The sequence below is a fragment of the Beta vulgaris genome, chromosome 2 (genome assembly GCF_026745355.1).
Source record: "Beta vulgaris subsp. vulgaris cultivar EL10 chromosome 2, EL10.2, whole genome shotgun sequence".
Classification (NCBI taxonomy): domain Eukaryota; kingdom Viridiplantae; phylum Streptophyta; class Magnoliopsida; order Caryophyllales; family Amaranthaceae; genus Beta; species Beta vulgaris.
Window position 1 is genome coordinate 22,278,378 of NC_079203.1, and position 101,537 is coordinate 22,379,914.

Below are 101,537 nucleotides of genomic sequence, written 5' to 3' on the forward strand. Positions count from 1 at the left end.
ATCTATGGTTGCAATCAAGGAGGATAAGAAGAATGGGATAGTTGGTGAGAAGAGGAAGGATGTTAATGCTGGGGGAAACCAGGGAAATTTCAAGAAAAACCGGAATGGTAATGGGAGTTTTCAAGGGAGAAATAACCAGGATAGTCGCAAGGGAAAACCTGAGAGAGTGCATCACTGCAAGTTTTGTGACAAGAACCATCCTGGGAAAGACTGTAAGGTGGAGTTAGTGACCTGTAACTATTGTCAGAAGAAGGGCCATAGGGAGTACGAGTGCTTCTCCAAGCACGGTAAAGATTTGAAGACTCAAGGGAATGGTAATCAGGCTAGATCAGGGTCCTAACCAGTCAGGGAACCAGGGTCCTAAGCCTGGAGGTCAGCAAAATAACCAAGGAATCTATAGTAAGCCTACAGAATGAGAATCCTACCAAGAAAGCCTGCAGGAAAGATGTTCGTGATGAGTCGTAATGAAGCTGAGAGGTCCGCTGATGTGGTCACTAGTAATTATTCTATTAATTCAGTCTTTGTTAAAACGCTTTTTGATTCGGGGGCGGCTTATTCTTTTATATCGTCTTCTATCCTAAAGAGTCTGGGGTTAGTAGAATTCGATCGATTGACTTGTCTATTAGTATTCCGACTAGGGAAGTCATAAAGTGTACTAAGTTGTTCAAAAACCTGCCTTTGAAGATAGGAGGGAGTGTTTTCCATCGACTTAATTGAGTTTAACTTGGGAGACTAGATGTGATTCTTGGGATGAACTGGTTGAGTCTTTACAAGGCTACATTGATTGTGAAGTTCAAAAGGTAGTGTTGAGAAACCTTCGGGAAAATTGACCTCTATAGACGTTTTGGGAAACCCAAGAAGTTTGGAGTTATCTCTGCTATGCAAGTGCAGAAGTTGATGAGAAAGGGGTGTGAGCTATTCTTCTGTAGCGTGCAGGATGTGAGTAAGGAAGCTGAATTAAAACTTGAGGATGTCCAATAGTGAACGAGTTTATGGATGTATTTCCGAGTGAAATTTCAGGTATGCCGCCTGCTAGAGCTGTTGAGTTCACTATAGACTTAGTTCCTGGAACTGCACCTATATCTAAGGCACCTTATAGAATGGCACCTCCTGAGATGAGTGAGTTGAAGACGCAATTGCAAGAGCTTTTGGATAAAGGTTATATTAGGCCTAGTGCATCACCTTGGGGAGCTCCTTGTTTGTTTGTAAAGAAAAAGGATGGAAGTATGAGGTTATGTATCGACTATAGGGAGTTGAACAATGTTACCATCAAGAACAAGTACCCTTTGCCTAGAGTAGATGACCTATTCGATCAATTGAATGGAGCGAGTGTGTTCTCGAAGATTGACTTACGTTCTGGATATCATCAATTGAGGGTAGCGATAAGGATGTACCTAAGACTGCCTTTAGAACGCGTTATGGTCACTAGAGTTCACTGTAATGCCATTTGGGTTAACCAATGCTCCTGGATATTTATGGATTTGATGAATAGGATCTTTCATGAGTTTTTGGATAAGTTCGTAGTAGTTTTCATTGATGACATTTTGATATATTCGAGGAATGAAATCGAGCATGATGAACATTTGAGGATTATTTTGGAAACTTTGAGAAAGAACCAACTTATGCCAAGTTCTCTAAGTGTGAGTTTCGTTTGGAGAAAGTAGCATTTTTGGGTCATTTGTGTCTAAGGAAGGAGTCTCAGTAGATCCTGCTAAGATTCAAGCTGTGAGTGAGTGGCCAACTCCAAAGAGTGTGTCAGACATTAGGAGTTTCTTGGGTTAGCTGGCTATTATAGGAGATTTGTGAGAGATTTCTCGAAGATAGCAAGACCTATGACAATTTGATGAAAAAGGAGTCCAAGTTTGAGTGGAATGAAAGTGTGAGGAAGCTTTTCAGATCTTGAAGGATCGTTTAACCATCTGCACCTGTTTTAACCCTACCTGATGGAATGAGGGTTTGAGGTATATAGTGATGCTTCGAAAAATGGTTTGGGTTGTGTGTTCAACAGAATGGTAAGGTAATAGCTATGCTGTCGCGTCAATTGAAACCTTATGAGGCTAATTACCCTACCCATGATCTAGAGTTAGCTGCCATAGTGTTTGCATTGAAAATTTGGAGACATTATCTTTATGGAGCAACTTGTAAGATATTTACAGACCATAAGAGTTGAAGTACATTTTACCAAAAAGACTTGAATATGAGGCAGAGAAGATGGCATGGAGTTGATTAAGGATTATGATCTAGACATCCAGTATCATGAGGGGAAAGCAAATGTGGTGTGATGCCTTGAGTAGGAAATCGAGTCATAGCTTGAATACTTTGATAGTCCCTGAGGAGTTGTGTCGAGATATGCAAAGGTTGAGCCTAGAAATTTTAAATCCTGGGGAAAGTGAGGCTAGACTTAGTAATCTTTCTTTGGGAGTCAGTTTTCGACGAGATTATTGAGGGTCAAGTTGGGGATGAGCACCTAGACAAGATCAAGGAGAAAATGAAGCAAGGAAAGGAAGTAGACTTCAAGATTCATGATGATGGGAGTCTAAGGTTTAAAGGGAGGTGGTGTGTACCACAGAAGTGCAATGACCTTAAGAGACGTCTTATGGACGAGGGGCATAATACTCCATATTCTGTGCACCCTGGGGGTGACAAGTTGTATAAAGACCTTAAGGTATCTATTGGTGGCCAAACATGAAGAGAGAGTAGCTGAATATGTGTCTAAGTGCCTAACTTGTCAGAAGGTGAAGATAACCATAAGAGACCATATGGGAAAGTTCAATCGTTAGAGGTCCCTGGATGGAAGTGGGATTCTATTTCTATGGACTTTGTGACTGCCTTACCAAGACGAGAGTGGAAATGATACCATTTGGGTTATTGTGGATAGACTGACCAAGTCCCGTGTTTCATACCTATTAAGGAGACATGGAAAAAGAAGCAACTCGCTAAGACCTATATCAAGCATGTAGTGAGATTGCATGGAGTTCCAAAGGACATTATTCGACTGACTCTAGATTCTATCAAGTTTTGGAAAAAGGTCCAATTAAACCTTGGGACAACATTGAAAATGAGTACCGCCTTTCACCCTGCGACCGATGGTCAGACTGAGAGGACTAATCAGACTATGGAGGAATGTTGAGAGCTGTGCATGATTTTCAAGGAAGTTGGGAGGACCAATTAGATTTGATTGAGCTTTCTTACAACAATAGTTACATGCGAGTATAAAGATGGCACCTTTTGAGGCATTATATGGACAGAAGTGTAGAAGTCCCATTTGCTGGAATGACTTTAGTGAAAATATAGTTTGGGGACTGAATTTATTGAGGAGACCGTCAAGAATGTCGATAATTCAGGCTCGAATTCAAGCTGCGCAAGATAGGCAGAAAAGTTATGCAGATTTAAAACGCGCGAAGATGAGTTTGCTGTAGGTGATAAAGTATTCTTGAAAGTATCACCCACTAAAGGCGTTATGAGATTTGGGAAAAAGGGCAAGCTAAGTGCTAATATGTAGGCCCATATGAGATTTTGGAGCGCATTGGGAAAGTAGCTTATAGATTGGCGTGCCAATGGAGTTTGAAAAGATGCATGATGTATTCCATATCTCCCAACTTAAGCTTATATCCCTGACGAGCGTCATGTGTTAGAGCCTGAAAGAGTTCAGATAGATAGTAGCCTCACATATGAGGAAAGACCTGTCAAGATTCTCGACAGGAAAGTGCGTAGTACACGCAATAAAGATGTTCATATTGTCAAAGTTCTTTGGTCTAACCACGAGTCAGAAGAGGCAACGTGGGAAGCCGAAGATGATATGAGGAAAAAGTATCCAGATCTATTCCTTGAGGTGAGTTAGAGGGCGTAACTCGTTTTCTTTAAGGGGGGTAGAATGCGATAAATTTCGCCTTTTGTCTATTTTTATGAAATTTTCATCATTGTATGCCTATGTCGGGCAATTTGCACATGTTAGTGCACAAGAAGTAGATTCTCCTCATAAGAAAAAGTGTTCATAAGAACACAAGTGTTTTAAAAATGGGAAAGTGCACAAGAGGCACTACCTTTCTTCAAAAACTTTCGAAATGATGAGTTCAATTTTTGAAAGTACGAGGATTTTGTGTCAAGTTTCGGGACGAAACTTCTTTTAAGGGGGGTAGACTGTAATCCCCCACAATTTTAAAGAATTTTATAAATATATTTAAGTATTTATATAGTTTATTTAAATCCAAATGAGTTTGGAAAATGATTTGACTTTTAAAGAGGGTTGACTATTTTAAAAGTCAAATGAAATTATTTTTCATAGCTTAATAAAATTAGAAAATTTTAATTAAGCATGTTTTAATAAATTTTTAATATTAAAGTATATTGAAAAAGAAGTTTAATGGAATCGAAAACCCAAAAAGGGAAAGAGTCATTTGATGACTAAAGTCTCAAATGGTCCATCTTATTAGTCATCAAGTTTCATTAATTATAATCTCTTTTCCTAAGCCCATAAAGGGAAACCTTTATATAAATATCCTAAAAACCCAAATTATTTCACCCTACAAATTATTTTCTCCAACTCTCACGTCACTTTCTCTTTCCCTCTCTTTGACTTTTTCTCTCTCCTCTTCGTGCGCCATTGTAGTGCGTTTCTCTCTCAAAATTCGTTTCTTCTTCTTCAAGTAACGTTTCTTGTTCAACAAGAAACGTCACAAATCTTTTCAAGAACCAAAAACCGCTGCCGAGGGCTGCCTGCGTTGGCTGCCGGCGCGCCTTCTTTCCTCCTTGTTGGTTGTTTTCTTTCTTCCTTCCTAAGATTCCATTAAAAGATTATGTTTTTATGTTATTTTATTATTATTTATCATGTTTACGAATTAAATTACTGTTTTATTTATGTTAATAAATTCGGCTATCATAGTTTATAATATAATAAATTTCATATTTATTATGTTGAGTTTATTTTTAGTTTTAATCACGGAAATAAGAGTTTTTAGGGTTTTTATTTGCTAGAAACTAAAGAAATATATTATAAACTATGAGATTTTGTTTAGTACGTAATTTTAAATACGTTGTATATTATTTTCAGAAGAGTTATTAAATTTTAAAGTGCTGTAATTTCAGAAAAATAGTATTTAGGAGTTTTTAAGGATTTTCGAATGTAGTAAAGTAATAGTAGTACTATACTAGGAATTAAAAATAAGTAAATTTAACACTTGAAAACGACTTTTAAAACGTGTTTTAAGGGGTTTTGATCATTTTAAAGTTGCTGTAATTTTTGGTTCAAGTTATTAATTTTAGTTACTTTATTTTCTAGGCGGAGATTATGTTGTAGGAGACTTTTAACGACTTAAAAGTAGCCTACAGGCTAGTGTATACAAGGTACGTACATTATCTACGTGCTATGTGGTTTAGAAGCATGTTCTAAGAGTATTTTAATATTAGTATCATGTATATGAACCTATTTGTTCATATATGTGAATGCTAGAATTTATTTTACATGTTATTTGCCTGTGTGCAACATGTGATCTAAAAGTGATTATGTTATCAGATTATAAATGTTTGTATGGAATGATTGATGCAAGCATGTAAGTTAGTTTATTTATTAATTCGTATACGAATTAATATAAGTTAAGTGAATCATGTATTACATGTATTCTTTGAGTATTATTTATTATCTTATGAGGATTGTGGACCTTGTTTGGTAAGTTACAAGTTATACTTATATAAAGGTAAAGTTTATTGTTGGCTAGGTTCAACAAGTAAGTTAGTAAAGAATAAAAAGGAATTAAGTTCTTGGATTGTAAGTTGTGATCACTTGTTAATCCAAAGATAAAAGAAGTTCTGTTATGAATGTTTGATTATAATTATGTGTTACTTGTCTGAGGTCAACACAAGTAATAAATGTAAATAACGTAAAGTGTAACGAGAATAAGTTATAGACTTTAGACTGGTGCACGTCTAGAGTTGGACACTAAGGGTTGGAGTACATGGTGGTAGCCCATGCTTTTCTAGGAATGGATTGATCACCATCCCTCTTTCAGTTCAAAGGTTCCTCGATATCGCAGGTCATTTCTGGAATAGTGGTAGCTCCAGTATTTCATATTATTAGTAAGTCAACTCGTCCAATAACTATTCCATTTAAAGGAAGAAATAATGTTTAGAGTCTAGTTCAGTAGAAGTTGTCTGCAAATTATTATATGCTTATATTACTATTTATCCCTACATGTTATTTATGTAGTATCATGTTTAGGATTATTTATGCCTGATATGTAGTACTCAGCTTTGCTGATTACGTGCTTGTTTGTGTGTGTGATCATGGCTTTGCCTATTGATCCTGTGATGATCCTTCTGGTGAGCAGAGTCATATTGCATTGACATTACAGGTTTGCAGATGCATCTCATTGGGAATCTGGAATGGAGAGACTATTTATATATCTAGCGTAGTTAAGTTGTTTTCGTAGGAACATGTTATTTCAGATATTAGTTTATTTGAGTTGGTGTGTTTTAGTTTCAGACATTTGTCATTTATTTAATATGTTTTAATAAAGTTGGTTTTTAGTAAATTGTTTTCCGCTACAAAATTCTGAGTAAGCCGATACATTATCACACGGGCGATAATGCCTGGGTAATTCTCTAAGGTTTATTATAAAAGTATTTTCTAGAAAAGAGAGAATTATCGTGGTGTTACAACTTCCTTCATTTGGACATGTTGTGCTCCATGTTCCCCTCAAATGACGCGAGTGGAGTAATGGAGGTCATGGCCTGATTTTCGCTGCACTTCCTCCACTCTTTTTGCAACGGAAACAAACTACCTCCATTAGCCGTTAGTGGGAGCATCTTCAGCGAGTTGGTTGGAGTTTGTTGGAGAGCTTCAAGGGATCACTCCACATCGTATGCCACGCAATTTTCAACTGATTTTCACGCATAACAACAGCAATAAAAAATCTACTAACTTAAAGAATCTTTTATCCAAAGATTCTAAGTTAATAGAATATTAAACATACCATATGATAAAAATTCAAAGAGTATAAAATGAATATCTTGAATTAGATTAAATAATTAATGTTTCTCCACAAGATATAAATGCAAATTTGAATATTACATTATTTTTAGTTTTTTATAATTTTCGCTTAGATAAATACTATATAGTAAAATTAATCTAAGTATTTGGTATCATCAAAACATGGAATAAAACAAATTAGACTATGGAATTCATGTTGTTCAAGATACGCAGAAGAGTTATGCTGATTTAAAGCGAAGAGAAATGGATTCGCAGTTGATGATAAAGTTTTTTTGAAAGTGTCACCGATTAAAGGAGTGTTGATATTTGGGAAAAAGGGCAAATTAAGTGCTAAGTATGCTGTCCATATGAGATTTTGCCAAGTATTGGGAAGGTAGCTTATAAGCTGGATTTGACAATGGAATTTGAGAAAATGCATGATGTGTTTCATATTTCCCAACCCAAAAGCTATATCCCTGATGAGAATCATGTTTTGGAGCCAAAAAGAATCCAAATTGATAGTAGCCTCACATATGAGGAAACGCCTGTGAAAATCTTGGATAAAAGGTGCATAGTACACGCAATAGGGATGTGAATATTGTGAAAGTGCTTTGGTCTAACATGAGTCCGAAGAGGCAATGTGGGCCGAAGATGGAATGAAGAGGAAATATCCTCAATTATTCATTGGGTGAATTACGAGGGTGTAACTCGTTTTCTTAAAAGGGGGTAGAACGAATGCGATAGAATTTCGCGATTTTGCCTTATTTTATTTGGTATTTTTATTCATTTTTATCCTTATTTGGGCGATTTGCACATGTTGGTGCAATATGTTTTCCGCATAGAAAACGTGTTCATAAGTAACATAAGTGGTTTTAAAGTTGGTAAAAGTGTGCACACGTTGTGATACAAGTATTTTAAAATAGAATTTTGAGTCAAAAGTTTTGAAATTGTGAGAGTTTTCGTGCCAAGTTTCAGGACGAAACTTCTTTTAAGATGGGGTAGACTGTATACATATGTATATATATACATGTATATATATGTATATATATATGTATCACACACACATATACATACATACATATATATATATATATATATATATATATATATATATATACATATATATCACACACACACATATATATATACATATATATACATACATATATACATACATATATACATACATATATACATACATATATACATACATATATACATACATATATACATACATATATACATACATATATACATAGATATATATATATATATACATTATATATATATATATATATAATATATATATAAATTATATATTATTATATATATTACATACATACATACATACATACATACATACATACATACATACATACATACATACATATATACATATATATATATATACATATCTATGTATATACATATCTATGTCAACAGAATTATTTAATAATTTTAAGTAATCAAATATTTTATTTAGTCATACTTTGAAAATTATTCAAATAGTTCAAACATTTGTGGGTTTACTAAAAAGGATTTTAAATTGGGTTAGAGAAACCCCACTATGCCAAATACCCAATGATTAAAGCCCAAACAAAGTGTAAAAAGGATTAACGATATAAACCCCAAAACCCCAAAATTTTCCCCACACTTATTTTTTCTTCTTCCTTCTCCTCTTTTTTTTCGGCCTCCCTCCTTTTCTTTTCTCTCTCTAGTTTTGTCTCAGCTCTTCCCCTCCGTTGACCGGCAGCAGCACAAGCCACCACTGTCGATGGTAGCAGCAACTAGGCCACCGTCCTTCCTCCCCTTTGTGTCGTTTTTCTCCCTCCTTCCTCTCTTCTCTTAGATTTATTTATTCCTCCTCTATATTTATTTAATGTCAAAGTTTATATTCCAAGGATTGATTTAATGTTTTCATGATTAAAGTTTATAATTTGATGATTTGAATATAAATTTCAGATTAGGTAATTTATATAGTGAAGTAATTAAAATTTCATATTTATTTATTATGTTTAAATTAAGGTTTTAAGTATCAAAGCATTGATTTTGAAGGTTTTATGAGTTGAAAAATGCTAAGTTAGGATGCCCCTCCAGATAGGATTATTTTGACAATATATGGACCAGCCCAGGTAGGTCTGAATTTACCTCGGGGATCTAACACATTTTCCCTCAATGCCTTAAGCACTAAGTCACCCTCTTTAATGTTTCTAGGTTTGACCTTCTTACTGAAAGATCACGCGAAACGGTTTTGATAAACTTGCATATGATGTAAGACAACTAATCGCCGTTCATCGAGTAAGATGAGCTCTTCAAATCTAGCTTTGACCCAGTCAGCTTCAGGGATTTGACATTCCAGTACAATGCGTAGGGTTGGTATTTCTAATTCAATAGGTTGGACAACCCCTACTCCATAGACAAGGGAATAAGGTGTAGTGTCGGTGGATGTTCGAATGGAAGTACGGTACCCCCATAAGGCAAAATGTAATTTATCTAGCCAATCCTTACAATTTTCAGTCATTTTCTAAATAATGATCTTAATATTTTTGTTGGCAACCTTTACAACACTGTTAGCTTGGGGTCGATATGGAGAGGATCGATGATGTTGGATGCTTTTGAGAGGACTTGTTCTCATTCAGCTTGGAAATGGGTACCTTTGTCACTTATGATCTCGAGGGGAACTTCATAGCGACAAATGATCATCTTTTCTAAAAAATCGGCTACGTGCTTGGCCGTCAACTTGGCATAGGATGCCCGCTTCTATCCACTTAGTGAAGTAGTCTATTGCAACAAGGATGAATTCATGCCCCTATACCAGATGGTGTGATTTTGCCAATGATGTTTTCAATATCATCATGTTCTTGGTAAATTGGACTAATTTTTTATTCATTATAGAACATATATCAGATGACTTTGAAAATCAAAAAACCATATAAGAGGAAAAAAAATCACAGTAATACCGAACCGACCATAATATAACACATTATGAAATTTGGGATTGAGAATGACGGATAAACTGCTATGAACTGATATTTTAGGGGAAGGGTAATTTAGGTATTGTCCATATTAGTAGCTTGGGGAATAAGCTAGGTAGTTGTGCTAAGGTAATTACACTGTATATAGGGATAATTAAAGGGAGAAAAATATGTTGAAAATTGTTGAGAATATTAGGGAGCTTTTAAGAGTTCATTTGGGAGTGTGTCAAGTCACTCGAATACTTGGCAATCTATCTTTTATTTCTGTAATTTTCAGTTTATCAATCAAATCTTCATCTTCTTCCTCAATTTATGCATTCATTGTTGTCTAAGCTATGTTGATTCATAGCAAATAGTATCAGAGCAAACGATTTTGGGAGACTGATTGCTGATTATCATATTTTGATATTTAAAAAAAAAAGAGAGAGAGAAATCTGCCATGGACGTTGCAGGCAGAAATGTAATGCAAAGATGGATCTGTGAAGAGTTTGCCTACATCACACAAAAAAGAAATGAAGGAATCTCAGATCTCGAAGAAGAACAAAGAATCCGGCGAGAGCTTCAACTCCCTGAGTTTAATGGCAGAAATCTGGAGGAATGGATTGAGGATTTGGAAGATTTTTTTCATTTCTTCCGATTAAATGAGGAGTCGAAGTTTAAGGCTGCCATAATCGTACTTGCTGGCGACGCACAATAATGGTTTGAAAGGTAACACCGGTGGTGGCCTTTCACCGAGTGGCAGCAACTGGAAAAACAAGTGAAGCTACGTTATGGGTCTTCACATATAAATTTTAAGAGGTTAGAGGAAACCCTAGATCTATGGAGGAAGGAGATTCAAATAACCTCCAGTTACCCAGCAGAAAAGAAAGAGGTGAAGGAAGATGTGCTACCAACTCGCGACCAGGTTAGCTCCACCATACCTACTGTCGAAATGATTGCGGTGGCTGAAGAGACAAACAATCAGGCTTCAGATCTGGTCCAAAGCAAAGATGGTGATGGTTTGGGCTTGGTCGTCGCCGGAAAATATGGAGATGAAACCAAGGAAAACATGACCACCATTAATGTGGACAAACTTTTAAAAACAAGAGGTGTCACTGGTGGTAGATCCGGCAATGCTCTTGACCCAAAAAGAGGATTATTTGAGAAGGGAGGTGCCGACGGAAGTGGATCGGGTGGTGGCCCAGGTTCCTTTACCGGCGAGTCTAGGGTTGGTGGGGGAACCATAACTCAAGGTAGCACGGATGAAGAAGGATTTGTAAAATGTAGCTCTAAGGCGAGTGGACCCAAAAAAAATTCCAGAGTTTACTCCGGCAGTGGGCTAACTTTCATCGCCGGTGATAGATTTTGTGGTGGAACAGTCAATGATTTTCTTCAGAAGAAAGTTCTAGAAACAGAGCATGAAAGAGAAGTGTATGTGGGAAGTTTTGATGAGTCATTCATTGGCTTGAAGAAGAAGGCACATGAAGAGGCTATCATTAAGGGTAATTTGGTCAATGACCAAAAATTTAATAACACTGATGGAAGTTGGCTATTAGGGCCAGGTGATGCACCTGAGGTCTGACAGTTAGTAAGGGAATTGGAGGGGCCACATACTAACAACTCCTTTCACCCACCCTTTAATGAATTGGGGCCCATGTCTATGATTTTAGAATTTCAGCCCAATTCATCAACCCAAACCTTAGGAAACCCCTCCACTCAATTTCTCAACTCCATTTCCCTTTACTCCTATCCTAAATCAGCCCAACTTCCTGCCCAAATTTTGCCACCCACATTCCACACTACACAACTTAATCATCCACTCAGCCCATATTTCATTAAACCCACCCAACTTTCTTTCCAGCCTCATCTTCTTTATGATTCCCCTAACCCAATTTTCTCACCCCGCGTGCTCAACTCTCCACATACCTTCCACCAGCCTTCCGGCTCACAAAACCAACATTCTTCTAAACTGAACTGTCCACCCACTTTTCCCACCAACAAAACACCACCTCAAAGACTAGATGTACAAGGACTCACCAATGAGGAGCTTGAACGCCAGTGGAAGCCGGACATCAATTTTCGACAAGACACTGTCAAGTACTATCGAGGCCGAGAATTCAACAATGACTACTATCCACCTTGAGGACAAGGTGGAAGTTTGGGCGGCCGGTAGTGCTATGAACTGATATTTTAGGGGAAGGGTAATTTAGGTATTGTCCATATTAGTAGCTTGGGGAATAAGCTAGGTAATTGTGCTAAGGTAATTACACTATATATAGGGATAATTAGAGGGAGAAAAGTATGTTGAGAATTGTTGAGAATATTAGGGAGCTTTTAAGAGTTCATTTGGGAGTGTGTCAAGTCACTCGAATACTTGGCAATCTATCTTTTATTTCTGTAATTTTCAGTTTATCAATCAAATCTTCATCTTCATCTTCTTCCTCAATTTATGTATTTATTGGGTCTAAGCTATGTTGATTCATAGCATAAACACACCCTTAAATAAATAAATACTTTTCCTTTCAAAATAAATGAATACCAAAAAATCGAAAATGGGGTGGACAGAATACGAGTACACCAACGAAGGCTCACTGCAAGTGCTCAAGTCCTAACTACCCACCTACCCTCCCTATCTCACCAACCCCCCTCCATTTACAAAATAATACCCAAACAAATTGACAAATTCCATTACCACATCAATTATCATACACTTTTCACATTCCTCTATTCCCTGCTATTCTCAAACACCCAATCTTAAGCTTTTAAATTAAGCGACCTTCACTTTAATGGCGTCGTCTCTCTCCACGAAGCAATTTTTGGGCTCTGCCACTTCCAATACTTCCTCTACGCTCGGATCTGCCCATTCTGGCTACCGCAAGCTCGCATCTCCTCCTGCTCAGATCTCTTTCCGCCCAACACCTCGGAAATTCGGTAACAACCTTCATTCTGATCACTTTTTTCTGGATTTTTAGTTGTTTAATTGCTTTATTTTATATTCTTCTAGGTAGATTGATTATTTTTATAGTTGATGTTTTAGAATAATATTGGTAGAAAAAGGATTTTTTGGATGGAAAAGAAATATCAAATACGTACGTCCTCTGCTCGATGATTTATGCAACACTTTGCAATTTTACGGTCTAGAGTGCACTCCTTTAATCATTAATAGGCCTAATTCTGGATTTTTCTTTTCTGCTATATGGTGAGAATTTGTAGTCAAAGTTTATAAAGTTTGACCTTGAAAGTGCAAGTGTTGCATGAATTATGAAATGGAGGAAGTCGCTTTTGCGTAAAAGAATTGACTTCAACAACTTGTTTATTGCACTTAATACTTTTTTTTTTATTGTCTCAACTTGGTAGCATTTTGGAAGAATAGAGTCATAGAGTGATGAATATGTGTGGTTGTTTTATTACTATAGGGCATGTACATCATTTTTGTTTCTTAAAAGAATGATAGTCATATATTTTGTTTTTTAAACTACTAATGAATATTTATATAGTAGTATATTTTCGGAGAATAATTCCTGATTTTGAAAGATTCTACTCACCCAAAAATATTGCTTTGTACATCACAGAAGTTCAAGCTGCAGGAAGTACATATGGAAATTATTTCCGCGTTACAACATATGGGGAATCACATGGTGGCGGTGTTGGTTGCGTGGTTGATGGTTGCCCACCCCGACTTTCATTATGTGAAGAAGATTTACAAGTAGATCTTGATAGAAGGTAATTGGCATTGATGCTAACAGGCTTCATAGTTAAACGGTTTGCTTGTTGTGATCTCAAATATTGAGGAAAAACATAATTAGCAGAAATGAGGGAATATCAAATCAATAGATGAACAAGAGGGGAATTGAAATGAAAAAATTATTTAATGTTTCGGGCATGTGGCTAGGGTTCTCAATCCAATTCATTTTCATTGAACATTGAATGTTTTTCGCCTCTATTGGTTTCTTATATGTTCTTGCCATAAGAAATACTTTTAGTAGTGGAGAAGTGTATGTAAGAAATGACTTATTGATTATAAAAGATGAAGTTTAGATAATATGCACTCTTAAGTGTGTTAGGGCCTGTTCTCCCCAGTTTATTTTCAGTTCAATTCAATTCAATTCATTTCAGCTCTAGACAATACTTTTACTCTCACATATCACTATTTATTTCATTTCAATTCAGTTCAATTCAGTTCAGTTCAGCTATTTTAAGCCAAAGAGAATAGGCCCTTAGGGCCTGTTCTTCCCAGCTTATTTTCAGTTCAGTTCAGCTTTTGACAATACTTTTACACTCACATATCACTATTCATTTCAGTTCAATTCAGTTCAGATCAGCTGTTTTATGCCGAAGAGAATAGGCCCTTAGTGTTGTGCGTTATATTCTCTAGTCATAAGTTTTCAACTTGTTCACTTTATACATTCAATTATTTTAAAAGTAACCATATACCATCAAATGGACATTACATCTATTAGATCATTAGCCCCTAATTAACTCCAAATCTTACTTTTCTTTTCCATTATCCTCTAATTTACCCCTACTTAAGTCGTTATCCATTAACTCGTCTTCATTAGACCACCTTTGCCTTCATCTTAATCCTTCATTTATACCACTAAGGCACCAATATTCTCTAAAAGAGAGAAAGTGGGGTTGGGAGAGGAAAGAGAGAATAGGGTAGGGGAAGGAAGCCATTAAAGAAGAAGGTTTAGGGTCGATGGGCTAACAAACATTTGTTAGTCATTCAAGGCACTTCAAATTATTAGTATAAATTCAATGGTAATGGTGAATTGTGAAACCTGTAAGGGTATGTGGTGAACAAGTAAAAAATTCAACGTATTTGATTAACAAACCATACATATGTTCTTTGAGTTTCAAGAACTTCTTTATGATGTTTGTAGGAGGCCGGGACAAAGCCGAATTACTACTCCTAGAAAAGAGACAGATACCTGCAAAATAATTTCAGGTGTTTCCGAAGGTTAGTCGGATTGCACCTCTTTTTACTATTATCACCTGTGACTTTCATGGCACCCTAAATGTTGTTAATTTTTATTATAGGAGTCACGACTGGATCTCCTATTGCAGTGAATGTACCTAATACAGACCAAAGAGGACTTGTAAGTATCTTTCGCTACACATGATAAAACGATGTTAATGAAATATACTCCCTCCGTTTCAATTTAATCTACACACTTTGACATTTTACACTATTCACAAATTTCACTTTGACCATCATTTGTGATTTATACGCAAATAAAAATATAGTCATGTGGGATCTTGTTAGATTCATCATAACATGTATTTTATTAATATGTAGTTTTTATAATTTTTACAAATACGAAACTAAAGATATATGTTCTCAAAGTTTTGCATTGGCATGCGTGAAAAGTGTAAGTGTGTAGATTAAAATGAAATGGAGGGAGTATAACATTAATCTTGCTTGTTCTTTTGGCAATCTTTTGGCAATCTTTTGGGGATGTAATGTTATTGGATATTGTATTTTGCCTGGTCTATGAGGTTAAATAATCAAAGATTTGGTTCTCAACCTAAGTTATATACTTATTATCCCCATCACAAAGCCATATAATTATTGAATATGCAATAGAATCATTTTGGTCAAAACTGGAACTCAATCAAAATTGTTGAATATTATGTTCTCATGGCTTGGCAAATATCTACTGCTATATCATAATGGCAGTAGGATGGATGTTTTGTTTGGTGTTTGATTTGTGCTAGGATCGTCAGACATAATGGGGAAAGAAACTGCATCTATTTCTTTATCAAAGCCTTAGTGGCTCATAATATTCTTTGCTATATGGATGTCTGTGAATGTTCTTTATTCTTAACTCTGTTCTATTATTTTGAGAGATTTCAATGTAGTGTTTGAAATTTGTATGAGGACTTTATCGCATGTTTCTCTTTTACCAGGATTACAGTGAGATGTCGATAGCTTATAGGCCTTCTCATGCTGATGCAACTTATGATTTCAAGTATGGTGTGAGATCCATACAGGTAATTACCGAGTGATTGCATTTGATCTTCATGTTTCATGTGGATATGCATTTACACAAATGTTTCAGGTAATGTTGTATATTAATGTTAGTGAAATTGCAGGGTGGTGGACGATCTTCTGCCAGAGAAACTATTGGAAGAGTTGCAGCTGGAGCCATAGCTAAGAAGATTCTTAAGAAGTTTGCTGGAACTGAGGTGTTCTTTCTGTTTTTTTTTTCCCTCTAGATATTTTGCCAAACATGTGCTATGCTGTAATAAATTTCCATGACATAATGTGTTTGGTAAATGTAGTTTTGAGCATTTCATTAGGCATACAAATCAAAAGTTTGATAGTATCTCAACTCTGCATAAAGTTTGTAAATGATGTGCTTGTTTTCTATCAAATCTCTGAGTTATTGTCAAGTGATTGTTGGACTGATCTGATGCTTGCAAGATGCCCGTTCTGTGGTGTTGCCACCATTGCTGCAATCATTACTACAATTATTTCTTTATGTTAGAGAATGTAGTTAGAGGTTCTTGCTTGCTTTGGGGTTGATCATCTATATTGGGCAAATACTAGAGATTTTCCTTTGTTTTGTTTGTCCTATATTATGTAACTCTGTGACAAATGACACTTTTCAGGTCCTTGCTTATGTATCCCAAGCGCACAAGGTTGTGCTACCAGAGGGACTGGTCAATGATGAAACATTGACTATTGAGCAGGTAGTGTTGGCACCTTCTATCTCATGGTATACTTATTTAAAGAGGCATGCAAGAATGGTATAGATCTAGCAGAGTTGCCGCAAAACTGCCATCATGAGAGTTGAGACATAACATGGTTATTTGAACTTTAATATGATAATTTTATGTTGATCCCTTGAAACCAGCAAATCATGTCCACTTATGGGATCAGTACCGGGGTTTTGTTGCTGTGTATATAGAATACCCTACCTTCTCTTCTGACTGTTGAATGGTTGAAACTTGAAAGCTGTATAGTTGAATGATTGAACCTAAGTGCACTTTCGCAGAACTGAAAAGCTGCATTTAATATTAATTTTGTTCATTCATCTTAATTTGCTAATCATGCTAAATCCTGCTGGGACGTAGCACACTATACACCCATGAAGTGACATAGAAGGGAATTGAGTTTGATTAATATAAAAAGGACTTAATTGTAAGAGATTCAACTCTCAACTTGTCGCTATAGACAATTTTGAAGTCTGATTCCTGGATGGTTCTACAATTAGCTGCTAGGAACTGACATTTCTAACACACAAGCACAGAAAGTAACACACAAAAAGGTAAGCAAAACCAGGATAGATGATGTATATAGCAAAGATCAGTGTAACCTCTCTATTACATCCCCCACATTCGAGAGATGAGGACTCTCCCAAAGGTAATATTTCTCTCCACAATTTTCTGAATAATCTCTTAGGCTGAGCTCAGCTCCTATTCATGTACAACCCACTTCTCTCTCTTATATCACTTCCTCTCACTACATTCTCTAACAAATTCAGTTAGAAATACACAGAGAATTTTTCCTTCTTCCTCCACTCTGGTGCTGCCAGCTGTAGGGTGCTGAGTAGTGGCTTCACATTGTTCTTGTGCTTCCTTCTAACATACGTGTATAGAATAGGAGGGGTGTAATCAGATGAGGTCTTAGAATTAGCATTTCTGCTGGAACCTTGGTCACAGCTTATACAAAGCCAAAAAAATATATTAATAAGGCTTCACTTCTAGTTTATTTTAAGAAAAGGGTGAATAGTTAGTTTTGACACTCCTCCACCTTGTTAAAGAGAGTGCAAGTCATTGCTGAACTGGATATGGCTTACTGGAGGTATAAAGCTAACCAATGTATTTGCACATAAATGTTATTACTGGATGAGTCTTTCAGTATGTAGAAGATTTATGTCAACTTCGGAAGTCAAATATGTTGAACGATTTGAGAGATTCTGATGTCAAGCCCAATTATATTGAATATGAATAGTATCTAGCGTTTTGAAAGCTGACACGATGCTGAAAATGAGCTAGGATGGGTGTTGTATTATAATTCTTGAGGATTTATGCTCTTCCTAAATCTATTGCTTTTTTTGCGGAAAGCCTTCTTGCCTTTTGTTGCTGGACAGAATCAAGTCTACTGGTTGTGTGTGTGTGTGTGTGTGTTTTCGGAACTCTCTGATTGCTTTAGTAAGTTGCTAAAGGGACAATTGAAAGAAGCTACCTATGGTCAAGGAAGAAGGTGGCAAAGGGGCAGATATTTGCAAAAGTGGTTGTTCACTTTGACCCTTTCTTAGTATTTCTTGTGCTGAAAAGAAGAGAAATAAACAAGCCTACTCCCATGCAGACTACATGGGACTCCGGTTCTTCTCGCCGGGTAGATAAGAAATTCACTAAAGCACAACTCCTTTAGTACCAAACTTGTCCTTAATCTTGTTACAATTAGTATGATGCTGCTCTCTCGGTCCCATATTAAACTATTAAAGTATACATGGTCCAACGGCATAATATTAAAGAGAGAAAGAAAGTAGAGAGAATTAAGTGGGTTAGTGAGTAAAATAGAAGGTATACTCAAATACGTCCTCCCGTCCTCCTGTCCATTGTAACGGCATAAGTGGGGTTTGGCACACATATTAAGAAGTTCATTTGATGAAGAGAGAGATAAAGAGTTAAAGAAAATGAAATACAATGGATCCATGTGATAGGATAGAATGGAAGAAAAACTCATTATGAAATGAGGTAATGGTGCAACTAATATGATACTTTCCAAACTGAAAATGATGCAATTATTATGGAAAGGAAGAAGTATAGGACATCCCCTTTCGATGGACATACACTTTAATGTGGGATAAAGGTAGTAATACTATTTGTAATTTAACAAGCATAAAAATAAAAATTAACAGAAATAACATAAGAGTATAAATCTAATAAAAATTAACAGAAATAACCTGCATATATAATTACCAACGGGAGCCAGGTTCCATATGAAACCGTAAGCCATTTACCACCAACTAGCTCTCTTTTGCAGCCCTAAGTCAACAAGCTCTCTTACCCAGTCCTAAGTTTCACCTAAAGTACCTGTGATTCCTCAAAACTTTGACATTCTTATAGGCGCTTGACACTTTAATTTGGACCAAATAATTTAAAACATTGATTTCTTCTCCTAAACTAGACAAATCTAATAATTGTACATGTATGTGCCTGGTATTAATATTCGAGTCCCATTAACATAGCCAATCTTTAGTCTAACCCACCTTGCCAACAAGAGATTGATGGACACCAAGTTACCAGAATCTTGACCACACGCTCTGATTATTTTCGAAGCAATTATTGGGCTATTTTTGCTGTTTATATTAAGAAAGTGGCTAAATGAACTTTACTTTTAGCTTGTACCTTAAGGGAGTAACCACGAGTTTCTTTTGTATATGCATTTGAAGCCTATATAGTTGGTGAGTGATAGGAGCAGGTTCAGTTAACTCAATTTTGTTTTCCTTTTGGTTTACTTTGAACTTGCTGTATGTTTACCCGGTGTACGCTTTCTATTTTTCTGTCTCTTTTTATTTTGTACAAAGCATGACTATGTGAGAGTTTAATATTTAGACATTGTTTATTAAGTCAATTCCTATTGTTCATCACAAGGTTTTCTTTTATTTCAAATCTTATCAGATAGAGAGTAATATCGTCAGGTGCCCTGATCCAGAATATGCGGAGAAAATGATTGCAGCTATAGATGCAGTTCGAGTTAAAGGGGATTCCGTCGGTGGTGTTGTCACTTGTATAGTTAGAAATGCTCCACGTGTATGATCTCTTTCAAGGGCCATTACTATCTTTTTATAAGCTTAGATCAGAATCTGAAGTGTGTTGCCTGTTTTAGTACGATTATGTATATGTTGCTGATCAGTTTTAATATTTGACTTTGTTAACAAATAATATAATACCAGGGACTCGGTTCGCCAGTTTTTGATAAGCTCGAAGCTGAGCTGGCTAAAGCTGTTTTATCATTACCTGCAACGAAAGGTTTTGAGTTCGGAAGCGGCTTTGCAGGTAGATGATATATAATTGTTCTTTATCTGCACTATCATTTCTTACAGTCTTCTTTACTGTTACAATTTCTAATTAGAGCTTAATTTGTGTATGTGCAGGTACCTTTATGACTGGAAGTGAACACAATGATGAGTTTTACATGGATGAACATGGGAAAATTAGGACCAAGACGAACCGCTCTGGTGGTATACAGGTTGAGCCATGTACTAGATAACCTTTGTTTCTTCGAGAGGATTAACTGTACACCTTCCATATGTTGCATGGTATTCTGAAATTACTGCCTTTTCTTTATTGAACAGGGAGGGATATCTAATGGTGAAATTATCAACATGAGAATAGGCTTCAAGCCAACCTCTACAATTGGGGTGAGTTCTTTATCATGTTCAAACCAGGGTAAAGAAAGCAATTAATTCTGATATTTATACCTCATGTTGTTGCAGAAGAAACAACATACTGTTACAAGAGGCAAAGATGAAACAGATCTTATTGCCCGAGGGCGACATGATCCCTGTGTTGTCCCACGAGGTATATTTTCATTTTCTTATACACAGATATACAGGTTGATGGTTTTATATATCTAGTATGCTAACACTCGCCTGCATTTGGTGAGGCTCAACAATGTCATAAAGTACAATACGTAAGAAATAAATTGGTTAACTTTCTACTGTTAAATGTTTTGCGTTGTATGTAAGGGACCGACACTGTTGATGATAAGTGTGGAGGTATGAGAGTTTCAAGTTATCTGGTTATGGCTGAATAGGATCAATGATTATGGTTTATACATAAGCCTAGAAGAATTCTATTGATGATTGACTTTGAAAGTGTCAGCATGGTAAATAAAATGGTACCTATTGTATAATTGTAAAATTTGAAGAGACGACGTTATGACTTATATCAATTTTTTTGGTTTCCTCTAGTCATATTTCATTGTCATGTACGTCCACCCCTCTGCTCCATACCCGCCATAATACACCATGCTTACTCTCTTCTCCCTAGAGCTTGTCTTTTTCTTATCTTTTTCCTCTACCTCTATATTCCCTCTGTTTATAAACATGACTCGTTAAGGTCTCGACTTGAGTTCGTATGGATCTTTGATCAAGTGTTAAATGATTTGTATTTAATTTGCGCGCAAGGAGATGCACTCTACAAGGGCCCCTGTAAATGGTACAAGGGAAGTTAATTTGACAGACTTTCTTACTTTAGGGTTGTCTAGGGAAATCTTAATTAAGTTTAAGCACATTCTGAGAAAGATCAAATGATACATGGTTACAAACTTCCAACCACGGGATCATGAAAAAATTTAAGAGCATTTGTTGTAGTAGTTTGATAAATTTCCCAATGATGTTAAATTGCTTATTAGTAAAAAAACCCTCTTTCCTAGAATAGTTGCCACATTTAGCAATGCACAACTTTGACCAATAATATCTCTAAATTTCAATGAATAAAATTATGAAAAGTGGATATGTTGAAAACATAGATATAACATTTGGTTTATAAAGTGAAGCATGTGAATAGCTCAAGAGTCCAACTGTTGTATTTATTTCGAGATGGATTTGGTTCAGTTCATAAATAGAATTATTATTAGCTATTCTGATGGAAAACATTAATTTAATTAAGCTATTAAATTTAGTCAGGTTCCCTTATTATGTTAGCTAGCTCGCTAAGCTTCCTGACTATTGAACATTGTTACTTCAGGAATACTGATTTATTTCGATTATTGATTTAAATAAACTAATTGTAAGTGGCGCTCGTAATGTCATGAAAATTTTCTCCTTTTAACCCATGGGCTGAAAAACTGAGGAAGTATATTTAATATGACGTGATAATTCTAGTTGGTTTATGTTGGAATTTGATTAAATGTGATTATCATATAGGAGTATAAGACTATAAATCTTATTTTGTTTTTCCTACTTGATGCAATACTTCTCTATAAGCTTTGGTAGCACGTGTTATACCATCAAAAGGCTGCATATATATATATTTGTCATTTTGGAAAGATTTTTCCAAATTACCAGACCACTTTGCCCTCTCCTTCCCTACCTCTCCCTCTGTGGCTGCTATCAATTCAGAATGTTATTTTAAGAGGTTTGACACGTAATAACTAGTACTATTTTCAGACATTCTTGAATAATTTTGTGAAAATGTAATGCAGCTGTTCCTATGGTGGAAGCAATGGTCGCGCTGGTGCTTGTTGATCAATTGTTGGCACAGTATGCACAATGTCAGCTATTTCCCATCAATCCTGCCTTGCAGGAACCCATGGAGTTGCCAAAGCTTGATGAAGCTAGCATCTAAGTTTAGCCACTGGGGGTTTTCTGCAAAGCCTGTAAATTAGAAGGCCATTTCATATGCTGTTTGTCATTTGTATCATATTTGAACTTATTGAGCGTTTTTGTCTCACAAATCATTTCAATTTTTTGTATGCGTTATTTTCTTTTCCCCACCATTTATTATGTAGACAAGTTAACACATTAGTTTGTAACAAAATGGAATTATTGCGATATCAATAAAGCTATTCAACAGATCATTCTACACTCTGAACTCAGACGCCTTTGTCCTAGTGTTTTTGAGTCTTTTGACTACGTAACTTGTATTGGCGTATGTATACAGATTCTGAGACCTGGGGACAAATAGATTTTTTTGGACTCCTAATCTAGTCCAATAATATTTCATAAAACCCATTTAAAAGATTCAACTATTTAGGTAAAGAATAACTTTGCGGTGTTTTCCCAATAGGGTTTCCTGTTTGGGAAATCTCCAACATTATAAAAGTAGCAGACCCAATCAATGAGCATGTATTCAATTCTCACCTAACCAAATTAGAGCATCTCTCTCTATAATTAATCAACTTTCTCTCTCTAATCCAGCACTGACTTCAGGGTCGGAAGGGCTTTTTCGGGAACACCCCAAGTCAGTTTTCCTTGTTTTGTAGGGCTTTGAGTGATAAGATTTGGGATTGCACTCCAACGCGGGATTTGACTCTCATCAACCATACATCATTCTTTAGACCTGTTTCTACGTAGAAACAGCTTGGCGCTGTCTATGGAGACACTACATCTCAAAGTCACGTACCGAGAGTTACATGGCACCCCGAAAGAAAACAACCCGAGCGTCACTACCGCGCTAGCCCACACTGATTCAGTCCCAACAACCTAACGTGCTGGTCGAATCCCTAGCAGTAGAAGATGAAGGATCTACCCCTCTAAACGGATAGCATTCAATTCCCGGGAGCCATTCCATCCAGACCCGGCACCGATAACCATGGCTGACACAGAAAGGATAGCTCAGCAGCTGAATGTTAGCATGCAGCGCAGTTTACAGGAGCTCATAGCGGGAATCCCCTAGCTCAACGAAGGGGGGCCCCGAGAGCTTACCTAGGGAGATCCTTGCTGTTAGGGATGATCTCAACGCTCACGTTCCTAATCGGGACGGGGAACGAGCGGGAGGAAAGAGATCCTGACAGGCTAACTCCCGTAGGACACCGAATTCGGACGCTCCACGGATCATCGAGGAGAACCATAGGCGGAGGATGGAGCAGGATGCTCGGAACTTGCTCAACAACAAAAGAAGGGCGGATCGCGAGAAGACCCACCAAGAGGAAAAAGCCCATTCTCGGACTCCCCCGTAGGGGGCGGGAAGGATCCCCTCTCCGGTCGAAGAAGACGAGGGCTGAAGACAAAGCAGACTCGGACCCCCCCCCCCCCCCCCCCCCCGAAACAAGAGTTCAGTCTTGGTCAACCGAGGGGTTCTTAACTTCATGACCCCCCTTCAGTCGGGAGATCATGGAGGTTCCTAGCCCGAGCAAGGTTATGGTTCCCCTGATCGAGCAGTACTCAGGAACTAGCGACCCCAATGACCACATGGTGCCGTTACGTCTCAACGACTCTCAAAGGGTTAGGACTCAGTTTGTTCTCGGGGCTCTCTCCCGGCTTAATCACAAACTTTTTAGTGTTAGTAGCTTTGTTCCACCACCACTTCATTGTCGGGCATCGGCATAAGAAGACAAGCATTCACTTAATGTCAATCAAGCAGCAAGAGCACGAGAGCCCAATGAATTATTTCAAGAGATTCAATGAAGAGTCCCTGAAAATCTTCGACCTCCAGGATGGGGTAGCCTTCACCGCCTTAATGTCGGGGCTCGAGCCATGCAAAATCCTGATGGTCCCTGGCTATGAATGAAGTCACTAGATTCAATGAGGCTATGAGTCGGGCCCATAAGTTCATTCAAGCCTCGAACATTGGCAACCCTGTCGCAGAGAAGTCAAAAAAGAGAAAGGAAGAAGTCTTTTACCGAAAATCCAACAATAACACCAAGAGCAGCCAACAACTCCTCCCGAGAGCTGCAGATCTTCTTCAACAGAAACAGACGTGAAATCTACCTAGATGTGAAACATAAGTCGGTATTATCCATTCCTCCTCCCATAAGAACTTCAATGGAAAGAAGGGATCAACTAGTTAGTGTGAGTACCACCGGGAATGCGGGCATACCACCAAGGACGTCATGAGTTGAAGAAGGCCTTGGACCACCTAACTGATCAAGGAAAGTTGAACAGATACATCAAGCACCATCGGGAAGAGAAGGGAAAGGAAAAGGAAGCAACAAATGATAGTGACAACAGCGACAGGTATGTCGTGGGGATAGCAGGAGGCCATGCCTCAGCAGGCCTAACCGGCCGAGCCCGCTAGGCTCACCTCCAAGCAATAAAGCAACATGTCCTAGAAGTTGAGCCGATGAAGGTGGGGTGTCCTATCATGACGTGGGGATTCTGACCGGCACGTGCATACACCCATGACAACCCCCCTATGATAGAGTTGAAAATTGTCAACTCTCGTGTTAAGAGGATACTAGTCGATAGTGGCTCCTCAGCAAATATCATTACCTTGACTGCTTGCACAAGCTTAACTACATCGAGAAGGATGTAACCCCGACCACTCAACCGCTGATAGGCTTCGGGGGAGGATCTGCACCCCCATGGGGTTTGTGAAATTGGCGGTGAGGCTCGGGGAAAGAAAAAAAGGTAGAAGCCTACCAGTCGACTTTCTGGTGGTCGATACCCCACTGCCCTATAACGCCATCATGGGTAGGCCCACCATGAACAAGATAAAAGCAGCCATCTCGGTATACCAATTGCTCCTGCAGTACAAAACAGATGAAGGCCAAGCCGGGAAGATATATGGAGATCAGTAGATTGCCCGGGATTGTTATACCAACAGTTTCAAAACCTATACTTCAGTTAACGCCCAAAAAAAGAGGAAGAGGGAAGACCCCGCGGACACCCCCGCTAGTCTCGGGGCCTACATTGCAGAAAATCCAAAGTTATATGAACGATGCCAGCCGGTCGAGGAGGATGAAGAGATAATGATATATGAAGATCTCGGGTATGGGTTAAGGATTGGCACGAGTCTCAGCCCCGAGATCAGAGAAAAACTCATCAACACCTTGCGGGAATACAAAGACTTTGCCTACTCCACCTCTGACATGAGGGGCTTAGTTCTCGACTTTGCATTCCACGAGCTTAATATCAAGGAGGGTTTCTTCCTCATCAAGCAGAAACTTAGGCATGAAGGGCCCGAGAGGAACGCAACAGCAGCATCAGAGGTTAAGAAGCTGCTAGAGGCGGACATCATTGAAGAATACAATTATACATAAAACGGCTGGCCAATGTGGTTTTAGTGAAGAAGGCAAGTGGGGCTTGGCGCATGTGCGTCGACTTCACGGACCTTAGAGAAGTATGTGCTAAGGATAATCATCCCCTGCCCAAGATTGACCGGTTGGCGGATTCAACTGTCAGTCACGAGTTTCTCAGCTTCATGGATGTCAATGCGGGATATCACCAGACCCCGATAGCGGAAAAGGAATGGATACATCCAACATTCATTACAGTTCAAGGCATGTATTGCTACAAGATGATGCCCTTCAGGCTAAAAAATGCAGGAGCTACTTATCAACGAACAATCAACAAGGTCTTTTAGGAGCAATTCGGGAGAAACATTGAGGTATATGTGGACGACATGATCGTCAAAAATAAGAAAACCACATAAGACGTGGGGGATTCGGCAGAGACGCTGAGTATCCTGCGATGCCATGGCATGAAGCTAAATTAGAAAATATACATGTTTGGACTCAAAGGGGGGAAGTGCCTCGGGTTCCTGATTGATGAGAGAGGAATCGGAGCCAACCCTGACAAAATCAATGCAGTATTAAACATGTCTTCACTAAGGAACTTAAGAGAAGTTCAGAGGCTAACAACGCTGGATCGTTTCCTATTCCGCTCAGCTGACAAGAGCCTATTGTTTTTCAGAGCACTCAAAAGGAAAAAGTTTGAGTTGGATGACGAGGCCGAGCAAGCCTTCCAGCAGCTGAAATAACACTTGGCAAACTTGTCCAAGCTCATATCACCCTTGTCGAGAGAGACTCTCTACATCTATTTGTCAGTATCCGAATATGCCCTCAGTGTCGTGCTTGTGGCGGAAAGAGAGGGAGCTCAGCACCCAGTATACTTCCTCAGCCACGCCTATAGGAGTTGAAGCCAGGTACAACTAAATTGAGAGAATTGTTTTCGCGCTGGTAATGGCGAGTAGGAAGTTGAAGCCATATTTCCAAGCGCACCCCATTAAAGTCGTCACTAGACAACCTATTAGAAAAGTGATCGAAAGCAGAAATCATTGGACTCGGATGACCGAGTGGGCAGACCAATTGGAAGACTTCGGGCCGGAATATGAGCCTCGAAGATCAATCAACGTCCAAGCATTAGCAGATTTTATCAGCGAATGTAGCTCCCGACCCACTAACAAAGAAGAGAAAGAGTCATGGGAATTACAAATGGACGATTCAGCCACTAAGGTAGGTAGTTGCGCTGAGTTAGTAATCATCCCCTCAGTCGCATATAAAATGGAGTACATTCTGGCTTCAAACAATGAGGCTGAATACGAAGCTTTGATCCTAGGCCTCCAAATATGCATCAACTCGGGAGCTTAGGCAGTAATAGTCAAATCTGACTCGCAACTTTTTGTAGGGCAGGTCTCGGGGGAGTACGAGGCCAAGGAAGACAATATGAGGATGTACCTCGTCAAGAAGTTGTCCTCATTCAATATATCATTTCCCGAGATCATAAAACCAACAAGCATATGCATTAACCCGTATGGCAAGCTCAGCGAAGAGGTTGACCCCTTGAGCATCATATTGGAAGTTCTTGAACAACCGAGCATTAACTCACTCCAGGTCCACACCTTGAACATAATTGATACATGGATGGATGAAATCATAAGCTTCCTCAAAGAGGGTATACTGCCATCGGGAGAGAAAGAGGCACATGCCTTAAAGAAGAAGTCGGGCTGGTTTGTCTGGCATGAGCGGAACCTATACAAAAAGTTCTACACTCACCCACTACAAAAGTGTGTTACACCCTTCGAGGGCAACTACATCCTTCGGGACATTCACGAGGGGGTTGCAGCAGTCATCAAGAGGCCAGGACTATAGTCGGGAAAGCCTTGAGAGCCGTGTACTATTGGCCTACCATGAAATAGGATGCCATGAAATTAGTGAAGAAAGGTCCCAACTGCCAACTCCATGGAGACATCCCTCGGGCCCCGACTGACCCCCTGACAATCATACAAGTAGTGATACCATTCGACAAATGGGGGATGGATTTGATAGGTTCCTTTCACGCAACTTCGAGGCAGAGAAGGTTTCCACTAGTGGCAATTGATTACTTCACCAAATGGGTAGAAGCAGAACCACTAGCCTCCATTACTAACAAGCAAGTATAGAACTTCATATGGAAGAACCTCATCGCCCGCTTTGGTATTTCAAGGACTGATAAGTGCGTTTCAAACACACTTTATGGACTCCTTTTAGCTCATTTTGATCCTCTTTCTACCCTTTCTTCCCTCTTTCTTCTCCATTTCCCCTTCTATTTCATTCACTTGATCATGCTTGATCATAGTGACATTTTGCTAGATTTTCAGTCATTTTTGACCGAATTTCTAGTACATTTGCTTTCACCTTGTTTTGCCATGTTCTTAATATAGGTGAAACTACTAAGATTACTAGAATTTGTAGAGTTGGTAAAGGTAGCAATAAAAATAAAGCACACAATGAGAAATGGTGCACTTGTACCATTCCCCATGTCTGCTCGCACAAAGGAGCACATTGCACAATAGAATCTTGAATAATGAACTTCAAATGAACATAACTTTCAAACAACATATTGGATGAAGATAATTCCAGTTGTAAGTGAAAGATTATTTCGATAGCTTTCCAACGACTGGTCATGAGCTTGATTTGGATCTAAAACGAAAGAGTTATGCGTCTTTTAAGTTGAACTATCCGGCTAGAGTAGAAAAGTTTGTGCGCCCGCACCATTTGAAGACGGATTTTGGTTTTGAGACAGGAGGGTCTGCTGCGCCCGCACCTCCTCTTGGTGCGCCCGCACCCTTCGTTTTCAGAAAAGAAAAATTCGAGCCAACTTTAAAATGATAGTTTTTGTTTTTGTTTTAACTTATGCTTTATTATTCTAGTTTCAGAGAATTATTCTAGGGTTCATATTAGAGAGAAAAACTTTAACCTTGTTGCTAGATTTGAGATTCATTGATCTTAGTTTGTGATTCCTACAATATTAAAGGTACTTTTCATTCAATTTAATTTCAAGTTTCAGTTTTTATTTCATCTTTTGGTGGTTGCTCTTGTTCTTCGTTATTATTAGTTCTCCATTCTTATAGTCTCATAATTGTTATTTCTATTAGTTTAATTATCTCTTAATCATATTTACCCTTAGATTAGTCATATATTTCATCTTTAATTGCTTAGAATCCATGATTGGTGAGTAGTTTTTATCTAGAGTTAAGGTGAAAGTATGGATTAAAGTTTAAATTTTTTGTTAATGTGATTGTGACGTTCTAAAAACGTTTGTGCATTGATCTTGGTGTTTTGAGACCTTAGGATAGATATTGATCACATTTATACTTTGGTTTTTTTAATTTAAATATTCTTAAATCGAATTTAGAACTCATTTATCATCCCCAAGAATCAACTTAATTTCTAGGCCAAGATATTGGATAGAAATTAAGGGGATCCTTTATTAGGGGTTTTTCGAATTTATTGAATCTCTTAATCAATTGACTAAAGACCATTTGAGAGATGATTTAGTTGATTGATTAAGTGATTATTCTTGTGGATCATTCGAGAGAGGACTCGAGTATTTTAGAGGAAAACTAAACCTTGCATAATCGTTTCCTTTGCTTCACAATCGCATCAACGATCATTGTCCATTCTTATTCATACTAGTAACCTTAACTCTAGTGTCTTCCTTTCTGATATTTTAACTCGTGTTATTTGCTAGTTCTTGTTATTAGCTAGTCATAGTTGTTACCAAATCTTTTCAAACCCCAAATACCCTCCAATTAGGTAATCTAGACTTGATAGACTTTAACTGATCCCATTTTCCCTGTGGATCGACCCTAGACTTGCCCTTACTATTTTCTTAGTAATTGCTTGTTAGGTTTTATAAATATTGTTTGAAAAGCGATTTTTGGTGCCTTAACGACACACTAAAAACCTCTTATCAAAGACCCTCATCTCGGATAATGGGAGACAATTCAATAGTGGACCAACCAGGGATTACTGTTCCAGGTTCAGGATTCAGACAAGATTCTTAGCAGTCTCCCGACCTCAAACAAATGGCCAAGCAGAGGCCGCAAAATAAGTGGTGCTTAACGGGATTAAGAAGTCATTGGAAGGGGCCAAGGGATCTTAGATTGATGACCTTCCGAGAGTCCTCTGGTCTGCAAGGACCACAGTGAAGGAAGCTACGGGCCATTCACCTTTTTAATTTGGTCTATGGTAGTGAAGTTGTCCTTCTGGTTCAAGTCGCGATGCCTTCCCCGAGGATGACCTTCTATGAGCATGATAAGAATGAAGAAGAGAAGAGAGTGGACCTTGACTTACTGCGAGAGTCTAGGGGGAACGCCTTACTCAAATCAATCCACAACAAGCAACGGTTACCAGACAATTCAACCTCAGGGTGAAAGCCAGGCCAATTCATGTTGGTGACTGGGTAGTCAGAAAGGTAGAAGCCATAGGGATGACACATCTAAAAGGAAAGCTCGGGCCTAAGTGTGATGGACCTTACAAAGTCACGTAAGTGATCAAGCCGGGAACATACCGACTAGAATCCCTAGAAGGAACTCCACTAGCACGACCTTGGAACACGGACGATTTGAAGAAGTACTTTATCTAATAAGTTAGAATGTAATTTGGCCACACATGAGCCAATATCTTGTTAACTTGGCCACACTTGCCAATATCTTATTAACCACAACTCGGGGCATTCGATTGTACCCTCTTAGAGTTGGCGGGATAGTTTGTAAACTTAGCCACACTTGAGCCAATAGTTTATTTTGTTAGCCAGAACTCGGAGAGGTCTCTTGTACCCCATTAGAGTTGGCATCAATGAGATCATGAATGAAAAGGCTCTATGTTACTTTTTATGGAAGTTGCGTCTAACAAAATAAAACAGTCGCGTTATTCGCGAAATTATACTCGGGACAGTTGCAAACACAATTGTATTTTAAAGAAGTTACTCGGGTGAACTGCAAAATATCAAACCGTTAAGATTAAGAGCAATACAACCTAAGGACCCCGGGAACATAAATCCCTAAGGGTCGAGGAAATCTAAATACAAAAGAGCCAAAAATAATCTAGACAGCCAAGGCCTTGTCAGGAGAGCTGTCGGTGCTACCCGCACCATCCTCCTCTTCTCGAGCTCTTGCCAGGACAAAGACCCCCGGGGTCAACAACATCGGTAATCAGAGCCACAGAGCTCGAGGTGACCTCAGCAGTCGTAGAGGTATGAAGAATAAGCACATCTGCGTTGATAGTGGTTGTCAGAGGAGTGACCATGAGTGTAATACCCCGAATTTTCAAAGATTATTTTATTATTTATTATGGGTTAATATTATTTCCACTTAAACTTATTTTATAATAATGAGATTTTACTCGATAAATATGTTTATTAAAATAATAATTTCATTTAGTTTTGATTTATTTAATAACTTTAAAGTAAATTATTTACTTGTTTTACTATTCATTTCATTATTTCTAATTAATTAAACACTTTATCCTTGGTTGTGGGTATTTTGACCAAGTTGTCCATCCATTATTAGCAATCCAAAGCCCAAATACAAGTCCATATCCATATACCCTTTTAGCCCAAAAAAAAGGTAAAATAAAAACAAAAACAAAAAAAGAGAAGAGCGGTGAAAATAGTTTTTACCACCTTCCTTCCTCCTTCCTCTTCATCTGATGTAGCAACACAAATTAATCCAATTGGTCAACAACAATTCGCGACCCCTCTTTCGCGGCGCCTTTCGGCCGCCTGGCCGTGTATCGGCCAAAACCCGCCAGCCGCCACACATCTTCTTCGCTCCCCCCGTGTTTCGGCCTCCTCTGTTCTACCACCCTCCTTTTGTGCCTCATCTGTATCTCAGTTTGAGAAACATGTTTTTGTTTTGAAAGCTTCCTTTTCTTTTTGCTTATATTTTATTTGTTTAATTTTAATTATTTTTAAACTAAAACTCATAACTATATTAAGTTAGTGAGTTTTGGAATAACTTAGTCTTTTATGAATGTTTCTTGATTTTCTAAAATGAAATAAGGAGTATAATAAAGTTAGTTTTCATATTTAAAATAGTTGTTAAGGATAAGTTGAAATAACTTTGTGAGTACTTTATATGATTTCATAAATGATTTGAAAATTATAAACTCTCTTAAATTAATTAAGAATTTCTTTAAAGTCATTTGGATTACTTAAATCGTTTATTTTATATACGTATATAAAAAGGGGTTATTTTAGGAACTAACTTAGATCTTGTTAACATCTGTTGTAGACTCCGATTTCGAAGACGAGGAATATCAAGAGTGTTAATCCGTTCGGTGAACTTAACTTTGGGCACGCGTCACGAGGTAATCTCCGATGTCCATCTAAACATAGATCCCGTTAGCGTAAAACGAATTGATTACGTGATTATTATGTGTTTATAAAATTTATAAGTATGGACTATAATTATGAGTTATCGATTTAATGTGGATTACGAATACGAATGACAAATGGACAAAGATTATGGATTTCGATTATGAAACATGACTATGGACAATGTACGATATGACGAAGGTGTTTATTATAATGTTATTAAAACCGCTTAACATCATTTAGTAATGTTGTGGTTATTATTATTATTATTATGATTATGATTATCATGAATATTATTATCGTTATCAATATTGAAATTTTATGAAAGTTGGAATTAGTAAGAACTTGTGATATATGAAGTGATTATAAATCTGAAGTGATAATTGAACTTAAGTGACGGTTGTGCCTCTGAAATGAGTTATTGAAATTTTTATGAATGGATTGAGATTATGATATGTTTCACACTAAATTGAACAAGATAACGTAAATGTGTATGTGATTTATGTGATGACGTGAATTAAAAGATGTTAATCACGTAAACCGAAATATCAGAGGAAATGATGAACAGGTTACCCTGTATGAGTGGTTTAGCGGCCCCCTACAGGTTCTCTGGTTATTATGGTGTGATTATTCTGTTACTGTCTTTCTTCTATCTTGTTGTGATCCAAGTAGAAGGTGTGTGCACACTAGGGACTCTGTTATTATGGCCATGATGATTTTTCGTAGGTGGTTACAGGGGGTTGCCCCGGCCTACAAGTAGGTGGTTACAGGGGTTTGCCCCGGCCTACAATGTTGAAGTAAGTGGTTACATGGGTTAGCCCCGGCTTACTGGTGTTCTCTTTTCTCTCCTTGAATAACTGGATTAATTGATTTAATGATGTGATTATTCAATGTATATATACGTGTATATGTGCTATGACTTCCAAAAACTATTAACCTACTATTTTACGAAGTATTTTCAACTTAATTAGTTTACGGGATGGAGTTGGAATTACTCAGCTTTTCTGATTTTTGGGAGCTTGTCTCTCTTGTCTCTTTTCAATGTATCTGTGCAGGTGGGTGATCGATCGGGGGAATAAAAAGGGAGATTATTTAGAGTTGTCATCCACTTAGCATATGATTAGCTTTCGTTGGAACTCTGAAACACATAATTGATTAGTAATGTCTAGCGAACAATTTACTTTGGTTGTAAAGATTAATGAATGTGAGTTTAGTTTGTTTTTAATTTAGCCTTGCATTTATTTTGCAAGGAGATAAGTGTGGTGGTAGCGCCACCCGTCGAATCGAACCCTTGTGGATTTTTTCCCCAAAACCCGAGTCTTATCGAATGAAGAAAGGTTCGAGTCGGCGAGGGGGTGTTAGAGAAATGGTATCAGAGCGGAGTTAAATTAACTAGGGAAAGATTAAAATTGTTAAAAAGTAAAAATTAAGGAAAATGAATCAAATAGGTTTAAACTTAAAATTTGTTAGGAGTCAAGATAAATAAAATATTTAGGCGAAATGAATTAGGATTAAAATATTATTTAAGGGTTTAGTATGGGTACGAATGGGTTATGTGTGCATGTATGAAAGTACTCGTTAAAGGTACTTATTAATTGTTTATATTTTATTAGATGGCCAGGACACGTTTGACCGTCAGGAAATGCACCAGAACCCCTCGTCAAGGACCTTACCTTCAAAGGATGAGGGTAGGAGAGTCCATTTCAGCTTACATCTATAGGTTGCGATTAACCATGAAGTGTTATCACCTCAACGAAGGTCACGAGAATTCAGATTACCTCACGCCACCTAAACAAGCCGATGTTTTAATTCACACTCTCGCCAACGATGGCCCTAATGCCGGACTCAAGAATGAATACTCGGATATTCTGCAAAATGAAAGGCTAAACTATGAGCGCTACACATGGAAAGGGAAGTGGTATCTCACATTGAGTTACCTGGAGAAAAGAATGCTCGATGCTAGAGCCAAGCGGCTCAATGACTACTTAACCTCCGATCATGAGGAACCCAACCATAGTGGCGATGAAGAGGTAGGAAGCAATCCTGCCTCACCCGTTGTAAATCTCATTGGAGATAGAAACGGAGATGAAGGTGAAGACGAGGATCCGTCCGAGTGCGCTGACTAGAAACCCAAATCACTAGCCCTGACCCTTAGATTTATAATGAAGGTCGTAAAAGACCAATTAACTTGTTAAGGATGGTGCAACTGATGCTTATTTGAAAACTTTTATGCTACTATGAACGAATTGTTATAGCACTTTTGGAGTAATGAATGATGAACTTTTGATATGTGAATTAACTATGAAATGAACGAATGGTGAGAACCATGATTATGTGAATTAGCTTTTATATAAGAATCGATGTGAATGGTGGAAACACCCATGTGAATAACGTAGGTAGCTTATGCAATACGTTTATACGCGATCTAGAGCAAGGCGACAAGAAAACCAAATGGCTGAAACTCCTAATCAAGTTGCAGCACGACTTAGGACTCTCGAGTAACTAGCTCAAAGCTTTGGCTTAGTCCTTCAAAATCAGCTCAACAACAACCACCATGGAGATGATCCGCAAGCTGCCATGGCGAAAAAAATTTCCTCTTTGAAACCACCAACCTTTGTTGGTAGAGAAGACCCATTACTTCTCGAAAATTGGATAAGAGACTTCGAAAAGATTTTCACGGCCACGGGTACGCCTGAGGCCCAGAAAGTAGAACAAGCGACCTTCTACTTGTATGAGGACGCTGATACTTGGTGGGAAAGTGTAGGACCAATCGTTAAAGCTCAAGAGAACTTTAACTGGGAAGCGTTCAAGGTAGCAATTAAGGCTCGATTCTTGCCCGGGCACATTCGTAGGCAGAAATACAATGAGTTTAGGTTCAATCAGAGCTATAACATGAGCGTACAAGAGTACGCTCAGAAATTTAATGAGTATGCTCGCTTTTGCCCAACTGTAGTTCCAGATGAGGGAACTAAGGCTCAGAAGTTTGAAGACGAACTTAAGTTTGATCTTCAGACTCGTATGGGAGGTAGTACCTCAACTACTTTCGCGGAGGCGTATGCTAAGGCCTCAAACTTATAGAGAATTCTGCAGCGTGAAAGAGAAGTGCTAAGTAGGCATAAAAGAAAGGAACCTGCGAGCAACAACAACAACCAAGGGTACGACAAAAGGCCCAACAACAACAATGGTGGACGCTACAACAACCGCAACAATCAGAATTATGGACAATAAGCCCATCAAGGAAGTAGGATCCAAAGGAACTTTAATTGCAAGAAGTGTAATAAGAGCCATCCAGGATTCACTTGTTATGGTGAAAGGATCAAATGTTTCGAATGTGGAGAAGTAGGTCACAAGTCGGTCAACTGTCCCAAGAAGCAAGCTCAAAATGGACCGAATGCGAACAAGGGTAGCAATGACAACGTTGGAGGAGCAAACATAATTCAAAACTTCAATAATAACCGCCCCAGTAGAGGAAATGCTGCCCAAAATGGAAATCACAACAACTGCCCTTTTGGAAGTGGAAGTGGAAACTTCGGAAAGAATGGCAGTGGAGGCTACACCAGTGGACGAATCAATGTCATGAGCCGAGTTGAAGTTGACACCGATGCTAACGTTGTGACTGGTACTTTTCTCGTTAACTCAAATTTTGCTTATGTACTCTTTGATTCAGGAGCGTCTCATTCATTCATTTCAAGTAATTTTGTTGATAAGTATCTCCTCGAGTCTACCAGTCCTGTCGAGCCAATATAACCATGCCTATAGGTGAAACTATGTCCTGTAAATCTCTCTTTCAAAGTATCCCTGTAGTTATAGCTGGTACTAAATTACCGGCTGATCTTATCCTTTTTTATCTAAAAGACTTTGACGTTATCTTCGGAATGGATTGGTTAGCCAAGTATAAAGCCAAAATCGAGTGTCATAACCAGAAAATATCTCTTAAAGAACCAAATGGAAATAGGATATCTTATAAAGGCATAATCTTCCAGCCTGATGTCAAAATAATCTCTGCCCTGAACCTTCAAACCTATCTTAGAAAAGGCTACCCTGTCTACCTATGCCAAGTAAGGGATGTAAGCGTGCAAAACGAGGAGTTGGCTCAAATTCCGGTAGTAAAGGAGTTTCCGGAGGTATTTCCTGAAGAGTTACCTAAAATGTCGCCTGTTAGGGAAGTGAACTTCACGATCGACTTAACCCCGAGAACCGGACCTATCTCTAAGGCTCTGTATCGAATGGCACCTGCAGAAATGCAAGAATTGAAGGTGCAGTTGGAGGAACTGTTGGGAAAAGGGTAAATTCGACCTAGTGTTTCGCCTTGGGGAGCCCCAATATTGTTTTTCCGGAAGAAAGACGGATCTTTGAGGTTGTGTATCGATTATAGGGAGTTGAATAATGCCACGGTGAAGAATAAATATCCGCTCCCGAGAATCGAGGACTTGTTCGATCAACTTCAAGGTGCAGCAGTATTTTCGAGGATTGGTTTGAGATCGGGTTATCACCAATTGCGAATTGCTAAAGAGGACATCCCGAAAACAGCATTTCGTACGAGATATGGCCATTATGAGTTCACAGTCATGCCTTTTGGACTCACTAATGCCCCAGCAGCTTTCATGGATCTCATAAATAGGACCTTCCAGCCATACCTGGATCAGTTCGTGATAATATTCATTGACGATATATTGGTGTACTCGAGGAATAAAGAAGATCATGAGGATCAACTGAGGAAAGTATTGGAGATTCTTCGAGAAAAACAATTGTACGCCAAGTTCTCAAAGTGTGAATTTTGGTTGGAAAAAGTATCATTTTTGGGTCATGTGATATCAAAGGAAGGTTGTAATCCCCCACAAATTAAAAAATATATTTAAGTATTTACATAGTTATATTTAAACTCAAATGAGTTTGGAAAAATGATTTGACTATTTAAAAAGGTTGACTATTTTAAAAGTCAAATGAAATTATTTTTTGTGGCTTAATAAAATTGAAAATATTTTAATTAAGCATATTTTAATAAAAGTTTTAAATATTAAAGTATATTGAAAAAGAAGTCTAATGGAATAAAAAATCCTAAAAGGATAAAAAGGAAAAGAGTCATGTTGATGATTTAAGTCTTAAGTTGTTCATCTTATTGATCATCAAACTTCATTAAACCTTATCTCTTTTCCTAAGCCCAAAAAGGGAAGCCTTTATATAAATATCCTAAAACCCGATTATTTTATCCCACACAATTATATTTTTCCCTCAACTCACGCCATTCACATTCTATTTTCTTCCCTTCGATTTTCTCTCTCCTCTTCGGCCGTCGTTCTCTTTCTCTCTCTCAAATCACCTTTCTTCTTCAAGTAACATTTCTTCTTCAATGAGAAACGTCACAAGTCTCCCTAAGATCTCGAAATCTGCTTTGCCGTGCTGCTGCTTGGGGTCCTGTCCTTGCCGACGCCTTTGTTCTTTCTCTTTTGGTGGTTATTTTCTTTCTTCCTTCCTAAGATTCCATTAAACGACTAGGTTTTTATGTTATTTTATTATTATTAATCATTTTCCTAGTTAAATTACTGTTTTTATATATATATAATTTCGGTTTATATAGTATATATTATAAGAAATTTCAGATTTGTTATATTGAGTTTATTTTTAGTTTTAATCATGAAAACAAGAGTTTTTAGGGTTTTTAATTGCTATAAAACTAAAGTAATATATTATGAACTATGAGATTTACTTAGTACGTGATTTTAAATATGTTATACGTGTTTTAAGGATGGTTATTGAATTTTAAAGATGCTGTAATTTCAGAAAAGGGGTATTTAATAGAGTTTTGAGAATTTTTAATTGCTAGAATAGTAGTACCATACTAGGAATTAAAAATAACTTAAGTTTGACACTTAAAATCGATTTTTAAACGTGTTTTAAAGGGGTTTTAAATTATTTAAAACTGCTGTAATTTTTATTTTAAGTTATTAATTTTAGTTACCTTGTTTTCTAGGCGGAGAATACATCGTAGGAGACTTTTAACGATTTAAAGTGGCCTACATGCTAGTATATACGAGGTACGTACATTATTACGTGCTATGTGGCTTAGTATCATGTTTTAAGGAAGGTTTATATTTTAGTATCATGTATAGGACCCTAATTTGTTCGTATATGTGATTTCTGGAATAATTTTACATGTTTTATGCCTGTGTGCAACATGTGACTTAGAATTGATTATGAATATTGAATTATATGTTTGTATGGATTAATTGATGCAAGCATGTCAAGTTAGTTTATTTATTAAATGTTAAAGTGAATCATGTAATGCATGTGTTCTTTAAGAAGTATCATTTTATTATTATCTTATGAGGACTGTGGGCCTTATTTGGTAAGTTTACAAGTTGTACCTATATAAAGGTGAGATTATTGTTGGCTAGGTTCAATAAGTATAGAAAGTTAAGAGTAAAAAAGAATTAAAGTCGCCTTAGATTGTAAGTTGTGATCACTTGTTAAATCCAAAGATAAAAAGAAGTTCGGTTATGATTGTCTGATTATTTATGTATGTGTTACTTATATGTGCGAGTCGACACAAGTAATAATATGTAAATAACGTAAAATGTAACGAGAATAAGTTATAGACTTTAGACTGGTGCACGTCTAGAGTTGGACACTAAGGGTTGGAGTACATGGTGGTAGCCCATGGCTTTTCTAGGAATGGATTGATCACCATCCCTCTTTCAGTTCAAAGGTTCCTCGATATCGTAGGTCACTCTGAAGTACGGAGTCGCGCCCGTATTTCACATTAGTAGATAAGTCAACTCGTCCAATAACTATTCCATTAAAGTAAATAAAAGATGTTTTGAGTTTAGTTCAGTAAAAATTGCCTGTAGATTATTATATGATTATTTCCTATTTATTCCTATACGTTAATATTTAGTATCATGCTTAGGAATGTTTATGTTTGTTATGTAGTACTCAGCTTTGCTGATTACGTGCTTGTTTGTGTATGTGATCATGACATTGCCTTATTGATCCTATGATGATTCTTATGGTGAGCAGAGTCGATATTGTATTGACATTACAGGTTCGCAGATGTGCATCGCATTGTGAATCTGGAGTGGAGAGACTGTATATCTAGCGTAGTTTAATTTCTGCTTTTGTAGGAATATATTTATTTCAGATAGTTGTTTATTTAAGTTGGTTTGTTTAAGTTCTAAACATTTGTCATTGATTTAGTGAGTTTTAATAAAGTTGGTTTTAGTAAATTGTTTTCCGCTGCAAAATTCTGAATAAGCAGATACGTTATCACACGGGCGATAATGCCTGGGTAATTCTCTAAGTTTTACATTATAAAGGTATTTCTAAAAAGAGAGAATTATCGAGGTGTTACAAAGTGGTATCGGGGAGCTTTAGGTTATTTTCAAAATTTATAGGCGCCTAACTAACTAGCTAGCTAGCTTACTAGTTATTTGAATGAAACCTTAGAATTGCTCCTACTTATTCATTTTGAAAACATATATAGAGTATTGTTTTTTTTTAGGCCGAATTTTTTTTTTAAAACATAAACTTTTTTTTTTTCCGTAAATCCTATGGTTCGATTTTTTTTATTAATTCGAATTTTTTTTTTGTTCGAAACATTTTTTTTTAGTGTTCGAATTTTTTTCGAGAAATCGTAATGCTTCGAAATTTTTTTTTCAAAAACTATAGGAGCTTCGGAATTTTTCCGAATATTTTATTAAATCCGAAATTTTGTGAGTCAAACTTTTTTCGAGTGTTCATAAGTACGATTTTTTTTTTTGTTTACTCGAAATTTTTTTTAGACACTTCAATAATATTATTTATAAAAGTGTCTGCAATATATTTTCATACATTTAAGGTTTATATTATTGTATTGTGAGAATGGGTAGTATAAGAAGGGCATGTAGGATAGAAATATTATATGCCTGCATCAGCATCATTAATTGAGAAAAGGAAGTTTTTGAGAGATGTGAGAATTGAGCGTGAATTGGTTAAGAATTTTTTTTTCTTTTTGTTTAAGCTTCGTGTTACTAGTTACATCCGCTAGTGTGCATATGGATGAAAAAATATTTTTAAAAAGGATATAAAATCAAAATCACCACTTAGTAGGAATAAGTGGTTTCTTTAATATTGTAAACTTTTGTGAAGGTTCAAAAAAACCACCTTTTTAAGAAAGATGTTTCCTTTATCATGTTATAACATACCACCTTTCTAACAAATTAGGTGATTTTAGCTGAATAATCACTTATGTCATTAAGGAGATCTCTCATAGGTGATACTTTGCACCTATTTGTAGTAGTGGAACTACAATACAAATAGAACATGATGTCTTAGTACTCTCTCTAACGCGTTCCCAACAATAAATAATCAGGAGTAAATCATAGGCATGAAAACATCACACTTAGTAGGCAAGAAAATATGAACAGCTAGCAGGGAAGAAAAACATTCATGAATCATTAGCAAGGAAGAAAAATATAATGCATTATTAGCAGGGAAGAAAAATATAATGCATTATTAGCAGGGAAGAAAAATATAATGTATCGTTAGCAGGGAAGAAAAATATAATGCATCGTTAGCAGGGAAGAAAAATATAATGATGCTGAACTAACTATCAAATGCAGGTATATAATGTTTCTATCCTATATGTCCTTCCTATACTACCCATTATCACAATGTAATAATATAAACTTTAAAAGCATGAAATATAATGCAGACACTTTTGTAAATAATAATAATTAACTGTCTAAAAAAAAATCAACTTAAAAAAGAATTTCGGACCTATAAAGGTCGAAAGAAAAATTTTCGATTCTAAAAAAAAATTTCGAAAGTTCGAATTATCCAAGAATTTCGAGAAAAAAAAATTTCGAACATTTCGAAGAAGAAAAAAAATATTCGGCCTAAAAAAGTTAAATTTCGGCCTCCCTTAAAAAAAAAAATTCAGTTCCTCTAAAAATTATAAATTCCTATAAGTTTTTCAAAATGAATAAGTAGGAGCAATTCTAAAGTTTTCTTCAAATAACTAGTAAGCTATTTAGTTAATTAGGCGCCTTCAAAGTTCGAAAATAACCTAAAGCTCCCAGATACCACTTTGTAACACCCCGATAATTCTCTCTTTTTAGAAAATACTTTTATAATATACAAGTAGAGAATTACCCAAGTATTATTGCCCGGCCCGTGTGATAACGTATCGACTTATATTCATAATTTTGCAGCGGAAAACAATTAACTAAACTTCAACTTTACTATGTTTAAATGTTTGGACATGACTCATTATGTGGGTTAAGCAAAAATAGGATAGAAAAGCTCAGATGGGTTGAGAAGCGAATATTATGCAGGTATTCAAGCTTTTGGTTTTGTAGCTCCTATTACTAGCAAAAGAAACGCCCTAAATCATTCTCCTAGAGGCTCGTTCTTATGTAATCTTGGGGAGCTAAAATGCAAATCACAAGTTAGGCGATCAATGGTGAGGGTTGTGAGTGAGTCTTACGAGGTTCTTGGCCCTCCTTCGGGGTTTGTCGCGCAAGGGGCAAGGGAATCCATTCATCCAACTCGCTTAATTTCAAAGAGACTCTACCAAAAGTTATCGCTTTCAAGAGACGCTTAAAGTCACAACAGGGCTTCCAAAATCATTAAGTCTAATATAAGGAAGGTCTTCCAATCGAGACATGAACACTTTAGCCACAAATCATGCATGCAACCAAGCTATCCTAAATGCAGAAAAAAGAAGAAAAAGAATAAAAGAGGAAAATATATTTTTTTTTTTTATATATGCAAAGCAAAACAAAACTACTAAAGCAAAGCTATACAGGTGAAGAGAAGTCAGCAGGGGTGGGGGAAGTCAAAACCAATAGACAGGAGCAATCACCAACTGATACCGAAAACCAATGAGACCCCTAAATTCTAACCATCGATGACCCCAAAACTCCCAAGGATATAGACATACATGCAAGTCCCCCAAGCTTAAGCAAAACTCCGCGCTCGGAGTTGCAAAAGGAGGGGGGGAGGGGGTTATGAGAAGCTCCTAATAGTTCCCACCATTACCCCATCGGGAGGGGGGTAAGGAGGGAAATACCCACCATAGTACCCATCAGGATAGTAGGATGGGTAGTGGGGGTAAGGACAGAAAGAAGGCTCCTCAAACGGCCCTTCTTGAGGGTCGAAAGAAGGAGGATAGTGGGGATGGTTAGGGAAGGAAGGCTCTTGTCCGGAGTGGACATTGGCGAGGTGAGTGCGCCAAGCCACCCTAGACACATGGTCGAGGTCGGTGCGGATACCGGCAAGAGTAGCAGTAACCGCACAGTGATTGGCCTCCTGAGAGGCCTGCATCTGGGCTATGGCCGCCATGACGGAGCCCATGTCGAAGGATTGAGAGGAGGAAGCTTCGGCCATCTCATTCTCAGGAATGCGGTGGTCGGGCCTCGGACCTCTCGGAACGCGTGGAATGCGCTCCGTAGGGATGGGCTCAGGGATAGCCCGTGGGATGTCATGGGAAGGGGGAACTCGCCAACGGTTTTCGCCGTTAGTGGGGAGGTCCCAGACGAAGTCGGGCCCTATAAAACAGTAAGACCCCCCCCCCCCAAGCCAAATGCAGTTTTCCTTCTGGTAACCGCACAGAAATTTCATCTGCTGCAGACTGGCACCATCCAATCTGTTGGACTGACCAACAGTAAGCATGCTAGCTTCCAAGCGAGCCAGGTCATCGTCCAACTCCAGGTAGGACGCTAGCTGGGTGACCATTCCACCATAAAGGATCTCCCCAGTCATCGTAGTGCCCCCCCGAATCTCCTGCAGTCGGTGAAGGAGAAGCGCAGCAAAGTTAATTCGGGTTCTATGGTGGGCCCCGTCAGTGGCCAACCAAAGAACCAGCAACTCGTCCTTCCTCAACTGTCCTACTTCCTGTTTAGGAAAGATGGTGTAAACCAACATCCTATGGAAGTAACGGAGAGCAAGATGGATGATCTCCGACGCTTTGGACGAATTCGTCCGAAATGAAGTCGTGCCGTTGGTGATTTTGGCCCACCATTCTTGCTCGTTGTATCCCTTCCAGATGGTGCCCAAAGGGGCGTCACAGGGAGCTCGAGAATCCATCCCGAATGCCTCACAGAATTCGTCGAAGGAGAGTGCTCTAGCTTGAATAAACATACGAAATTGAATAGCTATAGCACCTGTGCCCGGCTCCTTACTTATGTTCAACGTACTCAAGAATTCGAGAGTGAGTTGATCATAAGTAGGTGCATGGACGTCAAGAAAGTCCGATAACCCGACATTACCTGCCATCTCCCTTATCATCGATTCGATGTTAAGGTAGTTGCAGGTAGTGTAGTCATAGAACTTTGTGGGACCAAACGTGCGCTTAAAAAGTTGTTGAAAAATTTGTTTATGAACGGCATTGGGAAGTTTCACAGCATAGAGGGGAGGGGGATTAGAGCTAGACGAGGGTCCTTGTGAGGAGGACCCGGTCTTTGCTCTCTTACACCTAGAGGAGCCTTCACCACTACTTCTTCCCATGGTGGTAAAGAGGTTTTGTTTTGCAAAAAAGGGGAAGGAGAAGTGATGATCTGCTGCAATGACACACCACAAGACGGACTCTCGACACAAAGAACACACAAAAAGAAAAATCAAACCACACAAAGAAACACACAAAAGAAAGGAAAATCAAAAGAGAAAAAACTAGCCTAAGATCTACCAGCTAGCCAATCCACAATTAATAGCAACCAGAAGTTGCTAACAAGCAAGAGTATCACCACTTACAAGAGACTTTCAAGACAAATTCACCAAATCAACCACAATTGGTGCACAAGAATCAACAACACTAGAAATTCATGCAATGTAGTTCACAAAAAGTCAGAATATTATGAATTTATCACAAACCACATAAAATTGCACTTGTTCACCACATCATCCAACACAAATATGAGCAAAGTTCATGAATAATCAAGAAAAATTAAGGAAAACAAGCATGCAATCTAAAAGAAAACACACAAGAGCTCCAAATTACTAGATTATTGATGAAAAAGCAAAGATTAGAAGCGAGTTACCAACATGGAGATGAAAATCCCCAATTTCGAAACCCTAGAAATCAAATCCTTGCAAAACCCCCAATTTTTGTGCCCTTGAATAGTGTAGAGAGGAAGATGATGAAGATTCCGGTGAGATTTGCCGTCGAAAGTCGCCGGAAAAGGGTCGTGGTGGCCGGATCTAGAGAGGAGGAAGAGAGAGAAAGTGAGGGAGTGTGAGGTTTTTTCGAAAATTATGAGGAGAAGAGGAGAAGTGAGGCCCGAAAATAATGAAGGATTGAGAAAAGCCCGCGGTTTGGTGCGGCGCACCTCGTTCAGGTGCGGGCGCACCAATCGTAAAAAAAAGTTCAGAATTCGTTTGGTGCGGGCGCACCAGGAATAGGTGCGGACGCACCAAACCTTCTGTTTTTTCTCTAAATCTGTAGATGTGTTGGTGCGAGCGCACCTCCTCTTGGTGCGGGCGGACAAATCCTTCTGTTTTTCTACTGAAAAATGTGTTTGAAATCTGGTGCGGGCGCACCAAAAAAAAAATTCAAAATTTTTCAACACGTGCGGACGCACCATGAAGTGGTGCGGGAGCACCTTTTCTTCTGTTTTTTCGCAAATTAATTCGTTAAACATGGTGCGGGCGCACCTTGTGGAGGTGCGGGAGCACCACAATGTTTTTCGAATTCTTTTTTTGAAGGTGCGGACGCACCTCGGGGAGGTGCGGACGCACCTCGGGGAGGTGCGGACGCACCTCGAGGAGGTGCGGGAGCATGTTTGCTTCTGTTTTTCAAAATTCTAAACTTGTGCGGGCGCACCATTCTGAATTTTCGAAATTCATCCTTCTCCAATTACTCCTTTGTCACTCCATTTTTCATAAAAATCTTATGTCTAAAAGTAGCCCTCACAGCCAGCTGATGGATCACAAGTCTAACTAACAATCAAAAGAAAAAAATAATAATAAAATAAAAGAAAGGGAAGAAAAGAAAGGGGTTGCCTCCCGTGTAGCGCTTGTTTTAAGTCATTAGCTAGACTAAGAAGGATACATCCATCATGAGAGTCGCTCAGGTGAGCGAAGAATCAAGCAACCAATGGAACCAACGCATGAGAATCATGGTAGAGCTTCAATCTTTGACCGTTCACCCAGAATGGACCGTTCTCATCCATAACCTCATAAGTCCATATGGAGTAGTCTTCAACACGGAGAAGGGACCCGACCACTTGGACTTTAACTTTCCGGGGAAGAGCTTTAGTCTTGAGTTGAACAATAAGACTTGTCCCAACCCGGAATTCTCGTTGTTGAATCCGGTTATCGTGCCATTTCTTCGTTTGCTCTTTGTATAGTCTAAAATTCTCATAACGTCAAAACGAAGTTCTTCCAGCTCTACTAGCCTTTCTTTTCGAGCTTCTCCCGCCAAGTGAAGATCCATGTTGAGCTCCTTAACTAACCAAGCCTTGTGCTCAGTTCAACCGGCAAATGACATGCTTTGCCATAACAAGGCGATAGGGAGTTGCCTATGGTGTCTTGAAAGCCGTGCGAAGAGCCCAAAAGGTATCATCAAGCTTCAAAGACCAATCCTTTCGTGTCCTATTGACCACCTCTCAAGGAGTTCTTAACCTCTCGATTCGAGACCTCAACTTGGCCTTGGGTTTGGGGGTGATAAGGAAGACCTACTTTGTGATTCACCCCGTATTTCTTCAATAGAGCTTCTAATTGCTTTTTGGCGAAGTGTGAACTACCATCACTGATCAACACACGGGGCACCCCAAATCGAGGGAAGATGATCTTCTTCAAAGCTTGGTCACTACCTTATGGTCATTGGTGGAGAGGCAATGGCTTCAACCCATTATCACGTAGTCGACCGCAACAAGAATGTACACATTCCCACAGGAAGGAACGAATGGACCCATAAAGTCGACTCCCCAGACATCAAACGGCTCAACCTCAAGAATGTTCTGTTGAGGCATCTCATGTCGCTTTGTGATGCCACCACTCCTTTGACATCTATCACAAGCCACCACAAATGCCCGGGCATCCTTTTGCAATGTTGGCCAGAACATACCACATTGGAGCACCTTAGCAACAGTTTTGCTTGCTCACACGTGCCTCCACATGCCAAAGTATGGCAATGAGTCAAAACATAGGTCATCTCACACACCGCCTAAACACTCCATCAGCACACTTCTTAAAAAGGAGCGGGTCATCCCAGTAGAACCTCGAAACTTCTTTAAAAACCGCTTCCTTTTGGGAATAAAACCATGAGGCTCAATCCCACAAGCCAAATAATTTGCATAATCAGCGAACCATGGAACCTCATTTCAGAATGGCGAACAATGCTTCTTCTCTCAAATCTTCCTCGATAGGAATCTCCTCCAGATTTCAAGAGGGAGGCGAGAAAGATGGTCAGCTACCACATTCTCCGTCCCCTTCTTCTCTTTCATCTCAAAATCAAACTCCTGAAGAAGCAACACCCACCTAATGAGCCTAGGCTTGGCATCCTTCTTACTCATCAAATACCGGACCGCAGAATGATCCGTATACACCAACGCCTTATTACATGTCAAGTAGGAACGGAACTTGTCAAAAGCAAAGACCACGGCCAACATTTCCTTCTCCGTAGTTGCATAGTTCCGTTGAGCATCATCCAGAGTCCTACTTGCATAGGCTATCACATGAAGCCTCCCTTCCTTGCGTTGCCCAAGAACAACTCCCACTGAAAAGTCACTAGCATCGCACATTAGTTCAAAAGGCAAGCTCCAATCCGGAGCTTGCACAATGGGGGCAGAAGTAAGGGCTTTTTAAGAGTTTCAAAAGCCTTAGTACAAGACTCATCAAATCAAAATCAACATCTTTTTGAAGTAGATTCGCCAATGGTTTGGCTATTTGAGAGAAATCCTTGATGAAACGCCGGTAAAAACCAGCATGTCCAAGGAAAGCACGAACTCCCTCACCGAGTTCGGTGGCGGAAGCTTCTCAATAACCGAAACCTTTGCCGGATCTACTCAATACCCTTTTTCGACACTTTATGCCCAAGACAATGCCTTCCTCGACCATAAAGTGACACTTCTCCCAATTCAGATGAGGTTCGTCTCTTGACACCTTTTTAACACACATTCAAGATTAACCAGACATGTGTCAAAAGACGAACCACACCACTAAAGTCGTCCATGAACACTTCAATGGAATCTTCTAGCATGTCAGAGAAGATTGCTGTCATACACCTTTGAAAAGTGGATGGGGCATTACACAAACCAAAGGGATCCTTCGATATGCAAATGTCCCATACGGACAAGTAAAGGTGGTTTTCTCTTGGTCATCCGGATGAATGGGGATTTGAAAGAATCCGGAATAACCATCGAGAAAACAGAAGTGTGAATGACGAGCAAGCCTCTCCAACATTTGGTCAATGAAGGGAAGGGGGAAATGATCTTTCCGGGTGGATTTGTTCAGTTTTCTGTAATCAATACAGACTCTCCACCCAGTGACAGTCCTAGTTGAGATTGTTTCTCCTTTCTCATTCTCAACTATAGTCATGCCTCCTTTTTTGGAACCACGTGAATCGGGCTCACCCACTTGCTATCTGAGATAGCATAGATGATTCCCGCGTCACGTTTTCAAGATCTCCTTTTTCACAACCTCTTTGAGGTTGGGATTGAGCCTTCTCTGATGCTCGATGGAGGAGGCATTACTATCGATGAGATGGATACGATGCATAGCAAGAGAAGGGCTTATCCCTTTAAGGTCATCAATCGAATACCCAATGACATCTTTATATTTTTCAAAATTCCAATCAGTTTGGATATAGAAATGTCATCAAGACTCGAATTGACAATAACAGGATAAGTACATGCATCATCAAGAAAAACATATCTAAGAGAGGAGGGAAGGGGTTTGAACTCTACCTTGGGAGGAGGCTTAGAACACTCCTCTTTATCCGTGGATGATGTAGCTAGAACCTCAAACGCCACTTCTTGCGTTTCCTCTTCCATGTCCAAGCTAAGGGTGTCGGTAAGTGTAGCATACAACTCGTCCCAGAATTATCCACACTCATGGCGTCCTCTACCTCATCTTCCACTAGGCTTACCCGAAATTTTCTCCATCATAGGTCCTTCATGTCTTAGAGAACTCAAACACAACCCGCTCATTAGCTACCTCAACCGTGATTGTCTCATTTTTCAGTTTATCACGGCACCCAATGTCTTTAGAGCTTCTCTTCCCAGAATAAGAGGAGTCTCAGGATCTTCCTCCATATCCATCACCACAAAGTCGCATGGTACAAACACATGCCCAACTTGAATCGGTATATCCTCCAACTCACCACATGGGACTCTCACAGTGCGGTCCGCCAATTGAATCGTTTTGCGCGTAGGATGAAGAGGAAATTTCAGGTGCTTTGCAATAGAAAGGGGTTCAAATTGACACTTGCTCCTAGATCGGCCAGTGCACCCTTAGGCTCTAATCACCTATCTTCACCGGCAAGGTGAAACTCCCGGGATCTCTTTGCTTCTTGGGCATAGTTCGTTGCACAAGAGCACTCACTTGGTAAGGTAGGGAGATAAGCTCATCTTCAAGTTTTCGCTTTATTGGAGAGGATCTCTTTCAAGAACTTAGCATAAGCTGGCATTTGAGACATAGCCTCAAGGAATGGGATGTTGATTTGCAGGCTCTTCATCACATTAAGAAATTTAGTGAACTTGTCACTCAACTTTCTCTCTACCAACCTATGAGGATAGGGAACCGGAGGCACATAGACTTGGTTGGTGGAGGTGATGGCAATGGGTTTTTGTCACCAACTTGAACATGTGACTCATCTTTCTCCCCAACGTCCTCTTTCTCAGTTTCCTCAGCTTCATCCTCCTTCTCAACAACCTCAACTTCTTATCCGTCTCTAACTCCCCATTAGGCATCTTAGGACCCGCATACTTGTTCCCACCTCAAATGAATGGCTTTGGCTTGATGGAGGTTGGGGTTAGGGATGGGTTGGCCGGAAGTTGATTTGTGGGGGTGAGGGATTTTTCTCAGCTACTTGGGCAATTTGGGTTTCAAGCATTTTTTGTGGGCTTGTAGCTCTTGAAACCTTTGCTCATGGTTTTGGAGAATTTGGTTCATGGATTGGAGTTGTTGGAGAATTTGGAGAGAGGTTGGATCAGGAGATGGTGTAGGTTCGGGATTTTGTTTGGGGAATGGAAGATTGGAAGGAGGTTTTGGGTTGTTGGTCCTTTGATGTGGAGCTTGGTAGTGTTGGACCCTTGTGAGGAGGAACCACCTTGGTTATAGTTTTGGTTTTGGTTATACCCTTGCGCAAACCCTTGGTTGTGAGCTTGGTTGTACCCTTGTTGAGGTTGATTCCATCCTTGTTGAGGTTGGTTGAATCCTTGGGTGTAGTTTTGTTGAGGTTGTCTCCAACCTCCTTGTTGATTGTTCCTATACCCTTGGTTTCCTTGATACCCCTCTCCTCTTGAATTTTTGCCGCCACATGCTCCGAATGGGTACCTCCACAATAAGAAGTATCATGGTTAGTACCACACAAATATCACAAGAAAAAGAGTTTACCTGTGAAGGAGTAGACGATGCAAGATTGATCTTGGAGAGCTGTCGAGTTGGTCCATCTTGGCTTGAATTTGATCCATGGGGTCAAATTCAAACTTCCCGCTCTTATTGGGTTGAGCACCTCTCCGTCTTCCACCCCATGAGTAGTTCTTGATCACTTCCTCAATTGTGGACTCAAGTTGTTCTTGCGGGATCTTAGAAAGTTGACTTCCCATTCCAGCATCAAGGTTGGCCCGTGAAATCGGATCAAGACCATCATAGAAAATCGCATGAGTAGATTCTTGTTGAACTCATGGTGTGGGCATGAACGGATCATCTCCTTGAACCGCTCCCAAGCTTCGGCAAGTGTCTCATCGTTCTCTTGCTCAAATGAGGAGATCTTCCTCCTTATGTCCGCAGTCTTCCACTCCGGGAAGTATTTCTTCAAGAAGCCATTGTGACTTCTTCCCATGTAGTGAGGGAATTAGCAGGCAAGCTCTTGAGCCATGACTTTGCTTTTCCGGTAAGAGAGGACTGGAACAAATGCATCTTGATGTAGTCAGGAGAGATGGTCTAGATTTCAAGAAACCTGTCGAGATGGTCTAGAGAATCTTCATCTGACCCCCCACAAAACTACTCTGCTTTCACCATCCGAGTATACTGAAGGTGAATGCTGAAATTTGTAGTGGTGGTGGGGAGTTTCGAATTCGCTCCAGCATCAAGGTTGGCCCATGAAATCGGATCAAGACCATCATAGAAAAATCGCATGAGTAGATTCTTGTTGAACTCATGGTGTGGGCATGAACGGGTCATCTCCTTGAACCGTTCCCATGTAATAACCAGAAAAAAATATTAGTAAAGGATCAAAGGTTAAAGTATTATTATAAGTTAAACTAGTCCCTAAGATCTTATATACGTTATTTTGTCGTTTATATGATTATTTTAGGTGAAGTTATGTGTTTCGTTGGCTTTGTACATTTGCTCAGGGAAAGTTATATGTGCATACATATGTCATTTATATTCACATTATAGTTTATAAAGTACTTTAAGGGTCAAAGATTAATAAAATTATCAATATCTAGTTTATGAGCTTACAAATATATCTAGTAAGATTTTTAGTAAGTACCACATAAACCTAGAATGCTCCAAATTTATAAATGATTAACCTAATGACTAACGTTATTTAGTTTTTAGAATCGTCACTAATGATTTTACCTAAGATCATACAATCGCTTCCCATTTAGAAAGAATATGTAAATGCAACTTTTATAAACCGAAAAAAAAAGAAGAAGGAATAGCTTATATTGGATACTTTACTACAAGTATATTTAAATTATCCATTTAATTAGATAGAATACATGCATGCGTGGTATAATTCACTGAAGAACTTGGGCTCCAAAAGAGATTTTTCTTCTCTTATATTTGACGTGTCAAGACTCCATCACAATAAAAATGAAGTGTATGAATTTTGCATATGAGTTGTGTAAAGCCAGTATATGGAGCAAGTCATTTTGCTAACTACTAACCTAAAAAGTTAGTTGACTTATTAAGACATTTGATTAGGTAAACCGACATAAATCCCCTATAAAAGCATGTAGAAATGCAAACTATACAATACATCTCACAATATAAAAAAAAAGATAATAAAAAAATAAATAGAAAGGATATAAGAGTACCAGAGGAAAGTTAATACGTACAAATTAAGATTACTAAGGTACATTCCTGAATACCCCTTCTTAATGTTGTTTTGCTATAATGTATTGTTATATTGATCTTTTTAGATAAATTGTTAGTAATAGTTTTGCCTTAATAGTAAAGGTATGTTGTGATTTATAAAGTGTGTTTAAAATGCAAATGGTATTTGTCACATTATGATTTATATATAAGGTGATTTTAAAAAGATTATCATATGTGCTAATAATAAAGATGTTACTATGATAAAATGAAATGGAGGTTCGTGGTGGAGGAAAAAAGATGTTATTATAAAATGGAGGTTCGTGGTGGAGGAAATATGTTAAAATAAAATGGAGATTCGTGGTTTGTGTTTGAGAAATGAATTATATACGGAGTGACGTACGTCATTGTAGGGGTGTGCACACGGAAGTATCAGGAGACGCTAAAGGCCTGAAAAATATTATCCGGAGTGACGTACGTCATTGAAGGGGTGTGCACACGAGATTTGTCGGAGAAACTAAACCAGATAATGTTATAATTATAACTGATTATATATATAATTATTTGTAAGGTGTTTTTACATGGTATTGAGAATGTAGTGGACCCTTTTGGGTTGACTGTTATAAAATGTTTTGTTTTCAGGTACCAGTAATGGAAATGGGCAAGAGTGAGGGAAAAAAAAACTTAGGATTAATATACTATATGGTGTTAACTTATGTTTTATAATATTAGTATCATGTTTTAGGTTGTTTTCGCCTTGTATTTCTATTATTAGGAATACGGCAGTAATGTCCTGTAAACTCTATATATCCTATAATAAATAAAGATGTAATATTTGGTTCGATCCTAGTACTGGCATTTGATGTTCTTTTATTAGAATTATATAAATTACAGGGCATTACATCCCAAGCTTCGGCAAGTGTCTCATCGTTCTCTTGATCAAATGAGGAGATCTTCCTCCTTATGTCCGCAGTCTTCAACTCCAGGAAGTATTTCTTCAAGAAGGCCATTCTGACTTCTTCCCATGTAGTGAGGGAATTAGCAGGCAAGCTCTTGAGCCATGACTTTGCTTTTCCGGTAAGAGAGGACCGGAACAAATGCATCTTGATGTAGTCAGGAGAGACATCATTAGTTGTTATCATGGCACAGATTTCAAGAAACCTGTCGAGATGGTCTAGAGGATCTTCATCTGACACCCCACAAAACTGCTCTGCTTTCACCATCCGAGTATAATGAGGGTGAATGCTGAAATTTGTAGTGGTGGTGGGGAGTCGAAGTCCACCTTGAAGAGCATAGGAACCCGGATACCTGAAATCCCTAAACAGTTGTGGATTTGCTTCACCCATTTCTGATTCAACTTCACTTGATGTACTTGAGATTGGTGAAGATGGCTCGGAACCCAAAGTCAAATTTCCAAATTCTTCCGAAGCTTTCGCAATGTACGATCGATTTCAGGATCTAGAGGCAATGTGGGTGAACCGTGAGTTCTTCTTCTCATGTAGCACAACAAAGCTAAGCAGAGGATTAGCAAATAACAACCACAGTTAAAAAGAAAATAAAAGAAAAATCAACTAAGAAAACTAAACAAAAATATACTTCAATCAATAGCACAAGCTCCCCGGCAACGGCGCCATTTTGATAAGAGGCTTTTAGTGTGTCGTTAAGGCACTAAGAACCGCTTTCCAAACAATATTTATAGTCCTAACAAGCAATTACTAAGGGAATAGTAAGGGCAAGTCAAGGGTCGATCCACAGGGGAAATAGGGATTGGTTAAAGTCTATCAAGTCTAGACTACCTAATTGAAGGGTATTTGGGGGTTTGAAAGAGTTTTGGTATCTATTAAGTCAAACAAATAGCACGAACAAGCAAATAACACGAGTTTAAATATCAGATAAAAGACACTAGAGTTAAGGTTACTAGTATGAATAAGAATAGCCAATCAATGCTAATGCAATTGTGATGTACGGAGATGATTATGCAAGGTTTAGTTTCCCTTTAAATTACTTGAGTCCTCTCTCGAATGGTCCTCAAGAATAATCGCTTAATCAATAACCTGAATCCTCTCTCGAATGGTCTTTAGTCAATTGATTAAGAGATTTAATAAGTTCGGAAAACCCCTAATAAAGGATCCCCTTAATTTCTACCCAATATCTTGGCCTAGAAATTAAGTTGATTCTTAGGGATGATAAAAGAGTCACAATTCGATTAGAGAACTTTTGAAATCTAAATACCAAAGTATAAATGTTATCAATATCTATCCTAAGGTTTCAAAACACCAAGATCAATGCATAAACTTCTCTAAACATCACAATCACATCAACAACATATTTAAAACCCTAATTCATACTTTCACCCTAACCCTAGATTATGAAACTACTCACTAATCATGGAGTTAAAGCAATTAAACAATAAATCTATGACTAATCTAAGGCTAAACATGATTAAGCAATGACTAAACTAATGTAAATCGCAATTATAGGGCTAAGTGAATAAAGATCTAGAATAATCAAAAGCAAGAACAAAGACGGAAAGAATGAAATAAAAACTAAAACTTTTAATTAAGATGAACGAAAAGTACCTTCAATATCAATGGAATCACAAACAATGATCACTAATCTCAATTACCAATGAAAACTAAAGTGTTTTCTCTCTAATACAAAACCCTAAAATATTGTGTGCAAGATAGAATGAAAGCGTAAGTCTAAAAACTCCAAACGCAAAAGGGTTTAATGATGTGAATTTTTATTCCGGAACGCATGGTGCGGGCGCACAATAATGAGGTGCGGGCGCACCATGCTAAGGTGCGGGCGTACCAGACCTCAGGTGCGGGTCTGTCTCATGGTAAAAATCTCCCGTCAAATGGTGCGGGCGCACAAATGGGCAGGTGCGGGCGCACCAGATATAGGTGCGGGCGCACCACATGTCAGGTGCGGGCGCACCTAATTCTTCTGCCTCAGCCTGAATTCCTCCGTCAAAATGTGCGGGCGCATAGGTAGCTGGTGCGGGCGCACCAGACACAGGTGCGGGCGCACCAGACACAGGTGCGGGCGCACCATGTGCTGGGTGCGGGCGCACCTGTGCGTTCTGTCTTTTTCTCCCAATTTGGCTGTGGTGCGGGCGCACCAGTGATATGTGCGGGCGCACCTACGTGTGCGGGGGAACTCTAGGCGCACATCATGGCCTCTCACATCCTCTAGCTTGTTTCTTTAAGCCATGTCTCGCATTATTCGGCCCGAAAAGGGTCATACCTGCAATAAAACACGAGCAAACATGGTGAAAGCATATGTGCTAGAAGTTCGATCAAAATAGATCGAAAATCTAGCAAAATGTCACTATGATCAAGTATGATCAAGTGAATGAAATAGAAGGGAAAAGTGAAGAGAAAGAGGGAAGAAAGGGGAAAAGGGAACAAAACAAGCCAAAAGGAAGCATAAAGTGCGTTAGGAACGCACTTATTAAACTCCCCCAAGCTTAGCGTTTTGCTTGTCCTCAAGTAAACCAAGAGTGAGAATGAAGGAAAGAAGAAGAAAAAGAGAATAAAAAGAAAAGGGAAACATGCAACAAACTAACCTATATGCTCTAATGCAAGGTTACGAGCATGACATGCAAGCTAAGAGTTCATAGCAAGATTTAGGAGACCAACCAAACACAAGAGGGAAGATGATTAGGAAGCACAAGAGTGACTCTAAGGTCTCAATCCACCGATCAACCGAGTCTTTTGAAAGAAAGCTTTCCAAGAATGATTTCTCACTCTTCTCCACTTCCAAGACCCAAGTTTGACTCCTCCCTAGGGATGCTCAACATAATTGCTCGCCTCTACCACGTTTTGATGACCCTCATCATGACTTGCACAAAATCTCGCCCGCCACTACTAAATAGATCAAGTCCAATCTAGAAGTCAAAAGGGACTTTATGAAGGTTGTAGCGGGGCTAAGGTTAAGGGTGTGGATTATATTCTAGGAATGTGGTGCAAAAAGGGTAAGTGGAGTACAAACTAGGGGTAAATACTCCCCCAAGCTAGTCCTAACACTATTCTCAATTAAAGAAATCTCACACATAGCCTTGAATTTCACTTGTTTCTTTGTCACTTTGTGAACTTTTTCATTTTTCTCATCAATTTGATCTTTCTTTCTTTTCATTTTCAATAATAAACCAAATCAAACAATAAGAACTTTCTTTCTTCTATTTCTTTTGTCTTTCTTTTTCACAAATTTTTTTTCTCAACTTTTGCAATCATACAAGCACATTAACTCACTTTCAACCAAGACTTAATATCAAAACAACTTAACTCAACCAACTACACATGCATCCACTTTGGGGAAAGTTTGGCCATGACTCATTATGTGGGTTAAGCAAAAATAGGATAGAAAGGCTCAGATGGGTTGAGAAGCGAATATTATGCAGGTGTTCAAGCTTTTGGTTTTGTAGCTCCTATTACTAGCAAAAGAAACGCCCTAAATCATTCTCCTAGAGGCTCGTTCTTATGTAATCTTGGGGAGCTAAAATGCAAATCACAAGTTAGGCGATCAATGGTGAGGGTTGTGAGTGAGTCTTACGAGGTTCTTGGGGGTTTGTCGCACAAGGGGCAAGGCAATCCATTCATCCAACTCGCCTAATTTCAAAGAGACTCTACCAAAAGTTATCGCTTTCAAGAGACGCTTAAAGTCACAACAGGGCTTCCAAAATCATCAAGTCTAATATAAGGAAGGTCTTCCAATCGAGACATGAACACTTTAGCCACAAATCATGCATGCAACCAAGCTATCCTAAATGCAGAAAAAAGAAGAAAAAGAACAAAAGAGGAAATTTTTTTTTTTTATATATGCAAAGCAAAACAAAACTACTAAAGCAAAGCTATACAGGTGAAGAGAAGTCAGCAGGGGTGGGGGAAGTCAAAACCAATAGACAGGAGCAATCACCAACTGATACCGAATAATGAGACCCCTAATTCTAACCATCGATGACTCCAAAACTCCCAAGGATATAGACATACATGCAAGTCCCCCAAGCTTAAGCAAAACTCCGCGCTCGGAGTTGCAAAAGGAGCGAGAGGGTGGGGGGTTATGAGAAGCTCCTAATAGTTCCCACCATTACCCCCATCGGGAGGGGGGTAAGGAGGAAATACCCACCAGAGTACCCATCAGGATAGTAGGATGGGTAGTGGGGGTAAGGACGGAAAGAAGGCTCCTCAAACGGCCCTTCTTGAGGGTCGAAAGAAGGAGGATAGTGGGGATGGTTAGGGAAGGGAGGCTCATGTCCGGAGTGGACATTGGCGAGGTGAGTGCGCCAAGCCACCCTAGACACATGGTCGAGGTCGGTGCGGATACCGGCAAGAGTAGCAGTAACCGCACGGTGATTGGCCTCCTGAGAGGCCTGCATCTGGGCTATGGCCGCCATGACGGAGCCCGTGTCGAAGGATTGAGAGGAGGAAGCTTCGGCCACCTCATTCTCAGGAATGCGGTGGTCGGGCCTCGGACCTCTCGGAACGCGTGGAATGCGCTCCGTAAGGATGGGCTCAGGGATAGCCCGTGGGATGTCATGGGAAGGGGGAACCCGCCAACGGTTTTCGCCGTTAGCAGGGAGGTCCCAGATGAAGTCGGGCCCTATAAAACAGTAAGGTCGCCCTCCCCCACACAAGCCAAATGCAGTTTTCCTTCTGGTAACCGCGCAGAAATTTCATCTGCTGCAGACTGGCACCATCCAATCTGTTGGACTGACCAACAGTAGGCATGCTAGCTTCCAAGCGAGCCAGGTCATCGTCCTACTCCAAGTAGGACGCTAGCTGGGTGACCATTCCACCACAAAGGATCTCCCCAGTCATCGTAGTGCCCCCCCGAATCTCCTGCAGTCGGTGAAGGAGAAGCGCAACAAAGTTAATTCGGGCTATATGGTGGGCCCCGTCAGTGGCCAACCAAAGAACCAGCAACTCGTCTTTCCTCAACTGTCCTACTTCCTGTTTAGGAAAGATGGTGTAAACCAACATCCTATGGAAGTAACGGAGAGCAAGATGGATGATCTCCGACGCTTTGGACGAATTCGTCCGAAATGAAGTCGTGCCGTTGGTGATTTTGGCCCACCATTCTTGCTCATTGTATCCCTGCCAGATGGTGCCCAAAGGGGCATCACAGGAAGCTCGAGAATCCATCCCGAATGCCTCACAGAATTCGTCGAAGGAGAGTGCTCTAGCTTGATTAAACATACGAAATTGAATAGCTAGAGCACCTGTGCCCGACTCCTTACTTATGTTCAATGTACTCAAGAATTCGAGAGTGAGTTGATCATAAGTAGGTGCATGGACGTCAAGAAAGTCCGATAACCCGACATTACCTGCCATCTCCCTTATCATCGATTTGATGTTAAGGTAGTTGCAGGTAGTGTAGTCATAGAACTTTGTGGGACGTAACATGCGCTCAGAAAGTTGTTGAAAAATTTGTTTATGAGCGGCATTGGGAAGTTTCACAGCATAGAGGGGAGGGGGATTAGAGCTAGACGAGGGTCCTTGTGAGGAGGACCCGGTCTTTGCTCTTTTAGACCTAGAGGAGCCTTCACCACTACTTCTTCCCATGGTGGTAAAGTGGTTTTGTTTTGCAAAAAAAGGGGAAGGAGAAGTGATGATCTGCTGAAATGACACACCACAAGACGGACTCTCGACACAAAGAACACACAAAAAGAAAAATCAAACCACACAAAGAAACACACAAAAGAAAGGAAAATCAAAAAGAAGGAAAAACTAGTCCTAAGATCTACCAGCTAGCCAATCCACAATTAGTAGCAACCACAAGTTGCTAACAAGCAAGAGTATCACCACTTACAAGAGACTTTCAAGACAAATTCACCAAATCAACCACAATTGGTGCACAAGAATCAATAACACTAGAAATTCATGCAATGTAGTTCACAAAAAGTCAGAATATTATGAATTTATCACAAACCACATAAAATTGCACTTGTTCACCACATCATCCAACACAAATATGAGCAAAGTTCATGAATAATCAAGAAAAATTAAGGAAAACAAGCATGCAATCTAAAAGAAAACACACTAGAGCTCCAAATTACTAGACTATTGATGAAAAAGCAAAGATTAGAAGAGAGTTACCAACATGGAGATGAAAATCCCCAATTTCGAAACCCTAGAAATCAAATCCTTGCAAAACCCCCAATTTTGTGCCCTTGAATGGTGTAGAGAGGAAGATGATGAAGATTCCGGTGAGATTTGCCGGAAAAGGGTCGTGGTGGCCGGATCTAGAGAGGAGGAAGAGAGAGAAAGTGAGGGAGTGTGAGGTTTTTTCGAAAATTATGAGGAGAAGAGGAGAAGGGAGGCCCGAAAATAATGAAGGAGATTTGAGAAAACAGCCCAGCCGGTTTGGTGCGGGCGCACCTCGTTCAGGTGCGGGCGCACCAATCGTAAAAAAAAGTTCAGAATTCGTTTGGTGCGGGCGCACCAAACCTTCTGTTTTTTCTCTAAATCTGTAGATGTGTTGGTGCGGGCGCACCTCCTCTTGGTGCGGGCGGAGAAATCCTTCTGTTTTTCTGCTGAAAAATGTGTTTGAAATCTGGTGCGGGCGCACCAAAAAAAAATTCAAAATTTTTCAACACGTGCGGACGCACAATGAAGTGGTGCGGGAGCACCTTTTCTTCTGTTTTTTCGCAAATTAATTCGTAAAACATGGTGCGGGCGCACCTTGTGGAGGTGCGGGAGCACCATAATGTTTTTCGAATTCTTTTTTTGAAGGTGCGGACGCACCTCGAGGAGGTGCGGGAGCACGTTTGCTTCTGTTTTTCTCAAAAACATTCTTAAAACTTGGTGCAGGCGCACCATTCTGAGTTTTCGAAATTCATCCTTCTCCAATTACTCCTTTGTCACTCCATTTTTCATAAAAATCTTATGTCTAAAAGTAGCTCTCACAGCCAGCTGATGGATCACAAGTCTAACTAACAATCAAAAGAAAAAAAATAATAATCTAAAATAAAAGAAAGGGAAGAAAAGAAAGGGGTTGCCTCCCGTGTAGCGCTTGTTTTAAGTCATTAGCTAGACTAAGAAGGATACATCCATCATGAGAGTCGCTCAGGTGAGCGAAGAATCAAGCAACCAATGGAACCAACGGCATGAGAATCATGGTAGAGCTTCAATCTTTGACCGTTCACCCAGAATGGACCGTTCTCATCCATAACCTCATAAGCTCCATATGGAGTAGTCTTCAACACGGAGAAGGGACCCGACCACTTGGACTTTAACTTTCCGGGGAAGAGCTTTAGTCTTGAGTTGAACAATAAGACCTTGTCCCCAACCCGGAATTCTCGTTGTTGAATCCGGTTATCGTATCATTTCTTCGTTTGCTCTTTGTATAGTCTAGAATTCTCATAAGCGTCAAAACGAAGTTCTTCCAGCTCTACTAGCCTTTCTTTTCGAGCTTCTCCCCCAAGTGAAGATCCATGTTGAGCTCCTTAACTCCCACCAAGCCTTGTGCTCAGTTCAACCGGCAAATGACATGCTTTGCCATACACAAGGCGATAGGGAGTTGCCTATGGTGTCTTGAAAGCCGTGCGAAGAGCCCAAAGGGTCATCAAGCTTCAAAGACCAATCCTTTCGTGTCCTATTGACCACCTCTCAAGGATTCTTACCTCTCGATTCGAACCTCAACTTGGCCTTGGTTTGGGGGTGATAAGGAAGACCTACTTTGTGATTCACCCCGTATTTCTTCAATAGAGCTTCTAATTGCTTTTTGGCGAAGTGTGAACCGCCATCACTGATCAACACACGGGGCACCCCAAATCGAGGGAAGATGATCTTCTTCAAAAGCTTGGTCAACCTTATGGTCATTGGTGGAGAGGCAATGGCTTCAACCCATTTGTCACGTAGTCGACCGCAACAAGAATGTACACATTCCCACAGGAAGGAACGAATGGACCCATAAAGTCGACTCCCCAGACATCAAACGGCTCAACCTCAAGAATGTTCTGTTGAGGCATCTCTGTCGCTTTGTGATGCCACCACTCCTTTGACATCTATCACAAGCCACCACAAATTCCCGGGCATCCTTTTGTAATGTTGGCCAGAACATACCACATTGGAGCACCTTAGCAACAGTTTTGCTTGCTCCACCGTCCTCCACATGCCAAAGTATGGCAATGAGCAAAACGAGGTATCTCATGATTAGGACACACCCCTAACACTCCATCAGCACACTTCTTAAAAAGGAGCGGGTCATCCCAGTAGAACCTCGAAACTTCTTTGAAAAACCGCTTCCTTTGTTGGGAATAAAACCATGAGGCTCAATCCCACAAGCCAAATAATTCGCATAGTCACGAACCATGGAACCTCATTTTCAGAATGGCGAACAATGCTTCTTCTCTCAAATCTTCCTCGATAGGAATCTCCTCCAGATTTCAAGAGGGAGGCGAGAAAGATGGTCAGCTACCACATTCTCCGTCCCCTTCTTCTCTTTCATCTCAAAATCAAACTCCTGAAGAAGCAACACCCACCTAATGAGCCTAGGCTTGGCATCCTTCTTACTCATCAAATACCGGACCGCAGAATGATCCGTATACACCACCGCCTTATTACATGTCAAGTAGGAACGGAACTTGTCAAAACAAAGACCACGGCCAACATTTCCTTCTCCGTAGTTGCATAGTTCCGTTGAGCATCATCCAGAGTCCTACTTGCATAGGCTATCACATGAAGCCTCCCTTCCTTGCGTTGCCCAAGAACAACTCCCACTGAAAAGTCACTAGCATCGCACATTAGTTCAAAAGGCAAGCTCCAATCCGGAGCTTGCACAATGGGGGCAGAAGTAAGGGCTTTTTAAGAGTTTCAAAAGCCTTAGTACAAGACTCATCAAACTCAAAATCAACATCTTTTGAAGTAGATTCGTCAATGGTTTGGCTATTTGAGAGAAATCCTTGATGAAACGCCGGTAAAAACCAGCATGTCCAAGGAAAGCCGAACTCCCGTCACCGAGTTCGGTGGCGGAAGCTTCTCAATAACCGAAACCTTTGCCGGATCTACTCAATACCCTTTTTCGACACTTTATGCCCAAGTACAATGCCTTCCTCGACCATAAAGTGACACTTCTCCCAATTCAGACAGGTTCGTCTCTTGACACCTTTTTAACACACATTCAAGATTAACCAGACATGTGTCAAAAGACGAACCACACACACTAAAGTCGTCCATGAAACACTTCAATGGAATCTTCTAGCATGTCAGAGAAGATTGCTGTCATACACCTTTGAAAAGTGGATGGGGATTACACAAACCAAAGGGCATCCTTCGATATGCAAATGTCCCATACGGACAAGTAAAGGTGGTTTTCTCTTGGTCATCCGGATGAATGGGGATTTGAAAGAATCCGGAATAACCATCGAGAAAACAGAAGTGTGAATGACGAGCAAGCCTCTCCAACATTTGGTCAATGAAGGGAAGGGGGAAATGATCTTTCCGGGTGGATTTGTTCAGTTTTCTGTAATCAATACAGACTCTCCACCCAGTGACAGTCCTAGTTGAGATTGTTTCTCCTTTCTCATTCTCAACTATAGTCATGCCTCCTTTTTTGGAACCACGTGAATCGGGCTCACCCACTTGCTATCTGAGATAGCATAGATGATTCCCGCGTCACGTAGTTTCAAGATCTCCTTTTTCACAACCTCTTTGAGGTTGGGATTGAGCCTTCTCTGATGCTCGATGGAGGAGGCATTACTATCGATGAGATGGATACGATGCATAGCAAGAGAAGGGCTTATCCCCTTAAGGTCATCAATCGAATACCCAATGACATCTTTATATTTTTGCAAAATTCCAATCAGTTTTGATATAGAAATGTCATCAAGACTCGAATTGACAATAACAGGATAAGTACATGCATCATCAAGAAAAACATATCTAAGAGAGGAGGGAAGGGGTTTGAACTCTACCTTGGGAGGAGGCTTAGAACACTCCTCTTTATCAGTGGATGATGAGCTAGAACCTCAAACGCCATCTTGCGTTTCCTCTCATGTCCAAGCTAAGGGTGTCGGTAAGTGAGCATACAATCGTCCCCAGAATTATCCACACTCATGGTCGTCTCTACCTCATCTTCCACTAGGCTTACCCGGCAAATTTTCTCCATCATAGGTCTCTTCAGTGTCTTAGAGAACTCAAAACCACCCGCTCATTAGCTACCTCAACCGTGATTGTGTCGTTTTTAGTTTATCACGGCACCCAAAGTCTTTAGAGCTTCTCTTCCCAGAATAAGAGGAGTCTCAGGATCTTCCTCCATATCCATCACCACAAAGTCGCATGGTACAAACACATGCCCAACTTGAATCGGTATATCCTCCAACTCACCACAAGGGACTCTCACAGTGCGGTCCGCCAATTGAATCGTTTTGCGCGTAGGATGAAGAGGAAATTTCAGGTGCTTTGCAATAGAAAGGGGTTCAAATTGACACTTGCTCCTAGATCGGCCAGTGCACCCTTAGGCTCTAATCACCTATCTTCACCGAAGGTGAAACTCCCGGGATCTCTTTGCTTCTTGGGCATAGTTCGTTGCACAAGAGCACTCACTTGGTAAGGTAGGGAGATAAGCTCATCTTCAAGTTTTCGCTTATTGGAGAGGATCTCTTTCAAGAACTTAGCATAAGCTGGCATTTGAGACATAGCCTCAAGGAATGGGATGTTGATTTGCAGGCTCTTCATCACATTAAGAAATTTAGTGAACTTGTCACTCAACTTTCTCTCTACCAACCTATGAGGATAGGGAACCGGAGGCACATAGATTTGGTTGGTGGAGGTGATGGCAATGGTTTTTTCACCAACTTGAACATGTGACTCATCTTCTCCTCAACGTCCTCTTTCTCAGTTTCCTCAGCTCCATCCTCCTTCTCAACAACCTCAGCTTCTTATCCCTCTAACTCCCCATTCGGCATCTTAGGACCCGCATAACTTGTTCCCGACCTCAAATGAATGGCTTTGGCTTGATGGAGGTTGGGGTTAGGATGGGTTGGCCGGAAGTTGATTTGTGGGGGTGAGGGATTCTTCTCAGCTACTTGGGCAATTTGGGTTTCAAGCATTTTGTTGTGGGCTTGTAGCTCTTGAAACCTTTGCTCATGGTTTTGGAGAATTTGGTTCATGGATTGGAGTTGTTGGAGAATTTGGAGAGAGGTTGGATCGGAAGATGGTGTAGGTTCGGGATTTTGTTTGGGGAATGGAAGATTGGAGGGAGGTTTTGGGTTGTTGGTCCTTTGATGTGGAGCTTGGTAGTGTTGGACCCTTGTGAGGAGGAACCACCTTGGTTATAGTTTTGGTTTTGGTTATACCCTTGCGCAAACCCTTGGTTGTGAGCTTGGTTGTACCCTTGTTGAGGTTGATTCCATCCTTGTTGAGGTTGGTTGAATCCTTGGGTGTAGTTTTGTTGAGGTTGTCTCCAACCTCCTTGTTGATTGTTCCTATACCCTTGGTTTCCTTGATATCCATCTCCTCTTGAATTATTGCCGCCACATGCTCCGAATGGGTACCTCCACAATAAGAAGTATCATGGTTAGTACCACCACAAATATCACAAGAAAAAGAGTTTACCTGTGAAGGAGTAGACGATGCAAGATTGATCTTGGAGAGCTTCTTGTCGAGTTGGTCCATCTTGCTTGAATTTGATCCATGGGGTCAATTTAAACTTTCCGCTCTTTGGTTGAGCACCTCTTCGTCTTCCACCCATGAGTAGTTCTTGATCACTTCCTCAATTGTGGACTCAAGTTGTTCTTGCGGGATCTTAGATAGTTGACCTCCCGCTCCAGCATCAAGGTTGGCCCGTGAAATCGGATCAAGACCATCATAGAAAAATCGCATGAGTAGATTCTTGTTGAACTCATGGTGTGGGCATGAACGGATCATCTCCTTGAACCGCTCCCAAGCTTCGGCAAGTGTCTCATCGTTCTCTTGCTCAAATGAGGAGATCTTCCTCCTTATGTCCGCAGTCTTCCACTCCGGGAAGTATTTCTTCAAGAAGGCCATTGTGACTTCTTCCCATGTAGTGAGGGAATTAGCAGGCAAGCTCTTGAGCCATGACTTTGCTTTTCCGGTAAGAGAGGACCGGAACAATGCATCTTGATGTAGTCAGGAGAGACATCATTAGTTGTTATCATGGCACAGATCTCAAGAAACCTGTCGAGATGGTCTAGAGGATCTTCATCTGACCCCCACAAAACTGCTCTGCTTTCACCATCCGAGTATACTGAGGGTGAATGCTGAAATTTGTAGTGGTGGTGGGAGTCGAATTCCACCTTGAAGAACATAGGAACCCGGATTTCCGAAATCCCTAAACAGTTGTGGATTTGCTTCACCCATTTCTGATTCAACTTCACTTGATGTACTTGAGATTGGTGAAGAAGGCTCGGAACCCAAAGTCAAATTTTCCAAATTCTTCCGAAGCTTTCGCAATGTACGGTCGATTTCAGATCTAGAGGCAATGTGGGTGAACCGTGAGTTCTTCTTCTCATGTAACACAACAAAGCTAAGCAGAGTATTAGCAAATAACAACCACAGTTAAAAAGAAAATAAAAAAAAATCAACTAAGCAAACTAAACTAAAATATACTTCAATCAATAGCACAAGTTCCCCGGCAACGGCGCCATTTTGATAAGAGGCTTTTAGTGTGTCGTTAAGGCACTAAGAACCGCTTTCCAAACAATATTTATAGTCCTAACAAGCAATTACTAAGGAGTAGTAAGGGCAAGTCAAGGGTCGATCGGGATTGGTTAAAGTCTATCAAGTCTAGACTACCTAATTGAAGGGTATTTGGGGGTTTGAAAGAGTTTTGGTATCTATTAAGTCTAACTAATAGCACGAACAAGCAAATAACACGAGTTTAAATATCAGATAAAAGACACTAGAGCTAAGGTTACTAGTATGAATAAGAATAGCCAATGAATGCTAATACAATTGTGATGTACGGAGATGATTATGCAAGGTTTAGTTTCCCTTTAAATTACTTGAGTCCTCTCTCGAATGGTCCTCAAGAATAATCACTTAATCAATCAACTGAATCCTCTCTCGAATGGTCTTTAGTCAATTGATTAAGAGATTTAATAAGTTCGGAAAACCCCTAATAACGGATCCCCTTAATTTCTACCCAATATCTTGGCCTAGAAATTAAGTTGATTCTTAGGGATGATAAAAGAGTCAAAATTTGATTAAAGAACTTTTGAAATCTAAATACCAAAGTATAAATGTGATCAATATCTATCCTAAGGTTTCAAAACACCAAGATCAATGCATAAACTTCTCTAAACATCACAATCACATCAACAACATATTTAAAACCCTAATTCATACTTTCACCCTAACCCTAGATTATGAAACTACTCACTAATCATGGAGTTAAAGCAATTAAACAATAAATCTATGACTAATCTAAGGCTAAACATGATTAAGTAATGATAAACTAATGTAAATCGCAATTATGGGCTAAGTGAATAAAGATCTAGAATAATCAAAAGCAAGAACAAAGACGGGAAGAATGAAATAAAAACTAAAACTTTTAATTAAGATGAACGAAAAGTACCTTCAATATCAATGGAATCACAAACTATGATCACTAATCTCAACTACCAATGAAAACTAAAGTGTTTTCTCTCTAATACAAAACCCTAAAATATTGTGTGAAAGATAGAATGAAAGCGTAAGTCTAAAAACTCCAAACGCAAAAGGGTTTAATGATGTGAATTGTTATTCCGGAACGCATGGTGCGGGCGCACAATAATGAGGTGCGGGCGCACCATGCTAAGGTGCAGGCGCACTAGACCTCAGGTGCGTGCGCACCTGAGTCTTCTGTCTCATGGTAAAAATCTCCCGTCAAATGGTGCGGGCGCACAAATGGGCAGGTGCGGGCGCACCAGATATAGGTGCGGGCGCACCACATGTCAGGTGCGGGCGCACCTAAGTCTTCTGCCTCAGCCTGAATTCCTCCGTCAAAATGTGCGGGCGCACAAGTAGCTGGTGCAGGCGCACCTGTGCGTTCTGTCTTTTTCTCCCAATTTGGATGTGGTGCGGGCGCACCAGTGATATGTGCGGGCGCACCTACGTGTGCGGGGGAACTCTAGGCGCACCTCATGGCCTCTCACATCCTCTAGCTTGTTTCTTTAAGCCATGTCTCGCATTACTCGGCCCCGAAAAGGGTCATACCTGCAATAAAAACACGAGCAAACATGGTGAAAGCATATGTGCTAGAAGTTCGATCAAAATAGATCGAAAATCTAGCAAAATGTCACTATGATCAAGTATGATCAAGTGAATGAAATAGAAGGGAAAAGTGAGGAGAAAGAGGGAAGAAAGGGGAAAAAGGGAACCAAAACAAGCCAAAAGGAAGCCATAAAGTGCGTTAGGAACGAACTTATCAGACGCCCTCGTAAAACAGAAAGTATTCACTGGTGTCGTGCTCGGAAGTCACGGTGATGGACCTTGGAACGGGATGGGTAATATTAATGTTGAGACAAACTTGAGCAAACTAAGGTTTATCATCATTCTGCATGGTAAAGCGATTCAGTTTAATAAGGTGGCCAGTGCTACAGGTGATGGTGGTGAGATGGTTAATGGACCATAATTCATTAGGTAAGAAAGGAATCTTAACCCATTGTTCGACTTGAGTGATTGAGGTGTGGAAGGGCTTAAAAAAGGTTTTCAAGGGAGTAGAACAAAGTTTAAATCTGGGACGAACCAAGGGCGCTTGTTCCACACATCTTCTTTGTCAAGGAGGTTTGAGAAGTGAATTAAAAACCAGATATTGGAGCAATGGCAGATAGCCACCTCTCCATGGATAAACTGCTAGTCTCGGCGGTGATGGTTGATGATAGTAGGGGTGGGAATAGGGTCACCCTAAAGCTTTCTGAATAAAAAAGAAGTGTTAAGGTTGGCTAAAAGGTCAGCAGCTATGGCAGGAGCTTGAACAGCTTCGCTTGGGGTAGGTTGATTTGGAAGCTTTGGGATAGCACTTGAGTTCCCTCGTTCTGAGTAGAGGTGATCATGGGTTGGGCCGGGGCCAAAACATTTTGCCCATTGGTCGGGTCGAGCCTAAATTCGTGCCGAATTTTTGTGTCCAAAATCCGTTATTTCGGGCCTAAATTAGCGGGCTTTTGTGGGTCACAACAGGCCGGGCCAAAAAATAGACTAAAAAGTTGTTTTTGGCTTGCCCAAAGCAAAAAAATACCGGCGGGTCAGGCCCGACCCGGCCCGCGGGCCGAAATATTCTGCCCAAAAACGGGTCGGGCCAAAATAATCACCTATAGTTCATAGGAAGAGGAAGGTCAATCGTGACTGTTATCGTCCATTCATGGAAGAATGGAGGTAGGGGAGAGGTCGGACGCACTAGGGTTGTGATGCATAGTGGTAGTTGAATGGGAAAGGGTCCTATGAGAGTCAAGAGGAAATGTATCATTAGAGCTAGTAGACTTGGCGAGGTCGGAGTATTTTGGGTGTAGGTCAGACATTAAGACGAGGTGAGGAAATGAAGGAATCTCTATTCTATATGGAAAGACAGGGGGGACACCAAAATAATGGAAACCCCATTTTACCCTCACTAAATACAACAAATTACATCCAATCCAATAGAATAAGAGAAAAACAAAAACAAAAAAAAAAAAGAAACCGTAAAAAAGTCAATAACTTCTCAAATGTCAAAAATTCAAAACTGTATTTTTTAAATCCCTTTTTTAGGAGGGAAAATCTCATAATACACTGTCAACATGCACGCTAACTCTCCAAAATTTATGAGTTCTCCATCTCTTCCCTCTGTATCTCCTCCCCTCCATTAACTGCAAACATATACACAGAAATATCAAACACAATTATCCTTTTCAAAATCCAAGAATGAGGTAAATCATTTCTATAATGCTTTGTTCTTCATAGAATATTACATTATTATCATAATATTTATTTATTTGGTGTGCCTTAAGTTCCACGTAATCGAAGCAAATCAAAATAAAGGAGCATAAAATTTACCAAGTGGAGTGTAACAAATGAAATCACATTCGAAAGGTAATTCTTATATCATATTACGCTTTGCTCTTAATTTTATAAATAATTCTTAATAATAGAGAATTATTAGTGTATTCGTAATACAGGTTAATCAAACTGAGAGGAGCAAAAATCAAAACAAAAGGAGTAATAAGGGAAAGCAAAACCAAACGCCCAAAAGGTAATTCTTACTTCTTATACTAGCCATATGATATGGTCCCATCAAATCTAAATGAAGTGGGTTTGATAAATATTTGAATCTTTACCTACGAATTCAAATTACACAATTTTGTCCCTTTCAATATACTTTTTTTTTTGCCAATAACAGTTAATTATAGTGTGGCATTGCAAGAAACCGAAGAAGATATGAAACAAGACATACGCATATATAAAAGAGAGGAGGAACTAATAAAAAAGGCAATGTGTTTTCAAGAGAGCCAAACACTCTTGTACTCTTATTTTCTAACTCACTTTTTATGATGAAAAAAAATTCATATTTTCTTAATGGTGAATCAAACTACAATTTCAAGAGAACTAGAACACTTTTAATGATGAACCGAAGTACCATTTCTTAACGGAATCAAAATTTATTTTTTTTACAATTATTAAGCATCTCTTAATAGCAAAGTTCAATCCGATGGAATAAGAAAATTTATCGGTGACAATGTGATACTTGAAGAACTGATTGAGAAACTGATAGAAATTCAATTTTGAGGAAAACAAATCACAATTATATTTGCAAAGAATCAAACTTCATTTTCTCAAGGAAACAAATTACAAATCCTATCTTTGCCCTTTAACTGAAATTTATCTCTTTTTCCACATATTTTCTGCAACAATCTTAATTAGGTTTCTTCAATATCTCATAACAACCCACAAGTATTCGTTACTTCAAAATTTTGGAGTATTTTCGCATTCAAAAAAATAAAACACATATCTCAAACTGACCTCCAAAGCCAATATTCAAATCTGCAATGTTCATTTTCTCAAATCCAAAATCACCATTTTGTTTTCTTCTTTGGGTAAACTACTCCATGACTTTGAAGAAAGAGATAGGAAGAGGAAAGAGAGATAAATAATCAATTGATGTATTCATAAGATCTAACTTATAGGAGTTATGGCTTTGTTTTTGTAGCAAGTATTAGAAGTTATAACATTATTTAATGAATTGAACGTGGCTAGCTAATTACAAACTTTTAAATTATGTAAGTCATAGGTAGCTAAAAGATACTTACCTACAACACTTTTTTAAAAGGAAAATAATTAATCAATTGAAACAATTTTTACTTTTGTTTTTTCTTTCTCTCAGTCTCTCTTTAATCACATGGCCCCTCTCTTTTTCCCCTTCATACCTCTCTCATACCCAAAAATTGCATTTGAGTTGATGAAAGAAATATATTGCGAGTAAAAAAAACGAAGGAAGTAATAATAATGACAAAGAAATTATGGTCAATCCTCTCTGCAACTTTATGATAAATTGTACACATTTTACAATGGTAAGGATTGTGTTACGAATAATATAATGTTGTGTTCATAGGTAGCTAATACCGAGCTTATTATTATTGTCATTTACACTTTGATTTTTACTTATAGAATCGTATTAGACTGTCAGCTACGCGATGCATGTTGCTTGGGCGGAGGAGTGCATGTGGTTAGGTAAACACCATAAAGGAAAATTAGGTAAGTGAATATAATATTTTAGCTAGATGTTAATTTACTTTCATAATAATAGTTCATTGTTGCCGTAAAACTTTGTAAGTGATTCTTCATCCAAATTATTACTAGATATAATTTAACAATGAATTCAACATTGATAACGACTTCGCACGCATAGCGTGCATATAAAGTTAGGTAACCATAAAACAAACATTCAAGTGGCCAACTGGAATGCAAGCAAATAATAATCATGCTATTAATCAATTAATAAGTCCAATCAAATACCCTAATTTCATATTTAAGCAACCCAAATCAATCATTGTTGGGTTTTCACCCAAACCTTAACCAACAAACTACTCCATAAATACGAAAATAGAAACTTTAGAGAAATTAACAGCTAAAAAAATGATACTAAACATTAATCTTACATTAAACTTACAAAATAACCCACAAATAATTAAACTACGTATTTAACAACTAATCTAATGAAAACAATTATAATCTGTATTCTATATGAGAAGAGGGATAGGACACCAAAATATTAGAAATCCCATTTTACCCTCACTATATCTCTATTCTAACTACTTACTTTAATTAAAAAATAAAAAAATGTAAAAATAAAAAACGAAACTACCTCTAATTAATTTAAAAAATAAAAAATGCATTACAAAAAGAAAACCATATACAATTCAAATATTCCTAATTTGTTAAATATAATTAACAATTAATTTAATTTTCTACATCCCCTAAAAAAATTAATTTTCTACTTATTTTCGCACGCATCGCGTGCATATAAAACTAGTATTGTGAGAAACGAGGGAGGAATTTGCAAGTGAAGAATTTGGATGGGAAATATTTAGGAGGAAGGAACAATATTTATAGTGCAATAAAGAAGAAAGGTTGAGAGGAATTGGCCAATACTGAAAGGGTAAACAAGAGAATTAACAATAAAAAAACTACAATTAGAAAGGAGAGTAGAAAGAGAAGAAGAAGAACAAGGAAGAGGGGAAAAGATAATTAAGACAAAACAAACCAGGGGGAAAACCAAAAACATCCATTCAAAAACAACAAAACTAAGTAATAATGACTGAAAATTAAATAGAGGGAAAGGAAGAGACGCTTCCCTGAAGATGCAATTTTGGAGAAGCTGATAACACGTTTGTGAAGAGAGAGAAAGGTGCTCAAATCTGTATTAGGGAATAATTATCTTTAATAAGATCATCAACCACCTCTTCTCCTCCCTTCCTCCTGGTGACTTTAACCTTCTCACTTTTGGATGGTGGTTCGTTTGGTTCTTTCGTAACCAAGTGGTATTTCGTGAAGCTGCTTCCTCGGCTTATTCCATAGCAGCTGCCATTAATAAGTATGCTCAAAATTGGCTGAAGGCAAAATCCAGTTTATCTCGCCTTGTTCCGAACATGTCTGAGTCTCCCCCCCCCCCTTTTGGCTAAGCGGCTTCGTCAAGGTGATGCCATTTGTTGGTCCCTCCCCCCTCCGGGTGTCCATAAGCTCAACTTTGATGGCTCAAAGCTGCAGTGTAGTAAAGCTTCGTGTGGTTTTGTTATTCGTGATGAAATGGGGGAGGTCATTTTAGCTGGTGCTAAGGCTCTTGGTAGCTCCCCCTCTATTCTTCAAGCTGAGGCTTGGGGTCTCAGAGAAGGAATAAGGGTTGCATTAGGCAAAGGCGTTTCCGAGGTCATTATAGAAGGTGATAACTTGGCGGTTATTAATTCTCTCAGGAAGTCTTGGCGTATCCCTTGAGAAATAGCAAATATTATCTCTGATGTAGCCCGGGATCTAGATCATTTCTCCTTTTTTCAAGTAACTCACATCTTCAGGGAGGCTAATCGTGTGACGGACTTCATGGCAAGCAAGGGTCATTACCGCTCTTCTCTTGATTTTTTTTATCCTCCTTATGATGTGGATTTTTTCCTTATCATCTGCAAAGATGTTTTAAGTTGGCCCACAGATTAAGGGGGTCTATCTAAGTTTTTCTTTCCTTATCAATAAAAAATAAAAAACTAAAACTCCTAGGTTACCTCATATAGTTAGCTTTTTCTTTTAATATATATAACAATAATAATAACAGTAATAATAACAATAATAATAATAATAATAATAATAATAATAATAATAATAATAATAATAATAATAATAATAATAATAATAATAATAATAATAACAACAACAATAATAATAATAATAATAATAATAATAATAATAATAATAATAATAATACTTAGGATTGTTCACTATTGTTTTGTTATGTTTATATGCATTCAATGGTTCATTATGTACTCAGCATAGCTGATTGTGTGTTATTATGTGTTTATTGACCTGTGATGAACCATTGATGCTACAATGGGGAGCAGACAAGGTGTACTGGTGCTGCTGCATGATATCGAGCATACGGGGGATAGTCTTTAGTATTTGAATTTAAAGTAATTTAATTAAGTACGATAAGATTACTATAATTTAGGCATTGGTTTGTGGTTTGAAAAAAAAAAATTGGTCGTTGATGATTCCCGAGTTGTAGTTACATTTTTATTTCCGCTGCATTTCAGTTTTCTAGACAATGTTTTGAGTTAAGGTTCTTTCTTATTATGCCTTGCGTTTCATCGCGGCGGTAACACTCCTAAAGTCGATGCGACGTAGTTGTAGACGTGTATGGATTTTGGGGGTGTTACAGGTTCAGAGGAAAGGGAAGGTCAATCGTGACTGTTATCGTCCATTGATGGAAGAATGGAGGTAGGGGAGAGGTCGGACGCACTAGGATTGTGATCCATAGTGGTAGTTGAATGGGAAAGGGTCCTATGAGAGTCAAGAGGAAATGTATCATTAGAGCTAGTGGACTTGGCGAGGTCGGAGTATTTTGGATGTAGGTCAGACATTAAGACGAGGTTAGGAAGAGAAGGAATACTGTGAGAAACGAGGGAGGAATTTGCAAGTGAAGAGTTTGGATGGGAAATATTTAGGAGGAAGGAACAATATTTATAGTGCAATAAAGAAGAAAGGTGAGAGGAATTTGCCAATACTGAAGGGGGAAACAGGAGAGTTAACAATAAAAAAAACTACAATTAGAAAGGAGAGTAGAAAGAGGAGAAGAACAAGGAACAGGGGAAAAGGTAATTAAGACGAAACAAACCGGGGGGGGGGGAACAAAAAACATTCATTCAAAAACAACAAAACTAAGTAATAATGACTGAAAATTAAATAGAGGGAAAGGAAGTGACGCTTTCCTGAAGACGCCATTTCGGAGAAGCTGATAAACACGTTTGTGAAGAGAGTGAAAGGTGCTCGAATTTGTATTGGGCAAACACCATTTTGGGGAATAATTATCTTTAATAAGATAGCAAAGGCAGCCAAAATCTACGAAATTAGCACGAATCTCACGATAACTTTGCTTGTGTAATGTTCCGACCATCGACCCATCATCATTACAAGCGGATTTTTCCATGAGAGAGAAGGAAAAACTTAATAAAATTAGGGTTTTAAGACTAAAAAGTGTTCTTTTGGGGAAATCAAATAGTGGTAAAAGTTATCAGGAGGGGGATCTTTTGGGATATGGCAGTGAGCAAAGGAAGTCAGATTTTGGGGGAAGAAAGGCCGAAAGATACCGATTTGGGATGGAGACGTAGCAAGATCTTAGTGTTCTTGAGGAGGAAGGAGCAAAAAAATTGAATTTTTTTTCTTGCATTTTCTTAAGACTGAACTATTTCTCTCTTTAGAAAACCTTAGCATCTGATGTTTATCTTTCATCTCATAAAAACTATAGAATTTTTTTTTTTTAAAAAAAATTGTTAAGAAGAATTCTTCTGGGTTCCTTCACACAGAACCCCCACCTAGAGACCCATTATAAGCCAGACATCCTCAACCCCCTCCCTCCTTAAATTCCAAATAAGTGCTTAAGATAAGAATTGAATCTTAAACTTTATTAGAGAAAATGAAAAAATTCACTTCTTAAGCCAGTCCCAATCTTATAAAAATCATAGATAGCATAGGCAGATACATACATATTTGTATCTGTACGTTTTCTTAGAGTATTTGGGACAGAAATACTATCCGTTTTCCAAATTCCAAAACAATATCGTCAATTCTTCATATCAGAGACGGGACCCACTTCTTCTCCCCCCACGCGCAATCGTTCTACTTAAATACTAAAAGAAAAAACATACCGTTGATCACGGATAAAACACAATATCACCACGTCCGACACTGACCCACGTCAATATAATCAGAGCCGTTGGTTGAAACTGAAGAGAAGACTACGACAGCCGTCGGTAAATGTTTTACCAACCACGGTTCATTCTCATACCGTTTCTTAACTCTAGTTAGCCCTATCTCTACAAGAAACCAAAACGGAGCCGCACAGAGAAAGATAACGAAATAAATATTTAAAAAAAATTAATGAGGGAGACTGGCGGACAACAGGTTGAAGGCAGGTTGTGAAATTTGCCATTTGGTCTACTCAAACAAAATCTTTGCAAAAATCCTCCAAAAACAGAAAAACAGAAAAGACCAAGTAATTCTTACAAACTTAGCAGACATACTCTGCCAGCAACTTTCTCTCTCCTCATCATCCCTTTTATTTCTCTTCTTCTTCCCTTAATCATCATCATCATCATCCACCAACTTTCTATTCTCCCAATCCTCAAAATTAACAATTAATGTTTGATATTCATCCTCTCTTGGTAACCGAATTATCAACGGGAATTTTCAACGGACAGCGTTGAATTTTATTTGTTTTTTCAAAGGAACACCTTGTTTATCAATTTGAAGAATCGAGAGGAATTACAGGCTATTACAAGACGTTGAAATAGTACAAATGGAGATGGAGATGCAAGAACCAAGCGTGGATACAGACAAGTTAAGTTACGAAATATTTTCAATCCTGGAAAGTAAGTTCTTATTCGGTTATGGTGATGATCAGAACAACAGGGTGAGTTGGATACCAAAACAGATATCTCCAACGCACGAATTTGGTGCAAATATATCACCCGCTGATGGGTCTGACGGCGGCGTTAGTTTAATAAAGAATCAGCGCGGGAAGATATGCATCCTCAGCATCGACGGCGGAGGGATGAGGAACATCATCTCTGGGAAAGCGCTTGCGTATTTGGAACACGCACTTAAGGTAAAATCCGGCGACCCAGACGCCAGAATCGCCGATTACTTTGACGTTGCTGCGGGATCCGGTGTCGGAGGGATAATGACAGCGATGCTCTTTGCAACCAAAGACCGTACCCGTCCGCTTATAAAAGCAGAAGAGACGTGGCGATTTCTCGCTGATCAGGGGAGTAAGATATACAACAGTTCCACAGGGTCAGGGTCAGGTTCAGGTTCGTCAAGAGGGGTTTTGAAAAGACTATTAAAAGGAGGTGGGAGTAGTTCATCAACCCGGTCTACAACAGCCGCGTTGGAGAAACTAATGAAAGAGAAATTCACTAACAAAAATGGTCGAACTTTAACTCTAAAAGACACGTTGAAACCGGTTTTAATACCGTGCTACGACTTGTCAAGCACCGCACCGTTTCTGTTTTCTCGGGCAGATGCTTTGGAGACAGACGGGTTCGATTTCCGGCTCTGGGAAGTCTGCCGTGCTACCTCGGCCGAGCCGGGGATATTCGAACCCGTCTGTATGCGTTCAATTGACGGTTCAACAAGGTGTGTAGCTGTTGATGGTGGGTTAGCGATGGGGAATCCAACTGCCGCGGCAATTACGCATGTGTTGCATAACAAGCAAGAATTTCCCTTCGTGCGAGGAGTGGAGGATATTCTCCTACTTTCGTTAGGTACGGGTCAGCTTCTAGAAGGAAGTTACGAGCACGAGGAGGTTAAACATTGGAAGTCTAAGCATTGGGCTAGGCCCATGGCTCGGATTGCCGCTGATGGATATACCGATTTGGTGGATCACTCCGTCGCTAAGGCTTTTGGGCAGTGGCGTACCACCAATTATGTTCGTCTTCAGGTATTCTTTCTTATCTCCTCTTTTTTAAGAGCTGTCATGCCACCGATTTAATTCCATTAGCAATTAAGCAAAGAGATATCAACTTCTCGTTAAGGGTCCGTTGATTCAACTTATTTTGTCTTGTATTATCTTATTTTATTTGAACTTATCTGATTTTATTTTATTTTATTTTTGATTAAAATGAGTAAAAATGAATTGATAGAACATCTGATCTTATTTGATTTGATTTAATCTTATAAAATTTTAAATAAATTAAAATAAATTAAACAGAACATTGTCTAGGTGGATCGTTCAATTAGTATGAAAATTAGAATTAGTCTTTGTGTTTCCTATGAATTTGTTTGTTGTTTTAGTAGTTGATCACTCTTAATTGCAATGAATCAATTCTATTAGTTTCATGGGACTCAGAATTAGTCTTTCCTTTGATATATTTTTTTTTTATGTATAATTGTTTAGTTTTTTTTAATAGTGTAATGCTTGAATTATTCTGGGGTTACAAGAACAAAAGAATTGAATTATCTAGTATTATATAACAATTAATTAAATCTATACTACAATTTCATAACGTATAGCTCTTAGGTCATGTTCAAATCTTTTTGTACCCAACACCCACCCCTCTACTCGTCCCACTCCCCCCAAAAAAAAGACTTGTTTTGATGAATTTTGGCTTGACCCTAGACAGAAACTTAAAGAGGGCTACCTGTGGAAGTTGGTAGCATTTAAATGGGACAAGTGCAACTTCTAATGATTTCTTGCTCCTAATATGAGTTTATTCTGTTACCATAATTGCCTTTTTGAGGTCAAGGAAAAAACTCTATTTATCAATGGTAAGGTGCCCACTAAAAATAGACATTCATATCATTTGGAATCCATCTCATCAACCTATTTCACTCTCTCTCCTAATTGAACTTTTGAGAGGGAGTAGCAAATAAGCATTGTCTGATAATACTTGAAAAATTCATCTTACATCAAATATAAAGTTTTAATCTTCCACAAGATAAATGTATCATTTTCCCTTGTGAGAATGACTAAATTAAATATCGAGGTATGTTGTATTCCCTATATTAAATGACTATATGAGTGTATCTAATGAGAAAAAAAATATGGTATATGATAAATATTGTATATTATATATTGACCAAGTTTACTAGAAAGAATAGGAAAAATTGACATGAATAATCCCAATTTTTATCAATTTTTTTAAAATAGTCATAGTTTTGAATTATTTTAAAATAATCTCAACTTTAGAGGTATCTTCTCAAAAATAATGATGAATAAGATTGTGCGATGAGTAATGGCAAATGTCACATAGTGACTGTATTTTAGAATTTAATATAAGTAATTGTTATAAAATTTCCAATGGTTTTATTTAAAAAAATACGAAGTGAAAAAAATAAAAAAAATACCAATAGCTCTATTCTTCCGAGCTCTATAAATAGAGACACATTTCGCTATATTTTGGATAATTTTTTTTAGCTATTTACTAATTTTCTCTAAGTTTACTTCTTTTATATGAAATATCTTTCATTTCACTTCATAAAAAATAAAAAGTAAAGAGCAAGAGAGATGAAAGTAGTTGGGTGGGGTCAAAAAGTAAGAGAGAAAGAGGAAAAAATAGTTGGGATGATGTTTGTGTTCTTCATGGTTAGGAGGATATGTGAGAAAAGATTATGGAATTTATTTTTTAGAGAGAGAAAGTTAGAAAGAGAATGGACTGATCTTTGTTGAAGATCATGAATAATGGTGTTCTTAGTGCATGAATATGCTCGTTAAAAGCTTGGACCTTGGTCTAACTATTAAATAGATTATCCACCTCTAAAAGACTTTATGCAACAATCTAATCAAAGAGTGATAATTGTAAGCTCTATAGAATCTTGCCATAAAAGGTGTTACTATAAATCTATAATTGTACGTAATGGTGTAATGCTGTGAACCTGTGACTGAGGTATAATAAATTTAGAGTGTTGCTCATTTGTGGAGCATAAAACGTAAGTAGTCCTTTAGTTCTTTTTTGGACTTCCCTTGAAGATTAGAAGGAACAGAATCCAAATTGTTGGGCTTTGACGTTGATGGACTTCGACACTGATATTTTTACAACAAAGGTATATGATTATATAGTACAAGAGAACAATTCAAGACAGCCTGTGATTTTGGTTCGATGCAATTTAAGGGAGAGAGATGGAAGAACAACGGTGTGGGTAAGATAGATATCCGTTATGGTTGGCATAGTTTAACGTGTTTTCCTTTTTTTTTTTGTGGGAATAGAGAGGATTTGGTGTTGCTTTTCTACGGCTTATGTTAGCCGACACGAACAAGCAAGTAGATGCCTCAGGCCTGAAATTGAAATCCAAAAACAGGCTATTCTTTTCAAAGTAAAAAACAGCTATCTTCCTGTATTTCGTATACAAATTTTGTATGAGATAGAGGTACAATAATTTATTGTATTTTGAGGATAATTTTTGCCGTAAATAAGTCACTAGGCTTTTCTAAAGCAAACATTTGTCTACTAAGTGGTAATTATTTCTTCTAAATGAGTCATTGTTACTCATATAGAATTAACTATTGAAGGTTAAAAATTACCTTTGATTTTAAAGTGATTTCTTTTGACTTGAAAAATGATCTATTTTGATTTAAAATGACCAATTTTGACTTGAAGGTAAATGGTCGAATAATTAATTTATTGTAAATTCGATGCATACATAGAATGTTTTTAAAACTTAATAATAAAATGGTTCGCTATAGTATATATAACTAGAATGTTGGGGTCTATCAATTATTTCCAATTTTATCCTTTCTTTTTTTCTTTTTCCAAACCACCACCTCCAGCTCCACCGCCACCCTAATTGCCACCAACTCTAGCCCCACCGCCACTTGCCAGCACCCACCTGAATTTTTTTAAATTAAGGAGTGGAACATTTGGCCAGAACGTTTCAATCATGGCCTAAACATTTCGCATGTGGCTCCAAAATGTTACGAATTTTTTTTGAGGGGCAAAACATAATGTCTGGGCCATGGGTGGAACACCCTGGTTAGACGTTCTGCCCATCGCCCCAAACCGAAATCAATCTTTTTGTAAGAGGTGGGTGATGACGGGTGGCAAGGGGCAGTAGGTGGTAGTGGGTTTTGGTGGGTGGTGGCGGGAGGTGGAAAAGACAGAATGGGGTAATATAGTAAATTAAAAATGGACCGGAAAGGATTTAAAGGAATTTTAAGACAATGGTTAACAATCTACTAATTATTACTCTCAATAATAATCAATTATGCACAAAAGTAAGACACAAGATTTTAATTAATGTTAGCTGGGATGATGCAGCCCTCCGTTCCCTTCCCTTCCCGGTCCACGTGATACTTTGGTTGTTTAAGGATTATGTTTGGCCAAAGAGAAATAAAAACTGTTTTCTTTTCTTTGCTAGCCCATGACAAATATTTTGGCTTACCCAAGAATAGGACTCTTTTATTCCCTTCTCTATGTTTGCATACAATGCTTACTGCTGTTTTTCCTTTACCCTTTTCCCTAGTTTTGTTATTCAGCACGTTGTTATGTGTTACTGTTGACCAAGTTTCCTGATCTAAAACTTTTTACAATTAATATGGAGTATAAGTCCATGGCTGACCCATGGAAATCTGTCATTGTTGTAGGCAGCAGTAGTTGTGTTGATAACAGGAACGTGGTACGTGGTACGTGGTGCGTGGTCTAGGAGTCCATCTGGTTTACTCTAGAGGCTGCGTTCCGCGTTTCCGTTTTCGTACCACGTCCCGGAATGTTCTGCGTTTCATGTAACAATACTTTGTAATACTTGCTTCTTTTTAGTTATTCCTTTCGCGTCAACTTTGCAATTTACATGTTTGAGGACTTCTTTGTTCTTTTCATCTGAGAAATTACTTGTTTGATTTTTTAGGCACTAATTTCAACTTATTCAAAACTTAAATGAGATTTGGTCACTCTTACTATAACTCATCATAATTTATATTTACTGGGTTACAAAATACTTGATATACTTTGCATAACTTTAACTATTGATATCTCTAATTCCTTACATGTAAAATTTATAAAAAGTTGATATTATGAATGTATATATCGAGACAAATCTAAGAAGACCTTATATGACTATAATTTTTCGTACGTAAGAATCACAATATAGGGTCAAATGAGAGTGTCTGTATAGTGCAAAAATCAAAATATGTTGTTTATTTTGAAACAGAAGAAGTATTTCATAGAACATTTTCGAAAACAAAAAGGTGAAAATAATGAGGCCACAATATATACCATAATAAAGTTGTAAACGAAAGGTTAGGGTCCAGTCTGAAGGCAAAAAGGAGAAAAGGTCAATGTCACTTTGATGCTAACTTAGTTCAGGTTAGCTATCAAGAAATCAGAGCCTACGGAGCTGAATGAGCAGGGTGGTCCATGAGAAGTAGCTCCACTGCTGCAAAAGACGCAGAGTTGATGAATTGTTTTTAGTTAGTCACATGTGTCATGCCTTATTACTGCGATTTGCTGGTGGTCCATAATTCCTTATTCCCTACTGATTTCTCAGAACCTTGTCAAAATAAATTCATTCATGTTTGCTGAAATAGATATTGGTGTTATACCCGCTGGCATGTAGCACTAAAAGAATAGAAAATATAAACTCTAACGCACCTTGCATGGTTTTACAACTTATTGGTTCGGACATATGAAATAATTGTGTCAGAACAGTATAAGTTATTGCAGGATTAAGTGACTTCTTTTGTCACTTTTTACTTTCAGTGAGTGTCAAGGTTGCTATAATTTTTTAAGCAACTTCGATTCTAGATTCATCAGTTGGAACTTCTGATCATTGTCTACCCCAAATTGATTTCGACATGTCAATGTTTGTATGCAACACTGTATAGGCCAGTCAATTCAATCTGAATTTGATTAGAATTGGTGTGTCTGGTTAATAATTCGTTTCTTGCATGTCTGAAACTCTCAAGATCTAAGATCATGAATCTGTTGGCAGGCAAATGGATCAAGCTTCGGAAGATGTGGACCATATGTTGATACAGATGCAAGTCCAAGTAATGTGAAATTGCTGGTGGAAGTAGGCGAGGAAATGTTGAAACAGAAGAATGTTGAATCAGTACTTTTCGGAGGAAAAAGGATCAGTGAGCAGTGTAATTTCGAGAAGCTGGATTGGTTTGCTGAAGAACTTGTACTGGAGCATCAGAGGCGGAGTTGCAGAATTGCTCCCACTGTTGCGTTCAAGCAGGCTAATCCAACGCCAACTTAAGCTATTAAGAAAGATTTTCCAAACGAGCCGAAACAAAACAAGTAAAAAGTAAAGAAAAAGGTAAACCGCCCTTAACTTTCTCATGGTCCTGTTGCTGTTTACAAACACCTACCGCATTATGTTGTGTGCATACCTTCTTCACTGCATTTTTTTCTCTTGCGGCTTTAAGCTCAATTAAGCTTATGGTCCCCCCCACCCCCCTGTGGCTGATGTTACTAGACTACTGTACAGTGCACCAATTGGTGCATCACTGCATGGACGTCACGGTATCTCTTGATACCTTTAAAAGACTATTTGGTTGTGCCGAAAGCATTCTTCCAAAAAAGCGATTTTTCCTTTTTCATTTGTTAGGTTATTAAAGGGGAAGAGTAATCAAGATGCACCTTATATCTATTCTTTTACCTCTCGTCTTTTTTTATTGCTTTTGGCTGCATATTTTTTTGATGTCCACAAGATACATTACATCATGAACAATTGTTTGACAAATATATACTTGCTTGTTTTTCTTGCAACACTTTTTTTCTCGTCAACTCCAATGCAAAATTTGGGTAGGAGAGAGGTAGAGAGGAAAAAAAAGACAAGATCCCATGTTATTGGAGAAAGATAGAGAGATAGAGAGATAGAGAGAAGAAAAGTAAAAGTAGAAAGTGTTGCAAGTAAAAAAAAGGGAGGAAGTATATATATATATATATATATATAAGTTGATTAATGAATATGTCAATGTACATAGTGTGAGGGATTGAGAAATATTTTCAAATATAAAAATTAATAAATAATATTTTCAAATTATAGAAATTGATAAATAATAGTTCATTAGTATACTTCATAGAATTTTTTTTTATTAAAAGGATATATTGGAGGGTTTAACAAATCACTATCAAGGTTTACTCGAATAGTTGCCTTTTTTGGGGGGCTCCTCTCGAAAACCATTGGTAAGAAGAATTTCCTAGCTCAACTATTGGAGGAGGAAGCAAGTGGTAGCTTTGGCAAACTATATTGCTCTACAGAGCTAGTAGCTTTTACCTTGGTGGGTTTCAGAGCAATTTAACACATACTTTTGGCTAAAAATAATATAAAAACTACAAGTAGTTCTGATTTCCATTGAAAAATGTTATAACTTGAGAATGGTGTAGTTTGGAAATTTAATGGGGCGATCAAAGCTACCAAAGATTATAACTTCCCATTATAAACACTCTTATAGTGTTTATCTATAGAGAACAGAAACCCCTGTACTCTTATTTGAGAGTGGGGTAGTAGAACCCAGATGCTGTCGCCTACCGACACTGATTCTTACTTTTTGTGGGTATGGGCCATTAATTTTTTTGGTCATATTGGAAAAGTGAAGCCTTTGAAGAGTAGGGCCTTTAGTATGATTAAAGGTGATATAATTCAACATTTCTCTTGCAAAATTAGAGGCTTTATTTATTAATCAAGCATTATTAATCTGCTTAGGCAGTGATTACGACGTTTCGAGCTTATTGCTGTAGCAAATCGTTTAGGGAGCCTTCTATCTACTAGAATTAGTATTTTGGTCTGAGTGATGTCCCAGATCAGTTACAATTATAAAATACTACCTCTGTTCTTTATTAGTTTACCCACTTGGACTTATAACTCTATTCATCTTTATTACTTTGACAGTCATTCGTACTTTATATGTAAGGAACATATAATCATGTGTGATATTGTTTGATTCGTCTCAATATGTAGTTTTGAAATATTAAATTTTTATAATTTTTACATCATTAGAGATATTATTATTCAAAGTTTTACATCGATAAATGTGAAAAGTCAAAAGGGTAAACTAATAAAGGAAGGAGGGAGTATATAATGAATGTCGAAGTATTAATTTAAATTGCTATAATGAATGTCTATCTGTATCCTTAGTTAATAGATTAACTTATTTGAACTTTTTGTCACTATAACAAAACTTATGTGAGTGGGTAAAACCTCTTTTTATTTATCTAAACTTATTAAATGTTATTAGTGTTTATTCGAACTTACTTCCTCCGTTCCAAATTAAATGCAACAATTCAATTAACATGGACTCCTAGGCAAAATTTCTTAAGGATTGATTAACAAAAGTGAGGACAAGTGTTTAGTTTAATTAATCACCCCCCCCCCCCCACCACCACCTAATGAATCGACCACCTTTTGACACCACCTAATCCACCGAGGCACTACCCCCATCGAGATTGGCCCGTTTCAAATCTACCTGAGCCGCCACCACTAGCTCGAAACCACCATCTAACGCACCGCATCCCTACCCCGTCCCTCACAACCCCACCCACCCTCGAAAGCATTGCATTACCCACTTAAACCCACTCCAGCCCTCGAAACCTCCACCATTACCATCGAAACCAACTCGACCAGCCAAAACCACCAACGTTACCAAGCAAAACCTCGTTCCATTTGAGAACAACCACCCCCAGCTACTGAAACCATCAACCTCATCCTCGAAACCACCACATCTACAAGAAAGATAGAGAGATGAAGGAGATCGAAGAGAGAGAGATACAGGAGATCAAAGAGAGAGAATAGAAAGAGAGGGAGATGAAGAAAGAGATCGAAGAGAGAGAGAGATCGAAATTTGAAGGTGAAGAGATGCAAATCGGAATTCTGGCGGATGGTGATGGTGGTGACAAATTTTGGTGGTTGGGAAGAATTCCGGAGGATGGTGGAGGAGAGAGAAAGTGGTAGTGGGTGGGAGTGAGGAGAGAGAAACTTTAGGAAGTGAGGATGGAGGTTTAGATGGTCATAGGTATAATTAAGTGTGATTTAACTTTTTCCTAAGGATATTCTCGTAAATTCACACCTAAAAAGCTTACCAAAAATAGCAAGTTTGGAATTGTTGCATTTAGTTTGAAATTTCTAAAAATGAAAATCGTTGTATTTAATTTGAAATGGAAGATTTATTATTGTAAAAACTGAAAATAAGGTGAAAAACTGAAAACATGTCTGTAGTGGGCAAAGTTATTCCGGTCATTGTGTTTGATAGAGATAACAGGTGCTCAACAAAGATTTTAATCATTCAAAGTGGAAGCATAAACTTGGACATTTCTAAAGCTTTTTGTCCAATAGAGGGACGTGGTTCGCTACTTTCAATAAAAATAATTGAATATGGTAATTGATTATGCTGCTTTTGCGAACTTCCTGCCAATGTTTTCTTGAATTGTTTTGCTCGATGCTTGTTTTTGTGTGTATATTTATTTGTTTCCTTCAAGTTTAGAAATAGGAGTTGAGGTTGTATTTGATATCATTTCGAATTTTTCTATATAGGTTTGGAATTCTAAAGCTTTGTGATTTAAGCTGGATAAATAAAAATGAACATAGTCTTACGTATATTATTATGATCTCACTTTTTTTTAATTTTTTTTTTTAAAAAGCATCTGAAAACTTAAACCTGAAATAATACGAGCAAGACCTTAGTAATTTATTGATCTATAAGGTTTGTAATTTTTTTTTTATTTACATAGTCTAGTTAAACACTAATTATAAATATACTATGTTAAGATAAACATCATCATGTTGTATTTTAATAGACCTTACAATATATTTTTCAATATATTAACTTATTATAGTTTTAAATTTTGATGGACAAACTTATGCGCTGATAAATGCAAGAATTAAATTATGTAGATTTCAAAGAAATACTTCACGTACTTCTTTTGTTTCTCAATGATTGATACACCTTCATTTTCACATTAGTCAATGCACAACTTTGATCATTAAATATAAGAAAATTATAAGAAATTATGGATTTGAAATTATGTACTTGTAACAATTATGTAAAAAATTATATCTAATTATGTATTTGTAAAAATTATAAGAAATTTGATAATAATGAAAATATTCATTGAAGCAAATCGAACAACATTTTATATTATCATTTTGGCTTATATGTATTAGTAAAAGAACAAGGTCAAGTAAGGTGTGTAAATAGTGTGTAAGTTAAAGTGTGTTATGCGGGAATGCCTTCAATCTCTGGCTGCAACAGTATAAATTCATGAATTCTTGATTATTTGTTTGTTATATGTCTTCCTTTTGCTATAAGAAATAATTAGGCCTTGTTTGGTTGACAAAACAAATCATGAAAAGTGCAAATTCCTAGTAAGTAGAAGTATAAGAAGTTGTTTGGTTGACAAAACCATGGGAATTTGCTCTTCCTAGGAAGTTCTAAAGTTACTTACCTAGGTCCTTCTAGATAAGTAGAGCTTCCCATAGGAAGTTCTACTTCCCATTATCAACCAAACACAATTTTATACTTCCTAGGAATTTCAAATACATGGAAAAAATAATTTCCTAGGAAGTATGATTTTCTATATACAACCATACAACCAAACAAGACCTTATTCTCTTCAATGCAAGGTTAAAAAAAGTGCTAATGATTTTTCTCTTTTATATTTGTTTGGTGGTGCGGGTAAATTATAGTAGAAGGGAAAAAAGAGCAGTGTGAAGAAAAGTTGCATAAATTATGTAGGTGTAGCCAGCTTTTACTTTTGTGAGAAGAAAGTGAATAGCGTTCGTGAGGGAATTGGGTGAAAGGGACAGAAAAAATTGTAAAAAGGGGAAGAAGATCTTGGTGGGATTCCTTTGCCTACCCTGTCACAAGCATTAGTATAACTTTTGTGCAGCAAGCAGAGACCAATGAAAACTGAAAAGTAATGAGAAAAAAAGCTAGGGACAACAACCCCAAAAAAAGTGCATCTTTTGAGAATATTGAAGGTCAACACCTGAAACCATATGTTTTTAGCATTTGATTAAAAAGTAAAAACAAATTTATTTAGGGTTGGAACTAGAAAAGTAGGTTGTTGTTGCTCTTTGTCTTCCTTTTCTCCATTTTGTATCACCCTGTTTTTCCTTGATGGCTGGCCTTTTCATTTGTTTTGCTTTTAAGAAATCAATTTTGAGTCGAGGGGGTAAACTCTATCAAGGAAGCTCCATGAATAGAAAAAAGAAATAGTGGGTTTCTTCCTTTTCCCTCCTTCAATATGATTTATGAAAAAAAAAATTATTTGAATGGGTCATCTTAACTCATGGTAGACACTATTTTTACGGAAATGAAATTTGGAGTAGTGACACAATTTGAGATTTGAAGAGAAAGACTTATTGGGGGCCAGTGCTTTCGGCCAAGTCGGACTTTCTCATATGTATAGTGATTTTCCTGTATCTTTCATTCAACCTTTGTTATTGTAGATCTTGTGCATTTATATTCTTCATAATAGATCTGGTGCATTTGTTGGTTTGTTGTGTATATGATATACCCTCCTGCCCTTTTACCTTGTGGTATTGTGGTTGTTGCGTGCGATATAATTGCTAGGACTAGGGGAGTGCATTGGTCTAGGATCGGAATGGAACCTGTTGGACCAGGATCGGAATTTCATCGAAATTTTTTAGATGGGGATCGAAATTTTTCCGATGTGGTTTGATTTTGGACCTATTAGATTGAAATTTGCAATTTTTTTTCTAAATTTTATTTTATTTAGCTTTATACGTATTTATAAATTAGATAGATTAATTTAATAATTCTAACAATAATAATTTTAAAGTAAATAAAGAGTAGATTTTTAGCTTTCTAACATTATAACTTTGAAATTTTTTTAACCTTTAAACTATTTTTTTACTAAAAAATCAGAAATTATGGTCAAATTATGATCCACCGGCTGGGATTAGAATTTTTTGATTTTGGACTTGACCGGAAACCTGAAATCTTGATTTTTGGTGGACAGGGAACCAGAATCGTTTGTCCGATCCAAATTTCGGTTCGACCATATCCTATGCACACCCCTAGATAGAGGTGGGCATGGGTCGGGCCGGGCCCAGGCCCATGAGCGGCGGGGCGTGTCGGGTCGGGCTTGAAATTTTAAAAATTTGTCCACGGTCCGACCCAGGCCCACAGGCTCGTGGGTCGGGCTTGTAATTCCCGTGGGCCTGCCCATGTTTTATTTTGTATTTTTGTATTTTTGATAGTTTTAGGGTAAAAAAATAAAGGAAAGGAGCGTTCGACCCGCGAGCCGGCCCACGCGGGCTCGTGCCGGTGCGGGCCGGAAATAAAATTTCTTGACCGTGACAGGCCTGCGGCCCACGTAGCGGACAATGGGTCGGGCCGGGCCTCGAGCGGGGTCGTGCTTGTCCCAAATCGTGTCGGGCCGGCCCGCGTGCCGGCCCGGCCCATGCCCACCTCTACACACCCCTAGTTAGGAGGGAGCTTTAGCTGCCAGTTCATCTTGAAAATGTATAAATTTTGTATATCAAGTGACACCTTATTAAACAAAAGTTGTTAATAAGTCGTATGGGTAAAACATTAGGTCGTTGTTTTTCATTTTTAATTTTTTTTTTTAAATAAGTTAAAATCACGACTTAATATTTGCTTAATACGACTTGATATCGGTAACATTTTATTTACGAAAATGACACTTGATGTACAATGTTTGTAGATCTCCGAGATAAATTTGCATTTTCTCTCGTTAATATATTCCTTTTTTTTGTTAATTCACAATTTGTTTTTTTGCGTGCCAACGCACAATTTTGAATAATTATATCTTTAATTAGATATAAGTAAAAATTATAATAAGTTGATATTTTGAAAACATATATAAATAGGAATCCAACAACATGCTATATGGCTAAATGTTTCCTCATCTATAAATAATACAAGATGATCAAAGTTGAATTTATACATAGTATCAAAATGATAAAACTGAAAGAAAGGACAAAGTTTTTTCTCTATTTTATAATACTTATAATTGTTTGATTTGTCAATGTACATCTTTGACCGTCAATATAACTAATTATTATTTTAATAGTTGGAAAATACATATTGAATACATTGTCAGAGCTAATAAATAATAAGGGGTAGCACATGCTTAGGTCCTACGCTAACATTTCCCGGCGCCGATAGGTCACAGGAAGAAGCAGCAGCAATCTCCGCAATCGAATGTGAATGTGAATGTGAATAATGTGCAATTAGCTAAAAACCTAGAAAATTTTCAAAATAGAAAGCCAAGTGACACTACAATTGAAAGCACTCCAGTTTAAATGTTAGGCAAATATCATCGACAATGCAAGCAACTATGGCCGCCATGAATGAAGCATTTAGGATTAATAACCAAGCATCGAAGACCATTGTTGAGAAACGAGGTTCACAGCCAGTTGCACGGATTGCAATACCTCTGGATCATAATGTTCGAATTCCAGTTGAAATTGTTAGGCATGAACAAAATGTTCAAGTTGAGAAGGAGAACCTGGAAACGGAGGTTTTGGTGGGTCAATCAGAAGCAGTTAGGCGTTTATAGTTGAATGTACCACCGAAGGAAACATGGCCGAAAATAGCAGCTGATAAACGTTTGATAGCAAAGGGGTCGGGGCTTCACTAAAGTTTATGCCACCAATAATGAATGAGGGAGCCGATCGCAACTTGACAAGGATGAAGTCAAACAGCTAGCTGAGGTATGGTCTTTTGCATATTATTGTATGTTGGCCAAACACCCTCTATTGGGACATTGATTAGATTCATTGAGAAGGACTGGAATCATGTTGCAAAACCACAAGTGTTCTTACATGACAATGGCTATCTCATTGTGAAATTTGTTAATGTTGATGATAGAATTGAAATATTGTACCCTGAACCTCATACGCTTAATAATAGACAAATGATTATTAACAGTTGGACACCAGAGTTTAAGTTACAAACTGAAATGTTAAGGGTTATTCTTTGATGGGTTAGAATGCTTTATTTGTCGTTGAGCTATTAGAGTGAAAATTAATAAGGTAGAATTAGGACTATGGTAGGTGTGCCCTTATATGCTTATGAGTGCACCACTCACCAGAAAAGAATTTTGTTTGCTCGATTGCTTATTGAAGAATATGTTACTAAGCCACTTTCAAAATTAGTTTGTATTGAAGATGCCTCTGGAACATTATTGATCAGAAGATAAGCTTTGAATAATGAACGCCTGTATATTGTAAGAAGTGTCAAACTATAAGGCATGATTGTCTTAATGTAACACCCTCAAAATCCATACACGTCTAATGCTACGTCGCATCGACTTTGGGAGTGTTACCGCCGCGATGGAACGCAAGACATAATTAGAAACACGGTAACTTAAATTCATTGTCTCAAAACCAAATTGCAGCGGAATAGAAAAGTAAATACAACTCGGGAATCATAGATGACCCCTCTTTATTCAAACTCAAACCATTTAACAACGTTCTATAAAATTCAGTGATACTCAATCCAAATGTTAAACTTCAAACTACAGACTAGCCCCCTTATGCTTGATATCTTGCAGCAGCACCAGCTCACCTAGTCTGCTCCCCATTGAAGTGTCAATGGTTCATCACAGGTCAACAAACACATAATAACACACAGAGTCAGCTATGCTGAGTACGTAATGAACCATTGAAACTATATGAACATAAATGATGCACACCTTACAAACTGCTATATGAAACTACGTTATCTCACATCCTTTAATCTTTCATTATTTGGCATCGAACGGGCACCGTCATCTTACTAGAATCATACGGGCTACTGAATCCTTAATAGACAACTTGGTCTATTAGATGAAATGCAAATACGGTTTTGTTCCGTCTCACACCCATGACCTTAGTATGCATACCCCCAAGATCGAACGGAACCTTCCGCCTACTTGAGTTATCAAAATATAAGGACACTACTATCGTCACAGTTGGCCTGCGTAAGAGTGTAGGACAAGTCCCACACTCCCCCCATTGTTCTATACTTGTAGGGAATCCAACTACAAGCTATTGCCATAATCCTCTTTTACTACTAACTATTCTTTTTATAACTTCAAAGAGTCATTTACATGCTCTCTTAATTACCAAACTCAATCTTATCTCTGGTAACACTCTCGTTACTCTATAGATCAGATTAATAATGCTGATGTTACACTACGATAGAACTTCGCATTTCAATGCAACATATTTCAATGCATCATTTGATTTCACGTTATAAACGTCTAACCAAACAATCACAATCAAATGTTCCCTATCATGGTACTAGGTTCCAATAAAATGAACTGCAACCTAATCATGATACTAAGCTTGAAAGTAAACTGGTACGCGTACGTACCTTGTTGCGGAGAATTTTCGCTGACTTAATTGAACTAGCCGCTTATGAAATTGGGACCTAAACCGTTAATACAAAGCTTTAGTGTTACGTCGTTAATAACACTAACATCTACTACGTACTAAGACCATAACGATCTAACGATTCGAATTAAACGATAGTTAAAACCTTATTCCCGAACTTTCGTTACAATTCTAATCTAGTGGATTTAACGTCTTTTAGAAGTCAAAGTTAGTGAGTAACTAAGCTTAGTTAGTGTTATTAGCCCACTATTTTACCAAACCAAAAGGTCATAAGTCCAACCTGTCTTATGTCCAGAAGTTAAGTCATATGTCCAAAAGTAAGTCATATGTCCAAAAGGTAAGTTCCATGTCCAAAAGGTAAGTTCCATGTCCAAAAAGGTAAGTCATATGTCCCAAAGTCAGGTTCCATGAAACAGGTCACTCATGAAATGATAATAACTTTAACTAATAATAGAACACATTTTTTCTACTTTCAACTTATTCCAATTACAAACTTAACCAGAATTTTAACTTAAAAACAGAATAATAACTTAACTAGTTAAGCAATCTAATAATTTACTAAACAACTTTAATTACTAATTATTAATTACAAACCTTACGTAATTACGAAAACTGTAAATATAAATAATAAAACTGATAAAATATTTTAGGTACATAATAGGGTATACCGCTAAATTTGCCGGTGATAAACACCGATGACGAATTCCGGCGACCCTTGCTGCCACGCATGCTCGCGCTACTGCTTCGCACGACGCACCCGTCCGGTCTTCGTCGCCCAAACACACTCGCGCGACCCAGATCTGTCGCGTCACCACTCGTACCGACGGAACCACGTTCGCACAACTCTCGAACACCGCACAACCCTTCGCACCAAACTCTCGACGAACTCGCAACACTACTTCGTCGGAACTTGCACCAAACCCCAACTTCGCACCGAAACTCGCACGAAACCCTTCGCACGAGATCGTCCTTCGTACGAACCACCCTTCGCACGATTTTCTTGCAGCCTTCGTCGGGACCCTTCGCACCAACACCACTCACGCGCAACACAGGCGACGAGAAGGAGCGGAGCGAAGTGCAAGAGGAAGAGCAGCGAGAGAAAATCCGAGAGAGAGAGAGAGAGAAATCTGAGAGAGAAGGAGAGAGAAGTCGGCTGAGGAGAGAGTGAGGAGAGAGAGAAGTCGGCTGAGAGAGGGAAAGAAGAAGGGTTTAGGGTTTTTCTGAAATTCCATCTCCTTTTCTTTTTATACTCCCTTCAAAAGTAGTAACCCTAGGTCAAGTAAATCAGGTTATCTTTAAAAACTCCGAAAATTTCCTAAACCTATTCTATTACAATAATTACTCCTATTAATTTGTAAATAAATCTAAAATACCTTTTTATTAATTCTTTATACTTTCTTAATTAATACGAAATTACTACTAAAAAATACGGAGTATTACAGGCTTCCCCCTTAAAAGAAGTTTCGTCCCGAAACTTTGAGGTAGCCCGTCTTAACGACGATCTTTTGCACTTCTAAGTCCCAAATTTCACAAGCGTTTTCTAACGTTCGCACACAGATAAGCAGAATAAGCATAATTACACATATCTAACTAATTAACATACTTTAGGGTGAAAGCGCGAAATTCTATCGCATTCTTCCCCCCTTAAAAGAAAAGTTACGTCCCCGTAACTCACGTACCTCTTGGAAAAGCTCAGGGTACTTCAGACGCATTGCATCTTCGGCTTCCCATGTGGCTTCCTCGGTAGTTTGATTTCTCCACAACACTTTGACAATTCTGACGTCCTTATTCCTCGTACTCCGCACTTTGCGGTCTAGGATCTGGACAGGTTTCTCCTCATAGGACAAAATTTCGTCTATCTCGACGTTTTCAGGTTCAAGGACATGTGACTCATCAGATACGTATCTCCGGAGTTGGGATACGTGAAACACGTTATGGACCCTTTCTAAGTCGTTGGGAAAATCCAGGCGATAAGCAACTTTCCCTACCCTCGCCAGTATCTCATAGGGTCCTATGAACTTAGGGCTTAGCTTCCCCTTTTTCCCGAATCGCATCACTCCTTTCATTGGGACACCTTAAGCAATACTTTTTCCCCAACTTCGAAATTTTCATCCCTTCGCTTCTGGTCCGCATAGGATTTTTGCCTGTCCTGTGCAGCCTTAATCTTTTCTTGAATGACTCGCACTTGATCCATCGTCTCCTGAATCATCTCAGGTCCTAACACCACAGTCTCACTGATGTCGTTCCAACACAAAGGGCTACGACACTTTCTCCCGTACAATGCTTCAAATGGTGCCATCTTAATACTAGCATGGTAGCTGTTGTTGTATGAGAATTCTATGAGGTCCAAATGGTCTTCCCATGATCCCTTGGTATTCTAAAGCACATGCTCGCAACATGTCCTCTAAGGTCTGAATAGTTCTTTCGGTTTGACCATCGGTAGCTGGGTGAAAGGTGTACTCATAATAGCTCACTACCAAATGCTTCCTGGACCTTTTTCCAGAAATTCGACAGGAATCGAGAGTCTCGATCTGATACTATACTTGTGGGTACTCCATGCAATCGAATGACATTTTTCACATAAGCCTTGGCTAAGGCTTCCATACTCCACGTATCTTCATAGGTATGAACCTTGCTGTTCTTGGTTAGTCTTCCACTATCACCCAAATGGTATTATTGCCTCCGACTCCTAGGTAAGGCGACAACGAAGTCCATGGATATCGAGTCCCATTTCCATGTCGGAATGTCTAAGGGTTGAATCTTTCCTGAGGTCTCTTGTGTTCACTTTTGACTTTCTGGCAGTTAGCATTTGGAAACAAACTCAGCTACTCTCTCTTCATACCAGGCCACCAAAACATCTTCTTGAGGTCCTTATACAACTTATCTCCCCCTGGGTGGACGGAATACTCGTGTTATGACCCTCACTCATTATCTTTGTTTCAGCTCTTCACACTTTTGTGGCACGCACCACCTACCCTTATCTCGTATGCTTCCATCCTCATGGATCGCAAACCCCTCTGCTTTGCCCTCCTTAAGCTTTGCTTGACTCGCTCAAGTTCACATCCCCAGGTTGACTCGCTCTTATCTCGTCTAGGAAGTTGGTTCGATGGTTAGGGACTCAGCAATCTTTCTACCTCCCCTTCATGAACAACTTCTATCTGAAGTCTAGAGAATTCCTCACAAAGTTTGTCGGCAACGACTAATGTATTCAGGCTATGGCTAGACTTGCGACTTAACGCATCAGCAACAACGTTGGCTTTACCCTCATGGTATTGGATGTCTAAGTCATAGTCCTTGATGAGCTCTAACCATCTGCGCTGCTCATGTTGAGGTCTTTCTGGGTGAAGAATTATTTAAGGCTTTTGTGATCGTGAAGATACGGCAGGTTACCCCATAGAGGTAGTGTCTCCAGATTTTGAGTGCAAATACTATGGCGGCCAATTCTAGGTCATGTGTTGGGTAATTGACTTCATATGGCTTCAACTGTCGGGACGCATAAGCTATAACCTTCCCGTTTTGCATCAGAACACAACCCAACCCATTTTTGGATGCATCACTATACACATCATATCCTTCGTTCCCGTTAGGCAAGGTTAGGACAGGGGCTGAGTTAACCTTCTTTGAGCGTTTGAAGGCCTTCTCACTGTCCTCATTCCAGGTAAACCTACAATCCTTCTTCATCAGGTTTGTCATAGGTTTTGCTATTTTGGAGAAGTCTTTCACAAATCTCCTATAGTAACCGGCTAAACCCAAGAAACTTCTTAATCCGTGACATTCTTTGGGTAGGCCATTCACTCACGGCTTTGATCTTTCGCAGGATCTACTGATACACCCTCCTTAGAGATAAAATGACCCAAAAATGACACCTTTCCAACCAAAATTCACATTTCGAAAACTTCGCATAAGTTGGTTGTCCCTAAGGTGCTGAAAATGACTCTCAAATGATCCATGTTCCTCCTTGTTCTTAGAATAGATCAGGATATCGTCTATGAATACCACGACGAATTTGTCAGGTAGGGTCGGAAAATTCTATTCATAAGGTCCATGAAAACTGCAGGTGCATTGGTTAACCCAAAAGGCATAACCGTAAACTCGTAGTGGCCATATCTGGTTCGAAAGGCGTCTTAGGTATATCATGATCAACAATCCTCAACTGATGGTAACCAGACCTTAAGTCATTTTGGAGAACATCCCGCACCTTGAAGTTGGTCGAACAAATCATCAATCCTAGGTAATGGGTACTTGTTTTTCACAGTGACATTGTTCAACTCCCGGTAGTCTATACATAACCTCAAGCTACCATCCTTCTTTTTCACAAATAAGACGGGTGCTCCCCATGGCGACATGCTAGGTCTAATATACCCTTTGTCTAGTAGTTCCTCTAACTGGTTCTTTAACTCATTCATTTCTGCCGGAGCCATCGATATGGGGCTTTGAAATGGGTCCAGTCCCAGGTACTAGGTCAACGGTGAACTCTACATCTCTCCTTGGAGGCATACCAGGTATTTCCTCAGGAAAACATCCTGGAACTCTCGGACTATGGGCACATCTTCAGGCCTAACGGATCATCCTCAACTCTTCTCACTGAACACATAAATAGGGGCCAACCCTTGTCTACGTAGTTCTTAAGTTGTAAGCATTGATACTTTAATCCGGTTCTCGAGGTATTCTCCTATATGACACTCTTTTCCCGAAGGGTCCTTTAGTTCCACTTTCTGCGCATCGCAATCTATCTTAGCCATGTACTTCCCAAGCCAATCCATCCCCAGAATGATATCTAGGTTCATAAGTTAAACTCTATCAGATCAGAGGGAAAGTATCCCCCACCTATCTTCAATGGCACTTTTAGAAATCTTTTAGAACAATTAACAGTCTCCCCAGATGGAATGACTATAGGCATAGAAATCGACTCAGACTCGACCAATGCTAAAATTCTAACAGTTGCATGGGCAATAAATGACAAGGATGCTCCAGAATCAAATAATACTTTAACAGGAGTGGAGTTGATAGAAAATGTACCCGTGACAACATCTCTACGAGCCTCTTCTTCTTAGCCTCATCATGTACAGCTTCCCTTTGCCCTTATCTTGGGAACTAGTTGCATTGTTACCTTAGAGACTTGGTTGCTGGTGTTGGTCGCGGGCTTGGAATAGTTAGAATTCCCATTGTAATTACTTCCCCCGTTTCCATTCCCGTTTCCATTCCCATTCCGGGGCTTGTCCCCATAATTCCCCTTCTTTGGCCATTGAGGTTCAGTTTGTTCTTCGAATAGCATTCATAGGCTCTATGTCCCATCTTCCCGTATTCTCGACATTCAACCTTGTTACCCTCACAGTCTTTACCAGGATGGTTGTTAGGGCACTTTGGACACCTATATACACGCTCAGGTCTGCGGTTATTGGTGTTGTTATTGCGGTTTTTGTTGTTGGGATTAGAATTGTTATTGGGTCCCTTACCAAAATTCCTTTGAGGGTTTTGATTGTTCTGGCTCCCATGATGCTTTTTCTCGAATTTCTGGCCCTCAGGGTTTGGGTTATCCTTACGTTTCTCGCCAAGCTTACCCCTTCCTCCCTTTTCCTGATAGCATAAAGGTGGGCAGCTTTGCCAAACACATGGTCCAGAGAGGTGAATGTATCTCCCCCCAGTCTACCCTGCAGATCAAGGGTAAGTCCCAATTCAAAAGTGAGGCTTTAGCCTCCTCAGTAGGGGCAATCTCCGGGGCAAACCTCATTAGTTCAATGAATTTTCGGTAATACTCCTCCACAGACATGGTCCCTTGCTCCAGCATCATAAACTCTGGGCTTTTTGTTTCTTAAGATATGGAGGGTAGTATTGTCTCTTAGGGCCTTTTTGAAAGTCTCCCACCCGAAACCAGGTTGACTAGAAGGTTGTCCTTAGCTGGGTCCACCAGAAATGGGCATCCCCCTGCAGATAGTAGCTAGCTAAGGGCACGATTTTCTCATCAGGGCAGGATAGGGTGAAGAAAAGTTTATCAAATTCCCCAACCCAGTTCTCCAACTCTTCAGGTCCCCCTTTTCCATTTAGTACAGGTGGGTTTCTACGGGCCACTTTTTCAGATAGATCCCCATCCCGGTTGTGACCTTGGGCTAAGTTGGCAGTGATTTGTACCAGGTCACGTATCGATTGCTCGATATTGAGAGAGGTTTCAGGGGTGCCTCCCGATCGAACCATTCTGCGCTGAAATTAACATAGTAGCTATTTCAGTGACTTACACATAATTTTCAACTCATTCAACGAATACACATTTCATATATAAACATATATTGCGCACACTTTTAAGTCTGTACTGACTTTTATTACAATCATCCAAAATAAGATGCCACAATCAACAATAAAAGATAACACGATGTACTATTATTGAAAATGGGAATGTAATGTTTGTAATGAAATACCATATATATATATATATATATATATATATATATAAATTAAGTAATGCTACTCCCTAATCGGCATGCAAGCCTTATTAACACTGAAATAAACAGATGAATAAAAACGACCAAAATAGAACAAAAGTCCTAATCCTACATATATGCTCAAAAGAACTATGGACTAAGGCGGCGAGCTTCATCCTCTGATTCAGGATATCTATCCCTCATAATATCGACTCTTCTGCATCAGGTCGTCGTCCTCAAAGAGTATATCCTCCAGTAGGGTCCTTGGTCTTCCTCGGGGTCTTCTTCCTCGATGGGATCCTCCTCCTCAATGGGATCCTCCTCCTCAACAGGATCTTCATTCTCAGCAGGGTCTTCTTCCTCAAATGGTATATCCTCTAGTGGGGGTGGCTCGTCATCATCATTCCCCCATCTAACCCTGGTGCAGGCTGAACCCCGTCCAACACTATAATGAAGGTCCTATTGTTTCTCTCATCGTCCGAGACATAAGTGAGTGTCCTAAGATTTTGAAAGTCATCGGCTATTAACTCGTCCTCAAATGGTTGGTATCTTGGCCTCTTTGCCACAGGTGCCGATGGTGGTTCAGGTATGACCTCTGGGTCCTCAGAATTCCCATCTACGGTCCTATTACCCGAATTTTCCCTTTTAGATGAAGTAGAATGGTGTTGACCTCTCGTTTCATGAACCCTCCACTCATTCTCGCAGTATTTAAGGTCAGTGAGGAAGTGTTTTTCAGAAGGAAGGTATCCGTAGGTATGCTTATTCCTATTGAAATACCCCTCTGTAGTCCACATATCTCCATACCTACGATGAACGAATCTATATGGCTCTATGTCTGGAACATATCGAAGCATGAAGTGTATCCTAGAGCCCTCAGATCGTAACCACTGCTCCCCTTGCATAATTCTATAATCCATAGCAGACTTCATCTTAAAGAACCAAACATCCCAGTCCTCCCCTACTTGTTTCATCAAATAGTCTTTACAACCTATGTCGTGGACCATCTGCGAAAATAAAAACAAAATAGAATAGTCTAAGTTTTTGTATATAATAGGGTTCAAAACATATGTTATAGGTAATGTTTAAGAGGTAAAATGCTCATTTTAACTTTGAAATCCACAAGTGAGATCAAGATCATTTCGATCAATAAAATAGTTTTATACTAAAATAAGTTTTGAGTCTAACATCAATTTAGACCTATCCTTGTACACTCTCTTAATCTAGTCACATTTGAAGATTTCGAGAATCTTTCACATTTCAATTACAAAGAGCACATATAAGTTCAAGATACGAACCGAATTGCAATGAAATCATTCCTATGACTTAATGCACATGACATGATCTATATGCTCCTATCCCATACTACCCGTTTTGAAATCGTTTTGAAAACGTCTTTGAAAATAGGAGCTTCTGGCTCTGAATCCAGTTTTGTAACACCCCCAAAATCCATACACGTCTAATGCTACGTCGCATCGACTTTGGGAGTGTTACCGCCGCGATGGAACGCAAGGCATAATTAGAAACACGGTAACTCAAATTCATTGTCTCAAAACCAAATTGCAGCGGAATAGAAAAGTAAATACAACTCGGGAATCATAGATGACCCCTCTTTATTCAAACTCAAACCATTTAACAACGTTCTATAAAATTCAGTGATACTCAATCCAAATGTTTAACTTCAAACTACAGACTAGCCCCCTCATGCTTGATATCATGCAGCAGCACCAGCTCACCTAGTCTGCTCCCCATTGAATTGTCAATGGTTCATCACTGGTCAACAAACACATAATAACACAGATCAGCTATGCTGAGTACGTAATGAACCATTGAAACTATATGAACATAAATGATGCACACCTTACAAACTGCTATATGAAACTACGTTACTCACATCCTTTAATCTTTCATTATTTGGCATCGAACGGGCACCGTCATCTTACTAGAATCATACGGGCTACTGAATCCTTAATAGACAACTTGGTCTATTAGATGAAATGCAAATACGGTTTTGTTCCGTCTCACACCCATCACCTTAGTATGCATACCCCCAAGATCGAACGGAACCTTCGCCTACTTGAGTTATCAAAATATAAGGACACTACTGTCGTCACAGTAGGCCTGCGTAGGAGTGTAGGACAAGTCCCACACTCCCCCATTGTTCTATACTTGTAGGGAATCCAACTACAAGCTATTGCCATAATTCTTTTACTAAATATTCTTTTTATAACTTCAAAGAGTCATTTACATGCTCTCTTAATTACCAAACTCAATCTTATCTCTGGTAACACTCTCGTTACTCTATAGATCAGATTAATAATGCTGATGTTACACTACGATAGAACTTCGCATTTCAATGCAACATATTTCAATGCATCATATTGATTTCACGTTATAAACGTCTAACCAAACAATCACAATCAAATGTTCCCTATCATGGTACTAGGTTCCAATAAAATGAACTGCAACCTAATCATGATACTAAGCTTGAAAGTAAACTGGTACGCGTACGTACCTTGTAGCGGAGAATTTTCGCTGACTTAATTGAACGAGCCGCTTATGAAATTGGGACCTAAACCGTTAAATACAAAGCTTTAGTGTTACGTCTTGATAACACTAACAACTACTACGCTAAGACCATAACGATCTAACGATTCGAATTAAACGATAGTTAAAACCTTATTCCGAACTTTCGTTACAATTCTAATCTAGTGGATTTAACGTCTTTTAGAAGTCAAAGTTAGTGAGTAACTAAGCTTAGTTAGTGTTATAGTCCACTATTTTACCAACCAAAAGGGTCATAAGTCCAACCTGTCTTATGTCCAGAAGTTAAGTCATATGTCCAAAAAGGTAAGTCATATGTCCAAAAGTAAGTTCCATGTCCAAAAGGTAAGTTCCATGTCCAAAAAGGTAAGTCATATGTCCCAAAGTCAGGTTCCATGAAAAGGTCACTCATGAAACGATAATAACTTTAACTAATAATTGAACACACTTTTCCTACTTTCAACTTATTCCAATTACAAACTTAACCAGAATTTTAACTTAAAAACAGAATAATAACTTAACTAGTTAAACAATCTAATAATTTACTAAACAACTTTAATTACTAATTATTAATTAAAAACCTTACGTAATTACGAAAACTGTAAATATAAATAATAAAACTGATAAAATATTTTAGGTACATAATAGGGTATACCGCTAAATTTGCCGGCGATAAACACCGACGACGAATTCCGGCGACCCTTGCTGCCACGCACGCTCGCGCTACTGCTTCGCACGACGCACCCGTCCGGTCTCCGTCGCCCAAACACACTCGCGCGACCCAGATCTGTCGCGTCACCACTCGTACCGACGGAACCACGTTCGCACAACTCTCGAAAACCGCACAACCCTTCGCACCAAACTCTCGACGAACTCGCAACACTACTTCGTCGGAACTTGCACCAAACCCCAACTTCGCACCGAAACTCGCACGAGACCGTCCTTCGTACGAACCACCCTTCGCACGATTTTCTTGCAGCCTTCGTCGAGACCCTTTGCACCAACACCACCCACGCGCAACACAGGCGACGAGAAGGAGCGGAGCGAAGTGCAAGAGGAAGAGCAGCGAGAGAAAATCCGAGAGAGAGAGAGAGAAAAATCTGAGAGAGAAGGAGAGAGAGAAGTCGGCTGAGGAGAGAGTGAGGAGAGAGAGAAGTCGGCTGGGAGAGGGAAAGAGAAGGGTTTAGGGTTTTTCTGAAATTCCATCTCCTTTTCTTTTTATACTCCCTTCAAAAAGTAGTAACCCTAGGTCAAGTAAAGATCAGTTGAATCTCAACAAAAACTCCGAAAATTTCCTAAACCTATTCGTATTAACAATAACTTACTCCTATTATTTTGTAAATAATCTAAAATACCTTTTTATTAATTCTTTATATTTTCTTAATTAATACGAAATAACTCCTAAAAATACGGAGTATTACACTTGAGAAAGGGCCAATGGCAAGAGGAGGGAAGGTTGTGGAGAATGGGAAAATGACATATAAATGGTTGCCAAAACATGTGGATCAAAAAGTAATTGCTACTCAGATCAGGATGTTGCAATAGGGAGTATACCAGTTGAGCTTAATCATCCTGTTCAAGGGGAGATTACAGCTGGTGTCATAGTAGAGCATCCAGGTGAAGTTGCTGCATCCGATGATAATACTGTAAGCTAGAGTGATGTTGGTCCAGTGGAGGTTTCTAGGCCACCACCATGGAATATAATCACAAGAGGTTAGAAAGGGAAATAAGTTGAGAGCCTTGTGGGTAGACCTGGCAATCAGACCAATCGGATCGGATTCGGACCGAACCAATTCAGATCGGACCGTTTTCGGATCAAGTTACATTCGGACTGGGATCGGACCGGATCGTACCGTTTCAAATTGGGTCATCGTTCGGACTATTATTTCGGATCGGAATCGGACCGGACCAATTCAGATCAGACCGTTTTCGGATCAAGTTACATTCGGACCGGGATCGGACCGAATCAGATAGTTTCGAATTGGGTCACCGTTTGAACTATTATTTCGGATCGGAATCGAACTATGGTGGAATGAATGGAATACTTATTCCAATGATATTTTTTTTATATTAAAAAACGGGTAAGTTTCGGGTATTTCGGATCAAAGCCTAATCGAAACCAATAATTTCAGATCGGTTTACCTTCGGGTCGGATCAATTTTAGATCGGGTCGGGTGAACGTAGGAAAAACTAGATCGTCACTAGTCTCCTAAAGTCAAACAAAACCTAACTAGACCACTAAACTAAGTAAAGTGACAAGCAAGGGTCATTTCTCCACAAGGACTAAGGTGCACCAATATGTGTTAATTTGACAATAAGTTAGACCGAAGAAATCGTCAAGTTTTGGTTAAACTAAGGGTATAAACTATTGAAATCAAAATAGGAAAAGCACTAGGAATGAGAAATCACCACAATCATAAGTTCACATCCAACAACTAAGTAGAGAAAAGGGGGTTGACATGCATTAGGGATATACAAAGGGAATAAACAAACCTAAACACCTCTAAAATCATTGGCTCTTC

General features: G+C 38.8%; 3 protein-coding genes and 2 non-coding genes across 10 annotated transcripts; all 5 read left to right on the top strand.

The window, feature by feature from the left end:
• The first annotated feature begins 12,557 nt into the window (after window positions 1-12,557).
• Window positions 12,558-22,473, top strand: LOC104887115 (chorismate synthase 1, chloroplastic). Its single transcript, XM_010671712.4, has 13 exons — window positions 12,558-12,849; window positions 13,491-13,641; window positions 14,802-14,878; window positions 14,959-15,017; window positions 15,829-15,912; window positions 16,015-16,107; window positions 16,534-16,614; window positions 19,555-19,686; window positions 19,830-19,932; window positions 20,031-20,125; window positions 20,232-20,297; window positions 20,373-20,457; window positions 22,085-22,473. Exons 1-13 carry the CDS (start codon window positions 12,705-12,707, stop codon window positions 22,225-22,227), a joined length of 1,314 nt encoding a protein of 437 aa, XP_010670014.1. The 5' UTR covers window positions 12,558-12,704; the 3' UTR covers window positions 22,228-22,473.
• A 12,005-nt stretch (window positions 22,474-34,478) lies between these two features.
• Window positions 34,479-71,488, top strand: LOC125494753 (uncharacterized). Its single transcript, XM_048638537.1, has 5 exons — window positions 34,479-34,926; window positions 35,245-35,520; window positions 35,706-36,186; window positions 36,277-36,691; window positions 71,264-71,488. The coding sequence occupies exons 1-5, from the start codon at window positions 34,479-34,481 to the stop codon at window positions 71,486-71,488; spliced, it is 1,845 nt and encodes a 614-aa protein (XP_048494494.1).
• Window positions 49,718-49,824, top strand: LOC125495288 (small nucleolar RNA R71). The gene has a single exon (XR_007271927.2). It is a non-coding gene; the product is annotated as a small nucleolar RNA R71 (small nucleolar RNA).
• LOC125495289 (small nucleolar RNA R71) lies at window positions 63,927-64,033 on the top strand. Its single transcript, XR_007271928.2, has one exon. It is a non-coding gene; the product is annotated as a small nucleolar RNA R71 (small nucleolar RNA).
• A 2,600-nt stretch (window positions 71,489-74,088) lies between the features above and the next one.
• On the top strand, window positions 74,089-88,615 carry LOC104887114 (patatin-like protein 6). 6 transcript variants are annotated; one of them, XR_007271095.2, is made up of 3 exons: window positions 74,100-75,695; window positions 80,678-81,007; window positions 87,815-88,615. XR_007271095.2 is itself a non-coding variant. In XM_048638829.2 (2 exons), the coding sequence occupies exons 1-2, from the start codon at window positions 74,553-74,555 to the stop codon at window positions 79,413-79,415; spliced, it is 1,224 nt and encodes a 407-aa protein (XP_048494786.2). In that variant the 5' UTR covers window positions 74,089-74,552; the 3' UTR covers window positions 79,416-79,475. The 6 variants fall into 6 exon arrangements, 2 of the variants coding, with proteins under 2 accessions (XP_048494786.2, XP_048494785.2); XR_007271094.2 differs by having other exon boundaries at window positions 87,846-88,615; XR_007271096.2 differs by having other exon boundaries at window positions 87,978-88,615.
• The last annotated feature ends 12,922 nt before the right edge of the window (window positions 88,616-101,537 follow it).

What these genes read in the sequence shown, in the direction of transcription:
- LOC104887115 (XM_010671712.4), top strand. Translation starts at nt 12,705, where the DNA reads ATGGCGTCGTCTCTCTCCACGAAGCAATTTTTGGGCTCTGCCACTTCC. An exon ending in AATTTCAGGTGTTTCCGAAG is followed by an intron (nt 14,879 to 14,958) that starts GTTAGTCGGATT and finishes TTTTTATTATAG; the next exon opens with GAGTCACGACTGGATCTCCT. An exon ending in GTTCGGAAGCGGCTTTGCAG is followed by an intron (nt 19,933 to 20,030) that starts GTAGATGATATA and finishes GTGTATGTGCAG; the next exon opens with GTACCTTTATGACTGGAAGT.
- LOC125494753 (XM_048638537.1), top strand. Translation starts at nt 34,479, where the DNA reads ATGGCGAAAAAAATTTCCTCTTTGAAACCACCAACCTTTGTTGGTAGA. An exon ending in GAGGAACTGTTGGGAAAAGG is followed by an intron (nt 36,187 to 36,276) that starts GTAAATTCGACC and finishes TATCGATTATAG; the next exon opens with GGAGTTGAATAATGCCACGG. An exon ending in GTGAATTTTGGTTGGAAAAA is followed by an intron (nt 36,692 to 71,263) that starts GTATCATTTTTG and finishes TCAAAGCTGCAG; the next exon opens with TGTAGTAAAGCTTCGTGTGG.
- LOC104887114 (XM_048638828.2), top strand. Translation starts at nt 74,553, where the DNA reads ATGGAGATGGAGATGCAAGAACCAAGCGTGGATACAGACAAGTTAAGT. An exon ending in CCAATTATGTTCGTCTTCAG is followed by an intron (nt 75,696 to 80,677) that starts GTATTCTTTCTT and finishes ATCTGTTGGCAG; the next exon opens with GCAAATGGATCAAGCTTCGG.